This window comes from Dama dama, chromosome 13 (genome assembly GCF_033118175.1).
Source record: "Dama dama isolate Ldn47 chromosome 13, ASM3311817v1, whole genome shotgun sequence".
In the NCBI taxonomy this organism is placed as follows: domain Eukaryota; kingdom Metazoa; phylum Chordata; class Mammalia; order Artiodactyla; family Cervidae; genus Dama; species Dama dama.
The window spans coordinates 65,845,788-65,971,810 of NC_083693.1; the positions used below are offsets into that span (position 1 = coordinate 65,845,788).

Consider the following 126,023-nt stretch of genomic DNA (forward strand, 5'->3'; position numbering starts at 1 on the left):
CAAGCAAGTCACTAGGTCCAGCCCATGCTCCCAGGGAGGAAATTACACAAGGGCATGAACACAGGAGGTGGGGTTGTCGGGGGCCCTTAGAGGCTGCCCATCACAGAAGTCCTGTACCTGCCCCAGATCTCATAGCCAGGGCATGTTCCAGCCTCCTTCAGGAGCCAGGCTCTCTGCCCCAGGGATGTGAGGATGCGGCAGGACAGGCAGCTCCTGCCACCTCCCCACCCCACAGTGGCTTTGGCTTTCTGCCAGTCACACCCACTCCTTTCTCCTTCTATGGAAACTGGGCATGTTCCCTGCTCAGCTCATAAGGCTGTCTGAGATAAGAGCCTTTGCCATCCAAACTGAAGAAACATTAGCTTTCAAAACCCAGGCCTGGGAGGAACCCACAAATGAGCAGTTGGTTGGAAAACTGGCCTATCTACTAGCCTCCTAAGACTGTGGGTGATGTTTAAACTGAAAAGTGAGCTGTTATGTTGTATAACTGAGCCTTGTAAAGTTATTTCTCTAACAGATTTCCTTGCCTTTCATTTGAAAAGCCTGAGCAGCCTAGCGGGTACAAGAAACACCACATTCTTTTTGTTTGTTTTTTTTTTTTCCCTCCTAAAATTAACTGAGTGTCCCATCTCCAGGGCTGGTGGAAAATGAAATCTGTCTTCTGAGAGGCTCCCTCCCGCCCTCCTCCAACCCTGTAGACATTGTGTAGTTAGGGCAACAGATTCAGGGCTGAGAGCTGGAAATCACCCCCCATCATCACCAGAGAGGGAGCTGGGTGAGGCCAGCGACTGTGCAATGTGCACGGTCAGTGCCCGGCACACAGTAGATGCACAAGAAATCGTTGTTGAAAGCTGAGTGAGTAGTTTTTAGTTCGGTGGTCATACTCTTTGCCCAAACATACAAGGTGTCTTGAAGAGAGGGACAAAAGGAGCCTTGGCCAGCCAGGTCAGGGTCTGGCATCCCCTAGGCACATACGACTTTCCTCCCAGGGAGGGGTGCTTGGCTTCCCCTTGTTCTGGGACATTCCACCACTTTCCCAATTCCAGAAAGTACTCTCTATTCAACCAGGCACTACTCCCCATACCCTAATTCCCTCAAGTTCCATTGTTCTTTCTGGAAAGAGCTTTTCTTAACAAGAAAGGCCTCTTTCTCAGCCTCACCCCTCAGAGTGGGATCGAGGGAAGCCCACTGACCCCAGGGCTGGCCCACAGCTCTGTTCCCCAAGGGTGGGGGAGGGGAGGAGGGGGATCCGATTCTTTCTGATCTTCCCCAGCGGCAAAACAGCATGCATGTTTGTATCTCAGATTTTCCAGCTCAAAGTTGCAGGCTCTAATGCGAGGGCTGGGGGGCAGGGAGCAGCCAGGAGGATGGAGCTGACTTCCTGCAAGGAAACCTGGACGTCCTGGTCTTCCTGCAGAGCACCCTGCCTGCAGCTCACAGAGCAGAGAAGGGCAAGTGCATGAAACAGCACAACGACAATACGCACCAGAAAGTGGGTCTGCACTAAAACAGCTCCTGCCGACAGGGGTACGGCTGCCTGAGAACTCTCCACCAGAGTCTCTGGAAAGCGACTTGGCAGAGGGCAGACGACCCCTCTTTCTGGCAAAGACACAAACCTCCTTGGGGCTCCTTCCTACTACATGCAGATCCCTACCTGTCCCCTTTAGGCAAAGATGAACAAGACTCAGGCCCCAGTGTGCACCAGGCAAAGCCACGTATATGGGGCACTTACTGGATACCAAGTGCAGTGTCAAGTACTTTCCATGATCATCTCATTTAGTCCTCCCGACTGCCCTTTGAGATGGGTATGGACACCCTCACTTTACCGATGAGGAAACAGAGAGGCATGCTTTCCACAAGGAGTGATGCTGTGGCAGTCATACACAAATATACTTGATGCCATTGCTCACACTTGTAATTACCATGTCCTACCGTTCCCTCCAATTCACAATTGGAAAGGATAAAGACATAGCAGGACAGAGACGCTGTGGTGGAAATTCAGAGGAATTCATGACCAGCCTGGAAATCTGGGAAGACTTCACGGAGGAGGAGCCCGAATTTGAAGGACAGGGGGTAGGGATGGGGGACTGTGACAGATGGAGTCTGTGAAAAGGACATTCCAGGAGGAGCAGAGGCTTAAAGGTGGGGAAAACGGGGAGGGTTCTGGATACTTGAAGCCTGCCTCTTAAGCTCATGTACTGAGGAAGTGGGGAAGTGAGGGAGAGAGGAGGTAAGGCAGAAGTGGAGCAGGTTCATTCCAGAAAGAACACAGGGCAGCCCCTAGAAGGACCATTTACATTTTCAACTCAAGCCCAGACTGAAAACTGGCTAGGGACTTCCCTGGTGGTCCAGTAGTTGAGACTCTACTCTCAATCCAGGGAGCTCAGATTTAATCCCCGGTTGAAGAGTTGGCATGCCTCAACTAAAGATCCTGCAGTGAAGATCAAAGAATAAGTAAGTAGATATTAAAAAAAAAAAAAAAAACAACGAAAGAAAATGGCTGAACTATTTGAAAGCTTTTTTTTTTTTTCCTGCTTCTAACCAGATTTTATTGTTGTTGTTCAGTCGCTAAGTCATATCCGACTCTTTGCGACTCCATGGACTGCAGCACAACAGACCTCCCTGTCCATCACCAACTCCTGGAGTTTACTCAAACTCATGTCCATTGAGTCAGTGATGCCATCCAACCATCTCCGTCTGTCATCCTCTTCTCCTCCTGCCTTCAATCTTTCCCAGCATCAGGGTCTTTTCTAATGTCAGCCCTTTGCATCAGGTGGCCAAAGTATTGGAGCTTCAATATCAGCATCAGTCCTTCCAGTGAATATTCAGGGTTGATTTCCTTTAGGATCAACTGGTTTGATCTCCTTGCTGTCCAAAGGACTCTTAAGAGAGAAGTCTGATTACTTACAGACTAAAGAGATTATGTTTTCTCTGCTCATTCAAGACCCAGTTGAGGAAACTTTCCATTACACATAGTACTGAGATTCTGGGTAAGATTGTATTTTTGTTTAAAAGCTTCACTATTAAAAATATTTTTTCATCTATTTTTAATGGCCTAAGTTGTTCACCTCCTTCACTGAGTGAGGAGTCAGTGGCCTAGAGAGGCCCTGGAAGTCACCTGAGGCTACACAGCCGTGAGCGGCAGAGTCTAGAGCCAGCCTGGGCCCAGGGCTGCCTGTGCTCCTTCCATAGCCCAGTGCCAGCTTGGTTGGGAGCTGCTGTGGTCTGGGGGAAGAAGGAGATGGGCCAAGGGCTCAGGGCTTACTATGATCCAGCATGAGGGCTCCTAGAAACCCGTCTTCTGGAAGCCCCAAATGACTCTGATGTGGGCTTGACAAGGGTTAAGCCTGAGGCCAGGCCCCAGGCAATGCCCTCACAGACCCTTCCTTGCTCCTCTCAGCAGTCTCCTCGCCACACCCCCAGGAGCCACACCTGGCTCAATCATTCCTCCACCAGGTGAAGCCGCCCTAACACAGTCTCCACTGAGCACTGGATATGGAGTCAGAATCTGGGCTTTATCCCAGCTGAGCATCTTCCTAGATGATCAGCCCTGCACTGAGCCTGTCACCTCTCTGGCTTCCTCAGCTGTTAAAAAAAAAACAAAACAAAAACACAGAGCAGAAACTCTCTACATGCAAGAAAAGGCATGGGGAGTACACGGGCCCTGCAAGCACACACATTGCTCCTCAGAAAAAATTCAAACCCAGCTCTGGAGTCAGGCTGCCCGGGATTGAATCCTTCCATGTGTTGGGTAAATTTGGGCAAGTGGCTTAATTTCTCTATGCCTCAGTTTCCTCATCTGTAAAACAGGGATAATAGAACCTACCGCCATAGACTAGTTGTGAGAAAATTAAGATAATATAGGTTGAGAGTTTAGGATGGTGTTTGATACATAGTAGTGAAATGAAGTCGCTCAGTCATGTCCGACTTTTTGCGACCCCATGGACTGTCCATGGGATTCTCCAGGCAAGAATACTGGAGTGGGTTGCCATTTCCTTCTCCAGGAGATCTTCCCGACCCAGGGATTGAACCTGGGTCTCCCGCATTGTAAGCAGACGCTTTACTGAGTGCTCAATAAAAATTAGCTTTTGTCATTATTTCTCCTTGAGTCTTGGTTGATCCCAAACTCCCCACCGAGTAAGTGATACACACTTGGAAGATATAGATGTTATCTACTTGAGAGCCTAGCCTGGTACCAAGGGCAGATGTGTAAGAGTGGGGTGGGGGAATTAATACACAATCCAGGAAGTATTAATAGTTATAAAAGTGGCACATACAATTCATTGGAGCCCCTTCCCCGCCCCTCCCAAAGCACTGTCTTCCAGCAGTCAGGGACTAGTGAATGAATCTCTGAATGATACATATTCGTCTGTTTGATGTTCAGCAATAATGAGCTTGTATACAGGGTGAGTCAACCAAGCCTGGTTCATGGTCTGTGCCTCATATATAGCCATACAATTCCAGAGGCACAGAATCAATGATCGTAGAAATTCAGTCATTCAACAAACATTAATTGGGTGGCCTGGCAACCTACTGATTCATGAGTTGGAAGTGGGTAAAATATTATTTAGAAGCTACACGTGCAGGCAGTAACTTAATATTATTGAAAACATGTTCCCTAAGCACCTGTCCTCTGATCTTGAGCAAACTATACTTATATGACCTTATTATGAATTAACGAGGGCCAACAAAGAATCTGACTGCCAATGCAGGAGACCTGGGTTCGATCCCTGGGTCAGGAAGATACCCTGGAGAAGGGAATGGCAACCCACTCCAGTATTCTTGCCTGGAGAATCCCATGGACAGAGGAACCTGGCGGGCTACAGTCCATAGGGTCGCAAAGAGTCGGACACGACTAAAGTGACTTAGCCACTTCAATAGCACAGCCAATCTTTTAGAAGACTTCAATTTGCAGTTTTGGTCAAAAGTCCTTCAGCCTTCACAAACGAAGACTTGTCTTTCTGGGTTGGGCTAACTCCTTTGCTAGTTAAGAGGTTTCTGTGTCTTTAAAAGGAGGCGGTACCCTGTCAAATGGACCCTAAAGCATAGGCTGAAGGCGCGTGAAGTCCCACCCACTTTCTGTGACGTCCTGTGGCTCAGCTTCTGATTGCTCGCTTCAGACGTCAATCGCGAGGCGTGTGTCTTGCTGGGACACAGTGGAGGTCTAACCTCTGGTTTGCGGAGCGGTCGGGTGTATTCTCCGCTCGTCCCCACGCCCTCGAGGCCCCCGCCGCCCGACCCAACGGCGGAGCCAGCCAGTGGCTCCCGCGGCGCCCTCCCGCACCGGATCGCTCCTCGCTGGGGCGGGACCTGGCCCGACGGCTCCGGTCACTATGGTCAGTGGTCTAGGGGGGAAGCGGGGAAGGAGGGGTGGGAAGGGGGCGCGGTAGGCGGGGTCGCCACCGGGGCGCATGTGCACTCGCGGGACCGGGGGGGGGGGGGGGGGGGGGTCGGGCGCGAGGCTCAGCCCCCAGTGTCAAATCCGCTGCGTTCGGGCCCCCCAGGAATACCGGGGGGTCCCGGTCCTCTCTTGGAAGGCTCCCGTGGACGGCCAGCGATGGGGACCCAACCCAGCCCCCAGGATCCCCGCCCCCGGCGCGTTCGTCCGTGGTGTCCCATGTGCCGCTCCGACGGCGGGGACAGGGAGGCTCCAGGGCTAAGGGTCGCCTCCTTTTCGTTAAGTAGCCCCCCTAGTTCGCAGCTCATGGCCGCACCCACCCTAGGGCTCAGCCGTTTGAGACCTCCGCACTCCCAAGCCCCACGAGTGGATCTGGGGTTGCCACCGGTGGCCCGACATCCTCTCCATCCTGTCAACAGAAGGTCTTTGCAGTTAGGACCCACGTGGAGAGACTGTCTCAAGTTGTGAGGCACGTGAATTAGGGGTCAGAAAGGGCCCCGGAGACCTTCTGAGCCAGGCCAAACTCAGGGCTTGGGCAGCCGGGGACCCTGAGGCCCAGGCAGGGAGGGACTGGGACTGATTATGGTGGACTTGGATTCCCAGTCCAGTGCTCTTTGTATTACTGTGTGTGTGTGTTAGTTGCTCAGTCGTGTCCGACTGTTTGCAACCCCATGGACTGCAGCACGCCAAGCTTCTCTGTTCATGGAATTCTCTGGGCAAGAATACTGGAGTGGGTTGCCATTCCCTTCTCCAGGGAGTCTTCCCTACCCAGGGATCGAATCTGGGTCTCCAGCACTGCAGGCAGATTCTTTACCATCTGAACCACCAGGAATTATTCCTTTGTATTATTACAACAGTCCATCTTGGGGGTGAGGGGAGACAGGGGCACAGGCAATCTGCCGAGGACTAGGTGTGATGAATGCCTGAAACTGATCAACTCTGACCCCCCTGCTCCAGGGAGCCTGGAGAGTACCAGGACTGGTGGCTTGGCTGTGGTCACAGCCCCGAGGTGTGATGTCACCTCCACCCCCTGGAAACCCAAGAGGTGTTGGTGGTCGCTTCCCCTCCCCATCACTATTTGCACATCTGTATAATGGGCCACTGTGAGGATCACGTGAAGTGATGCGCATGGAGTGCTTGGTTCAGATAATTGGCCATGGCTTTCCCTCTGACAACAGAATTCTGGAAATAGGTGTGCACAGGGGCCTGTTCTTAGTGCTCAGCCTCCTCCCTCCTAGGTCTGAGTAAGGAAATGGGTCACTGACCGCTGCGGGCCACCACTGGCTTGGGGCACAGGTCAAAGCCTGGTCATGGTCTGACACGTTCCGAGTGTGGCGTGGGTGGCCCGGTCATCTGAGCTAGCCTGTCCTGGACAAACCAGTTGGGTGTGGCTGAGGGCTTCTGGAGCACCTGGAAACACCCACTTCCTGTTTCCAGGCAGGGCCTGAGGGTTTACCTGGCTCTGCTGCTCCTTGGAAGGGCACCGAGGTCTTTCTGCATCGCCCACAAGGGAGTGGCCAGAGCTGGGGTAATAATGGGTTTAGCCACCCTGGAGCCGAGGCTGGCTTGCCTTCCAGTCACCACTGGGTAGCTGAGAGCATGGTGGGGCGGTGGGGCTGGGGCCTGATCTTCTGGCCTTCGTGGTGCACAGTGAAGCCTCTGACTCCATCCTCCCGTCTGCCCTGGACTCAGGAGAACAGAAGTTAGAGGGCAGGTAGAGTCAGCACCAGCCCCCGCCCTGTGACGGGCGGTGTAGGTGCCTTGGAGAGGAATGAAGTGGTTAACTCACCAAACAAGACGTCTGTCTGGGAATCATGGGGAGGGGATGGGGGCAGAGGCAGTGCAGGGTGTGTTCTTGTCTGTTCACTCAGCATTTAATGAGCACCTACTGTTTGCCAGGCACCATGGTGGGCCCACTGGTGATGTTTTTGAGTCTGTGTGGTGTGGATGATGGTGAGTGTGTGTGTGGTGGGCAGAGGAGAATGCCTTTGGAACATATAGTGTTTTCTTTCTGTATCCATTTCAAAGTCACTGAGCTAGGGACGGGTCCCAGGTAGAAGACATAGAAGCCCTTGGGAAGGCAGTGGTCTGGGTGAGGACAAGGCTTGGGGGCTGTCACTGATGGAGGTTGTAGGTAGTGAGGGGTCTCATGCTCACTCAAGGGGCATTTAATATTCAGGGAAGAGAGGGTCAGATGTGACTAGCAAACCCACAGGGCCCTTCTGTGCTTTCTTCTTTGGTTTTTCAAACAAGCCCCCAGTAGGATCCCTAGTCCAGCCCCATGCTTGGCTGGGCATTGATGAGAAAGACAAGGGCCTGCCCTCTTTCAGGAACTCAGTGCTTGAGACAAGACAGAACTGGACACAAGCAATTCCTGAACTACCAGTCATGACCTAAGAAGCCTAAGGGCTTGGAGAGCACAGCGGGAACCCATGCACTCTGAGGGAGCAGTGAGTGTCAAGGAAGGCTTCACAAAGGGGTCTTTTGAATGGGGTATTGAAGGATGTGTAGGAGTTTTCAGGAAGCATTTGGGGAATTGTGTATTCCTGTCAGGGTGGGACAGGCCTGGAAATATGTGCTTACAGGCCTGGAAACATGGTTAAGAGTGGGATATTCTGGGAATGGTGAGTGGTCTGTATGGAGGGAGGAGAGATGAATGTACTGTAAAGGGCTTCACATGCTGCACCATGGGTTTGGGTTTTATTCTGCAAATGTGGTGGTGGGGGGGGACCATAATGTATTTTTGACAAATAAGAGATGGTTGATTTGGATGGTCTCTCTGGCAGTGGAGTGGACAGAGGGCCGGAAGTGGTCAGACTGGAGTCAGAGACTAGCTTATCCATCTTTTCACTCATCCACTCATTCTGCATTTTGGGAGCATAACTATGTGGCAGGCACTGGGGAATCTGGTCATGATAGGCAAGCAAAGTCCATACTCTCATGGAGTTGACATTCTTGTGGAGGGAGATAGAAAGCAAGTCAACAGGTGAACGTATATGTTAGAGAACCCGCTGAAGACAGAAAACAAGTTACGGCAGTAGGGGTTGTGGGGAGGGGCAGCTTTAGACAAGATGGTCAAGGAAGGTGATTACACATGGAAAGAGGCAGAGAATCTGTCCATGCACAGGAACAGCATGTGCAAAGGCCCTGAGGTAGATATGGGTGCCTCTTGTTGGAGGAACATAAGGAGGGTCTCTGGGGCTGGAGTTCAGGAGAGTGAGGGGAGCAAGGCCAGATGACAGTTGTCATCCAAAGGTTGAGTCTTTTCCCAAGTGAAGGAAGCCACTGGAGGGAACTGGGGAAGGGCACGCCCTCATCTGGTTCGCTTGGTGGGAGCCTGTGCTGGATGCTGTGGATGACGGTGGGGATGGGAGCGGGAGTGGGAGCCGGGAGGTCTGTTGGGCAGACGCTGGTGCCACCTCCCTGGGGGCAGATGGTGGCAGCTCTGGCCAGACACAGGAGCAGACCTGAAGCAGGAAGAGGAGGGGAAGAGTCCTCCCACGTCTTTGGTGTGAGTTCTATCCAGATAGAGGGGCTTTTGAGGATCTGGTGACACCTGGAGGGGATGCAGGGGTGTAGAGGGAAGACAGTTAGGGGTGCAGTAATTCAGGGATCATGGTCAGACATCCTGGTGACTGGTGGTGTTTGAGGCTGGATCTCTAGGGAGAGGTCAGGGCGGGAGATGAAGATCTGGTCCGTTAGGAGGATGCTAAGAGTCCAGGTGTCAGATGAGAGAGGACCAGCATCTGAATCCAGGCTGTCTGCAAGGCCAGCCAATAACTGTGACCTGAGGCAGCAGGGATTCGGGTGTAGGGTCTTCCTTATTCCCTGCACTGAACAGCAGAGATGGGGCATGTGATTGGTAGCACCCGGAGACTATCAGTAATAGCATCTTCATCCCAGAACCCATGACTAGGGTACCTCACATGGCAGCAAGGGCTTTGCAGGTATGGTAAATTAAGGGTCCTGAGATGGGGAGAGCACCCTGGGTTACCCAGGTAGGTCCAATGATGTGATCACAAGGATCCTTATAAGAGGCAGGAAGCTCAGAGTGAAGAGACGTGACAGTGGGCAGAAGGGATCATAAGCCAAGAAATGCAGGCAGCTTCTAGAAACTGACAAAGGTAAGGAAGTGGGTTCTCCCCTGAGCCTCCAGAAATGTAAGATAATAAATCCTGTGGTTTTAAATCGCTATGTTTATGCTAACTGGTTACAGCAGCAGTAGGAAGCCACTTCACAGCACTAGGACTAGCACGCCCCTAAATCTTTGGCCTCCAAATGTTTTTGATCACTCATCAGTAAAAGTGTTTGATTATTCCATATGTTGGAACATCATACATTATACCCTAAAGTAGACATTTAAAGTGGCATTCCCTGGAATATAACTCAGCCATAAAAAAGAATGAAATTGGGTCATTTGCAGTGATGTGAATAGACCTAGGGTCTGTCATACAGAGTGAAGTAAGTCAGAAGGAGGAAAACAAACATTGTATATTAACGCATATGTATGAATCTAGAAAAATGGTACTGATGAACTATTTGTAGGGCAGGGATAGAAACACAGACATAGAAAATGAACATGTGGACGTGGGGTGGTGGGGGCATGGGAGGGTGGATCAAATTGGGAGAATAGAATCGACATATATACACTTCCATATGTAGAACCGATCGCTAATGGGAAGCTGCTGTTTAGCACAGGGATCTCTGCTCGGTGCTCTGTGATGACTGGAGGGGGTGGAGGATGGGGTGGCGTGTAGGAGGGAGGGGATCTATGTATACATATGGCTGATTCACTTTGTTGTGCAGCAGAAACTAACACAACATTATAAAGCAACTATACTCCAATAAAAATCAGATAAAAAGGCATTTCCTTCCAGCCCCTGCAAACGGCCCGCTGTGGAGACCCCAGCGCTAGGCAGGCAAGGCCAGGTCTGGAGCCACGGGAGCCTCTAGAAATGACGGGGACCTTCTGAGAGGGGCGGCGGACTGCATTCTGGGTCCCGCCCGGCTGGTGGGACGGCTGCAGGCTCTGGCCCCTGCCGCGGAGGAGGTGGTAGCTTGAGGTCAGACCACGCACTGAGGTGTGGCTTCTGGGAGGCTGGGCCTGGTTAACAAGGCTGACTCACGGCCCGGGCTCAGCCCTGCCAGCAGAGCAGCCTCAGACGGAGGTCAGGCAGGCCAAGGGCTGGCCTTGCCCACCAGGCCTCAGCGTGGACCCAGGAGAGGCTCCCCAGCACCTCAGAGCCTGGGCCGCCCACAGAGGCACCGCGGGGTACTTCATGGTGTAGGCAGAGGTGTGAGCCTGAGGCCTGGCTGTTGGGGAGCCATCAGGAAGTGACGACAGAGCACCCCTGAGGGCCAGGTGGGCTCTCCTCGTGGAGGGGGAGAGGGCCAGAAAGGCACCCGGTCTGTGGAAGACCTTTAATATGCTGGGGGACCAGTTTCTTCCTGGATCGCTTCACTCTGTGACTTGGGGCCAACAGCTTGACGTCTCTGGGCTTCGGTTTCCACATGTAAAATAGAGCTACCGTGAGGCTTAAGTGAGATTATCCCTAGCACCTGGCATACGGTGACCTCCCAGCAAAGGAAACGCATCAACCAGCGGGTACTTCGTGCCTGCTGGGGAGTAGCAGCTGTTCCAGGAGGACGGTGACAAGAGTGACAAACGACCCCGTCCCAGTGGAGCTTCATATCACCTCTCCTGAGCGCTCACCGGGGCTGGCTTCCAACTCTGAGCTGTACCTGTCCCAGGAGGGGCCCATGGAGAACTCACCAGAGGGGCAGGGGTTGGGCGTGGGTCACACGTCGGGTTGTGGGTCAGAACCTTAAGGTCTGCGGGACCGAGCCGCCAGAGCCCAGTCCTTTCAGCCTGGCCCCTCCCTGCCCCGCAGCTCCTTGTCACCCCATTATCTCCTGGGGGATCCATGGGGGTGCTCGCACAGTGCTGGGCACATGGGGTTCCCATGGGCAGGGAGGGGGCAGGCAGCAGCTGTGGGGCATGAGTTCTGACATCACCCTGGCAATGGGCCCTCCCTCTGGCCCTGGTGGGTCACATCTTTACTGGAAGCCTTTGGGACTTCAAATGCCGCCCTCATGGGGCAGGATCCATGGATGGGGGTAGAGGTGGAGGGCTGTTTTTCAACCTGTTTTTTTGCTGGGCTCAGGCTGGTTGAGGAACTCTTGGGGCTATGTGGACAGGTTCTAGATGTGTAGAGGCCTTGGTGAGAAAACCAAGGGAAGTGGGGGGAACTTGCCTTCCCTCCATTTGGAGGTGGGCGCTGTCTGGACACGGGGTGGGGATCAAGGGCAGAGTCAGCAGGACCCCAGTAGGTGGTGATGTGCTGGTTCTATAGTCTCCAAAGGTAGGAGGTGAGAGGACCCCCACAATGACTCAGATCTGGTCTGAACACCAAGCCTCTGTTCTAGTGCATCTGGTTAGTTCCCGGGGTCTCTGGGGAGCAGCCAGTGATTAGAGAAACATCCTTCTCCACTTTGAAATATATTCTTCCACTCGGCAGCTCAAAACTGTTTCAGGGTAGAGGTGCTGTCTGCCTGACCTAATTCATTAGCACCTGTTTGCACACCAGCAGTTAAAGGCTAAAATCCTTTTAAGTGACCTGATGAGGTCTGACACAACATTGTCAGGTGAGCTCTGTCCCTGTCCCATAACACCCTGGAAATTTTTGGCCATGATTTAAAAAACCACCAGTTACAGTCAGCCAAGGTCAAACCCAGAGTATTGTACCTGGTTTATGGGCCAGTGAGCTGAGGCTGTTTTTCCAGCCATGTGACCAGGGCCACGCTTATGGGACGTGGGGCGGGGGCCATCTGGGCTGACTTGAGTCACTCTGGACCTGCCAGGCGGAGACTCCGAAAGTGCCAAAGTAGGAACTCCCTCACCCCTCCCAATGGCCCTGTAAACACACCTGGGGCCACGAGGGGGCGCTGGAGCCAACTCAAGGCTCCACGGCTGGGCAGGGCAACCTACCTGAGCGCCATTTGTCCAAAAGGGTGGATCTTAAATAGTATTGAGTAAAGAGAAAAGGCCACGATACCTATAGAATAATTTGTCTGCACATTTAAAATGCATGCATACATAAAACAACTTGGTATTTTTTAAAAGACATACATTCCACTTAGGTGAGGTCCCTAGGATAGACACATTAATAGAGAAAAAGCAGAATGGTGGTTGCCAGGGTTGGGCGGTGGGTTGTGGGAGGAGAGGGGAGTTACGGTTTATGTGCATGTGCTCAGTCTTGTCTGACTCTTTGTGACCCCGTGGACTATAGCCCTCCAGGATCCTCTATCCATGGAATTTTCTAGGCAAGAATACTGGAGTCCCATTTCCTCCTTTAAGGGATTTTCCCCTACCCAGGGACCGAACCCAAGTCTCTTGTGTCTCCTGCACTGGCAGGCGAATTTTTTACCACTAGCATCATCTGGGTAGAGTTTCACTTTGAGAAGATGTAATACCATTGAATTGCACATTCAAAAATGGTTATAGTGGCATATTTTGTGATATGTATGTTTTACCACAATTTTAAAAAGACATACATATTGAAAGACATATCATAGGGAATACCTATAAAGGGTGGGGGATGGCAGGATGGGAACAGGCATGAGGGATAAAGGGGGAAAGTTGCCAAAATACCTGGTACTGACGGTGGGTCTTTTGAACCCCAAGTGTGAGCCCTTCCCCACCCCCAAACTGCTGTTTAATGTTTTCCTTTTAAATTGACTGTTCTAAATAGCCTAAGTAAATTTGTTATTTAACTTTGCAAAAATGATACGACTGTGGCAAGTGGAAAACCTAGGTAGGCTTCCCTGGTGTGAGGCCTGTGCCCCCTTCCACACCCACTTTTCACTTTCTCGTTTTGACTGGCGGTTTCCTACCACCTGAAATACTGGGTTGGCCAAAAAGTTCATTCAGGTGTTTCCATACGATGTTATAAAAGCCCGAACGAAGTTTTTGGCCAACCCAGTACCTGTTGCTCCATATTTCGGATTCATTCTTTATACTGCTTTCCACTCTGCCAGTGACATCGTCTCAGAGATTGCTCATCAAACAGAACTGGGTTTGTGCCTCTTCCCTCACCATTTGTTGGGTTTTATTTGGGGGCAGTCCAAGTGCCAGCGCTGTTCAATCCAGCTGTGCTTCTTTGTCATCATCCATCATTTAAAAACACCCAAGCCATCATTTTAAGTCAGCTGTGTGTAAAAACAAGCCTTTTTTTTTTTTTTTAACTGAGGTAGGTAGGTAAATAATGGGACTTATTCTTTGGCAGCGCCAAAGAATGTCCAAGCTACTATACAGGCTGTGCTCATTTCACACGCTAGTAAGGTTACGCTCAAAATCCTTCAAGCTAGGAGGCTTCAGCGGTACGTGAACCTAGAGCTTCCAGATGTACAAGCTGGAAAAAAGCAGAGGAACCAGAGATCAAATTTTCAACATTCACTGGACCATGGAGAAAGCAAGGGAATTCCAGAAAAAACATCCACTTCTGTTTCATGAGTATACATATATTCCCTTTTTTAAAAAAAATTTCCTTCCCTTTTAGGCCACCACAGAGCATTAAGTAGAGTTCCCTGAACCATACGGTAGGTTCTCATCAAGGCTACTTATTTTAACTACAAACTACAAGTGGCTTTCACATTATATTTTAGCATTATTTTCCTGATGAAGTCAGAGCCTTTTGGTGTCGGGGGGGGGGTGGGGGGGTGGGGGGGTGGGGGGGTTGGGGGGGCAGGGTTGGAGACGGGTGCAGCTCCCACTGACTTGAACCCTCGTCTGAGCAGGAAAAACATGAGGGGAAGACAAGCCTGTGGGAGATTAGCTGTTAGAACAGACGTGTCCTGCCCTTCCCCTGGCCCTGGGTCTTCCTTCTGCCATTAGGTGACTTCTCCACCCTCTAGAAGCCCTGATTTCTCTCTGTAGGGGAAATTGACCTCCACTCAGAGCTGGGCTGCGATATGAACTTTCACCAGTAGGTGGTGCTAGATGGTCTAACCTCTGTGTTTCCGGCTCCAACACCACTGAGCCACCGAACAACACAGTGCTTGGTGCAGACTGGTTGGGTGTTGGATGAATAGAAGAAGGAATGAATGAGTGAGACAGGGAGGTTAGGAGAAGACAAAGGGATCATGGAGCCTCCTTATAGTATGGAGGCTCAGTAGACTTGAGCTACTATATTCTTTTTTCTCCCAGTGTTACTGACATCCAGCACTGCGTTAGTTTAAGGTATACAGCACAGAGATTTGATTTACCTACATCATGAAATGATTGCAAGTTTAGTGATCATCCCTCATCTTTGTAAAGACACAAACTTTAAAAACTAGAAGAGATTATTCCTCTGATGAGAACGCTTAGGACTTACTCTCTGGTGTTAGTCGCTCAGTCCATGTCTGACTCTTTGCGACCCCATGGACCGTAGGCTCCTCTGTCCATGGAATTCTCCCGGCAAGAGTACTGGAGTAGGGTGCCATTATACTCTCCTAATAACGTTCATATACAACTGTTAATTACATTTATCATGTTGTACATTACATCCCTAGTACTTATTTATCTTACAACTGGAAGTTTGTAACTGGAACCTTTTGACCACCTTCCTCTGGTTCTCTGTGACCCGACCCCTGCCTCAGGTAACCACAAACCTGCTCTCTGTTTCTCTGAGTTTGTTTTTGAAGTATGATTGACCTACAGCTCTATGTTAGTTCCTGTTACCCCACATAGTGATTCACTAGTTCTCTATACTTCAAGATGATCACCGTGCTAAGTTTAGTTATTGTCACCAAAGATACTACATAATTACTGCGTATACTCCCCTCACTGTATACTTCACACTGTGACTCTTCTCTTCTGTCTTGTACCTCTTAATCTCGCTCACCTGTTTCTCTCCTCCCCCCAACGCCCTCCCCTCTGGCAACCACCTATTCATTCTCTGTATCTGTGACCGTTTCTGTTTTGTTATGTTTGTTCATTTCTTTAGATTCCATGTTGCAAGTGATATCATGTAATATTTGTCTTTCAGTATTTTAACTTCCTCAGTATGATAATCTCTAGGTCCATCCATGTTGGTACAAAGGGCAATATTTCATTCTTTTTTATGACTGAATAATTTTCCAGTGCATATTATATACCACATCTTTTTCCATTCATCTATTGATGGGCACTTAGGTAGCTTCCATATCTTGGCTATTGTAAATAGTGCTTCAGTGAACGTAGTGATTGAATGAGTGCTTTTGTTTTCTTTGGATATATATACCCAGAAGTGGAATAACATGGTAGTTCTGTTTTAATTTGTGGAATCTTCACACTGTTTTCCTTAATGACTATACCAATTTCTATTTCCATCAGCAGTGCACCAGGGTTCCCTTTTCCCCACATCCTGACCAACCTTGTTAGAAAGTGAAAGTCACTCAGTTGTGTCCAACTCTTTGTGACCCCATGGACTATATAGTCCATGGAATTCTCCAGGCCAGAATACTGGAGTGGGTAGCCATTCCCGTCTTTAGGGGATCTTCTCAACCCAGGGATCAAACCAGGTCTCCTGCATTGCAGGCAGATTCTTTACCAGCTGAGCCACATGGGAAGCCCCACCAACCTTGTCATTTGTTGTCTTTTTGATAACAGCCATTCTCCCAGAGGTGAGATGATATCTCATGGTGGTTTTGATTCCCTGATGGCTAACGGTGTTGAAAATCTTCTCATGGACCTGTTGGCCATCCATATGTCTTCTTTGGGAAAATGTCTGTGCAGCTCCTCTGCCCAGTTTTTAATTGGGTTGTTTGTGTCTTTGATGTTGAGTTGTATGAATTCTTTATATATTTTGGATATTAACTTCTTATTCAGATATATCATTTGCAAATATCTTCTTCCCTTCAGTAAGTGGCCTTTTCCTTTTGTTGAAAGTTTCTTTGCTGTGCAAAAGCTTTTTTTTCTAAACAGGAATATTCAGAGTAACTTTATTTTTAATAGCCCCGAAGTAGAAACAACCCCAAAACCCATCAACTGACAAATGGAACAAAATATGGTATACTCATACAGTAGAATATTATCTGACAACAAGAAGGAAAAAAGTACTGATCTGTGCTACAACATGGATGCATCTTAAATACATTATGTTAAGTGAAAGAAATCAGTCATAAAAGACGAATCATATGATTCCATTTGTATGACATGTTCAGAAGGGGCAAATTTACAAAGACAGGAAATAGATTCCTGGATGAAAAGCTTTCTGTTTTGATGTAGTTCCATTTGTTTGTTTCTGTTTGTGTTTTCCTTGCCTGAGGAGACAGATCCAAAAAAAATACTACTAAGACCAACGTCAAACAGCATACTGCCTGTTTTCCTCTAGAAGTTTAATGGTTTCAGTTGTTACATTTAAGTCTTTAAACCATTTTGCATTTATTTTTGTGCACTGATGTATTACAGTCTGTAAAATGAGTCAGTTCAGAAATTACAAGATGAAGGACTTCCCTGGTGGTCCAGGGGCTAAGACTCTGCACTGCCAATTCCAGGGTTCCAGGTTTGATCCTGGGTCAGGGAACTAGATCCCACATGCCACAACTAAGAGTTTGCATGTTGCAACTAAGACCCAGCACAGCCAACTAAATAAATATTTCCAAAATATTTAAAACAAAAGAAGTTACAAGATGATACCCCTTTCACGATGGGACTGACCCTGACTCCTGCCAGGGACCCTGGCATCTGGGCTGCTAGTCACATACTCCAGGTGCTTCTATCCAGGGAAGGTAACATTCACTGTGTCCTGCAACCAGCAGGTCATCAGCTTTCTATTGGAGAAAGTCCTGCAGCTGCTTTTGAAATTGTCACAGCTTTGCTCCTTTTTCTGTCTTTCAGAGTGAAACATCTTTCAACCTAATATCAGAAAAATGTGACATTCTATCAATTCTTCGGGATCATCCTGAAAACAGGATCTACCAGAGGAAAATCCAGGTAAGGCAGAGAGTCAGGAGGAGGGGAGCCTAGATGAAATGGGCTGGAGTTGGGAGCAGAGACAAAGGTAACACTTTGAAGGTAAAAAGGTTTTGCATTTGGACCAGGTTCCTGGACAAATTAAAGGGCTCCCAGGATATTGCAATGTTGGACCTATTTACCTTAGTGAGAAATCCTTTAGTTGCAAAAAAAAAAGCCAGCAGTTTTGGACCTCATTACAACATTGCAAGATCAGGACTTTTAATTACCCACATTTCAAAGCTGAGGGAACCGAGTTACAGAAATTAAGTGGTCGGTCCATGATTTTACCGCGCATACATGGAGTAGCTGGCATTCGGGCCAGGCAGCCTGAGCTCATAAAAGTAGTATTTGTAATCACTCTGTGAGCACCTCTCTGGTGAGAAGGCCCACCCCGGCCAGACTCTGACAGAGGGGAGGTGGCTGAAGGATGCAGGAACGATCACAGGACTAGGAGGAACCTGGGTGTCCCCCTGCTGCCCTCTGGCCACCTGCACTTGGGCAGGACTGTCTCCTGTGGCTGCCGGGAACCCTTCCTGGGGCAGGAGTGAGAGCTGGGCCGCACATCTCATCCATTGGAGATGAGCTGGCTTTCCAGGGAGCACACCCCTCCCTACGGCCTGCCTCTGGGGGGCCGTCAGCTCCACTCTGGTGGGAGCAGGGACTCTCTGACCCCTCGGAAACCACACTGGGCCGTCAGAATCCTGACCGTAGGCAGGCCCAGGAAGCAGCCAGGGCGGAAGCTGACAGCTCGGAGCAGAACTGGAGGGGGTGCCGTGGGGATGCCACACCTCTTAAGAAACGCTTGGAAGGCTGGCCAGACTGCCTGGCGATGTCCGAGGAAGTCTTTCCTACTGCCTCTGCAGCCTCCTGGCCCATCTCACAGCCACGTGCACCCTCGCTGCCCCCACCAGGCGTACCGCTTCTCTCGGTGCCGTTCCTCCAGGAAGCCTTCCTGGACTGCTGAAGTCTGGTGTAGATGCCACTGCTCCATGGCACCCCGGTGCGTCCCCTGTCCTCCTGTGACAGTCGTCCAAATGTCCATCAGCCCCCTGGCCTGTAGGCTCCTCAGAGCGGGACACAGCTCCCTGTCCAGTGCCTCACGCAGGTCGCACGCAGCATATACTTATTTTTGTGGGATGAGGGTTGGGACACTGTGGAGGGCCTCCAGTCTGAGATGAGGGAGCATCCTGCCTGGGGCAGGCGGGACCCCACCTCTGACAGGACTCGATGGGGCTGCTGTTGGTACAGATGCCCACATTTCCTCTGTCCCCCACAGGAGCTCAGCAAAAGGTTCACCGCCATCCGCAAGACCAAGGGGGACGGGAACTGCTTCTACCGGGCCTTGGGCTACTCTTACCTGGAGTCTCTGCTGGGCAAGAGCAGGGAGATCCTCAAGTGAGTGCCGCGTGAGGGCTGCTAGGCGGGCTGTGTTTTCTGCTGTGTCCATCGGCCCTGAACCTCCGCGAGGGTTTGGCCTCAGCGCTGCCTGCTCAACCCAGGGAGTGAGTGGAGGCATTGACATCGAGGGGATGCCCAGCGGCCCTCGTGGTGGAAGGGAGGGCAGCCACGGGGCCAGCTGGGGGTGGGCCAAATGACCTAGCGGGCACTTTCAACTCTCTGATCTGAGTGTGCCTAGGTGAGGTGAGTTTTACCTTGGGTGCGTTCTTGAAGCTTCATTCCAAGGAGAAAACAAAGATGCATTGCCCGTTGTTCTGGATCGCTTCAGCTGACCTCTGAAGTGGGTGTGTGTAACCAGGCTTCTACCCAGTCAGCCTGGATCTGGAGTTGATGCCGTCCCAGGTCCCTCTATCATGTGGCTGGGACACGATCCTCCCTTCAACCCCCAGGGTTCGGCTTAATCTGGGGCTTTTCAGACATCATCTTTGTGCAGACCCCCTGGGATCTTCTTCAGATGCAGATTCCAGTTCCGTAGGGCCAGGCCGGGCCTCTGCATTTCTCTCAAGCTCCCGGAGAAGCTGCTGCCGCTGCTGTGTAGCAAGGAGTAGTAGCAAGATGCTGAGACCCGCTTCCTTCACCTTGGAGGGCTGGCAGCCCTTCGAGGATCAATGAAGATCTCGGGCTTCCTCGTCACGCCGTCCCGCACACACAGCAGGGAGGAGTGCGGAGTGGCCGCGGGTCACGAGCACAGGGTTGAACTCCTCTGCTGAGCCGGGTTTCTACCCTACCCTCCTTCTGGGGCACCCTTGCTCCCTGCAGCCATCACCCAAGTGGGTGCCACATGCCGACTGTGTCGTGGGCCCCGGGGACGCAGCAGCAAACGGGGGAGACAAAGCGCTCTGCCCGTCGAGCTTGCATCCTAACTGGGAAAGAGGGACAGTGGATACATACAGTACTTGATGTGTCAGATGGCAGGAAGCATTGCAGGGAAAATATCAGGCAGGAAAGGCAGCCAGGTTGTGCAGGGCTAGGGGCTGCAGTTTTAAGTAGGGGTTGGAGACATAGCGGGGACAGGTGGGGCAGGGCCTCATGGGCCCTTGAGTGGACCTCGAATGTTGGCCTGAATGAGACAGAGCCACAGAGGGTTTGGCCGTGCAAAGGGCCTGCCGAGCAGGCTGCTGTGTGCAGGAAAAATGAGGCACACACACAAATGATGGCGTCTGAGAGCAGCAGGGCGTGTGATCTCGGAGCGCCCACAGGAGAGGTGGTAGAGGTGGCCTGAGCGGGTGGAGGTGGCACCACAGGACCCACTCGTGGCTGGAGTGGGGCGCGTGAGTGGAGAGTCGAGGCTGAGTGCTGGGCGTTTGACCCGAGTTACCAGGACTGAGAAGCCCTTGCCACACAGGGATGCCAGGGGAGATCGGGAGCTCCACGTTGCCAAGTCCAAAATGCCTGGGAGCCATCCAGGTGGGGTCCAGTGGGAAGTACCGCTGGGCTTCACACCAGTGGGCTGGTGTCACCCCATTTTACAGATGAGTAAACTGAGTCTCGGATAGGTTACATGACTTGCACAAGGCAAGTGTGCAGTCAAGAGGAGTCCCACGCTCCAAGTCCTTACACTATCCTCCTTCCCCTCCCTCACCTCGTCGGGGCGCAAGTCCTGCCCCGAGTGTTTGTCCCTCACTAGACTGGGCCCACGTGTCTCTGTGACAACCAGGGCTGGCACTATGAGGCCCGCAGGCACTGGTGAGGAATGAGCGTGGGGATGTGATGGGCACATGGCCGGGGATGGGAGGGTGTGCGGGCAGGAGAGCCGGGAGCCGAGCTGTGCATGTCAGCCTCACGGGAACAGTGGCCAGAGAGGTCTTCACAGCCTGCCATGGAGACCTGTCCCCATCACCCACCCTGCACAGAAGGGGAGCCTTATAAAGCCCAAGAGCGACTCAGCAGCAGGGCTGCAGGCCCCCGCACCGCGCCCCTTCCCACACCTGCCCTGGCTGAAACGGGCTCAGAGATGCCGGCCCAGCCAGGGGCAGGCTGCCTTGCAGCAAAAGTAAAAGTGCCTCACCTTCCAGATTATGAGATGATTCCGCTTCAGACCAGTCTTTCCTCCCCGCGCCCTCCCACCGGGCGCCTACGCCTCCCAGGCCTTTCTCCTTGTGCCTTGAGTCCCTCATGAAGACCCCCGCTGCGTCCTCACTGGAGCCTGGTCTCCCTCCCAGGGGCCGGGCTGCAGTTAGGCCCGAGCCAGCTGGTCCCCCAGCCTCTGCACTCGGCCCTTCTCGTGTGGCAGGCATCCCTCCTGTGGACCAGTCCCTCGAACTGTGAACTCTGTGTCCTGGGGCAGCTCCTCGCCGTCCCCAGGGGTCAGGACAGGCCCCAGACGGGGCTGTGCCAGTAGGTGGCCTGCAATGGGGACAATGACAAGAGGGAGGGGTCCCCGGACCAGATCTGGCAGGGAGGTCAGTGCTGGCAAAGGTTTAATGGCCGTTTGGCTGGGAGGCCTGATCTGTGGTGTGAGTTGATTTCTGTGGTCTAAATCCTCTTGTCATGATTTGTTTTATTTTTTTCAAGCTACCATCATGGGTTCACTGAACAGGGAGTTGGGAAGAGATATGCAGCATACACTATAGTCCAGATCATATTTCCACTGTCCACACACAACAGACAATGATAACCTCATAAGCATAGATGATACTCTTGTTTTTTTAAAAAACAATGTTTTTTACATTCAGCCCATCTCTGAGAAGAGCACACCTGGCCGAGGGGACAGTGGATGTTAAGGGGTGAAGATGCGAATGGGGAGTGGCTGTAGGGCAAGAGGGAGGCTGTGGACTGGACTGGAGATGCGGCTGGTGAGCTCGGCAGGGGCCCTTCCGGGACCCCGGTGCTGAGAAGCTGTGACCTGAGGGAGAAGGCTGCGGCAGGTCACTCTTATGGTCCCTGTGGAGTGGGGACTAGGAGGGAGGGAAGGCTGGGCGCAGCCAGGCCAGAGATGGTATTGATGCCCCAGGAACCATGGGACAGTCAAGAGATCTTTGAAAGATAGAATCAATATATTTTGGAATGGGTGGTACCTCAATTTCCTCATCTGCGAAATGGGTGTATGACCCACCTCCGGTGACTCTCAGGTGTGTGGGGGTGGAGGGGGGAGTGAGGTGACAGCTGACGGTCACAGCGGCGACCCCCTGCCTCTCCCTGAAAGCGCCGGCCTTCCCCTTCAGGTTCAAAGAGCGCGTACTGCAGACCCCCAACGACCTCCTGGCGGCTGGCTTCGAGGAGCACAAGTTCCAAAACTTCTTCAACGCAGTGAGTTAACCCCGGGCATGACGGCTGAAGGGCCCGGCCTTCCTCGCTGGCAGAGCAGACCAAGGACTGAGGGTTGCTTGCTGCTTGTGGGGACATCGAGGGGACAGGGAGCCCAGGGCCCCGTCCTTCCTCTGGGAGGAGGCACCTCCTTTGGAACGGTAGCCGTCAGGCTGGAAACTTCCCCCAGCGTTCTTCCCCACCTCACCCCTCTGACCCCACTAGTGAGGGCGGTGTGGGGATGGAGGACTCTCACTTCTGAATCTGTATGTAAGAATCGCAATCACGGCAGTGAGGAGGGAAGCTCTGGGCCAAGGGACTCACTACAGAGTGTCTCTAACCCTGTCACTTAGCTCTGGCGGGATCTCTGATGGTTTGATTCTGGGGCCTCAGCTTGAGGATTTCAAGGAGGGAGGCTCGTGGAGGGAGGGGTGGGGCCTGCCCGGCCCCCCCGCTGAGGGCCCGGGGTGCAGTTTTACAGCGTGGTAGAGCTGGTGGAGAAGGACGGCTCCGTGTCCAGCCTGCTGAAGGTGTTCAACGACCAGAGCTTCTCGGACCGAATCGTGCAGTTCCTGCGCCTGCTGACCTCTGCCTTCATCAGGAACCGCGCAGACTTCTTCCGACACTTCATCGACGAGGAGATGGACATCAAAGACTTCTGCACTCATGTAGGTCCTCGGGGCCCTGGCTTGGGATGTGGCCTCCAGCCCTGGGCTCTGCTCTCAGCCCTCTCTCCTTAGGAGACCTGAACACTGACATTCCCTAACCAGGGTGCTGGGGTGTCACGTCTACATTGCAATTCAGAGCATTAGATTAGATTAGCCAACTGAACAGATCCTCCTTGAGCTGCCTGAGCTGTGTGGCTTTGGGCAAGTCGCTTTCCCTCTCTGAGCCTCAGATTGTCTCATCAAAGGGCCTTTGGACTGGACTACTGTTTACAAAATAAACAGAGGAGCAACCCCAGAGTCATCGTTGCTCCAGGACATGTTTTACGAAGTGTGGTGTTTACCTGAAAGGACTGCCAACATTTAAACGTTGGGCAGTCTTTATATGGATGTCTGGATTTCTCTGGAAAATCAAAAGATCCAGTTCCCCAGACCTTATTTTGCCTGGCAACCATCAGCAAGAGCTAAGTGGCAGCTGCCTGAGTTACTGGGACTCACTAGCCAGCTTGTCACCATCTCTGCCTGTCTCCACTGATTTGCTCACTTGCTCGCCCAGCCCTCTGTAAGCACCTAAGCTTGAAATCCCGTTATGATAAGAGTCCCCTTCTGCTCTGAGGTTCCTTATGCATTAGAAAGCCCAAGCTGAAAAACTGCTTTTCCCTCCAGATTCTTCAAAGTAGTGTGTTCCTCTGACATACAACGAGGAGACCAGAATCAAAAAGATTTAGATTTAAGCCTTTTAATTCTGGTGACTTCTATCTGTTCCTTCCTCACTGAGCCTGCGTTTCCTTCTCTAGAAAATGCGTATGTCGACATCTGCCTCAAGGCGTGTTGTTTTGAGGTTTTGAGCTCTGCAACTGGGCAAAAAGCCAGGGTGGGACCTCTCACCCGTCCTCTGCTGGGCCTGCATCCTCAACTGGGTTGTTTTCTCCTTGTGGCTTTTGCAGGAAGTGGAGCCCATGGCCATGGAGTGTGACCACATCCAGATCACGGCCCTGTCCCAGGCCCTGAACATCGCCCTGCAGGTGGAGTACGTGGACGAGATGGACACGGCCCTGAACCACCACGTCTTCCCCGAGGCTGCCACCCCCTCCGTGTACCTGCTCTATAAAACATCCCACTACAACATCCTCTATGCAGCCGATAAACATTGATTAATTTTAGGCCATGCAGTGGAGCCTGTCACCTAACGGGACTGCATTCTGAATGGAACATTATGGCTCTTCAATTTTTTAAGCGATTTAGACTATAGTTAGAGAACGTTGCTGCCTTTGGGGCAGAGGCACTGGGAATAAGGCCTACTCACTATGGACTGTTGGTAACTTGGTGATAATATTTTTAATATTTATTTTCATAGAGGATCCAATGTTTTATAACTCTGGGCAAGGACGCCAGAGCCCCTGGCTCTACCCCCAGTTCCGAGACATTGCATAGGTCACTACCCCTCTCTGGGTCCAATTCTTCATCTGGAGGAGGTTCCTGCCAGTGATGACATTCCATTGTTGGGTAAAAAAATACCCTTTGGTTTATTTTTACTGGGGGCAGTGCCTCTCTGCAGGGGAGGAAAAGCTCAAGATCTTACGAGTTCTATAAAAAAATCAAGTCCAGTCAGCTGCTGGACTGGACTTGGAAAGGTGAACTGAGGCCAACTTGAAGATCTCCAGTGTACTTCCAAACACTCACGATGGAACGTTTTCTCACCCCAAACTTGAGGAACAAGACTTTAATGCCAAAGTCTAGAAAGGGGCCTGTAGCCGTCAGCATGAAGCCCAGTTGTCGGGCCCCTTACCTCCCTCAGGGCCAGGACTGCCTGCTTTCTGGGGGGCAGTGCTGCGGGGTTCTGCTGCCAGCCCCACCCGGACAGACACTGAGAAAGATGAGGGTCTGGGACGACCAAGAAGCTGTCTCGTCATCCCTAACACACCCTGGAAGTAGGATCTAGCGATGCAGCCAGGTGGAGATACTGACCAGCACGTGCAACCAGACTGCAGCTGAGCAGAGCAGACGAGTGTTTTGAGGCTGTCTTTGGCTTCTTTCTCCCTTCCCTCTTATGGGCTGGTAGAGGTTAGATGGGAAAGACTGGGTATGAGCAGGTGGTAGTGGGGGAGACCACCACTGTGGAAGCTGCCGGGTAGCCATGAGCCCTGGCTCCTGCCAGCCTCCTCATTCATCAGTCTGGATGTGGCCCTTAATAACCTGCTCACCTTGCTGCCTCAGGATCTCAAGGAGCCCTGGCTGGGCTGCAGCACTGCCAGCAAGCTGTCCTCCCCTCTGGAAGAAAGGGAGAATGCAGGGGTGTGGAACTGCCTTTCTTAATCGAAGGCCTTCATAGTTTCCAATCTGCAGGGATTTATTCGAATCTACTGGTGCTTCCGTGTCAGACTGCAGTGTCTGCTGACAGCCAGACTGCTCCCAGTCCCTTCGACAAAGGGCACACTTGTGTCCATTTTCTGCCTTTGTGAAGACTGATGTCAGGGTGCTTTTAATCCTGGGCAGGGGGCCAGGTTCCAATACTGCCCTGGGCTGGAATGTGGACCCACGGGCTCAAGCTAAGTGACTGTCCCTTCTTCACAGGCATGTAAACCTGACCCTGATCTCTGAATTGGTTCAGGGGTCCCCCTCCCTGCCCCTCCCACCTTGGCCTGGGGAGGAGCACGCTGTGCCAAGTACAGTCAGAGTGGGGTAACGCGTTACATGGTTTGTGAATATCATGATGCCTGTTTCCAAACTGAAGGACACCGAGCTGAATCTCGGCTGCTCTGAGCCGTTGTGAGAGGCGTCCTGGGCCTCGGGCTGGGCTGTCAGGCACAGTACAATCAGCAGTGGCTGCTCCCTAACTGCATTTGTAGTTTGTGCAGCATTCACAAAAGCAAAGCTTTCTCTTCGGCAGAAGGCTGGAGAAATTCCCTCCGGGGTCTGTCTGTGCTGCCTTTCCAGGCCTAACAGCCCTGCCGGTGCTCATGCCGGGGGCACCCTCTTCCCAGGAGAGGTGCTGTCAGTTTAGAATCAGAACACCCGAGAGAGGCAGGCTGTTTTCATGACCTTGCCCTCTGCTCTCCCATTTTTCACAAAACCACTGGCCAAACCCAAAGCACCACTCCCTTCCCTTCACATCCACCCTCAGATCTTGCTTCTGAAGGGAAAGCACTGTGGAGGAAAGGAGTGGCAGAATTCAGAGGAACTCTAAGTAACACAGAGTTAATAAATCCAGTCATCCACAGACATTACCCTGCTCATCTATAGCAGCCAGTCACGTCAGCAATCCCACTTCCTGGGTGATGCACCCACCCCGCGATGCCTTCTCTTTGCAGACCAAAAGCTGGAAGGAAAGTTGCTTTGAGAGTCTGTCTTTACAACTTCGTATGTGTTACTTTCCTTCCGAAGGGAACTTTATAAATCAGTGTGACTATTTAGCAACAGAACTGTCCTCGCTTTTGGTTCCTACTTTAAGCAAAGTGGCTCTGGAGCCAGATTGCCTGGGTTCAAAATCTTGACTTTGTCACTAACTAGTTATATGACCTTAGCCAAGTCACTTCACTCCCTGAGTTCCAGTTCCCACACTAGTGAAATGGAGACAATTACTAACACATCTTCCCGGGTGGCTCAGACGGTAAAGTGTCTGCCTACAATGTGGGAGACCCGGGTTCAATCCCTTGGTCGGGAAGATCTCCTGGAGAAGGAAATGGCAACCCACTCCACTGTTCTTGCCTGGGAAATCCCATGGACGGAGGAGCCTGGTGGCCTACCGTCCATGGGGTCGCAAAGAGTCGGACACGACTGAACGACTTCACTTTTACCAACACATAATTATTGGTTTAAGTGCAATAAGATTATGTGTGAAAATAATCACGCGACCTGATATGTAGAGAGTATGCTACAAGTGGGATGCTTCCCCCATAGACCCTTCCCAATGGGACGTGGCAGAACACTCCAAGACGGGGAACAGCCACCTCGGCGGTGGCTCTGCGCTTTCCCAGGCAGAGGGAAGAAGCCGAAGGACCAAACGCACTGCCGTGCTGAGCAGGGGCAGGGGCACAAGCTGTGGCTCCGTGAGTGGGTCCCCAGGGACCCTGGTTCTGCGGGCTACGGTAGGCCCAGCCCTACAGCTTCCTTGGGCAATTGGCTAAAAACGCTTTCCTAGTATTAAAATGGTTTCCACAACAACTTTTGGTCCTGGCCTGCACCAAAGATCAACACTGCCGTCCCATGGGGCTTGTCTGTGTGAGTGGATCAGCAGGGGCAGGAGTGTCTTCGTTGAGTGAGAGGTCCAGCCACTCAGGAAATTCTGCCCTTGGGCTGGGCTGGAAGTGCCAAAGGAACCACAGGCCTCGCCAGAGCTTCACCTCCTTGGGTCAGAGAGCAGAACTGCCTTAACTGCCTTGGCGGCCGGCCCTATCTTTTAAAACCCAGCTCTTTAACATGTCACCCACCACAAAAGAATCTGCTGTTAGGGGGCAAGGACAGGATGTCAGAGGACACCAGTGGGTCTGCCTGGCCTGTGACGAGTGTCCTCAGGCCTCTCAAGGCTCCGGTGCTGCTGAGGGACCTTCAGTCTGCTTGTACGTCCACCACTGTCATCTGGAAAATGGGAGGGCCCCTGCCGTCCCCTGACGGCTGTCACTCAGAAGCCGACTTCACAGATGAGAGCTGTGTTCTTCAGCATTCTCCTCCACGTCACTGGTGATGCTGGGGAGACATCCTTTAAAGCAGGGGATTCCTGGTGGCTCAATGGTGAAGAATCTGCCTGCAATGCAGGAGACATGGGTCCCATCCCCGGTCCAGGAAAATCAGTGCCCCACATGCTGCGGGGCAACTAAGCCCAGGCCCCACAACCAGCCTGTGCTCTAGGGCCTGGGAACCACAGCTACTAAAGCCCCTCAGCCTAGAGCCGGGCTCCTCAACAAGAGAACAAGAGAAGAAACCAGGACGAGAAGCCTGTGCAGGGCGACTAGAGAGGCGCCCCTGCTCGTGCAAACTAGAGAAGGCCCGCGCACAGCAGCAAACCCAGCACAGCCAAACACAGACAGAACACTTAAAGCGTAAAAAAAAAAATTAACCACCAAAGCAGTTTTCTAAACTTGCCTTTGACCTACAAGGAAATGCCCAGGGTTCTAATCCTAGCTCTGAGCAAGTCTTAACCACTCAGCATGAGCTTTCTCAACGACAACAAAGGGTACTAAGACTTATGTCTCAGGGCCTTGACGGAAACTAAATGATAATTAAAGCAGATAAGAAGTACTGAAGCAACAGCCAGTGATACCTGAATCTGAGTTCAGGCCAGCACCCTGTTGCAGTTACCTGCAGGGGCTGTGGGGATAGAGCTGCCAACCACAAGGCCAAGGGAAGACACTTCAAAGCCCAGACTTGGCTGTGCAGAAATGCCTGCTTCCCCCGCCTGTGGCTACTCGCCCGGCGAAAGCCGCGGTGGTGCCGGGAGGTCACGTGTTCCCTCAGCTCTCATTTACACCAGGCCCGGATCTAAGCTCAAGGGCTGCAAGGGGTAGTAAAGCAGCTTCCGCTCTCAGGGAGCTCAGCAAGATACCAGATGCCAGTGCTGTGGGATCCACAGAAGGAACACCTCAGCTCTGGGCTCAGGGGCCAGCACTGCTCAGGGCTGGGAAAAGGCAAACAGGCCAAGGGAATGCTGGGACAAAGGCTCGGGCCAAGGAATGGGGGCGTGAGAGTGTGGGCAGCAACCATTCTGTCCCACAGAGGAGGGAAGCCGAGAGACCAGGCTGGAGAGGATGGCCACAGCCAGAGCCTGCACGCCTCACTGTCAGACTCCGCATGCTGCTCCTGGCCTCCCCACGAGGGGCTCTGTGAGGTTAAGGAAGCTGTGTTCTCTAGGAATCTGACAGCAGCAGTCTCTTCCCTGCCCACCCACCAGGGAGGCTCAGACAAGACAACAGCTGTGAGGCAGAAAGAGCGAAGGAGGTGCTAGGATTCTGCTATGGAGAAAAGTGGGAACACACGTTGGGGACCCAGGCAGAAATGACTTCATCGTGATTGGCGAAACTCGCCGCCTCTGCTCCATCCACACTGTGAGCAGGCTGCAGCCCAAGGACCGGACGGTGACCCCCGCACCCCGGCAGAAACACAAGTTGACGCAATGGTTCTAACCACTGTTTTTAATTGAGAAAATCAAGTTACACAAACAAGAAGCCTGTAAGCACTGAAATGCAGAAAAATATAAGCTGGCACACAGAATTCTTACTCTGAAACAACACAAATCTGCATGAGGTCTGCCCTGCTGTGAGGGGTGGTGTGGAAGAGAGGGAGATTTTTGGAACCACAGTGGGGTGAGATCCAAGGCGGGAAGGTTTCCATACAACCGGAGAACACAGACACGGCGCGGTCGCCAGCTGACTGACCTGGGGGCGGTTAGCCGGCACTTGTGCTCGGCTGTGGCTGCTCCTGCAGCTGCTCCTTGGGCTGCTGCTTTTTCTTCTTCTTCTTCTTCTGTTTGGAAAGGCAGCTCAGCGCGGACTCGCCCTTTCGTGGGGCAGACATGAGCACCGGCAGCTTGCCCGACTGAGTCGGATACTTGGTTTTCAGGTCATCTTTAAACAGCGGCTGTGATAGTAAATGGCGCAGCTCCTTCTTCAGGATCTTTATCTGCTTTTGTCTCCGACGCTCTTCCTGCTCGTCAACTTTTCCTCCTTGAAACGCAATTCAAAATATATCGCACTTACTATGACTTGTAGGAGCATTTTGTTTCCCTTGATGGGTAATACCTGTGATGAAAAAATGTTTTGGAACTCTTGGGGAGACAAGGCTCCTAGGTTCTCCACAGAGGCCAGTGTTGGCTAACTTCTGACACAGTTTAGGAGAACCACTCAGGGCCACCCTGTCTTTTAAACATCAAAGGCCCTAGCAATTATCTTTATTTTACAGTTGAGGAAACTCAGGTCACTTGCCGAAGGTCACAGAGCTAGCTTTCAAACTGAGATTAGTACCCCAGTCTCCTGATCTGAACATCAGTTTTCTTCCTACGACCTGCTCACCTGCTGCCAGCAATTTGGTGACTGGACAGTTATACACGCCTCAGGCAACAGTGAAACCCACCTACATAGCCCAGCGCCCGGCATGTCCCCAACAGGACTGTGACTGAACCTGCAGAGGTGGCCACAGCCAAAGAGTCTCATGCCAGCCAGTCCTCTGGAAGTGAATCCAGGGTCTTGGCATCAGAGCCCAAGCCAAAGCCCGAGCTCCCAGGAGGAGCTAACTGTTATCAAGGCTCGTGATTTGGCTCCTGGCTTCCATGCTGAGCAGCAAGCAGTGAGTCTGCCTCTGAATTTGTTGGCTTTGGCACCGAGGTGCCAACACCTCAGCAGAGTCGCCCATCTGTGGGGTGGAAAGAGTACTGGACCTCATTCTGGTGTCAGTTCTAGATGTGGTTCTTATCACCTCTTAGAGTCTGGTGCTTTCCCAGAGCAAGGATCACACAGACTCAGCCCTGAATCCTTAGTCTCCGGCCCAGGCTCAGAGCTCAGCCTGGTGCTGGAGCCACTTCCCTGCACAACCAGTTCCCAAACGAACCAACAATTCCTGCTTGGTTTACATCATGAGACTGGAGAAGATCAAATGAGATGATGACAGAAGTGCTTTGTCACCCTGGAAGACAGGTGACAATAAGTAACTTAAAACGTAGTGAGTACTTTCAGTTTACCAGGCACTGTCATAAGCACTTCAGACTCATTAACTCAAGCCATCTTCACAACCCCATGAGGCAGGTACTTTATGCCCTGGTTTTATAAATGAGGACAGCACAGGTACAACAGAGTTGAGTAATCTGACCTGGTCACATAGCTAGTTAAGAGAATGGGCAGCAAACACCTGCAGTCTGGTCTCAGAGCCTGCCCTGACCTTTACCATCTCTCCACACGAGGGATGGAACTACAGCCTCCAGACAGATGACTTGTCGAAAGCTGAGGGCTTTAGGCTCATCTGAGATTTGGGCTTCTCACAAAGGAGGAGGCAGCATCCTGCTGGTTTTGAGGGGACCCATGGTGGTGGGGGAGGCTCTAACAGACGGAAGTTGAAGGGAAAATCAAAAGCTAAAAGCTGAATGAACCCTTCCTCAAGTCCATCTGGTGCCTTACCCTTATACATTTCTTCTTCCAGCTCAATCTCAAGGGCAGCCGCTGCCTGCTCGATCCAAGAGTTGTGCAGACAAGCCTGGAAGTTCCGATACTCCGCTTTTTCAATCTGTCGAGCTAAACGGATTCGCTCCTAGGGACAAGGCAGAGAAAGTATTCATCTGACAGAGGGTTCAGGCCTCTGGGGAATAAAGGCTCATTTAAACTGTGTTTTTAAAAAAGCTCTTTAGTGCTCAGAGAGAGGCACCTCAGCTCCCATCAAAAAGCATTTGCTTTGGTTCCTGGTTAAAGTAATCACTACTGGTGAGCGTGTACACACGAACCTCAAAGGCAGGCGTTCCAAGCCAACTTAAATAGCCCCTCTTCCTGGCAGCCCACCTTGGTCAGACTCCCAATCTACATGTGTTCAAAGGGGAAACGTGTTCCCCAGACACCATGGCTGACCTTCACAGCCGAGCTGAGACCTGAAAACACCCCAACAGCTGAGTTAGGGCCCAGCTCTCACTCCACAGGGATAAAACAGAACTGTCACAGGACTGCCTTCCCCCTCTGTCGTCCTCCTCCCAAAACACTTCGATTCTCCTTCTTATGCATACTGGGTTCAGACCGCAGTGACAGGAAACACCAAAAAAAAAAAATGTGAAAGATCTTGTGAGGTGGGGAAAGAGCCACGGGAAGCCTAGTGGCTCCTAAGCCTCTCTGCAGTCTCTACCTGTCTGTCTCATCTCCCACATTTTCCCACACAGCTGACATTCTGGAGCCATTCCTTGCCTTTTGCTCTCCCAATTCCTGGAATTCCATCCCTTCTTCACCTCCTCACATCTCTGCCTGCAGCAGGCTTGGAGAAAACTAAATCCCCTGCCTGTGTCACTATATGCCCACCGCCCATCTGTACCTGAACTGCAACCTGCCCCACGAGCCAGTGGACTCCTATGGAAAAGAGGCCACACCGCTTTGGTGCCTGACACGCTACAGCCCAGAGTAAGCAGCACTCACTCAAGTCAATGTTCATTGAGTTAAGTAAAACCCCAAAGGTAGGAATTATAGGCATCTGCTTCAGGGATGTGACAGACTTTTAGCTTCTGCCTCACCAAGACACACTGACCCCACTTCCCTACAACCATCCATCCGTCCAACGAGATGTCCAGACAGCCGTGCTCACTGCCCTGGCCAGTGGTGGTGGTGGGGCTGATGGTGGAAGTTGCAGGGCCACAGTAAAGGAAGGGTTCATGAAGGAAACTCCTCACTCTTTGGCCATTTGCCCTTTCCTCCCTTCTTCAAGGAACGGCGCCCTCCTTTTCTTTTTTACACAAAACTATGAATTAGTTTCCAAGAGCGGTACTGCAAGAATCCCATGGCAAAGTGAGGGAACAGCACAAGCCCTCCCCTCATCAGCACTGGGCCTCTAGCTTTCTTTTTTACCTTGACTGCATCCATGTACTTTGTCTGCACAGGGAACAGTGGGATGTCCTCATCTTTCTTGAGGGTCTTGTAAATCTTCTTAAAGTTGATCACATCCTCAGGCCCAACCAACATCAGGCTGAGGCCTTCATTGGTGGCACGGGCAGTCCGACCGCTTCGGTGGACATAAATCTCTGAGGTGCGAGGGACCTAACAAAGAAGGAACTGGGAGGTCAACACGTGACTGTCCCCAAACACCGCTCATCCCCTCAAGGCCAACAACCCAAAGCGGGACCCTCCTCCCTCCCAGCCAGGCAGCTATAAACCTTGCCAGCCCTGTGGAGAGATTAAGCCCTTCTCCCTAAGGCCCACATCCAAACTGTCCCCAGGTTTAGCCCGTTCACTGTGCAGGCTCTGCCCCCTGCCCTGGTTCAGGTTCTCATGACCACTCCAATAAAAAGTAGGAAAAGTGGGTGTGTCATCCACAGCTAACGTGGCATGGAGCTGACAATCCCTCCTTCCCCCACGCCGTGGCACACACCACTAATCAAGAACAGTCTTCTCCACTGAGCCCAGGTAATGCTCCGTGTCTTTCCCAAAGCACTGCTCTAAGCAGACCTAGTAGATGGTGGAATAGAAGGATGTGTACTCATCTTCTCCTGTGAGAACTCCAAAACTGCAACTAACCACTGAAAAACCATCAACAGGAGAATGCTGGATCCCAATGAAAAAAGATGCCCCACATCCAAGGGCAAAGGAGAAGCCCCAACAAAATGGTAGGAGGGGCAAAACTATGTTTAGAATCAAATCCCATGCCCGCCAGAGATGCTGAGAGGGCTCAAACAAAACCGTGTGCACACCAGGACCCAGACCCACAGAGACTGAGCCAGACCTGCCTTTGAAGATTTGAGTGTCTCCTGCAGAGGCACGGGTTAGCAGTGGTCTGCCACGGGCACAGGGGCTCTGGCTGCAGCAGACCTGGGAGGTGTGGTGTGTGGCCTCAGTCCTCTTGGAGGAGGTCACCATTAGCCCTACCATAGAGCCACCGAGCAGATGACCCGCAGACTGGAGAACAATTACACCAAAGAAGTTCTCGCACTGTTGCAAAAGTTTTAGGGCCCACAACAGATTTCCCAACCTGATCTGGCAAAAGGACTGAAAACCCCCAGGGAATCTGACTTTGAAGGTCAGTGGGATTTGATTACAGAACTTTCACAGGACTGGGGAAACACACTCTCAGAGGGCACAAACAAAACCTTGTGTGCACCAGGACCCAGGAGAAAGGAGAAGTGACCCCACAAGAGACTGAGCCAGACTTGCCTGTGAGTGTCCAGGAGCCTCGGGTGGAGGCATGGGTCAGCAGTGGCCTGCCGTGGGGTCAGGGGCACTGACTGCAACAGTCCTGGGAGCCGCAGCATGCTGGCATAAGTCCTTTTGAAGGAGGTCTCCATTACCCCTACCATATTTGGCCTCAGGCCAAACCACGTGGAGAGAACACAGCCCCACCCATCAACAGAAAATTGGATTAAAGATTTCCTGAGCATGGCCCTACCCTTCAGAGCAAGACCCAGATTACCCATAGCCAGTCCCTCCCATCAGGAAGCTCCCACAAGCCTTTTATCCTTATCCATCAGAGGGAAGAGAAAGAAAACCACAATCACAGAAAACTAACCAAACTGATCACATGAATCAAAGCCTTGTGTAACTCAATGAAACTATGAGCTATGCCCTGTAGGGCCACCTGAGACAGATGGGTCATGGTGGAGAGTTCTGACAAAACATGATCCACTGGAGAATGGAATGGCAAACCACTTCAGCATTCTTGCCTTAAGAATCCCATTAACAGTATGAAAAGGCAAAAAGATATGACACTGAAAGATGAACTCCCCAGGCTGGTTAAGTGCCTAATATGCTAGTGGGGAAGAGTGGAGAAATAGCTCCAGAAACAAGGAAGACGCTGAGATAAAGCAAAAACACCACCCAGGTGTGGATGTGACTGGTGATAGAAGTAAAGTCCGATGCTGTAAAGAGCAAAATTACATAGGAATGTGGAATGTTAGGCCCATGCATCAAGGCAAATGGAAGTGGTCAAACAGAAGATGGCAAGAGTGACCGTCGACATTTTAGGAATCAGTGAACTAAAATGGACCGGAACTAGCAAATTTATTTTAGTGCTCTAAGCACCGTTACCCATGGTTCATGATGGTGCCAGAAGTGATGCATCCTTCACTTCCTCTTTCAGCACACACACCCTCTTCTCACTTCCCAGCAACAGCCCACTACCACAGTTCTCCTCCTTCCTTCCCTACCTCTACATGCCTGAATCCTCTCCATCCCTGAATGCCAAGCATCTTTTAGTAAGCACTTTCCAACCTAACCTCCCACACCAGAAGTTATCTCTTTGTCCAACTTTATTTTGCCACTTTCCAGTATCTTCTGCCTTATATTATGGCTGCAGGCATCTCACCTCCTCTAGTGGATTTGATATTTCTTAGGGGCTGGGAACTGTATTTTGTTCATCTGGGTATTTCCCACAGACTGACCCAGACTCTTTCCCAAAAAGAGGAAGAATAAAGATTTGCTCAACTGAACTGGCACCCTCAAAGACTGTTAAAAGCATGAAAGATTTAAAGGAAAAAAAAGGAAGCAAGAAGGATTTAAAAGGAGAAATGATTACACCAGTTACTGAGTACTTACACTATGCTAGGTGATCCATCAGCATTAGTTCATTTAATCAGAATAACCCCATGGAGTAGATAGCAGCATCCCCACTCCCAGTTTACAATGACATTGAAACCAAAGAAACACAGTAACATGCCAAAAGCTAACCCACTAAGAAGCAGCCAATCAGCATTCAGATGCTGGAAGTGAGGTTCTAGAGCCCATGATCCTAACCACCATTCTCTGCTAATTTTTCCTAGGTTCATGCACTAACATTAACATCCGCATAAACAGCAGCTAACATTTAGGAATTGCCACCTGGCTTTCTAAACTCCTCACACATAATAACCTATTTCACCTTGCAGGACTTAACCACCACACTCTTTTCTCTATAGCAAGGTAATCATTTTACATGCTAAACTTTACTATGCCCATTTCATGGAAGAAACTTAGACTCTAACCTGCCAGTATTACGTAGCCTGCCCAAGTCAAAAAGAGAGGGGCTATTTGACGTCAAACAATGTAAGGACGTTTTGGAGAATAAATCTCACCATAGTAAGTGGAAGCAGCTAGTTGGTCACTAGACGCCAGTGGTATTCTCTGTTGCATGAAGCCTTGGGACCAACAATTCTCCTCCTTGCTCTGTCCCTCAACCTTTGCTTTAAAAATTCTCTGCTCAATGCTAGAAGGTGCCCACAAGTTCCCTGATGTCCCTACCTGGTAATGGATGACATGCTGGACTTTTGGAATATCCAGGCCCCGAGCCGCCACATCTGTCGCCAGGAGCACACAACTGTGGTAGAGAGAGAAAGCTTATTAATAACTAACAGCTATCATTAATCAACTCCTTACCATAATCGAGTACTCTAAACACTACAACCCTTACTAACATTCTACAAGATAACACTATTATGTACATATCTCCTTTTGAGAGATGAAGAAACTGAGGCTCAGAGATACTAACCTCCCAAGATACATACATGGCTATTCGGCTGTGGAGCCAGGATTCAAACCTGGGTTTCACTGGCCACAATCAATAAAGCCACACTCTGCAATAACACAGACCAATTTAAGTGAATTAAATAGGGTCATACTCTAGGTCAGTGACCTCATTTCCTATCACCCTCCCACTTAATTCCCTCTGTCACACAGGTAGACATCCTTGCTTTTGCTCAAACATGCCAGATCTGCTCTTGCCTACAAGTCTTTGCTTTGTGCACTTCAGGCCAGAAAGGTTTTCCTCAGATAGTCCCATTTCCTTCCTTTCTTCCACGTTCTGCTGCCATCTCACCTTATGAGAAAAGCCTCCCAGACCACACACCCCCAGTCTGCACAACTCCCTATATAACTCTACTTCTTAGCACCTAGCACCACTTGACAAACTATATACTTACTTTTCCCTCCATATGGACGTAAACGCCCTGAGAGCAGGGACTTTGCATTCCTCACTATTCTATTACCAGGCCCTAGAACAGCAGCAGGTTCAAAACAAGCACTCAATAATATGTACTGGATGATGTTTCTTAATGTATGCGGAGTTTGAGAAGAGTCAAAAGCACCTGAGGTATGTCGTAAAAATAAATGTACTAGATGAGAGCGAACCTGCCTCATGCTGTGCAGAATTAAAAGAAAAAAGGGTGGGGCGACTACCTTCTACCAATAAGGCTCCCAAGAGAGAAGGTAGCTTCCCGCCCTCCTGGCAACTTGGACCCAATGGCCAGTCTGTGGACAGGCCTGACTTACTCCTCCAGATGGGCAAACTGCTCCAGGTTTCTGAGCCTCTGCTTCTGGTGCATGCAGGCATGCAGGGTCAGGGGCATGATGTCCAGGACTTTGAGGAGCCCGGAGAGGCGCTTGATGCAGGAGATACTGTTGGCAAACACTAAGGTGCGGCCCGGATGCTGCATCAGGAAGTAGTACAGATACAAGTCTTTCTCATCAGTCTCACAATGGATCTTGGTCTCTGTCAGCGTCTCTACCGTGGCCTCCTTTCTTGTGAGGTCAATGACCTTGGGCTTGCCCCTCATGCCAATCTTCTGCATGAGGAGGTCAAGTTTGGCAGTTTTGTCGATTTTCTTAGCATGCTTCTTGTGAAGGATGCGGGCAGGAGCTTGATGTACCAGGGTCAGTGTGGCGGAAAAAACAAGGGTCTGCCTCTTTGGGCTGTACTGGGAATCACTGAGCACCTCCAGCAGCTGTGAGAGCTCAGCAAAGTGGCCTTTCTCAACCATCCGGTCAGCCTCATCGATCACCAGGCACCTACGGATCCAGACAGACCCATGATCACTCGGTTAGGAGCACAGAAGGAGTCACCACAGCATACGCTACCAGGGCCCCCCACCCCCCAAGACAAACACCACTTTCACCACCTCCACCAGGGCCCTCAACTCCCCTCCCTCACACATGCCTGGTTTTCTCAAGGCCAAGTCTGGCTAGTACCGCACGACGGCACTTTATGACAGGGAGGAGGCGCTGTGCCAGGCCACCTCAGGCCCACTGCAGAACGGGGGTGGGGGACAGGGAGGGAACTCTCACCTGAGCTGCCGGAGGTTGCTCAAATGAGGGTGCTTTTCTTTAACTAGCTCCCACAGCCGGCCTGGAGTGGCGATGACAATCTCAGGCTGGCGGTTCAGCATCCTCTGCTGTTTCTGCGTGGACATTCCACCAACCAGAATAGCGGTTTTAATGCCTATGGTTCACACAACACGAGGGACAGTGTTAGTCTGATCGCTTATTTCTTCCACCGTGGACACAGGCGCCCCCAGATTAGCAAAGACTGCCAGTCAGTGGCACAGCTCCTTTCTCCAGGGGAGTGCTAAGAGCTGGCCTGGCCTGCTGATGCCGTTACTGCAGGGCTTACCTGGTCTGCTATGATCTAGGCCCAGCCTACTTCCCCAACCTCAGTTTTTTCTACTCTTTCCCCTGACCCACAACCGTATGGCTGGATTTGAACCCAGGCATGGTGACATCTGAGGTTCTGGAGAAACAGACCAGTGGCACACTGCAGCGCTGGGAAAGATGGAACCAGCAGCTGTAACACTTCTCCCGGGGAATTCCTACCCGGTTCCCCTCAATCCGGATCCATCTGAAACTCCTCTAATGCTAGTGTTCTCTTCTCCTCTCTACAGGAGGACTTCTCAAGGTATCCAGTGTGGGAGGAACAAAAAGGGTCATGCAGGCAAAGTGCTTAGTCAAGTGCCTCATATACACAGTAACAGCTCGGTAAAGAACCGTTCCTTTTACTCTAAAATGGAAGCCCACATTTTACTCTAAAATGCAGCCTTTCCCAAGGAATTCCCTGAGAAAATTAAGTGCTAATGCCCTAAGGCAGAAGTCAGCACACTTTCTGAACAGTCAACAGCTGTAGCCCTGCATGTGGGCTAAACGGTCTCTGTCCCAACTACCACCTCTATTCCACTCTTCCTGGTGGTGCAAACGTGGCCACAGACAATGTGTAAATACGTAGGTGTGGCAGCACTTTATGTACCAGAAAAAAATAAACAAACCACCCCCTAAACAGCGGTTTGCCAAACCCTGTCCCACGTATCCACTGTATTCAGTGAGGTAACTAATTGCTTATGCAGCCAGAACAGCGTTAGCTATGTGCTATCCTTGGGAGAATTAAGAATGTGTCACTCAAACAGTTTTCTGTCGGGCTTAATTCTCTGGCAAATCAAATTCCCTCTAGAGGGCAGGAGGCATAGCTCATTCACCTCTGCCACCCCCGCAACTGGGATCCTTTCATGAAACATTTATTCAATGGAATTAAACCTCACTTGTAAACTTGGCCACAGCATCGACGTGTTGTTTGACCTGAACGGCGAGCTCTCGAGTGGGAGTCAGAACCAGTCCAAGCAGAGGACGCTTCGGCGGTGCAGTGCTGCCACCCAATTCTTTTTTTAACTTTCCAGTCTGCTCTTCATCGTGCTTTTCCACCTGGTTTTCTTCCTGTTCGGGGATGGGCTTCTCCCTGATCAGGGAAGAAGGTCCTTCACCAGCGTCAACATCATCGTCACAGGAGAGCAGCCCCCGTTCTGAGGGGGCAGCTCCAGTCTTGGTTCCTGCCTGGCTGGGTGGTGTTCCAGCCTTTGTTCCAACCTCACTGGAAAGTGCTTCACCCTCAATTCCAATCTCATCAGGCAAAGCTCCAGCCCTGCCTGGTGATCGATTCTCAGCTCCAGGCTCATTACCGGCCTCCCCAGGTGGTGCTCCTGTGCTACTTAGAGCCGGGGCAGGCTTCTTCACCTGCCACTGCAGCACTGTGTGAATCACTGGAATGGCAAAGGCAAGAGTTTTCCCACTTCCTGAAAAGCAGAACAAAAAACAAACAAAAACAGTGTGAATCAACAGAGGTACATACTCTTGCCTGAGGTTCTATTCTTTACTCGGAATAAGGGACCTGAAATAGCCAAGTGCCACCCTGACCAATGCAAAGCTCCTTCCACCCCACACAGGTATCCCAACCGCACTGCAACCAGAGGACAGCCGTGCAATTAGGAACCTGAGGGCAAGTCTGACAGACAGCACTCAGAGCTGAGGTCAACAGTAACTAAAGACAAGTGCCCAAACAATGAAACCCAAAGAGACAGGCGAGTTGTGGGCACGTGTGTTTTGTTGCTATTGTGGAGGAACATAAAATTGAAGGGTAAAAAATGGAAATCTGTGTAACACGTTCCCAAAATGTTTCTTTGGTGAGGAAGGAGGTAGTGAAAGAAAGTTTCCTTAGTTTTCAAGGAAACTTTAAAGCTTTCGTCTCTGCTTGAACATTTTCAAACTAGCCTCTGAGCATATATGGAGCCCATCTATGTGGTCAAAAAACAAAATGAGACAAAATACCTCAGGCTGAGAATTTAAAGTGGTTCCAAAACTATAATGCCCCAAGCAGAAGCAAATAAGTGATCTCTATATGAAGCTTTTATCCCAGGCATCAAAAAACTCACAGATTTTTCAGAGTAAAACGAGCTGAGTTCTTGCTTACAGTACCTTGTTCCTTAGAGCTGCTCATTTTCTGAGATGATTTCTATCATATATTTCAGGCAGAAAAATGCCAATTCTACCACACACTCCTCCAGAAAACTGAAGAGAGTACTTCAAGTCACTCTGAGCCCAGTATTACTCTTGATTTCAAAACCAAAGACATTACAAAAAAACTACAAATATCCCATTAATAGAAATTTTAAAATTATCAACAAAATTTTAGCAAATCAAATCCAACAAGGTATAAACGGAATAATATACTGCAACTAAATTCAGTTTATCATCAACAAATTGAAAATGAAAAAAGTATGCATCCCATATATGCAGAAAAGGCATTTTAAAAAAATACCACCACCATTCCTGATAAGAATCTTTCTGCAAACTAGTAACAGACGAGAATTTTCTCAACCTGATAGAAGCTAAATATAATAAACCTACTAACATCATATTTAATGATGAAACACTGAACATTTTCCCCCAAATCAGGGACAAAGCAATGGAGTTTTAGCCAGTGTGATAAGAAAAAAGTAAACAAAAGGCATCCAGACCAGATGACATAATCACCTTTGTAGAAAATCCTATGTAATCTTCAGGAAGCCAGTTAATCGTACCAAGTTGAAGGATACAAGATCAACATAAACAAACGCATACTTCTATTTATTAGCAACAGAAATAGGAAATTTTAAATTACTATCTACGAAAGCATCAAAACTATGAAACAGTTAAGGATAAAGCTAGTAGAAGTATATACACTGAAAACTACAAACACCACTAAGAAAAAACAAAGACCTAAAAAAATGGAGAGTTATACCGCATTCATGGACTGGAAGACTCTAGACTGTCTAGATGTCACATCCTCAGTTGGCTCTATAACCAATGCAATCCTAATCAGAATACTACCTGGCTTTTTTGAAGAAACTGAAAAGCTGACTTTAAAACTCATACTGAAATGCAAAGGGCCTCAGTTCAGTTCAGTCGCTCAGTCGTGTCTGACTCTGCGACTCCACGGACTGCAGCACGATAGGCTTCCCTGTCCACCACCAACTCCGGGAGCTTACTCAAACTCATGTCCATTGAGTCAGTGATACCATCCAACCATCTCACCCTCTGTCATCCCCTTCTCTTCCTGCCTTCAGTCTTTCCCAGCTTCAGGGTCTTTTCCACTGAGTCAGTTCTTCACATCAGGTAGCCAAAGTATTGAAGCTTCAGCTTCAGCATTAGTCTTTCCAATGAATATTCAGGACTGATTTCCTTGAGGATTCACTGGTTTGATCTCCTTGCAGTCCAAGGGACTCTCAAGAGTCTTCTGCAACACCACAGTTCAAAAGCATCAATTCTTTGGCGCTCAGCTTTCTTTATAGTTCAACTCTCACATCCATACATGACTACTGGAAAAACCATAGCTTTGACTAGATGGACCTTTGTTGGCAAAGTAATGTCTTTGCTTTTTAATATGCTGTCCAGGTTGGTCATAGTTTCCTTCTAAGGAGCAAGCACCGCTTAATTTCATGGCTGCAGTCAGCAGAATAGCCAAAACAACGTTTAAAAAGAACAGAGTTGGAGGACTTACACTACCTGACTGTAAGACTTACACTAAAGCTACACTAGCCAACACCGTGAGGTGCTGGGAAAACAGTAAAGATGGACAAATGGGCCAATGGAAAAGAGAAGACTCCAAAAACAAACCCACACCTATATGGTCACTGATTTTCAAAAAAGATGTGAAGGCAATTTAGTGGGGAAAGAGTAGTTTTTCAACAAAGAATGCTGGAGTAATTAGATATCCATATGCAAAACAAAACCAAATCTTTGATCCATATTTTTCACCACAAAAGTTAACCCAGGAAGGATCAGACCGAAACACAGAACCTAAAACTAAACTAATAACACCACCACAAGAAAATGTAGGAGAAAATCTTTGTGATCTTGTGTTAGGCAAAGGATTCTCGGGAAAGCAGATCTGTAAAAGATCATTTAAACTTCACCAAAATAATAACTCCTGCTCTTCAGAAGGGAACTAGAAGATAAGGCACAAACTGGGGGAGAAAAATGTACATCATCTATCTGATAAAGGAGGTATATCTAGAATATATAATGAATTCAGTAATAAAACCACAACCCAATTAAAACAGGGCAAAAGAACTGAACAGGCGTCACCAAAGATGATGACATGGATGACAATTAAGCACTCGACAAGATGCTGCTTAACTGGTCACTTCGGGAATACCGACTAACGCCATAAGGAAACATCAGAAATTTTTAAATCTAAATTAAATGAAAGACTGACTACTCTAAGGACTGGCAAGGTCACAGACCAATTCAAACTCATAAGTTGGTGATTATGTAAAATGGTACAATCACTTTGGAAAACTCCTAAAAAGTTACATTTACCCTGAGACCTAGCCATTCCACATCTAGGTATTCAGCCAACGAAACAAAGCATACAGTTACACAAAGACTGATGCGCCAATACTTATGGTAGTTTTACTTGTAAATGCCAAAAACTAGAAAGACCAGAACCACCCATCAACACAGATAAACAAACTGCACTATATCCATTCAGAGGAATGCCACTTATCGATAGAAAGAAATGAACCACTGGTATTTGCACTAACATGGTTGAATTGCAAAGTATGCCGAGTTAAAGAGCAGAGATTCTCCTTCCCCAAAATGCATATTTGTAGGATCCATTTTAAAATTCTGGAAAATGCAAACTAATCTATAGTGACAAAAAGACTATTAGAGGTTATCTGGTGATGGACAAGGAGGCGACCAGGGAAGGCGGGATTATTAAGGGGCCTAAGTCTGTCTCTGAGACTTCGACCTGTGGATCCACAGCACTTGAGAGAAACAGCCTGAGGATCTGCGGTATAAACCCAAACGCCAGTCTCTAGCCACAGTGGCTCACACCCGGCCTCTGCCTCCCAGGCCTCTGCACACACCCAAGTCCTGCAGCAGAGCTGAACAGCACATAGATCTGGTCCAGAATCTGAGCTACCGCTTTCAGTGGGGCAGTTTTAGGGACACTGTCTATCCTCAGTGAGGCTGTTTTCTCTTCAGTAACGTGGGATTAATAATGGCATCTATCTCAGAGTGGCTGTGAGAACTTTCATCAGTATAACGCATGTAACACACTGTGTGATGTACTTTAAAGAAATGTTTTAACGCTATTATCTCCATTCCCCCTTCCTGGGGCTTCCTCCCTTTTCCATCTTTCTGACTTTTACACAGGACCTCACCTCAAGTTTCCTGACCACTCTTCCAGAAATCTAAGGTGCAAAGGTCTAGTTCTGAAACAGAGCAGGACCCAACAGTCCTTCCCCACCATATCCTCTGCCTGCTTTTTGTCTGTGGAAAAACTTTAGCCAAACAATAAGTTTAATGAGAGAAGTGAGAAAATGCAGAAAAAAAGGAAAGCAGTCCAACAAGACTAAATAATAACAGGTTAGTCAATAAACATAGTTAAGGACCTTTAGTTCCTTCTCAAGGGCTACAGATAATGTTCTGAGCCACATGCTGTGAGCTGTGTATCTTGTAGATACAGAAACTCCCACTCCATGAAAGACGTTACCTGCATGATGACCAAACTGTAGCCATGACATTGTTATTTAGTCACTAAGTGACCTACTTTTGTGACCCCTTGAACTGCAGCCCCCCAGGCTCCTCAGTCCATGGGATTTCCCAGGCAAAAATATTGGAAGTAGATGGCCATTTCTTTTCCAGGGGATCTTCCCAAACTAGGGATCAAACCTGCATCTCCTCCATTGGCAGATGGATTCTTTACACACTGAGCCACCAGGAAGTCCATAAGCTGCCACATTTCTGAGAACTGGCCTCAAGAAAACGGAAACAAACAGACCTGGGAGCTGAAATTCAGTCATTCAGTCAGTTCAGTTCAGTTCAGTTCAGTTCAGTCGCTCAGTTGTGTCCGACTCCTTGCGACCCCATGAATCGCAGCATGCCAGGCCTCCCTGTCCATCACCAACTCCCAGAGTTTACTCAAACTCCTGTGGAATTAACTGTACTTAGTCAAAATGAAGCTGGTCAGACTACCAAGGACCAAGTTCAAGATGTCTGTCAGAGCTGACTGTGCTGTGTCTGCATGAAGTCCCCTCCCTCTGTCTATAAAAGTTCTTGCCCACTGGTTGTCATGGGGTGGCAGGGGGAGAGCCAGCCTTTGGACAGGAGTCTTCCCCTGCTTCCCATTGCTGGTATCCAAAATAAAGCAAACTTTCCTTTCCACGAACCTGGCCTCTTCACTGGCTTTTGAGGAGTGAGCAGCCACCCCACTTTGGTTACAGTTCTATGCCATAAAATATAGTAGCCACTAGACACATACAATTGCACTCATCTCACACGCTAGTAAAGTAATGTTCAAAATTCTCCAAGCCAGGCTTCAGCAATACGTGAACCGTGAACTTCCAGATATTCAAGCTGATTTTAGAAAAGGCAGAGGAACCAGAGATCAAATTGCCCACATCCGCTGGATCATTGAAAAAGCAAGAGAGTTCCAGAAAAACATCTATTTCTGTTTTATTGACTATGCCAAAGCCTTTGACTGCGTGGATCACAATAAACTGTGGAAAATTCTGAAAGAGATGGGCATATCAGACCACCTGACCTGCCTCTTGAGAAACCTATATGCAGGTCAGGAAGTAACAGTTAGAACTGGACATGGAACAACAGACTGGTTCCAAATAGGAAAAGGAGTACGTCAAGACTGTATATTGTCACCCTGCTTATATAACTTATATGCAGAGTGCATCATGAGAAACGCTGGGTTGGAAGAAGCACAAGCTGGAATCAAGATTGCCGGGAGAAATATCAATAACCTCAGATATGCAGACGACACCACCCTTATGGCAGAAAGTGAAGAGGAACTAAAAAGCCTCTTGATGAAAGTGAAAGAGGAAGGTGAAAAAGTTGGCTTAAAGCTCAACATTCAGAAAACTAAGATCATGGCATCTAGTCCCATCACTTCATGGGAAATAGATGGGGAGACAGTGGAAACAGTGTCTGACTTTATTTTTTGGGGCTCCAAAATCACTGCAGATGGTGACTGCAGCCATGAAATTAAAAGACGCTTACTCCTTGGAAGGAAAGTTATGACCAACCTAGATAACATATTAAAAAGCAGAAACATTACTTTGCCAACAAAGTCTGAGTAGTCAAGGCTATGGTTTTTCCAGAGGTCATGTATGGATGTGAGAGTTGGACTGTGAAGAAAGCTGAGTGCAGAAGAATTGATGCTTTTTAACTGTGGTGTTGGAGAAGACTCTTGAGAGTCCCTTGGACTGCAAGGAGATCCAACCAGTCCATCCTAAAGGTGATCAGTCCTGGGTGTTCACTGGAAGGACTGATGCTGAAGCTGAAACTCCAATACTTTGGCCACATGATGCGAAGAGTTGACTCATAGGAAAAGACCCTGATGCTGGGAGGGATTGGGGGCAGGAGGAGAAGGAGACGACAGAGGATGAGATGGCTGGCTGGCATCACCGATTCAATGGACATGAGTTTGAGTAAACTCCAGGAGTTGGTGATGGACAGGGAGGCCTGGCGTGCTGCAGTTCATGGGGTTGCAAAGAGTTGGACATGACTGAGCGACTGAACTGAGCCACATACAGCTATCAAGCACTTAAAATGAGACTGCTCTAAACTGAGATGGGTGGCAAGTTCAAACTCCACATCAGATTTTGAAAATAGTATAAAAATTAGAATGTAAAATATCTAATTAATAACTTTACATTAATTAATACTGAAATGTTATGTAATGGTTAAATATATTGTTAAATTTAATCTTCACTTTTTTAAAAAACTTTTTTTAATATGGCTCCTAGGGAATTTTAAATTACACATGTGGCTTGCATAACATATGTATTTCTAATGGTTACTGTTGGTCAAGTTGGACTAACAGTTTCAGGTCTGTTTGCTCCTTACCCTCATCAGCAGTTTAGTCTCCCAGCGTGTCAACCTATCATTGCTTCACAAAGCCGTAGATTGCCCAGGGTATGAGGGATCTTTAAACAATGCCTAGTTCCAACAGTCACCTCCTGCCCAAATTTGCCTACAAATCTACCCAATGGTTATCACACACTCAAAACCTTCCAATGCCAATAAACCCACCAACTCCCAATGCAGTCCTTTTTATCTGTAGACAGCTCTTGAGAATTAGACACTTCTTTATGCTAATGAAGATCTACCTCTCCAGAGGGCTGATCTTGGTCCCACGTTACCCCTGAGTCATGCAGAAAAGGTTCAAGAATTGAAAAAAACTACCATTTACAGATCACTTGGGCTTCCCTGGTGGCTCAGCTGGTAAAGAATCCGCCTACAATGAGGGAGACCTGGGTTCGATCCCTGGGTTGGAAAGATCCCATGGAGAAGGGAAAGGCTACTCACTCCAGTATTATGGCCTGGAGAATTCCATGGACTGTATATAGTCCATGGGGTCGCAAAGAGTAGGACACGACTGAGTGACTTTCACAGATTACTTACAGTGTACTGTGTAAATTTTAGTTTACTATTGTTTTTTGTTAGCAGTTTACTATTACATAAATGTATAAATTTAGTAAGCATTTACACAACGCACATAGCAAAAAGGGCTTCCCTTGTGGCTCAGTGGTAAAGAATTCACCTGCAATATAGGAGATCCAGGTTCAATCCCTGGGTTGGGAAGATTCCCTGGAAAAGGGAAGGGCTACGTGCTCTAGTATTCTTGTCTGAAGAATCCCATGGACAGAGGAGCCTGGAGGGCTACAGTCCATGAGGTTGCAAAGAGTCGGACTGAACTGAACGACTAAGTACAGCACACAGCAAAAGATGTAGGTACTGAATTTACCTATCTCCATTTGATAATACAGTCTACAGGGCTGAGAGAAATAAAGTGACCTGCACAGGGCACCAATCAGGAAGTGACCTATTTCAAAACAAAGAGCTAGCTGACTTCTTAAAGTCTTCATGCAACAGTGCTTTTGTGGTCATGCTCCCAACATTCCCCAGGCTCCCAACCATCCAGCCTATTAGTGGCCACAAGCTCAGTCCCGCAGCAATCTCGTCCTGGCCAGATAAGAATGCCCTCACCTGTCTCAGCAGCCCCAAGGATGTCCAGTTTGTCACGAATGGCGGGTGCCAAGGTCAGCGCTTGGATTGGTGTGGGGGCAGAGAAGCCTAGAAAGCTGAGGGCTCGGAGAACCGGCTTGGGTACAAACAGATCCTTCCAAGCCGATACATCTGCTTTGTGATCATGTGTTTCAGGCATCCACGTCTTCGCTTTTTTGGGCACCTTTGGAGAAGTACCCTGGGAAAGCGCTGACTTTTTTTTCCCTTTCTTTTTCTTCTTTTTTGGTACAGTCTGGACCGGGCTTTTTGATGCCATCTCCCCTACCTCTGGATCAGGACAAACTGTGCCCTCTCCCTGGGGCACTGGCTCAGTATCTTTGACTTCAAACGCTTTCTGGGCACTGGTTTCTTCAGTTTCCACATCTTTACTCTTCTTCAACTTCATCTTTTTCTTTGAGGAGCTAGGCTCTCCTTCCTCCTCTCCTTCTGAAACAGCCTGTGCCTTTCTCTTCTTCGGCTCTTCCTTCAAGAAGAGGCTGGAGGAACTCTTGGCAGGGGAGACCAACCGATAATCTGTCAGTTCCTCAAAGCACACCAAGTCATCCATCTGTCCGTCCGCAAACATATTTGGGTCTATCTTCACCTCCTTCCATTGTCCCACAACTTTGATCCCCTTCTTCTGAAATCTGCCTGAGTTTGTTGGCTTCGGGCTTGATTTTTTCTCTTTCAACTTCATGGCTGCTGAAAAGGAAAGAAATGTTCCATTAGATTGGCAACTGAGAAGCAAAGGATTCTGAGGCAACAAATATTTCCTAAGCAGCTATCAGGTCTTACAAATAAGTAAGGACACAAAGATGGCTCTAACGCCGATGCTGCCAGCTGGAGAAGATCACAGAAGGGAAGAAATGTACCCAAGAGCATGCAGCTAGGCCTACAACAGAGAGGACACAGGAGGTGTGGCAAAGACAGACGAGCTAAATATAGTTTGGATTTCAGACCCAATACCTACTGCCTGGGTGCCCTTGGCAGGTCCTGCTCAATCCTCTCTGAACCTCAGAGTTCTCATATTTTAAAAAGGTGGGAGGGATTTACCTGCTAAATCACAAAATGTTCTATGCAACAAGTAAACACCTAAAGCGTGGAGGGTGAAGCCTACCACACTCAAGCCATTCTGAAGCCAGAATAAGAATCCAGGAGGGGGTCGCTGGAGGATGCGTGAGAGGGTCGGCTCTAGTGAAACCACAAAGCTTTCTTCCCTCTCAAATCTTACCCCAAGAGCTCAAATGCCTGCGTCACCACTCTGGCTGTTGCCAAGTGACTTAAAACCCAACCAGCTTTAATCATTACATTTTAAGTAATTTAAAAATCATTGATGCACAACTCGTTTGACTGGAACGTGATCCACGTTCTCCTTTTCAGAAAGGCAGAGAAAAATCATAGCTTCCGTGGAAAACAAAGCGAGACCCCTAGGTTCAAATCTTGACGCGCCACTGGTCAGCTTTGGGTCTGGGGTGGCCGTTATTAATCACCACGAGCCTCAGTTCCTCGTCCGGAAAATGGGGATGATGAGGGGCTGCGGCTCCTTGGACTGGCACGCAAAGACGAAAAGGTGACGCACGTTCAGAACCACTTAGCATCGCGCCCGGTGGGCAAAGCACGCCAGCGCGCAGCGAAGGTCCACCCCCGCCCCGCATCCGCGACGCCGCGGTCACAGACACCCCTCACCAACTGGAAGGAGGCGTGAGGGGCAGGCACTAGCGGGGCGAGAACGCGGAGTGTGACTCGTGGAGTAAGCGGCGGGGTCCCTCCTTCTGGAGCCTAGCCCGGCGCCGGCGCCTCGTCTCAGGCTAGAACAGGCGCACCAAGCGGAGAAGCCGAACCAGCCGAGCCCGGCTGGTTCCGAGGCCCTAGAAGAGGCCCCCAGGGCAGGGTCGGCCAGGGCACTTGACAAGGCCGGCGGCCACCCGTCTCTGGTCGCGAGAACCCGAGGGCCTGGAGGAGCCCGCGGTGAGAGCCCGCCCCCAGGCCCGCTCCGGCCCCGGCACTCACCGTGAGGCTACCCTGCCGCGGCCCCCTCAGACGCCCACCAAACGCCTCCAAACACGCAGCACCGGCGTGCCGCGGCAGCGTCCGCCGCAGTTCCGGGGCGGGGCTTGCGCGCAGGCACGCGTGCGCGCAGCGAAGGAAGTCCGGCCCCTATTCTAGACAACGCACTTGATTCGCTGCGGCGCGGCTGACTGTAGGCGCCTGTAGGTCCTCCTCCTCCAGGGCTTAGGGAGCAAGCGCAACAGGTGAAGTCTGCCCTGCTTCCTCCTGGAGACTTCTGTGCTAGCTCTTGGACGGGAATGTAAGTTTTCTTGTCTTCTTGCTTTAGTTTCAGCGCACTGTGTTACGTATCGGCTGTGCGCCTGGAACCTCGCAAACGTTTTAGCCTTTAACTGACCACTCAATTCTTGCCTGGAGAATTCCATGGACAGGAGCCTGGCGAGCTGCAGTCCGTAGGGTCGCAGAGTCGGATAGGACTGAGCGACTAACATTTTACAACTCAACCAGTCTGTATTGGAGGTTCTGTTATCCCCAGGTTTTCATGCCTCCGCCTGTTGCTCACTGATGGTTGGGGAAGGTGGACCTGCTTCCAGTCATCAAGCTAAACTGGGTCTTTTGTTTTATGTAGAGAAATCAGCTCCACAGTAGGTAATCATTTTTTCTATGTGGGGATCCCCGGACCATTTGGGAAACTTTTCCCATAGACTGTCTGTATGTCTGGTCGTCTTGGGAAGTCCTAAAGGTTCAACGAAGGATTTCACCAAGCTCAGGTCAAGTGAGCCTCCCCCCCACCACAGCGCCACCATGGAACACAGCTTAACTCATTTCTCGCGGGCGCTTGCCAATGTATCCCCTAGAGTCTGTGTCCAAGTGGTGCCTGAGGGGGATGTGATGACAAGAGACTGGAGCTGTTCCTGACGGCAGAGTGAGGAGGAAGGCTGCCTGTCCCTCCACAGTAGGACAGTTTCCTGTCTCCTCTGGGCCAGCTACACACCTCGGGAGGGTTGCAGGGCTGTCGTGACAGAACCTTGACAAACCTTGGCCGGTTGGTGGGAAAAGGGACCTCACCAGAAAGAGGCTACAAGTAGGGTCCCAGAAGTGGGACTTGGGGGCTGTCTTATGGGGTCCGAAAGATACATAGAGATTCTCAGTGGAGGCCTCCAAAAAACTAACAAAAACATCTGTATTAGTCAGGGTTCCCCCTGGTGGCTCAGATGGTAAAGAATCTGCCTGCTATGCTGGAGACCTGGATTTGATCCCTGGGTTGGGAAGATGCCCTAGAGAAGGAAATGGCAACCCGCTCCAGTGTTCTTGCCTGGGAAATCCCACTGACAGAGGAGCCTGGTGAGCTACAGTCCATGGGGTTGCAAAGAGTCAGACATGACCAAGCGACTAACACTTTCATTTTTCACTTTCTCCAGAGAAACAGAATCAACAGAATACCATATATAGAGAGGGGTTTGTTTGTTTGTTTGTTTTTTAAAGTCAATCAAATTTTATTCCCTCCTATATTATTTTATATGTTTAAAGTTTTATATAATAAGATGTTTTGATTTTACAATGGCTGAAGGTCGTGTGGACAGTTTTAGAAAGGAAAGTAGCATAGTAAATATGTATTTCTCAGCATAAAACAAACCGGTAATAATTATTTTTCTTCATGATGGAAACAGACAATATTGTCCTTTTCAATAAAAGGTTTAATCTTTTAAGAAATTGTTTAGAAAAGCAGGAATAAGTAATTTGGTTTTTTTTTTCATTTTTAAAAATTTATTTATTTTAATTGGAGGCTAATTACATTACAATATTGTAGTGGTTTTTGCCAAACATTGACATGAATCAGCCATGGGTATACACGTGTTCCCCATCCTGAATCCCCCACCCCCCTCCCTCCCCATCCCATCCCTCAGGGTCATCCCAGTGCACTAGCCCTGAGCACCCTGTCTCATGCATCGAACCTGGACTGATGATCTGTTTCACATATAGTAATATATATGTTTCAATGCTATTAGAGAGAGGTTTGTTTTAAGGAATTAAGTCAGAGTGATTGTGGAAACAGTGAATCCAAGATCTGCTGAGGTAGTCCGGCAGGCTGAAGACTCAGGGAAAGCATCCTAAAGCAGTTAGCTTGAAGAATCCCTGCTTGCTCAGGGAAAGTCAGTTTTTGTTCTGTTAAGGCCTTCAACTGCTTGGATGGGGCCCACCCACACAGTGGAAGGGAATCTACTTTGCTCAAAGTCCACAGATTTAAATGTTAATCTCATCTGGGACTTCCTTGGTGGTCCCGTAGTTAAGAATCTCTTCCAATGCAAGGGATGTGGGTTCAATCCCTGTTTGGGGAACTAACATCCCACATGCCGTGGAGCAACAACCAAGCCTGTGCACTGTGATGAAGACCCAGCACACCTGCCGGGGTCCAGCCCCAGCAGGATCCAGGGGAACCCTCAGGATGAACGGCGTCGGCGAGAGAGAGACACGTAGGACCGGCCTTGATAGGGCCAAGTCTGCTAGGGAGAGAGAGAGAGAGAAAGAAAGAGACCAGACCAGGAATATGCAGCAGAGTCTGGCCGTTGCTTTATTTTTCACCATAGCCTTTATACCCTAAGTCAGTACATTTCTAAGGGGCAGATAAGCACACAGACTTAGTTTAACATTATATCAGCTTATCCTTCACGAAACCAGGTGTGCTCTGTATATTTTTTGTTTATGAGAGTCTTTTCCCATAGATTTTTTGTGCATTATCTTCTGGCCTTGAGCTTAGCAGAAAACAGAAAAGTGGCAGTCTCATGGTACAGCAAGTTGTAACATAATAGAAATACAATCCTGTTAACATAAAAGTCAGTCTTTTTGCAGAAATTCTCAGCTAAATTTATCTAAAAAGTTTAACACACAAAGCCTCTGTGGCTCTGGTGAGGCAGCCCCTGTTTAGCACTCTTGGTTAAAATTAACAATTATCTTATTGTTTTTACACTAGGGCTAAACTCTTATTTTACTATATCTTTAACTATATTAACAATAGTTTCTACTGCACAACCTCAGCACATTAACATCAATCAAACGTTGATCTAATAACCACTTTTAAAACAATATTTTTTGTATTTTCTAATAGGGCTTCCTCACCCCCCGAAGGGCTCTGTGCCTATTAGGGCCTTTTTAATGGTTAATCTCTAGGTATAATATCTTTTGGCTTTCAGGCCTGTTGACAATTTATGGTTTGCCCCTGGTGCAACTTTAAGCAACTTCAGTAGCCGACCCTGTCTTTTTTGTGGTTAATCTATTTTCTTTCTATTAGGTGTCATCTCCAAGGGAACTAGATAGGATTACATTTTTACAGAACAGAAATGCAAAGGATTGCAAAAACAGCAGATATGGCACAAAACAGGCTCTTAGTCCAAAAGTTAATTACCTGCAAGAAGTCACCAGCTAATCTCTATCTAAACTATTTTCTATTAGGCGTATATGTGGCTATAATATTTGTGGAGCTTTTCTCACCCTGCGAAGGGCCTATGCTTAATAGTTTCTTTTGTTAGCGTACTGTGCTTAGGATGTTTAGAACAATCGTGAGCATTTTGTGCAATGAGAGCACACATTTATCAAACAAGCCAGAATGCCAGCAAAAGGGTTTGAATTGAAGCATTTCCTTCATCCCTGGCCCCTTCATAGGGTACCAGCATCCAGGAGATTTATTAATTAGCTTTTAAGTTGGTCTTTATTCAGTGAAAGAGGAGCAGGAGAGCTCTCGGCAGGCAACACAAAAATCTGCAGCAGGGCAAATAAGAACAGCAGAAAAGGGGGGAGGATATAGGGTGGGGTAGAGGCCGAGGCCAACCTGGAGGGTCCCTTATCCTAGACGGCCTTGCCTGTCAGGTATTTTCCTCGTGACCTCGTCATGGATGGGGTCCCAGACGGCCTTGCCTGCCCAGTATTTTCTTCATGACCTCGTCACAGGCGGGACCTCCCATAACGGCTCCCAACACACACCCCAAAATTTTAACAGTAATAATAATAAAAATATTTCTCAGATGTTTGGTGGTGGTGTTCAGTCACTAAGTTGTGTCCAACACTTTGTGACCCACTGGACTGCAGCACGCCAGGTTTCCTTATCCTTCACTATCTCCCAGAGTTTGCTCAAACTCATGTCCATTGAGTCAGTGATGACATCCAACCAGCTCATCCTCTGTTGTCTTCTTCTCCTCCTGCCCTCTATCTTTCCCAACTTCAAGGTCTTTTCCAATGAGCTCAGGTGGCCAAAGTATTGGAGCTTCAGCATCAATCCTTCCAATGAATATTCAAGATTGATTTCCTTTAAGAGCGACTGTTTTGATCTCCTTGCTGTCCAAGGGACTCTCTAGAGTCTTCTCCAGCGCCACAGTTTGAAGGCATCAGTTCTTCAGCGCTCAGCCTTCTTTATGGTCCAACTCTCACATCCATCCATGACTACTAGAAAAACCTTCACTTTGATTATTCAGACCTTTATCAGCAAAGCGATGTCTCTGCATTTTAATATGCTGTCTAGATATTAAATGTTAATCTCATCTAAAAAAAACCTTCACAAAACTGTATAGAATAATGTGTGACAAAATATCTGGGCATGGTGGCCCAGCCAAACTGACGCATAAAATTAACCGTCAAAAAAATATCTTCAGAGAAAAAAGGGCAGCTTTTGTTTGGATGTCTTCCATGACAGAGACAGGTCTATTCGACAATCAAGGGACATCTGCATACTGTACCACCTAAAGTAAAATAGCTTTTTGCACCTTTATCTCTCATGGCTCCATTCAGTTGACCCTGATGTTGCCAAAAGCAGTCATTTGGGGAAGAAGTAGAGGAGAGAGGTGAGGAGCAGATTCTATCTCCCTTCCCCTTCTGAAACCTCTCCATATGGGAGCCTGAATCAGATCTAAGCTGGGGAAATGGGAGAAGTTATGAATGACACATGAGATGGAAATTCTGACATCAGACTAAGTGTTTTTATTTATGCATAATTTTTTCATAATAAAACTTTCCTGATTATTATGGATACAATGTTGAAATGGGATTCTTTCTGAGTTGGTTTCAAACTGAGAAGAAAACAATAGTTGCCAAATTTCCTCACTCTGCAAAGTAGGTTGCCTGGAGAATCTTAGACTTGGCAAGGAAGTTTTCTCAAAATCAGCTTTGTGACCCTTAGCTCAATACGTAGTTCAAAGTATGAAAACATTGAGATTGAATTGGCTTGAAATTTGAAATCATTTCCTTGCAGAATGTTGTTTCAAACATGTAACCACAGTTGAATAAAGTATAATTCAGGCTAAGAATTTATCTCAACATCTGCTTCTTCAGGATTCCCAGAGCTTTTGCTGTGCTGAATAGCACTTGCAACGGTGTATTAGAGAAAGAGATTTATTTTTCTTGTCTTCCTCCTAGACTGCAAACTCCTCAGGAAATCCCATCAGATTTATCTTGGCATCCCCCCAAAATGCCTAATCAGTGCCTGACTGACTTTGTGAGTCATAGATATTTGTTGAATGAATGAATGAGTAAGCAGTTGACCCTAGCTGAGAACAGGCTCTTCACCTCCACTTTTGTAGTTGAACCTGGTACCAAAAGTTACAAAGAGTACTGACCTGGTCAGGTGCCATTTGTTGATAGTTCATAGCAGATTTACTTTTAGTAGCTGAAAACCGGCAACAACCAAGATAGGTGAATGACTAAACAAATGGCAGTGTACAGTAATCTTTTTGCAATATATACATGTACTAAATCACATTGCACAGTATAACTTACACAGTGGTGTATATCAATTATGTCTCAATAAAACTGGGGGAAAAAACCCTATGGATCTATATCATGGAATACTACTCAACAATAGAAGGGAATGAACTATTGATACACACAACTTCAGTGGATCTAAACTGCATTATGTTGAATTAAAAAAGCCCATCACAAAACATCATTTAACATCCTTAAAATGACATAATCATAGAGATATAAAACAGATTAGTGGTTTCAAGGGATAAGGAAAGTTGGGCCAGAGAGTGTTAGAGGTTCAGTGTGAGGGTCACTAAAGGGAGATCTTTATGGTGATGAAATAGTTCTGTATCATGAGTCAATAGTGGTTACACATGTAGTAAAATGACATAGCATTATAAACACACTTTCTACCAATGTCAGTTCCCTAGCTTTTAGCTTATACTATCATTACATAATATATAAGCAATGCAGTTAACTGGGTGAAGGATCCCCAGAACGTCTCTGCATGAATTTGGCAACTTCCTTTAAATCCATCATTATTTGAATGTTTAACAAGTAAAGAAACTACATCACCCATATATTCTTATCACAAAGTATTTAACCTGCATCTAATTCTGATTACTAAAATAATTAATTTGATATTCTTTCTTAAAGAGAAATAATTTTGGCATTTTCTTTTAGCAGAATGTGATTTGAAATAATATGGAATATTATGATGATGTGAAATAAAAAGGAAAAACAGTATATATATATATATATATTGGTCTTTGACCCTAATCCCTAACACAGAACCCCTAAAACCTTGTACTTTCCTAGTGATAGGTACATCTTACACAGAATTCCTATATTCCTTGGAATTTCCTGAGTGAGTGACAAAAACATCCTTTGTTCTAATGGGGGTGATTCTAGCTGGGCTCCTGGATGGGGGCTGGTCACCAGAAAGACCAAGCCATTATCAGCCCCACCCTCCAATCCTGCATGGCTAGGAGAGGGATAAAGATGAAGCTAATATTCCATCACACCTACACGATGGATCCTGCATAAACATTCCTAAAATATGGAGTTCTGAGAACTTGCCAATTGGTAAACAGTAACACATCGGCACTCTGGGAGGGTGATGCCCCCCAGACTCCACAACTCCTGTGGACCAAGGACCACAACTCCTGTGCTCAAGGGACCGCAGCTCTTGTGCTCCAACCTCATCGTAGGTATCTTTCCATCTGGCTGTTGACTTGCATCTTTTAATACTCTTTGCAGTGTATCAGTAATAGTAAGGAAAGTGCTTTCCTAAGTTCTGTGAGCCTTTTGGCAAATTATAGAACCCAAGGAAGAGGTCATGTAACTGAATGTATGTCCGTGTGCCCAACAAACAGTGGGGCCAAATAATATCAAAACGTCAGTTTGGTGCAGAGGACTGTTTTTTGCAGGGCCAGGAAGGAGACAGGTGGCTCATGGCTTAAAAATCCAGAAATCTGGAAGCTTTCAGTAAAGCCCTTTCCTAGGAAAAATGAGGGAGGGGCGTGGTTAGTTATTGTAACCTTCCTGATGTCAGATCCCTTGTTCTAGAGGTCAGGTCCAAGTCAGGGCACTATGCTCCTATAAATCTCCACCAAACAAAGATTATTCTCTGTCCTTCCAAGGAAGCAGGAAGGGCAAGGTTCCCAGGTGCAACTTTTGCCCTCCAAGGCTCAGGCCCTGCCTAAGAGGAGAGGGTCCATGAGGGGGTAGGTTACCCTGCCCAGGTCAAGCACCCAATCGGGGTCCTCCCACAGTGCCCAGACCTGGCTGAGGAGGCAGATCTCAGCTGGCGGTGCCCTCAGGGCCTGGTCCCCAAGCCCTGTCCAGGTATCATCATGAAGGAGCCAGGCATCCAGAACCCAGTCAGTTCTCAAGCTCCTCCGGCGTCCCAGATGGGACCGGGTCCCAGACCGTGACCCAGACTGACCACCATAGCCATTAGGTCAAAGAGACAGGGATGGATGGTGTTTTTAATGTGACCTGTGGTCGGATGATACCAGTCTTTTCTGTTTCATAGGCTGTCTGTCTAGCTATCTTCTAGTGACAGGAATTTCAGAGAAACCAATCGGCCTGCTTCTCCAGGTGGGGGATGTTCCTTGTGTCCTGAGTTCTGCCAGGAAAGTAGAGTCAATACCAAGTGACGCCAAGGAGAGGCTCCTGCAGCCTCTCTGCTCTTGGCCCCATGGACAGCGTCCCGCGGTGGCTCACCGAAACTGGAGCAGCCTTTGCTGAAATGTTTGGCTTTGTTGTCCCAAAGCTTAAGCAGAGGTGGGGGTGGGGGAAAGACAGGGCCCTGGCCCTGGTCCCTCCTGTCCTCACCTTGCAGAAGGGACGAGGCCTCCATTCCCAGGACACTCAAGCCTGTCCCAAGCAGAGGCCTCTTCCAACACTGATTCTGCACTTTCCCCCATTTTCTGCCCCTTGTACCCTGACCCAGCTTCACACTGACGTTCTCACTTTCCTCTTCTTCTTTGTTCAACCATTCAAAACATTTATTGAGCTCTAGACTCAGGAGAGACAGACAAATTTGTGCTATTCATAAGATTTATTCTATCAGGGATAAGGGACAGAAGGGCTTCACTGGTGCCTCAGGTGGTAAAGAATCTGCCTGTAATGCAGGAGACCTGGGTTCAATCCCTGGGTCGGGAAGATCTGTTGGAGGAGGGCACGGCAACCCACTCCAGTAATCTTACCTGGAGCACCCCAAGGACTGAGGAGCCTGGCAGGCTACAGTCTTGGGATCACAAAGAGTCAGCACGACAGAGCGACTAATACTTCAAGGGACAAAAAGAAGTAAGTGTAGTAATACCACAATTCTGTGAATGCCTCAGCAAACTAAGGCACATCAATGGGAATTCACTCCCTTAGTTGCAACTAAGGATTCCTCCCCAGGTACTGGTCAGAGATGGTGCTCTTGACCATCAACCCGCATCAGTTATTACAGATAGGAGATTACAGCTCTGCGCCACTTGTCAGCCAAGGGAAAATGTTTTGTACCGTAAACCTGCACATCATGGAGGGCAGGGAAAAGAAAGTTCACAAGAAATGCAGGTGGTTTTATAAAACGGAGGACTAGGGATTCCTCACATATCCAAGAAGGGGAATCTGAGAGGGAAAGCCATGCTCCTGCAAAAGGCCCACCCCTCATCCTCCCATTAACATGCAAAGGTGAGGTCTCCCTGGCACCAAGCCTGGAATGAGGGTGACTCACCTCCCCCTTGGACTCGTGGGGTCAGACGTCACCCAGGGAGGGACTATTTAGCTGGCTGGAGTTCTCAACAGCCTCACTACATGCAGCCTTTCACACACTACTCTTCGATCCCCAACAACTACTAAGCAGGGTAAGCAGGGGCCTGGGAGGTGGGGAGGGGAGGGAGCAAAGGGCCTCCACTCTCAGCCTCCCTCTCCACTTCCATCAGGACTGCTGTCCCTGTGACCAGAGCTGAATGTGGGGAGGGGGCTTGAGCCCACCATTACCATGAGACATTGGGAACCTCTGGTCTTGTCATGACTTGGGTTACTATGAAGCCCTGAGACAGACCAGGTGGGCAGTGAGCAGGGGACAGAGATGGGGTATTAGAGGTGGCCAGGACTCTGGAGAACAGGGAGCCAAGCAAAGTCATTCTTAACTTCAAAACTGTGGTCTGAGCAGATTAAGGGGGTGGGCTGGAAGTGACTCAGGCTTCAGTGGGACAGAGGGCAGGGCTGGAACAGCAGAGAGATGCCCCCCTGAAACCTAGGTGCAGCCTAAATCAGGCAGTGAAAGTGAAAGTCGCTCAGTCATGTCCGAGTCTCTAAGATCCCAGTCTCTAAGTCCACGAAACTCTCCAGACCAGAATACTAGGATGGTTAGCCTTTCCCTTCTCCAAGGGATCTTCCCAACCCAGGAATTGAACCCACGTCTCCCACATTGTAGGCAGATTCTTTACCCGCTGAGCCACAAGGGAAGCTCAAGAATACTGGAGTGGCTAGCCTATCTCTTCTCCAGGGGATCTTCCTAACCCAGGAATGGATCCCAGGTCTCCCGTATTGCAGGCAGATTCTTTACCAACTCAGCTATCAGGGAAGCCCTAAATCAAGCAGAGCAGTTTTAACTCCACACTCTGTTTCTCAGAAAGACAGCGGTGTCCTTGCTCCACAACTAGTGTTCCCACACTGCCTCCAGGATGTCAGCTAAAGCCATAGAGAGCGGGGAAGGCGGTGCCTTGGATGCCCTCCTGCCAGAATTGCTGTCGGAAGGTGAGTGCCCTTGGGAAAGCTCCCGAGGATGGGGTGGCCCAGAGCTTGGGGTTCCTAGACGTGGGCAGAGGGGGTCTGGGTTCTGTCCTGGTGCTACCACCCCTGGTGAGCACCCCTGGTGCTCTGGGCCCCATCAAGTCTCTTCCCCGCTGGTCCTCAGCCTCCTGCTCTGTGCAGTCAGGAACCCCAGCTCTCCACTGGTGCTGGGCCTCCCTCTCTCTGTCTTCTCCCTGGTTCACCTCCAAGAACCCTTGATACCGCAGCTTCCTCTGAGGTCCCCTCCCTGCATCAGAGATCCTGGGAGCTTCAGGAAAGGGTGGAGGGTGCTGTGTGGGGTCTGGTCCCACAGCTGCCTGCCCCGCTGTGTGCTCCCCCATTATTTCTTTCTTCCAGAGGAAGAAGAACCTTCCCAGTCAAGCAATCAGGCCTCTGATGGCTCTTCTTCTGGGAAGACACCACAGGGGCCACATCAGGGGCCTCATCAGGGACCAGATGGCTCTGGCTCTGACCCCAGAGATCCACCCAAGTCGGAAGGCAGCAATTTCTACAATTATGCAGGTAACGGGTCTCCGAGCACCAGTCTACGTACGGATCCTCACCCCACACCCACTGCACAGCTCAACCTGCTAAATTGTAATTGTCAGGACAGTCTTCCTGATGGAATGTCTCTGACACACAGTCAGAAAAAAGTCACAGCGTACAGAGGAGATGAAATAAATGATGCTGTAGAATCAGAGGGACCACACTTAGGGTTTAGCTCTGCCTCTGACTTGCTGAGTGACCCAGGGCGAGTCACTTGCCCTCTCTGGGCCTTCATAGGTTTGTTTTTAAGCACAGGGGTGGGATGAGGTCACTCTTACGGGCCTCTCAGAACCAGGTCACCTCCAGTTAGGTGGGTGCTGCTCAGGTTAGATGCCTGACAGCTGGCAGGCACAGTCTCAGGCCCGGCTCACTGCCCATGCCTGCCCTGTGGCCCCACAGCACCCAAGGCAGGTACGTTTCATTTCTCCATTTACGCTCCTCCCCTGATGCCCCAGGGCCTGGTCACTAATGTCCTCCCAGAACACACCCTCCGAGAGCAGTGTTACCTCTAATGTGGGGCCAGCCTTGGGTCAGGGCACCAAAGGTGCATGTTTGTTTTTTCTTAAATCAGGTGATCATACACTATAGAATTTAATTTGCCAAGATGACAGTTTGTCAGTGTAGGTTGAATAGTGTTAAGTACATTTGCATTCTTGTGTACTTGATCTCTAGAATTCTTTTCATTTCCTGAAACTGAAACTCTGTACACATTAAACATTAACTATCTGTCTCCTCCTGCTCCCGGCTCTGGGAAACCACAATTCTTTCTATTTCTAAAATTTGAGTAAGGTAATCTAATTTCCATGTCAGCGGAATCATACAGTATTTTTATTATTCTGACTGGCTTATTTTACTTGGCGTAAGGTTCCCTAGGTTCACTCATATGTGATAGTTTCCTCTTTAATGCAGAATGAGCTTCCCTTGTGTGTCTCTACCATGTGGTGATGACCCATTTATCCATCGATGGACACTTAGATTGCTTCCACTTCTTGACAACTTTGAAAAATGCTGCTATGAACATGCAATGCAAATATCTCTTCCAGACCCTGTGGTCAGTTTCTTTAAATCAATATCCAGAAATTGGATTGCTGCTGGATCATATGATTTTCTATTTTAATGTTTTCAGAACTGCCATAGTGTTTTCCATAGCTCTTGCACCATTTTCTATTCCTACGAACAGTGCACAAGAGTGCCACCTCCTCCACATTCTAACCATGGCTTGTTATTTTATGTTTTTTTGTTTTTTAAATAGTAGCTATCCTGATGGATGTGAAGTGGTATCTCATGGCTTTGATTTACATTTCCCTAATGATGAATGAATTTGAGCATCTTTCCAAATACTTGTTAGCCACTTGAATCTCATTAGGAAATTGCCTATTTGAATTCTATTCCCAATCTTAAACCGAGTTCTTTGAGTTTTCAGTCATAGGAATTCTTTCTACCATACCTTGAATCTTAGTCCCTTACTAGATACATGATTTGCCAAGTTTTTCTCCCATGCTGTAAGTTGCCTTTCCACTGTGTGGATTGTGTGTTGTTGTAGACCATTATGGCTGCTGTAACAAAATGCCACAACCTAGGTGTCTTAAAAAGAACAGGAATTTATTTCTCACATTTACGTAGCCTAGGAAGTCACAGATCAAGACACTGGTAGACTCTGTGTTGTGAGAGCTCACTTCCTAGACAGCCATCCCTGTAAGCTTCTATGGTGGGAGGAAGAAAGGAACTGGCATGGGGATGGGGTGGAGGGGTCTCTTTCATAAGGAAAATCATCTCAATCAAGAGGGCTCTGCCTTCAAGACTAAATCACCTCCCAGAAGCAACCCTCCTAACACCATCACATGGGGTATTAGGTTTCAGAATGTGAATTTATGGGAACACAAGCATTCAGATCATAACATGACTTTGCATGCAAAGATACGCTTCATTTATACTTCTTATTCTGAAATTCTCCTTCAGAGCTTCCTTGGTCCCAAACCAGTAGGTCTCATGTTGGGAGATGGCAGTGAAGGAGGATTTACAATTGACTTTAAAGCCCTCAAGAAGCAGAAATGATAGAGAATAATACTGCCTTGTGGAAAATTCTATGGCAGCAGGAGCACAGTAGACTCACATTGAGTCTTTAGGTGGAGGTGGCTCAGGAGCGTTGGGAACGTGTGGCAGAGTCCTGGAAGATGTTCCTGGATTTGTCAGGCAAAAGATTGAATGCTGAGGGCTGGGCATGGCTTCTATTCTTTCCCCAGGATAGAAGCAGAAGCCAGATCAATGAGAGCCTCCTCATCCTCACTAGAGAAGTGAACTTTCACCTGTGGGCACAGGGGGCAAGAAGGGACCCCAACACCTTCACTCTTCTCTGTACCCAGCGGCCAGCCGATGTGTCTCATTCTGTGTGTTTCCCCCATCTCTGATCCTGGACAAGGAGAGGTGATGCCCACTAGGGTGGCAGTGGTGGAGTCAGAGAGATCGGGGCGAGGCAGCCAAAAGCCAGGAGTTGTCAGCAAGCACTAGACAGTGATGTTCCAAAAGGCAAGGAAAGATCCTCCCCTAGAGCCTTCAGGGAGAGTCTGGCTCTTCTACACCGCTCACCTCCAGAACTGTGAGAACTTGAGAGAATTAACAGAGCTTGTGGTCCTTAGTTACTGCAGCCTCAGGAAACTGAGGTGGGCAAGTCTCATTTTATTGGAGTTTGCAGATGCTCTTTTTTTTTTTTAAAACAACTTGAAGGCTTGTAGCAACCAAGAGTTGGCAGAGTTGGTTCATATTTTTAGCAATAAAGTATTTTTAACTTAAGATAGACACATTTTTTAATACATAAGGTCATTGTGCACTTAGTAGACTCCAGCATATTATAAACATAACTTTTATATGCAGTGGGGAACCAAAAAATCATCTGATAATTGCTTTATTGCAGTAACCTGGAACCGAATCCCTTGTATCTCCAAGTTGTGTCTGGACAGAGATCAAAAATCTCATTGTGGTTGAGGAACTCTTGAAGGCTGTATTGGAGTCAGAATCTGTGAAAGGAGGAGCTGGGAGTATCTAGAGGGGTGCTGAAGTTGATCACAGGGAGAAGGCAGTGTTTGTTAGTGTCAAGGTCTAGGGCCCCGCTATCCAATAGAGCTTTCTGCAGTGATGACCATGTTCTTCGTGTGATCCAAAACAGTAGCCACTAGCCATGTGTGACTAATGAGCACTGGGTCATGTGACCGAGAAACAGAGTTGTAATGCTTATTTCATTGTAATTCACTGTGGCTCAGTTGGTAAGGAATCTGCCTGCAACGTGGGAAACCTGGGTTCGATCCCTGGGTTGGAAGAGCCCCTGGAGAGGGAAAGGCTACTCACTCCTGTATTTTGGCCTGGAGAATTCCATGAACTGTATAGTCCACGGGATCACAAGGAGTCAGACAGGACTGAGCGACTTTCACTTTCAAGGTTTAAGTCACACACATAGCTAGTGGTTCCCATAGTGGGCAGCACCTTGGGTGTGTGTGGCCTAGAGTCTAAGATCCTTAGAAGTAGGGAGGTGAGATTTGAAAGACCAGGTTGTTAGAAATTTCATCTGTGCAGAAATGGAAGCCCTGAAGACAAATCAGGGCTCCTGATGGAGAGAGAGGCGTTGGTGAGCCAGGAGCTACAGCCTTCGAGAAATGGCTGGGGGCCGGAGGCTGATTTTGTACCTTTTCCTCCTTGCCTGGTATCAAGGCTTCTCTTCCTGGGGAGCTGGCTGAGCTCACTCCCACAGCTCCTGAAATCTCCAGAACACCTGGTCCCTACTGCCCAAACATCCCTGCTGCTGTCAGGTATCCCTGCCAGACCCAAGAGCTCTGAGCAATTCAGTATGGTACAGGCATGCCGGAATCCAGTGTGGCCAGGGGCTCCAGTGAGAAGGCAGCACACACATTTCCTGATGGGGGAATCAGGGATGCTGTGTGCAAAAAGTCACAAGTAGGCTGAGCCCTGGAGGACGGGGTGCTTCCACTCAAGCTATAATCTCGGAAGGGTGTCTGAAAGATGAACAAACCAAAACAGTCAAATTTATTTGATTGCAAATAAAATCAGCATGCTTTTCTGATTTCTTCTTTTTTTTCTTGTTGAGAAAATGATACTGAAGGTATTGAAGTTAAGGAACAGTATGAAACCGTTTCAAGGCAGGTTCCTCTCCCCCTCTGGAGTGCCACAGAGCTCTGGGCTCTTGTCCATCCTCCTCTGATTCCCTGACTATCAGACTACTACGTAAAAGCAGAAAGCCACACAGGGGCTGCTGTCTCCTGTGATCCCAACTCCAGGGAACCCTTCCCACTGGGACAGTAGCAGAGATGCAGGGGAAGGCCAGTGCTGGGCACTCACAGGGGTTCTTTCTTTCTCCAGGCAAGACTGCCGCAGCCGTGATCGGAGGAGGTGAGTCTCTTTGTAAAGCAACTCAAGCCGCATCTGCCACTGTCCCTGGGCTCCTGGGAGAGTCTGGCTTTGACTAAGTCCAAGATTGCCTTGAGCCTCAAGACCTGGGTGGGTAGGGGTGGGGTGGAAGGTGTCAGAGGTGGAATTCTTGCGGTAACAAGAACCTTGCCAAGAAGGAACCAAAGCAAAGCCATTCACAGCACCCACTTCCAATCTCAGCTTCTCCCGAGTGCAAACTGTGGGAACCCAGGTGAGTTGCTAGAGTTGTCTGAATCCGTGATTTCTCCCCAGAAAGCCAGGGCACGGTTTCTTGCACAGGCCTGTAGGAAATGTGTGAGCTGAGCTGTGTGGATTTCTCAGAACTGCTCTGTAATCCTTGGAGCTCATCCAGTGAGCCCAGTTAGGGTCATCCACTGGTGAGGGTCATCCACTGGTGAGGGTCATTCACGGTGGCCGGAATCAAAGAAAATCAAACATTTCTGTCACACCAGCCAGTCTCAAGTGCTCAGTGCCACGTGTGCCCACCATGTGGATGGTGTAGACGTAGAAGGTTTCTGGTGGCAGAAGGTTCTATGCCTGCACCATCTGAGATGTAGGGACCCTGGGGGATGCTCACCAGCGGCCCTGGGCCAGAGATCAGAAGCTCCACCCAGCACCTTTTCAGAAGAGCAGTTCTGTCCTCATACTGTGGGCCTGTGCCTGTGTGAAAGACACCAGTTTCCCCATCAGAAGGGGGCGTTTGAAGACCCCTGCTTGTTTCAACTTTATTTCATAAAGGGCGAACTAAAGCCCAGGGAGGACTGCTGAGGTTCCCAGGAACACAGCTAAAATGAGGTACAAACAGGCCTGGGATTCAGGTTTCTGGAGTGGTCCCCCACCCACTTGTGTCCACATCTACAGCCTTCCCTTGTCTTGGACGCCAAGGTTTTCAGGAGAGCAGAGTGGACCCCTCACCTTATGTCACAGGAAGGTGTCAGGGAGATCTAGGGAGTTGGTCCCATAGGGCCAACCCCAAAGCTCCTCTCTCCCTGCAGCCCTGGCCGTGGGGTCTGTTCCCGTGGTGCTGGGCGCCATGGGCTTCACCGGGGCTGGAATCGCCGCCTCCTCCATCGCGGCCAAGATGATGTCAGCGGCCGCCGTGGCCAATGGGGGCGGAGTTGCCGCTGGAAGTGTGGTGGCCACTCTCCAGTCCGTGGGTAAGTGTCCGGGCGGGAGGAGGCGGGCCCCTCTGCTTCTTCCAGCTTCATGGTCATCAGTGTACCTGGACCTTTGTGTCCTCCTCACTGTCCCCACATCTGGTTGTGGTTATGGGTGATGGGAGGAGGGGTGTGCATCCCAGGAGGCCTGCATTCCTCATCAACACTATATAACCTATGTAGGTCCCTCCCCTCTCTGGGCCCAGCCGAGTGCAGTGGAGGGAGGGGCAGCCTGTCATTTCTCAGAGGGTCTGTCCTGTCGCTGATGGACTGACCATCAGAGTTCATGTCTCCTCTTTGGGTGGCCATGTGCAGCCGCCCCTCCCCCCGCAGACATCCTGGGGTTTCAGGAAGTAGAGCAGGCAACAAAGGTGGGATGTCTGTTTCTCCGGCCTCCAGATGGTCCTGGGATTTCTGACCCCCATGGCCTTGCCGGGGGTTGCTGGGCCTCCCTGTCCCCTTGTGCTCTAACCTGCTCCTCTCCCCCAGGGGCAGCTGGACTTTCCGCATCATCCAACATCCTCCTGGGCTCTGCTGGGTCAGTATTTGGGGCATGGATGTGGGGTTCAAAAAAGAAGGCCGCTCCTCCACCAGGATCCAGTACTGAAGAAGAGAGCGGTTCCCATGCTGGAGATGAATTTCCAGGGCCTCAGGATGTCAGTCCCCCAAATGACAAGCCCTCTGCCTCCCAAAATTCTTCCAAGAATCATAAGAAATAAAAACAACAAAAAGAAATAGAAACAAGATGCTGTGACCTTTCATGAGTGTCCCTACTGGGTTCTTATTTATCAGACAGAGTGCAGGGCATCTGTAGGGCCACTGGTGATAGGATATGGGCCAAGAACTCTGTAAGAATGGGCACCGATATCCATGACAGGAAGCCAGGTCTGTTTCCACTCTATTGTGACCAAAAGTGAAAGTGTCATTCGATCAGTCGTGTCTGACTATTTGTGGTCCCGTGGACTGTAGCTGGGAAGACTCCTCTGTCTATGCAATTGTCCAGGCAAGAATACTGGAGTAGGTTGCCATTCCTTTCTTCAGCGGATCTTCCCAACCCAGAGATGGAAACTGGGTCTCCCACACTGCAGGCAGATTCTTTATCATCTGAGCCACTAAGTGGGGCAATCTTGTAGGTTTGAGCCCTTAACCTGTGGGGTTAACTCTAGTTAATGTCAGAATCACGTTAAATTGCAGGACACCCAGCTGCTATCCATAGACAACTGGAGTTTCTTGTAAGGAAATCCACACGTCTGACATCCAAAGTGGTCTGAGTGGCCATGGTACTGAGAAAGTCTGTTTTCTCACTCAGATGGTAAAAGGAATTTATGTCTGCGACATCGTAAGTTACCTAGAATTTTGCCCAGACTTCCAAAGTTGCTCCAAGTACCATACATTAAAAACACAGGAGAGGGACTTCCCTGGTGGTCCAGTGTGCAAGAATCCACCTTCCAATGCAGGAGACATCGGTCAGGGAATTAGTCGATTCCTGGTCAGGGAAGTAAGATCTCACATGCCTAAGGCGACTGAGTCCCCAAGCCTCAACTACTGAGCTCATGTGCCCTAGAACCCATGGTCTGAGACAAGGAAACCACCACAGTGGGAAGCCTGAGCACCAGAGAAAGCCTGCACAGCAATGAAACTCACCACAGCCAAAAATAAATAGACTAAATAATGAGAAAAATATGTCCATGCAGTTAACTGTAATTAAAATAGCATGCTTGACTTTATGTGACTCTTACCACAAAAACAAACAAACAAAAGAAAAGCACGTGTACGTGTTAAAACACCAAACGTTGTCTTGACTTACTACTGCATGGTCAAATTCCTTCTTAACAATACCTGAGAAACAATTCCCCATGTTCGCAAATATAAATCTATAACCAAGGACAGATCTAGGTTTTAGGGGCTTGAGATTTAAGTAATTGGGGAGAGAAAACTCTAAAAAATATAATAAGAGAATTACAATCTAAAATGCCAATAGCACTAAAATGTCATTCAGAAATAAGGGAAAGTGGTAGAGTAAAGACAGTTTGGAAAAAGTCTGCAGTCTTAACCAGTTGTTCTTAGAATACCATCCTTTTGCAAATAGCAGTGATAGCAATGCTGGCACACTGCAGAATTGCTCTCAGGAATTCTCCTGAACAGAACCAGTGCAAGTGAGAGTCTCTGAGCTCAGGCTTCTTTCAGTTCAGTTCAGTTCAGTTCAGTCGCTCAGTCGTGTCCAACTCTTTGCGACCCCATGGACTGCAGCACGCCAGGCCTCCCTATCCATCACCAATTCCTGGAGTTTACTCAAACCCATGTCCATTGAGTTGGTGATGCCACCTAATCATCTCATCCTCTGTCGTCTCCTTCTCCTCCTGCCTTCAATCTTTCCCAGCATCAGGGTCTTTTCCCAATGAGTCAGTACTTCCCATCAGGGGGCCAAAGTATTGGAGTTTCAGCTTCAGCATCAGTCCTTCCAATGAATATTCAGGACTGATTGCCTTTAGGATGAACTGACTGGATCTCCTTGGAGTCCAAGGGACTCTCAAGAGTCTTGTCCAACACCACAGTTCAAAAGCATCAATTCTTCGGCGCTCAGCTAGCTTTTTTGTCCAGCTCTCACAGCCTTCTTTCACTTAATGGTAAACTGGTCTTTGACACTATCATCAGTGGCCACATAAATGTCTGTTATGCAGGGGCATAAAATTATGTGTCCTTGATTTCCTCTTGTGTTAAAGGTTTGCTGTCCTCAATAACACCGTGATAATCAATCATGTACAGATATTTTTGTGCACACATCTGATTCTTTTCTTACAATGAATTCCCAGAAATAGTATTTCTGAATCATGTGGAGTGAAAGCTGTTATTACACATTTCTGTATTGCCAGTTGTGACCCGTGTATCAGAGCACATCCCACCCAGCAAGGTGTGAGCATTCACCTTTCCTTGCCCCGTGCAAACACTGGATGTTTTTATTTACTTTCTCTGGAGCAGCTGTGGAGGTTGTCCTCACTCAGTTCTGCTTCATCCCCTGCTGTGAACCCCCAGGGACAGAGAGTAATGACAATACTCCCCAGATTCTCTGGTGACACCGGTTCCGCAAAGGCACTGGATCTTGCATCAGGCAGGGAGACAGGGCTGCTGCTTTGCTGCCAAGCACAGTAGTGAGGACTAGGTCTTCTGCAGCAGCAGTGGAGTCAGAATCCAGCTCTCACCTGACTGAGATGCATTGTTTTATCTGCAGACGTGACATACATAGCAGTCTGGTCCCAGAGTGGCTTCCTGGTATCTCTGGTTCCTGATCAAAGCAGGAGTCCCAGAATCCTTGGTGGCCAAGTCCTTCAATGTTCCTCTAGAGGATGGGAAGTTCATTCCAGCCTCAGCCTTGAATCTTCTCCAATCCTGGGGTGCTTTTATAGGCATGGAACTCCTTGTGTAAAAACCCATTCTGCTTCAGTTAGCTGGAGTGTCTTCTGATAACTGCAGCCAAATCCTAACTGACCAATACATAGAATACACACATACACACAGAGCTACTTTTTTTAAAAATTATTTTTACTATTGGAATGATTGAACGTCTTCTCAAATATTCATTGGTAGTAAACAATTCTCTCTTTAAGGATCACCTCTTCTAGTCTGACTTTTCTTTCGCCACATGTCAGCATGCTGAATCTTTCCCGGACAAGGAATGGAACCCGTGCCCCCTACAGTGGAAGGACAGAGTCCTAATCACTGGATCACCAGGAATTCCCAAGGCTGATTTCCTTCTTTAAACAGTATTTATTTATTTGGCAGCGTTGGGTCTTAGCTGTGGTACTCAGGTCTTTGCTGTGTTGTGTGGCTATTTCCTGGAAGCACAGAGACTCTCCAGTTGAGGCCCGAGAGCTCAGTAGGTGTGGCACTTGGGCTTAGATGCTCCTTGACATGTGGGATTTTAATTCCCTGACCAGGGGTCAAACCTGTGTTCTTTCCACTGGAAGGCAGATTCTTAACCACTGGACCACCAGGAAGTGCCCTGAGTTCCTTTTTAAAGGCTTTTAAAATATGATTCCGTAACAACTCTCTTTACTTTGGGAATTCTCATAATGCAAAGGATTTGTTTTTCTTTCCCCTCAGTAGGTGACTTCTCTCTTACCCTTGTTCATGAGTTTGTAATGCCACATGTACTCTGAAGGCACCAGTTTGTTCTGTTCCATAAGGTGTCTTTCTAGGTACCATCTCAATTCAGTTCAGTTCAGTCGCTCAGTCGTGTCCGACTCTTTGCGACCCCATGAAACACAGCACCCCAGGCCTCCCGGCCCATCACCAACTCCCGGAGTTTACCCAAACTCATATCCATTGAGTCACTGATGCCATCTAACCATCTCATCCTCTGTCATCCCCTTCTCCTCTTGTCTTCAACCTTTCCCAACATCAGGGTCTTTTCAAATGAGTCAGCTCTTCGCATCAGGTCACCAAAATATTGGAGTTTCAGCTTCAACATCAGTCCTTCCAATGAACACCCAGGGATGATTCCCTTAAGGATGGACTGGTTGGATTTCCTTGCTGTCCAAGGGACTCTCAAGAGTCTTCTCCAACAACACAGTTCAAAAGCATCAAGTTTTCCGTGCTCAGCTTTCTTTGTAGTACAACTCACATCCATACATGACTACTGGAAAAACCACAGCCTTGACTAGACGGACCTTTGTTGGCAAAGTAATGTCTCTGCTTTTTAATATGCTGTCTAGGTTGGTCATAAGTTTCCTTCCAAGGAGTAAGTGTCTTTTAATTTCATCTAGCTACCATCTAGTGATTGGAAATTCAGAGAAATGAATCGGCCTGCTTCTGTAGATGGGGGTGTCCCTCATGCCCTGAAATCTCCAGGAAAGTGAAGCCAATAGCACGTGACACCAAGGTGGGGCTCCTGCAAACCCTCCGCTCTCAGCCCCATGGACCGCATCTCTCAGTGTCTCAAGGAAACCGCAGGAGGATTTGCTGAAATGTTTGGAGTTGTTGTCCTAAAGCTTAAGCAGGGGTGGGGGTGGGGGATAACAGTGCCCTGCCTCTGGTCCCTCATGTCCTCCTCTGGAAGGAGGGACAAGGCCCCCATTCCCAGGACAGTCGCCTGTCCCAAGCAGTGACCGCTTCCACCCCTGATTCTGCCCCTCCTTTCATTTCCTGCCCCTTGTTCCCCCACCCCACCCCAGCTTCACACTGATGTTGTCACTTTCCCCTTTCTTGTCCATATCCATTCTTTCATTCAGAACACATTTACTGAGCTCCAGACCCAGGAGGAGACTGCCAGATCTACACTTTTCATGAGACTTATTCCACTAGGGGTAAGGGGCAGAAAGAAGTAAATGTAGTAACAACACCTAGTCTGTAAGTGCCTGTGTGCCGCCAAACTGAGGCACAGCAAGGGCAAATCACTCCCCGAAGGTCACAGTAAGGATTCCAACCCAGGCACTGATCAGAGATCATGCTGTTAACTGCAAACCTACACTGCCTCCTCGGTTATTACAGATATGAGTTCAGGGCTCTGTGCCACATGTCAGTCAAAGGAAGATGTTTTCTGCTGTGAACTTGCCAATCATGGGGAGCAGGGTAACAAAGTTCACAGGAATTGCAGGTAAATTTTTATTTGAAGTTATATTTATTTAGTTATTTTGGCTGTGCTGGGTCTTTGTTCCTGGGCACGGGCTTTCTCTAGTTGCAGAGGACAGGGCTACTCTGCAGAGCAGCAAGAGCAGTGGGCAGGACTCCCGTGGCAGCGCCTTCTCTTTAGCAGAGCACGGATGTAGGCACGAGGCCTCAGCAGTCGTGGTGCTCGGGCTTAGTAGATCCACGGTATGTGGGATCTTCCAGGAGCAGGGATCGAACTTGTGTCTGCTGTCCTGCAAGTTGCACTCCTCAATACTGGACCAGCAGGGAAGCCCGGTGAGTTTTATAAAATGGAGGACTGTGGATTTCAAACATATGCAAGAAGAGGATTCTGAGAGGGAAAGTCATGCTCCTGCCCAAGACCAGCCCATGGCCCTCATCCTCCCATTAGCAAAGTAGGGGAGAAACCACAGCTGGAAAGAGACTGACTCACTTCCTCCTTGGACTCTTGGGGTTAGATATCATCCATGGTGGGATTATTCAGCCTGTTGGAGGCCCCAGACTCACTCCGTGCAGAACTTGCCACGCTGTTGTTCGTTTCCAGACCCTTACCAGCCAGGATAAATGGGGACCTGGGCCGTGGGGGAGGGGAGGGAGCACAGGAGTCCACCCACAGCATCCAGGACTGCGGTCACTGTGACCAGAGGTGAGTGTGGGGAGGGGGCTTGAGCCCACCTTCACCATGAGGCTTTGGGAGCCTCGGGGTTTGTCCTGAACCAGGGTGCTCTGAAACCCTAAGATTTCAACTGGGCGGGCAGTGAGCATCAGACAGAGATGGGGTGTTAAGAAGTAGACAGGATTCTGAAGGCCAGGGAGCAAAGCAAAGTCATTATTAACTTCAAAACTGTTTTCTGAGCAGATGGGGGTGGGTGGGCTGGAAGTAGCCCACAGACTGTCACAGCACAGAGAGCAGGGCAGGGCAGTAGGGAGGTGCCCATCCCCTAGTCCTTCACAAATCAGAAGAGCACTTCTGGTTTTCTAACTCTGTCTGTGAGGAAGATTGTCCTGTCCTTGGCTGTGCATCCTGTTCCCACACTGCCACCAGGATGACAGCTAAAACCATAGACAGCAGACAGAGGAGCCACCTCTGACCTCACACGGGTAGGATGAGGTCACTCTTAAGGGTCTCCCAGATCCAGATCATCTCCAGTTAGGTAGGACAGAGAGGCTGCTCTGGCTCCTGGTCAGCTGGCTGGCACAGGCTCAGGCTCAGCTCCTTGCCACGCCTGCCCCGTTGACCCACCGCACCCAAGGCAGGTAAGTTTCATTTCTCCATTTGAGCTCCTCCCTTGATTTCCCAGGACCTGGTCACTAATGTCCTCCGAAGACACACCCTCTGAGAGCAGAGTCAGCTCTAAGACGTGTCCAACCCAGGGCCAAGACACCAAAGGTACATGCTTTAACAATAAATCATGGCAGAATACACAGAGCCTGAAATACCGGCATGACCTTTTGTTGGTGCGCATTGAACAGTGTTTACTATATTCACATTTTGTGCACCCCAACTCCAGAACTCCTTTCACCAAACCCCAACCTCAAATTCTAGAAGCATTACACATTAACTACCCATTTCCTCCTCACCCCAGCTCCTGGCAGCCACAGTCCTTTCTGTCTCTATGAATCTGACCAATTTAAACTAATTTCCAAGTAAATGGAATCATGATATATTTTTTCTTTCTGACTGATTTATTTCAATTAGTGTAAGTTTCCCAAGGTTACAGAAATAAAAACAAAAGTAAACAAGTGGGAGCTGATTACACTTAAAAGCTTTTGCACAGCAAAGGAAACTAGACGGAAGGTGAAAAGACAACCCCCAGAATGGGAGAAAATAATAGGAAATGAAACAATTGACAAAGGATTAATTTCCAAAATATACAAGCAGCTCATACAACTCAATACCAGAAAAACAAGCAACCCAATCAAAAAGTGGGAAAAAGACCTAAACAAATATTTCTCCAAAGAAGACACGCCGATGGCTAGCAAACACATGAAAAGATGCTCAACATCACTCATTATTAGAGAAATGCAACTCAAAACTCCAATGAGATATCACCTCACACCAGTCAGAATGGCCATCATCAGAGTCTACAAACAGTAAATGCTGGAGAGGGTGTGGAGAAAAGGGAACCCTCTTGCACTGTTGATGGGAATGTAAATTGATACAGCCACTATGGAAGATGGTACAGAGATTCCTTCAAAAACTAGGAATAAAAGCACCATATGACCCAGCTAGGGTCATATGAGGTATATCCCTCTCCTAGGATATACCCGGAGGAAACCAAAACTGAAAAAGACACATGTATCCCATTGTTCATTGCAGCACTACTTACAATAGCTAGAAGATGAAAACAACCTAGATGTCCATCGACAGATAAATGGATAAAGAAACAGTGGTACATATACACAATGGAATATTACTCAGCCATAAAAGGAACGCATTTCTGTCAGTTCTAATAAGCTGGATGAACCTAGGACCTATTATACAGAGTGAAGTAAGTCAGAAAGAGAAAGGTAAATATTGTATTCTAACGCATGTATATGGAATCTAGAAAAATGGTATTGAAGAATTTACCTCAGTGGCAGCAGTGGAGAAAGAGACATGGAGAATAGACTTATGGACATGGGGAGAGGGGGGAGAGGGGGAGAGGTATGGAAAGAGTAACCTGGAAATTCATATTGCCATCTGTGAAATAGACAGCCAACAGGAAGTTACTGTATGGCTCAGGAAACTCAAACGGGGGCTCTGTATCAACCTAGAGGGGTGAGATGGGGATGGAGATGGGAGGGAGCTTCAAAAGGGAGGGGATATATGTATACCTATGGCTGATCTTATTGAGGTTTGACAGAAAACAACAAAATTCCGTAAAGCAATTATCCTTCAAGTAAAATAAATTTACAAAGTTGCAGAAAAGAGAATAGCATTTATCTAGCTGGATGTTTATACCTGGGAAATCCCATGGACAGAGGAGCCTGCCGGGCTACAGTCCATGGAGTCGCAAAGAGTTGGACACGACTGAGCAACCAAACAACAACATTGGAACCTTGTGACCAGACCTACCTGGATAGCTGCAAGAAGAAAGGCACCAAGAAGATTCCAGTAACCAGCTACACCATTCTTTCACTGTAAGAGAAGAGTGAATTCCAGCCCTGCGAAGAGAGCTCTTGGGAACACTGGTCTACCATCTTCTCAGTCTCCTGAGAAGATGGTATTTGAATAAAGTCTGTATTCATTGCCCAAACCATTTTTCTCTCAATTTCTTGCCCTGTCTTGTGGTAAGCAATATGAGGTTGGATTCTGTAACAGGTGTAGAGTTCCTGGTGATGGGGGATGGGAGTGGAAGGCACGCACACAGATAATGTCAAGAAGGGTCATTTACCATACCACCTCGATTACCATGATGACTATATTCTCTATGCCCTTCAATGTATCTGTAGAGCTCCTGGATGTCACCTTGCTTATTTAACTTATATGCTGAGTACCCCATATGAAATGCCAGCCTAGATGAAACACAAGCTGGAATCAAGATTTTTGGGAAAATACCAAACACCTCAGATATGCAGATGACACCACCCTTATAGTAGAAATTGAGGAGGAACTAAAGAGCCTCTTGATGAAAGTGAAAGAGGAGAGTGAAAAAACTGGCTTAAGCCTCAACATTCAAAAATCTAAGATCATGGCATCTGGTCCATCTCTTCTTGGCAAATAGGTGGGGGAACAATGGAAACAGTAACATACTTTATTTTCTTAGACTCCAAAATCATTTCAGATGGTGACTGCAGCCATGAAATTCAAAGACGCTCCTTAGAAGAAAAGCTATGAACAACCTAGACAGCATATTAAAAAGCAGAGACATTACTTTGCTGACAATGGTCCAGCTAGTCAGACTAAGGTTTTTCCAGTAGTCATGTATGGATGTGAGTGTTGGACTATAAAGGAAGCTGAGCACCGAAGAAATGATGCTTTGGAGCTGGGTGTTGGAGAGGACTTTTGAGAGTCCCTTGGACAGCAAGGAGACCAAACCAGTCAATCCTGAAGGAAATCAGTCCTGGATATTCATTGGAAGGACTGATGCTGAAGCCGAAGGTCCAAAACTTTGGCCACTTGATGAGAAGAACTGACTCTCATCAATTCTTAATCTCCCACCTGGTGCTGTGTGCTAGGACTCAGCACAGACTAAGCCTAGTCTGTTCCAGGGTGACCCTCAAGTCTCAAGGCCGGGTAGGCGTGAGATGGGCAGGGGAAGGGGCAAGCATTAGGAGGGAGCAAATAAAAGCCATTCTAAGACCTCGTTTTGGAAGCAGCTGGACCTGCATTGGGTCCTGTTTTGCATAGCCAAAATAATTTAAAAAAAAAATTAAGGGTAAAAGAACTAATTCATTATTCTTTCTTAAAGGGAAATAATTTGGTCATTGCCTTTTAGCAGATAATGTGAAATAAGCAAAATATATATACATATAATAATATATAATATTTGCATAAGGAATATATATACACATGTAAAATTCTTCGGGTGCTTCCCTGGTAGCTCAGCTGGTAAAGAATCTGCCTGCAATGCGGGAGACACTGGTCCATTCCTGTGTCAGGCAGATCCCCTGGAAATAGGGTACCCACTCCAGTACTCTTACCTGGAGAGTTTCATGGACAGAGGAGCCTGGAAGGGTACAGTCTTGGGGTCACAAAGAGTCGGACATGACGGAATGACTAATACTTCCACACGTCAAGGGACAAAAAGAAGTACATGCAGTAATACCACCTATCCTGTGAATGCTAATGTGTCACCAAAGTAAGGCACACCAAGGGGAATTCACTCACTTAGTCACAACTACAGACTCCTCCCCAGGCACTGGTCAGAGATGGTGCTCTTGACCATCAACCCGCACTGCCTCCTCAGTTATTACAGATATGAGATTAGGGCTCTGTGCCATTTGTCAGCCAAGGAAAAATGGTTTGTCCTGTAAACTTGCAAATCGTGGAGGGCAGGGAAAAGAAAGTTCACAAGAATTGCAGGTGAGTTTTATAAAGATTCCAAGAAGGGGAATCTGAGAGGGAAAGCAGTGCTCCTTCAGAAGCCCCGCCCCGCGTCCTCCCATTAACATGCAAAGGTGAGGTCTCCCTGGCACCAGGCCTGGAATGAGGGTGACTCACCTCCCCCTTGGACTCGTGGGGTCAGACGTCACCCAGGGAGGGACTATTTAGCTGGCTGGAGTTCTCAACAGCCTCACTACATGCAGCCTTTCACACACTACTCTTCGATCCCCAACAACTACTAAGCAGGGTAAGTAGGGGCCTGGGAGATGGGGAGGGGAGGAGCAAAGGGCCTCCACTCTCAGCCTCCCTCTCCACTTCCATCAGGACTGCTGTCCCTGTGACCAGAGCTGAGTGTGGGGAGGGGGCTTGATCCCACCATTACCATGAGACATTGGGAACCTCTGGTCTTGTCATGGCCCGGGTTACTATGAAGCCCTGAGACTTCAACCAGGTGGGCAGTGAGCAGGGGACAGAGATGGGGTATTAGAGGTGGCCAAGACTCTGGAGATCAGAGAGCTAAGCAAAGTCATTATTAACTTCAAAACTGTGGTCTGAGCAGATTAAGGGGGTGGGCTGGAAGTGACTCAGGCTTCAATGGGATAGAGGGCAGGGCTGGAACGGCAGATAGGTGTCCCCCTGAAAGTCATTCAGTTATGTCCGACTCTTTGTGACTCTTCCCATGGACTATATAGTCCATGGAATTCTCCAGGCCAGCATACTGGAGTGGCTAGCCTTTCTCTCCTCCAGGGGATCTTCCTAACCCAGGAATGGAACCCAGGTCTCCTGCATTGCAGGAGGATTCTTTACCAGCTGAGTTATCAGGGAAGCCCTGAATCAGGCAGAGCAGTTTTAACTCCACACTCTGTTTCTCAGAAAGACAGCGGTGTCCTTGGCTCCATAACTAGTGTTCCCACACTGCCTCCAGGATGTCAGCTAAAGCCATAGAGAGCGGGGAAGGCGGTGCCTTGGATGCCCTCCTGCCAGAATTGCTGTCGGAAGGTGAGTGCCCTTGGGAAAGCTCCCGAGGATGGGGTGGCCCAGAGCTTGGGGTTCCTAGACGTGGGCAGAGGGGGTCTGGGTTCTGTCCTGGTGCTGCCACCCCTGGTGAGCACCCCTGGTGCTCTGGGCCCCATCAAGTCTCTTCCCCGCTGGTCCTCAGCCTCCTGCTCTGTGCAGTCAGGAACCCCAGCTCTCCACTGGTGCTGGGCCTCCCTCTCTCTGTCTTCTCCCTGGTTCACCTCCAAGAACCCTTGATACCACAGCTTCCTCTGAGGTCCCCTCCCTGCATCAGAGATCCTGGGAGCTTCAGGAAAGGGTGGAGGGTGCTGTGTGGGGTCTGGTCCCACAGCTGCCTGCCCCGCTGTGTGCTCCCCCATTATTTCTTTCTTCCAGAGGAAGAAGAACCTTCCCAGTCAAGCAATCAGGCCTCTGATGGCTCTTCTCTTTGGAAGCCACCACAGAGGCCACATCAGGGTGCACATGGCTCTGGCTCCTACCCCAGAGATCCACCCCAGTCGGAAGACAGCAATTTCTACCATTATGCAGGTAACGGGTCTCTGAGCACCAGTCTACATACGGATCCTTATCCCACAACCATTTCTCAGCTCAACCTGCTAAATTGTCATTGTCAGAACAGTCTTCCTGATGGAATCTCTCCAACACACTGTCAGAAAAAAGCTACAGTGTATATAGGAGAAGAAATAAATGATGCTCTAGAATCAGAGGAACCATACTTCAGGATTTAATTCTGCCTCTGACTTGCTGAGTGACCCAGGGCTAGTCACTTGCCCTCTCTGGGCCTTCATAGGTTTGTTTTTAAGCATAGGGGTAGGATGAGCTCACTCTTACGGGTCTCTCAGAACCAGGTCACCTCCAATTAGGTGGGGCAGAGGTGCTGCACAGGTTAGATGTCCGACAGCCACCTGGTGCAGGATCGGGCATGACGCTTTCCTGGTTAAATTTCACTGCCCATGCCTGCCCTGTTACCCCACCGCAACCAAGGCAGGTAAGTTTCATTTCCCCATTTGCGCTCCTCCCTTGGTGCCCCAGGGCCTGGTCACTAATGTCCTCCCAGAACACACCCTCCGAAAGCAGTCACACCTCTAATGTGGGGCCAGCCTAGGGCCACAGCAGCAAAAGTCATAGAGATTTTTAAAAGTCATTTCAGAATACACATAGCATGAAATTTACCAAAACAACTGGGCTTCCCTGGTGGCTCATATGTCATATAATCTGTCTGCAGTGCGGGAGACCTGGGTTTGATCCATGGGTTGGGAAGATCCCCTGAAGAAGGAAGTGGCTGCCCACTCCATTATTCCTGCCTGGAGAATTTCATGGGCAGAGGAGCCTGTCGGGCTACGATTCATGCAGTCAGAAAGAGTGAACTGGACTGAGTGACTAACAAACACAATTGTTTGTTAGCATACACTGAATTGTTGTTTTTTGTTGTTCAGTCACTAAGTCGTGTCTGACTCTGCAATCCCATGGACTGCAGCATGCCAGGCTTCACTGTCCTTCACTATCTCCCAGAGTTTGCTCAAACTCATGTCCATTGGGTCGGTAATGCCAGTCAACCATCTCATCCTCTGTCACCCCCTTCTCCTCCTGCCCTCAATCTTTCACAGCATCAGGGTCTTTTCCAGTGAGTCGGCTCTTGAACAGTGTTAACCATATTCATATTACTGTGCCTCCAATCTTCAGAACTCTTTTCATCTCCTCATACTGAAACTCAATTAAACATTAACTACTGTTTTCCTCCTGCCACTTCCTGGCAACCACAGTTCCGTCTGTCTCTTTGCTCAACTAATATAATCTAATTTCCATGTGAGTGGAATCATACAGCATCTGTTATTTTCTGACATGTTTATTTTAGTTAGCATAAGGTTCCAAGGTTCCTCATATGTCAGAAGTTCCTATTTAAAGTTGAATGATATCTTCTCGGGTATCTATACCACGTGGTAATGATCCATTCATCTGCTGATCGACACTTAGTTTGCTTCCTCTTGGCAACTGTGATTACTGCTGCTATGAATGTGGGGTGCAAATATCTCTTCAAGATGCTGTTTTCAATTTCTTTGGATCTACATCCAGAAATGGGATTGCTGGCTTATATGGTTTTCTATTTTTAATTTTTTCAGGAACCATCACACTGTTTTCCATGTTTGCTGCACCATTTTACATTCCTGCCAACAGTGCACAAATGTTCCAGTTTCTCCACACCCTAACCAACACTTGTTTTCCGTTTTTGTTTTTTTTATATAGTGGCTTTCCTGATGGGTGTGGACTGATATCTCGTTGCAGTTTTGAATTTCCTAATGGTTACTGACATTAAGTATATTTTTCTATTCTTGTTGGCCATTTGTCCGTCTTTAGGGAAATGTCCGTTCTGATTCTTTGCCCACATTTTTCTTTATTTTTTTGTCGCTGCGTCTTCACTGCTGCCTGTGGGCTTCCTCCAGTTGTGCTCCACATTTGCCCGTTTTTAAATCAAATTATTTTAAATCAAGTTTTCTGTTGTTGGAGGAATTGTTTATACTATATCCTGAATATGAACCTCTAAACAGATACATGTTTTGCCAATATTTTCTACCATTCTGTAGGTTCCCTTTTCACTCTGTTGATTGTGCCCTATCTTAGTGAATTACGGCTGCTGTAACAAAATGCTGTAAATTGGATGGCTTAAAAAAAGAACAGAAACTTATTTTCCACAGTTCTGGAGTCTGGGAAATCATGATCTAGGCACCAGTGGACTCCGCGTGTGATGAGAGCTCACGTCCTCGAACAACCATCTTTTTGCATTAACCTCCCATGTTGGGAGGAAAAGAGGAACTCTCTTGGATCTCTTTTATAAGGAAATTGATCTCAACCAAGAGGGCTCTGCCTGCAAGTCTTAATCAGCTCCCATAGGGCCACCTCCTAACATCATCATATTGGGCATTAGGTTCCAATATATCATTTACTGGGGACACAAACATTCAGACCATAGCATGACTTAGGATACCCAAAGGTGCACTTTGGATTAGTACTTCTTTCTCTGAACTCCTCCTTTGGTGCCTCCTTGATCCCAAGCCTGTGCCTGGCACAGGAGAAGGCAGCAGTGAATGAGGCTTGGCCTTTGACCTGAAAGAGCTCAAAATCCAGCAGAGATTTCAGAGAACCATACTGCCTTGTGGGAAATTTTGTGGCAGCAGGAGCACAGCTAATTCACCCTTGAGGGTCTGTAGGTGAAGTGGCCGAGGAAGACTGGGAACGTGTGCTCAGGGCAGGTTCTGGAAGCTGTGTTGGATGGCAGAGTCCTTAAAAATGTGCCTGGATTTGGCAGGCAAAAGGCTGAACATCAGGAGGCAGGGAGGTGGCTTCTATTGATTTCCTAGGATAGAAGCAGAAGCCTGATCATGCAGGGACCCCTTCATGCTCATGGAACAGGTGGACTTTAACATGGGCCACAGGGGGCAAGGAGGGGGTTTAACACCTTCATTCTTCTTCCCTGCACCCAGCAGCCAACATCCTCTGTATTGTCCCCATCCCTGGTCTTGGACAACAAGAGGTGATGGTGACTAGGATGGCAGTGGTAGAGCCAGAAACAGGTTGGAGAGATGCAGCCACAAGCCAGAGATTGTCACCAACAGCTAGACAACAATACTAGAGAGATAAGGAAGGATCCTCAGAGCCTTCAGAGAAACCCTGGCTCTGTTTACACCTTGATCTTGGATCTCTGACTGGGAGAAAACATGAGAGAATTAGCACAGTTCCTGGTAATTCCTTACTGCAGCCTCAGGAAACTAACATGGGCATGCATTGTTATAAGTTGAAGATTTGTAGCAACTTAGAGTTGGCAGGTGGAGGTTCACATTTTTAGCAATGAAGTATTTTTAAATTAAGATGTACACATTGTCTTTTTAGACACAAGGCTATCACTCCCTTGGCAGACTAGGGTATAGTCTAGTTACACATAAATGTAACTTATATATAGACATGACTTTTATATGCACTGAAAACCAAAAAGTTCACATGATATTTCCTTTACTTTGGTGATCTGTAACCCGATCGACAGTATCGCCGAGGTGTGCCTAGACAGAGATTGAAAAATCTCATTGTGTTTGATGAAATGGTGAAGGCTGTGTTAGAGTCAGAATCTGTAAAAGGAGGAGGTGAGAGTCTCCATGGGAGCGCTGGTCATTGATCATAGAGACAGGGATATTTTGTTGGTGACCAGGTCTAGGGCAGCACTCTCCCGTAATGCTTTCTGTGATGGTAAGTGTGTTTCCTGTGTGATCCAGTATGGTGGACCACCACTAGCCAGATGCAACTATTGAGCACTTGAGAAGTGGTCCATGCAATTCAGGAACTGAGTTTTAAGTTTTATTTCACTGGAATTAACTGAGATTGAACTAGCACACATGGGTAGTTGTTCCCATAGTGGTGAGCAAGGGCACGAGTCCCCAGCCTTTTTGGTGCCAGGACCCATTTCAGGGAAGATACTTTTTCCACGGGCAGGGAGGGGGAGGATGGTCTGGGGATGATTCAAGCGCATTGTATTTATCGTGCACTTTATTTATATTATTATTGGATTGTGATATATGGTGAAATAATTATACAACTCACCATAATGCAGAATCAATGGGAGCCCTGAGCATGTTTTCCTGCAACTAGATGGTCCCATCTGAGGGTGACAGGAGACAATGACACCTGAAGTGTCTTACTTACGTCCAGTCTACCCTGTCAGCTCCCTTTGGTTACTGTTACTGCAGAAAACCCTGCTTCACAAAGATAGGATGTGAGAAACAGAAGCAGGCTTTTCAGTGCTTTTGTGGCAATCTCAAGCTATTCTGCCTTGATTTTAATCTAGACCATATGGAGATTTGAAGTCATCTCACACATACTTTCAAGGCCACTGTTATTTGTGATCTCAAGCAGTTGATCCTCTTCTAGCAGGCACAAAGTCAATTCACCTGGCTTATTTACAAATGGGTCAGGGATACATTCCTTCCCAGTTCAGGGGTCTTTTGCAGTTGAGAAGTAATGCTCAAACTCTTTTGAAAGCTGAAATAAGTGAATCATTTCACCAGTTGGGAGAAAAACGACCCTGACTGAGTCTCTTTCTAAATCTCTGCTAATATTTGAAACATGTCAAAATTCCCAGTGTTCATTCATCGCCTGCATAATGCCAGCTTGGCTCTAAATGCAGCCACTTTACCTGGTGACTTGAACAGTTGTCATTCTCCCCTGAAGTGTCAGACTGAGTTCATTGAGCAAGTTGAATACGTCACACAAGTAAGGATGTTTTTTGACACCTTCTAAAATATGAAATATGCTGCCAGTGGTGACTGTTTTTCTAAAAGACATCCCTGGAAGCAGCTCTCACAACTAAAAACTGCTGGCCGGTGATCTACCTTTAGAGAGCTGTCTCATTTCTGTGTATAAGAGAAGACGTTTGTGCTCTGCATCCATTTCCTCACAGAGCTGCATGAACAGACGTGAGTTAAGGGCACGTACTTTAATGTGGTTGATACCTTTCATTACTTCCTGCAAAACGTTAAGTTCAGGTGTCTTTTTTCAGCTGGCCAGCATTTGTCCATGGATGACAGTGTGTAGACTCACATTCAGAGGTGACCACTTTGACCAGTAAAGTGAAAACCAGAATACCATCCAGTCATGGCAACCACTCCATCCGTGCATGTACCAACACAAAATGACCAGTTCAGGTTTCCTGATATGTGGTCATTCAGAGACTTGAATAGTTTTGCGGCTGTGGTGTTGGTTGGCAAGAAAAGTGCACATAACACATCCTTGTGCACATCCTCCTGAAAAATATATTGCACAAAAACAAGTAAAGTTACCTTGTGGTCAACATTGGTAGATTCACCAACCTGGATTGCATACCACAATTAATCCTTTCTAACAATTGGCCTCAATATGTCTGCTGTTTCATCAGTTCATCTAGTTATGGTGCTAGTAGAAAGAGGAACACATGCCAGATTTTGAACTTCAGCATCTCCTAAAAGTTGATGACAAATGACCTGAGCAATAAGCAGGATCAACTCTTCACCAACAGTAAACAGTTTCTTAGATTTAGCAATGTGGTTAACCACTAAGAATGATGTTCTCAGTGCACATACATTTGATAAAGTGAAGGCATTCGATAATTGCTTCTGTTCTTCATGTTAACATTTTTTTTTATTTTGAAAAACCTAAAAGGCTTGTCTTTTAATGCAGGGTGCTTGGTCTCCATGTGGCAAAGCAGTTTTAAAGGTTTCAAAACTTCATTGAGTAGCTGGTCGCCAAGTATTATACAAAGCAGGCTTGGAGAATGTGAATCACCTGCTGCAATGAGCTTGTACTTTAAATAGCACTCTTGGTGCTCATTCTCATAGATCCTAAAATCTCTGGAACTGTCCCAGCTGTCCAAAACCCCTAGTCCCTGCCAGACCCAAGCGCTCTGAGCAACTCAGTGTGGTACAGGCATGTTCTGTTGAGTGTGGTCAGGGGCTCCAGCCACAAGGCAGAACATTCAGAGGAAGCATGGTACCTTTTAATGGGGGACTAAGGGGTGCTTCCTGCAGAAAGTCACAAGTAGGCTGAGCCCTGAAGGATGGGGGGCTTCCACTCCAGCTGTAGCCTGGGATGGGCATGGGGTGTCTGGAAGATGAACAGACAGAACAGTCAAATTTATTCCATTGCAAAAAAGTAGCATGCTTTTCTTGATTTTTTTTTTTGAAAATGATACCAAAATGTGTTAAGTTCAAACAGCAGCATGAAACCTTTTCAAGCAGGTTCCTCTCCCTATCTGGAGCATCACAGAGCTCTGGACTTTTGTCCATCCTCCTCTGATTCCTGCAAAATCAGACTTCTCTGTAAAAGCAGAGAGAGCCACCCAGGGCTGCTGTCTCCTGTGACCCCACCCAACTCCAGGGAACCCTTCCCACTGGGACAGCAACAGAGACCCAGGGGAAGGCCAGTGCTGGGCACTCACGGGGGTTCTTTCTGTCTCCAGGCATGACTGCGGCTGCTGTGATTGGAGGAGGTGAGTCTCTTCGGGAAGAAGCTCAAGGCCCCATCTGCCCCTGTCCCTGGACTCCTGGGAGCACCTGTCCTTGACCAAGTCCAAGATTGCCTTCAGCCCCAAGACCTGGGTGGGTAGAGGTGGCGTGGACAGGGAACAGAGGTAGAATTCTTGAGATAACAAGAGCCTAGCTAAGAAGGAACTGAAGGAAACCCATTCATAACACGCACTTCCAATCTCAGCTTCTCCCAAGTGCAAACTGTGGGATCCAGGCAAGTTGGTAGATCTGTCTGAACCCATGACTGCTCCCCAGAAAGCAGTGCAAGGGGCCCTTCCAAATGACTATAAGGAATGTGTGAGCTGAGTTGTGTGGATTCCTCAGAACTGCTCTGCCTACAACCCTCTAGTCATCCAGCAAGCCTAGTGGTTTCCTGCTGGGCCTCTGGCCAGGGTCCTCCCACACAGTGGCCAAAATTAAAGAAAATGAAACATTCTGTCATACCAGCCACAGTCTCAAGTGCTCAGTGGCCACATGTGTCCACTGTGTGGACGGTGCAGACACAGAAGGTTCCTGGTTGCAGAAGGTTCTATGCCTGCACCGTCTGGAGCTGTAGGGCCCCTGGGGGGATGCTCACCGGTGGCCTCAGGGCAGAGGTCAGAAGCTTCCACCCAGCACCTTTTCAGAAGAGCAGTTCTGTCCTCATACTGTGGGCCTGAGCTTGCATGAAAGACACCAGTTTCCCACCAAAAGGGGGCATTTGAAGACCCCTGCTTGTTTCAACTTTATTTCATAAAGGGCGAACTAAAGTCCAGGGAGGACTGCTGAAGCTTCCAGGGTCACAGGCAAGCAGAGTCACGAGCAGGTCTGGGTTCCAGGTTCTTGGAGGAGGATGGGGTGTCAGGGTGGGCGTCCATCCAGTTGTGTCCATACCTACAGCCTTCCCTGGCCTCTGGCCCTGTGGTCTGAGGAGAGTAAAGAGGACCCCTCACCTCAACCCCCCAGGAAGGTGTCAGGGAGGTCTGGGGAGCCTGTCCCCCGCAGCTAGCCCTGAATGTCTCTGCCCTTACAGTCATGGCCGTGAGGGCTGTGCCTGAGTTGCTGGACACCATGGGCTTCACCAGAACAGGAATCTCTCGCTCCTCCGTCGCGGCCAATATGATGTCATCAACTGCCAGAGCCAATGGCGGCAGAGTTCCCTCTGGCAGCCTGGTCTCCAATCTCCAGTCCAAGGGTAAGTGTCTCCCCAGGAGGAGGCGGGAGAGGGGTAACAAATCAGCACAAGATTGATCCAGATGCTAAAGAAGCAGACAGGCTTCTTCCAGCTTCGTGGTCCTCAGTGACCACGTGGTCCTCAGGTCCACCAGTGACCTGGTCCTTTGTGACCTGGTCACTCTTCCCTCTTTTGGTTGGGTGTGGGGTGGCGAGATGAGGGGTGTGTCGCTCAGGAGGCCTGCATTCCTCATCAGCCCTACAAAACCTGGTTAGCTGCCCACTCCTCCCTGGGCCCAGCTGAGTGCAGTGGAGAGAGGGGCAGCCTGTCATTTCTCAGAGGGTCTGTCCTGTCGCTGATGGACTGACCATCAGAGTTCATGTCTCCTCTTTGGGCAGCCATGTACAGCCGCCCCTCCCCTAGCAGATATCCCGGGGTCTCAGAAGTAGAGGAGGAAACAGGGGTGGGATGTCAGGGTCTAGGGCCTCCAGTCAGTCCTGGGGTCTCTGACACCCACAGTCTTGCCGGGGGCTGCTGGGCCTGCCTGTCCTCTTGTGCTCTAACCTTCTCCTCTCCCCCAGGGGCAACTGGACTCTCCACACCATCCAACATCCTCCTGGGATCTGCTGGGGCACTTCTGGGGGCCTTGCTGTGGAATTCCTCCAGCTCCTCCAGGAGGACCCAGTACTGAAATAGAAAGTGGCTCCCATTCTGGAGGTGACCCTCCAGGGCATCAGGATGTCAGTCTCCCAAATGACAAGTCCCCTGCCTCCCCAAATTCTTCAAAGAATCATAAGAAATAAAGTTGAGATGTAGTGACCTTCAATAAGTGTCCGTGCTGTGTTCTTGTTCACCAGGCAGGGTGCGGGGCACCTACAGAGCCCTGTAGGTGTTGGGTATAAGGCAGAAACTCTGTAAGAATGAGCACCAATCCAGAACAGGAAGCCGTGCCTGTTCCCAGTCCTGCCACTCAGTTTTGACCCTGAGAAGATAGTCTCCTCTTTGAGCCTCAGTTTGTTGCTCTTCAGATGGGAACTCGGGCCACATGTCTTCAAAGACCTCAGCCCAAGGAGCTAACGGCTTGGCCCTGGGGTCAGTTTGAGCCACTGACCCTCAGTTACCAAGCCCTTTATCCCCAGGTAGTACTGATCCTCTCCCCTCCCCACCTAGAACTCTGGGTCTGGCTGTTTCATGACTCATCAATAACACTGTCTGCCTGGCCTGGTGGCCTTTGGAGCGCTTCAGGTGGGAAGAGAATCTGCATTTCTCCAGAGAGTTGTCTCTGTTGTCTAGAGCTCAATTCACTGGCCCCAAGTGAAACCGCCCAGAACCTGCAAGGACAGACAGGTCTCCCCACCATGGGGCTCCCAAGAGGCTGGTCAGTGCAGAACACTCACTTCCTAAGACCCACTGGGTGCCTGGCCCTGGATTCAGTGCCAGGCTCCGTGTGTGTTAACTTGGCACCTGCAACCTCCCTGCCCATGTGGATAACCGACAATAGGTTCTGGAAGACCTGCTTCCACTTAAACATGAGTCTCTGATTCCAACCTCTTGGCTCCAGGACTCCAGCCCAAGTCCCCACTCTGGCCTTCACACCTGTCTTCCCTCCTGCTCCTTCTCCACCTGGCTGTCTCCTTACGATGCTGCCTCAGCTCACTCCTGCAGCTTCTAGCTGGCCTCAAGGGCTGCCTCCCAGTATCCTATGGCTGCAGTAGATTTGTGGGATCCCTCTCTGCCCAGTGTGTGTAACATTGAACAAACCTGACTCCACATTGGGTCTATTTCTTTAGCTCTAACTTCTGTACTCTGTTGCCTGTGCTTAGTCATGCCGACTTGCACCTTTGTAAAAGAGTGTTTCCTGTAGCCTGAAATACACAGGACAGCCCATTCTCCAGGCTCTGACTCTTAATGGTAGAACACTTCTTATTAAAAAGCTGCAAAACAGAGAATATGGTAGAACACTTCTTATTAAAAAGCTGCAGAACAGAGAATAACATTCATTTCGTTGGAGGTTTATAGGAACATTGTGACCAGACCTAGGGGAATACTACCAAGAACAAAGGCACCAAGAAGATTGCAACTATCAGCCACATCGCCTCTCCTTTTAGAATAAAAGAAGCCTGAATTCTAACTCGGGGAAGATGATTTTGGGGGGACACTTGACTGCCATCTTCTCAGTCTGTTGGTTCTGAATAAAGTCTCTTTTCATTGCCTCAACAACCTGTCTCTCAATTTATTGACCAGTCGTGTGGCAAGTAATATGAGCTTAGACTCCATACAAGTGCAGTGTTGGTGGGCAGTCTGAGGAAAGCACAGATATGATGGCATTAAGGGACCTGTGGTCAATGACAGAAATGACCGTGTTTCAGTGACCTTTCAGTGTACCTGTATAGTTCATCTCACTGAGAGCTGGAATTTATTATCCCTCCCGGAACCTGGGCTGGCCTGGAGGAAAGCCAACACAGAGACCTAATGGAGGAGCCAGCCCTTTTTTTTCCAGACAAGGAATGAATCCAGCTAAGATCCGCAAAGCCAGCCCACTGCTGACTGCAGGTGTAGGAGGGAGCCCAGCTGAGACCAGGAAAACCACATGCCTGAACTACTATTTAGCTCAGTGAATCATGAGCTAAATAAATATTAGAGGGCGGGGGCATTTGTTACCCACCAATAACTAACTGATAACATGAAACAATGTGTGTAATCCATTGAGAGATTCAAGCTTTATGACATGGAAGACAGAGAAGGCAGACATTAATTGTAATTGTAGTTATCTAGGAAGACTGCTTGGAGTAGGTGTTAGTTTATTTAAGGCTTATGTAGTTATAAGTAATAGAATCTTGGTTATAACTGGCTCAGAGTTCAAGAGACTTTACTGGCTTGCTGAACTGAACAATAAAAAGGTTATTTGGCTTTAGGTGAAGTGTGATTTAGCAGCTCAACACTGAATCCAAGAGGCTGTTTTTTCCTATCTCTCCCCTCTGTGTTACCCAATGCAATGCAGTAAAAGCTGTGGGGGTGGGGTCTGTCCCAGGGAGGCCCCATGGAGTCCTGCTGGATCACATCTGCTTTCTGAGGTACCAGCTCCATCCTTTGGCGGCCACACTCCTGGTTTAGTAGAAGCCTGTTTGCATGCTCTGGAGGTTATCTGCTTCTTTATTCTGGTCTTCCCCCTAAAAGGTATTTTTTTCATGAACCTTCTGCTGATGAGTAAGGAGATTTCCTTCCCAAATATCTCCGGTAAATGTTCCCGTAAGTATCCTAAACGGAGTCATCTCTTTATTCCTAAACCGGTTACTTTAGCCCAAAGGATGGGATATGTTGATGATTTGTTTCACTCATTCTGGGATCACGTTTGGAGGCTGGCAGGAGTGCTCAGGCCTCTGACAAGCCCAGGGTCAGGGCAGGGACTCCAGTACCTGAAAGAGAAGTAAGTTCCTGTTTCAAAGAGAACAGGGACACAGGACACTTGTGTGGCCAAGGACAGTGACTATGCCCTACAGACAAGACGAGGTTTGTCCTCTGTTAAAGGGTTGGTCCTTGTGGGAAAACTGGATCACCCTCCTAACCAGGCTTGCTGTGTCTTTCTCTGCCTTCTTAAATACTCCCTGCCTCTTCAGTGAATAGGGAAGAGCGTTATGGATTGGAAGGCCATCAGCAGAATTCTGTCTTTTTATGTTTATGTTTATTTTTATTTTTAATCAATCTTTATTGGAGTGCAGTTGTTTTATAATGTTGAGTTAGTTTCTCAGTTCAGTGGCTCAGTCAAGTCCAACTCTTTGCAACCCCATCAACTGCAGCACGCCAGGCTTCCCCGTCCATCACCAACTCCGGGAGCCTGCTCAAACTCATGTCCATTGAGTCGGTGATCGTTTCAGCCATAAATATACATAAATCTTCCTTTCGGACTTCCTTCCCGTTTAGGTCACCACAGAGCATTAAGCAGAGTTTGCTGTGCTATACAGTCAGTTTCCATTAGTTATCTATTTTATACATAATATCAGTGTTACCGAGTCTGAGCTTGCTTTGCTTACCCAGGACAGGTCAATAAATTGGAGATGAGGTGTGGAGGCAAGGAAGACAACTTTATTCTGAAAGCTAGCAGACCGAGAAAATGGCAGACTAATGTCTCAAAATAATCATCAAATGGGTCTGGATGCCAGTTTCTTTTACAAAACATAGAGGAGGGGGGCAAGGTGAGGGTGTAAAATAAAAAGGCCATAATCTTGCAAATATCTCCTGGAATGATCAGTTTTAGGGAGGGGACATGTTAATTTCTTCTTTCTTGCAGCTATTCATTCACAGGTGGACAGGATCATGTTGTCTTCCGGACCAAAGGCATTTAGGTTTTACGTCCAGGCAGAAGAGCAGGGTTCCCCGAGGCAGGACATTAAGTATGGACACTATCCTTTCAGTGAACAGAAGCAATGGGAAGCAAAAGTTAAAGAAACAGATACAACAGATACAAGATTTTATTCTTCCCTGTAACATCAATAGTGTATATGTGTCAATCTCAACGTCCCAATGCCTCCCAACACCCCCTTGTCTTTTTACTTCTAATTTTACAAAATGGGGTTGCATTACCTGCTAATGAAAACTGACATTTTGCTACAAGTGAATTATCAAAGTTGCAGCATGTTGATAACAGGTGAGGCTGTGCAGGTGGCTGGGGGCAGGGGATACAGGAGAAACCTCTGTTGTGAACCTCAGTTTTGTTCAGAACCTAAAACTCCTCTAGGAAATAAGGTCTATTAAAAATTACCTAATAAAAATTCACCTAGTAATATGTTCCTTCTAATAATAACTTCACACCTGAGAAATATTATTCATTAATAAATGCATTCTGCTCTTAACAATCTAAATGACTTCAGACTAGGCTAAAGTTGATTTGGATCTCACAACCACCCTCTCGAATTATTGCTGTTCCTGACTCCCATTTCCAGAAATAAGTGCTGCTGCAATTGATAAGTACTTTCAATGTCCTTTTAAAGTGACTTCTGGGACTTCCCTGGTGTTCCAGGGGTTACTTCTCCCTGCTTCCACTGCAGGGGGAGCAGGTTCATTCCCTGGTTAGGGAACAGATCCTGCTTGCAGCAAGGTGTGGCCAAAAAAAAATTTTTTTTAAGTAAATATAAAGCAACTTCTCTTGATGGAGGGTAGATAGATAAGTAGATGAACATGAGATAGAGCTATAGAGATAGACAACATCAGAGAAAACATTTAATGTAATCCTCTTATATGCATTTTTATTGATAGAGTTTTGTTTTGACTCACACATATTGTTGTGTAGCTGGCCTATTCCTGTTCTACGGGTCTTTCCTATTACTTTTAGCTACTGCTTGGCATTCCATGATAATCATATACCATATAATATTTAGCCTTTATCTATTTTACTAATACTTGTGTAGCTGGATCTTAAAAAAAAAAAACCACTTTCCTACTTTGGAAGAATCTCAATGGAAACTTTAAAGCTGAAAACAGTGGGAGACAGGGACCCCCATTTCTGAGAGAGCTGCTGGCCCTGCCCCTTTGGGCTAACAGTTCTGTGACTATCAGCCCTTAGTACCCATATCCAGTCTGTCTATGGGAGGGCTTGGGATTCATTGGAAAAGATGCTTTAAAAGGAATTCCTTCAACCAATATGTGCTGAGTGCCCACTGGTGCTAAGTGCTGTGACACATGCTTAACGAAACAGAGACCTCTGTCCTTGTGGAGATTTGATGGGGGCCTGGAGCATGCCTAAGCCTTTTTTGGTCCTTCTTGGAGCCCCTGGGGTGGGCAGTGTAAGGACCTTTGAGACCTGGGACTGTTGGGTCCATCCAGGCCTGATCGTCCACAGCGAGCGGGCAGTGGAGGAGAGACTGGACTGTTGGAGTTCAGCTGTTTGAGGAAACCATGTTCCTGAGGGTCACACAGAGGCTTGGAGAGGCGATGGGGCACGAGCCGTCTTCAGAAGACTCAGCCAAACGGGTGCTCACCTAGGTGTGGAGACCTGGAAAGAAAGGGATGCAGCAGGGGCAGGAGGCAGGGAAAGCAAAAGGGTCCAGGGAACTCAGGTAAAAAACAAAATGAGAGGGCCCCATGCAAAGTCAGTAAAGACTCATCAGCTCATCTGTGAAATGGGGACAGTAGTATCTCTTCATGGAGAAGGCAATGGCACCCCACTCCAGTACTCTTGCCTGGAAAACCCCATGGACGGAGGAGCCTGGTAGGCTGCAGTCCATGGGGTGGCTGAGAGTCGGACAGGACTGAGCGACTTCACTTTCACTTTTCATTTTCATGCATTGGAGAAGGAAATGACAACCCACTCCAGTGTTCTTGCCTAGAGAATCCCAGGGATGGCGGAGCCTGGTGGGCTGCCTCCTGTGGGGTCGCACAGAGTCAGACATGACTGAAGAGACTTAGCAGCAGCAGCAGCAGCTGTGTCTCTTCATGGGGTGGTTGGGAGGATTAAAATGCTTAATACCTGAGATCACAGTGCTTGGCCCAGAATAAGTGTCCCTTTGTAGGAACACTGCTGATGCTGTGTCGGTCTGTCTTTGGCACCCTCTGGTGGGTGACATTCAAATTCCCAGCTCTTTGTAGGCTCTTGGACCCTGCTGTCAGCTGGGTTCGCTTACCCACAAGGTCCTTGACAAGGGGAAGCTTCCCCAGGCTGGATAGCTCCGCCTCTGTTCTCCACCACTTTCCTCCAGCAGTGCACCCATCCTGGGTTCCCCTCCACTTCTGGGCAGTGCTGGTGACAGTTCTCTTCCAGCTCTGCCTGCCTGGTTCCACATTTGGTCCACCGGAAATTGTAAGGAGCTCTAAGGGGGCAGCTCCCCCCCAACCCATTCTCAGAGTAGTCCCCTTCCTTTCTCAGGATGGCCTGCGCATCAGTTTCCTGCCTTTAGCCTTTGTAGACCCAAGAGAGACACGTGTCGTTGCTTCCCTCAAATTCAAGGGATTCTCGTCAAGCTTTCCAAGGGAGTCCCCCTGAGGTCCAGCCGGGGAACCACTTGCTCTCCTGTCACCCTTGGGACTTGGAGGAAAGCACTGGCCACCAAGCCTCTCTAGTTCTCTCTTTCTCCTCCCTTTTCTCCCCAATCTCAACTCCCTAACTCATTATTCTACTTCTCTGAAAACTAGTTTTCTGGTTTCTTAGCATAGTGTTCCAGCAGAGGTTACAAGGTCAAGTTTCTTGGCACGTGATTGACACTTTCCCTGTCTTGGAACCCCAGTTGAAACAGCAATGAACGCTCAATCAATTCCAAGAAAAGTACACATTTAATATTTATATGTGTTAAAAATATAAATCCATGCCTGGGAATCCACGCGTGTGTGCTCAGTGTCCGACTCTTTCACCCCATGGACTGTAGCCCCCCAGGCTCCTCTGTCCATGGAGTCTTCCAGGCTAGAGCAGGTTGCCATTTCCTCCTCCAGGGGATCTTCCCAACCCAGGAATGAAACCTGTGTGTCTTGCATCTCTTGCATTGGCAGTCGAATTCTTTACCACTAGTGCCACCTGGGAAGTCCCTTGCCTGGGACTAATCAACCCTAAATTCTCAAGGGTGACTATCTGTGAGAAGGCAGAGAAAGGAGGAACATGAGAAGGGGTTCTCAGGTCACGTAAATGGTATTTGTAACATTGGAAGTCCTGAGCTCAGGGGTGGGTGAAGAAGTGTTTGTTTTTATTATCTATAGCTTTTTGGATGCCTGAAAATATTTCATGTTCTATAATATTGCATATTATATATTTAAATTTTAAGAGTAAGGTGAAAAAGAGGAGAGCAATCGTCTACAACTCTTTTAACAATTTGCAGTAAAGGCAGCAGAGAAATTAAATGGCACTTGGTAAGACGTTGAGAGCAGGAAGTGGTTAGAAAGTTGATCTCTGTAATAACAGTTGGTCCTCTGGGGAAGGTGTTCTGAAAAGCAAGTTCAGGCGTCCCAGGCAGAGGGAGGCCAAACAAACCCAAACTTTGGAGTTTGAAGCAGAGAAAGGTGTATGGCAGGGCAGCACAAGGAGAGCGAGTGGCTTGTGCCCCCCGAAACTTAAACTCCCTGAACGGTTCAGTAAAGTATTTTTAAAGGCCAGGTGAGGGAGGGGTGGCCAGGGTATATGATCTGCTCCTGCACAATTCTCTGACTCACTGATGGGGACCACCCCTTAGGCACCAGTAAGTCTAGGGGCTACGAGCTCAGGATCATCCAGTAGTTAGTTTCTTCCATTTGGTGGTGGTTTTAGCGTTTGAAAAATTCAGGAAATTAGCATCAGCTACTGTTATCTCTGAACGAACTTCGAACTTCGGAGAAGAGCTAAAGCAGAGGACATGGGGGAGGGGTGTCCGGGAAGCATCCAGTGGGTTCTATGGGCTTACCAAGAGAGGAGAAAACTGGGTGTGACTTTCGTTATCCCGAGAAAATGAAAGCTATCTCATTGGCTGTTGTTAAGGGAGCTGTTCCTCCCTCTGCGAAGCTGCTGTAAACAGCCTGCTTCAGATCTTCCCTGAACACAGCCAAGCTCGAGATAACGGGGCAGGTCCACGTCTTCAGAAAGTCTGCTCCGCTGGGTAAGACGGGGGGTGTGGGTGGGGGGGCGGGCAGGGGCTGCTGCCTCCTGTGGCCCCCACCCCCTCCGGGAGCTGGTGGGCTCGGTGACTGTAGGGGGACCCCGGTGGATCCACTGGGAGAACTGTCTCATGTTTCTCATCTGGGCGGCTGCAGTCAGAGAAGCTGGGTCTCCAGAGGGAAGGGACTTAAACCTCCACCCATCCCTGGGCTCTGAGACTCTGGGAGCAGTGAGCCTCGTCCGTGCCCGAGTGACCCTCAAGTCTTGAGGCTGGGTGGGGGCGAGATGGGCAGGTGACGAGACAACAATAGGAGGAAGCAAATCAGAGCCACTCCAAGGCCATGCTTTGGAAGCCCCTAGACCTGTATCTGGAGAAGGCCATGGCACCCCACTCCAGTACTCTTGCCTGGCAAATCCCATGGACGGAGGAGCCTGGCAGGCTGCAGTCCATGGGGTCACTAAGAGTCAGACACGGCTGAGCGACCTCACTTTCACGCATTGGAGCAGGAAACGGCAACCCACTCCAGTGTTCTTGCCTGGAGAATCCCAGGGATGGGGGAGCCTGGTGGGCTGTCGTCTATGGGGTCACACAGAGTCGGACACGACTGAAGTGACTTAGCAGCAGCAGAGCTGTATCAGTTGCCGTGAACTTTGCCAAGCAAAGATCTGTGACCTTGGATGAGTCACTTACCATCCCTGTGCCAGGGTTTTTCCATCATAAAATGGGGATGATGATCTCATTCTTCTCGTTGAGTTAGGGAGGAGAGGGCATGAGAACAAGAACCCGACCAACTTGACCCGTGGCACATGCCTTAAAAATGTGATTGGTTCTGATTTCCTAATTCTGGCACCTTTTAAATGGCTCCATGGAGGTTTAAGGGTGTTCTAGAAACGTGAGTTTTGGGAGGAGGGAAGCAGACCACCTCAGGAAGTAAAATCTCCTTCCCCCTTCCCCACCTGCCTTCCCCTCACTCTGTCACCCCAACACCGTATCTTTGGGCCCTTCCCAAGCCCGCATTCTCCACAAGCTCAGAGGAGCTTCTCTACCCGCTGGAGCCCCTTGAGATTTTTCAGGGTGGTGGGTCTGTCCCCAGTTCTGGTGTCCCTATCCCCCATCCAGGCTCCACTCTTTCGGCAGGTTTGGTGCTGGTCAGTTTTGGTGCCATGGAATTCACCAAGGTTGCCTTCTTAGCCTCTAAGCTGGCTTCCAAGATACTGTCTGCAGGGAGCCTGGCCAAAGTGGGTGGGGCGGCCTCCAGCAGCATCTTGGCAGGACTTCCTTCCCTGGGTGAGTGTTCCTGGTAGGGGCTGGTGGGGGGCCGGGTGTGGGGGCGCCAGGCAGCGCACAGGGTCCTGCCCTAGGAGGCTTGGGTGGGGAGAGCGGCATCACCCTCAGCCCGTCTCCCTCCCCTGTCCTTCCCCTTGGGTATGTGCCCTGGCTTTCTCTCTGAGAAGGGTCAGAGGGAGGCAGGACTCTGACATGGGGGACATGGGGGAAGTGGAGAAGTTGTACAGGGGATCTGGGTCCCTTGCCTCTCCTGTCTGGACTAAGGGATCCTGTGGCTGGGACCCATTCTCTGGCTCTCATTTCCCCGGGGATACACCCCTAGAATTCAACTCCTTTATGTTTTTGCCCAAGTGACCAGCCAGCCTTTTGTAAGTTTGTCCTGCTAGATTTCAAATCCAGAGCACAATTCTGAATTTTGAATACAATTCTTCAATTCAGGTCCATTTCCTTCTTGCAAGCCCCATCTTTGATTTTATTTAATTAGCCTCACTTTATATCTTGCCTTTTGCCTGCAATTCCCTCTCCCCAAGTCAACCTTTCTAATATGTTGAACGTGCATCTGTTTTTCATCTACATTTTTGCAAAATAGGTGTTTTTTTTTTGTTTGCACGCATTTTAATTTACGTATAGAAGAGTGTGTGGAATATCTCATTTTATTGCTATTGCCCCCACCCCGCCCTGAGAACTTTGTTTTTGAGATCCATCAGGGTTGATAGGTGAGACTGTATCCCTTGCTTCCAATTGCTACACAAAGTGCTCCCATGTGCAGCCGCCATCATTCACCTTTCTGTGCCCTGGGGTGGACCCCCGGGATCGCTCCACCTCTGCCAATGCAAATAGTACAAGATGGAAGTGGGGGTGGGACGGGGCTGCCTGACCTCTGACCTCCGACTCCTGTGCATTCACCCTCTGTTCTTTCTCAGGGCTCACTCTGCCATCCAGTGCTGCCCTGGCGGGGGCCACGTCTACCCTGGGATCCTTGGTGGGGACGCTGAAAGGCTCCTTCCTGCTTGGATCCCCTGCTGCGGCCCTGGGCACTTTGCCAGTAGGAGGTAACTAGCCCTGGGTGATACATACCCCTCCTTGGACTTCCACTTAGCGGGGGAGTGGGACAAGAAAGTTAGGACCTTGGCCACAACTGGTAATACTTCTTCATGATCAGAAATAAGAGAACTCAGCGAATGAGAAGCAGTTCATAACACAAAATAATCAGAACAGCTACATTTTACCAAATGCTGTGTGGTATCCTAAGCTTAGCACTTGACATTTGGCAATTCATTTAATTCTCATAACAATCCCAGAGGAAGATGATATGACCTCTTATTTACAAGTGAAGGAACCGTTGTCCGAGGGCCCTGGGTTGGAAGGTGGGGTGAACGGCTGCATCCGAGCCTGGGACAGGAAGTAGAACAGAAATGCAGGGGCCCAGGCCTGGGAGGAAGCCTCGGGGCAGGGTAGGTTCTGAAAAGCCCAGAAGGGCCAGGCCCCTCTCCCCGAGGGTGACCACTGGGTGAGCCCAGCAGACAGGCCATCAGAGACACAGCACCCTCTCCCCTGTGCTTCAGGGCCCAGGCACACCAGGCTGCCGGCCAGCTTGCCATGTTCTCTCCTCCCAAACAGTAACACTGAGCCTCAAACACTCTAATCGGCTCTTAATTCTTGAGTCTCCAGTTCCATGCCCCAGCCAGGTGGCTCACTGGTCACTTTGTTGTTGTTTAATCGCTCAGTCACATCCGACTCTTTTGCAACCCCGTGTCCTGGAGCCCACCAAGCTCCTCTGTCCATGGGATTTTCCAGGCAAGAATATGGAAGTGGGTTGCCATTTCCTTCTCCAAGGTATCTTCCCAACCCAGGGATCAAACCCACATCTCCTGCATTGGCAGGCAGATTCCTTACCACTGAGTCACCAGGGAAGCCCTACTGGTCACTTAGGGTTTGATTTTCATACCCTCTTTACTTCCTTAACTGCAGCCCCAAAACTCTCTTCTTGGGAGGCTGGCTGAGCCCACTCCCGCACACCTTGCTGTTTTTAGAACTCCTGGTCCCCACTGGCCCCAAAGATTGCAGTCTTGGCTTCTACGGCTGCCACAGACTAAGACCTCTGCCAGGGAGTTCCAGGAACTCTCAGTTTCAGGGAACCATGGTCCTGTGCTGTGAATGGCTCCAGCCACAGGGAAGCAAGGATGGTTCTGATTGAGAGAGACTGGGGCAGCCTTCCAGAGGAGGAGGCAACAGGTGTGGTCTTGAAGAATCAGGAGCATTCAAGGCGTTCCAGCACTGTTCTCAAGTAGCACTCAAGCATTCAACAATGTTTGCCCAGATTTCAGCAAAGTCCTGCAAAATTAAACATGTCTCTCTATGTGAGGATCCACTGCTGTCTGAAGAGGTTTCTCTGGATGATAGATAGGAGAGGGTCATATGATACCTCTGACTTCCACACTCACGGACTTCCCTGGTGGTTCAGTTGGTAAAGAATCTGCTTGCAATGCAGGAGAACTGGGTTCAATCCCTGGGTCAGAAAATTCCCTGGAGAAGAGAATGGCTACCAACTCCAGTATTCTTGCCTGGAGATTTCCATGGTCAGAGGAGCCTGGCAGGCTATAGTCCATGGGGTTGCAAAGAGTCGGACACAATTGAGTGACTAACATTTTCACTCCACACTCATAAAATACTGACCCTTTTTCAGATGAATTAACATCAGAGCCCAGAGAGCCCCTTCTTAGGAAATCCCACTTCTCTGGGTGAAGCAGACAGGCCCCTTCCTTCCTGTGTCTCCCAGGCTGGGGCAGCCCCCTCCCTGTAGGTTGACTGTGGGCTCACGGAGTAGAGGGGTGGTGGCCAGTGTAGGTCCACTCACAGAATGTTCTTTTGGTTTCCAGCCAAGGCTGCTGTAGCTGTGGTGGGCGGAGGTGAGTCTCTGCTGGGCCAAACTCGCCCTTGTCTGTCCCCAAGCCCTGGGACTTGGGGAGCAACTGGCCTTGTACCTGCCCCAGCCTGCCCCAGGCCTCCTGTCCATGGTGGGGGAGGAGGCGATGGGATGAGAAATGAGGAGTTTCCTTGGAAACTCGTGTGGAGGCAGTCCCAACAGGGGCCCAGGTTTCTTGCAGACCCTTCACCGTGTGACCTTGGATGTGGCTTTGAAATCCTCTGAGCTCAGCTTTCCTCGTGAAAAACAGGCCAAGACTGCTCTTTCAGGGTTACCGTGAGGATTATGTAGGATGACACGTGTGCACGGTTTGGACACATGAGATGCACTGAGGAGAAGCCCAATGGCTCTGGCTTCCAAGGGCTCTGCAGTGATGCTGTGGAGGCCCAGAGCTGGGATTCAAGCGGAACTCAGAATGTGTTCCCTGCTTTATGCTGGGCCCTTGGTAAAATTTGCTTAAACATTTCCTCAGCAAAGAGAGGAAGCTTGCAAATGTCCCTCTCCCCCTCCTCAGTTCCAGCATCTTACTAAGGCAGAAACTGAGGCCTTTCCCGAGGAAGGTCCTGCTGAGAGCCAGCACCATATCCCCGGTGACCCCACAGCCCTTCCCTCTGCTTTCCCCATCAGCTGGGGCTTCCCTGGACTCCTGACTGCTGGCCATGCTGGAGTCTCTCCCAAGCCCAGACTTAACCTTCTCCAGACCTCCGAAAGCCCCCAGGCTTGATGTCATGAGCGTGTTTGGAGGGGGATATCCATCCCCCTCACCCTAGGTCCTCTCCCGGTACAGCTTCCACCGTGGCGGCTGTGCCCGCGGTGCTGAGTGCGGTGGGCTTCACCAGTGCAGGAATCACCGCCTCCTCCCTAGCGGCCAAGATGATGTCAATATCTGCCATTGCCAATGGGGGCGGAGTGGCCGCCGGCAGCCTGGTGGCCACCCTCCAGTCTGTGGGTAAGTGTCCCGGGCGGGGCTTGCTCCTAGGGCTGAGGGGGAAGGACAGGAACCTCAGCGCCTCTGGCCCTGACCTCAGCCCCAGTGAGCCCCAGTCTGCCTGTCCCTTGGTATTGCCTCCGTGGTCCCCCCCCACCACCCCGGGTTTCTCTGAAGCAGATATAGGAAGGAGGGAAGATGCTCTGGCCTGTAGCTGTGCTGGGATCAGGCTGACTCTGCCCAAAGCAGATTTTCTGGGTTAGCTGGGGCATCTCTGTCCCACCTGGGGTTCAGCTTTCTTCCCTGGAGAGGGAGGCAGCTCCCGGCTCTTGATTTCATCACCGGAGTTCATGCCTTTGCGTACCTGCCTGCAGCAGCACTCCCGCAAACAGAGATCCCTGGGGGCTGGGGAAGCAGAAGAGGGTTCTGGGTGGGATCTCTGGGCCTGATGCCCCCCAGCCTGCCCACCCCACTCTACTCACCCTCTGCTTCTCCCCCAGGAGCAAGTGGACTCTGCATGTCATCCAAACTCCTGCTGGGCATCGCTGGGTCCACCCTCGCGTCCAAACTGGTGGGCCTGTAACAGTTCCCTGTCGCTCCCTCGGCAGAGAAGAGGACCAGGTGGGGCCCTGCCTGCCAGCCTGATGCAGTGAGGGACCCAGTCCTGGGGTGACAAGTGCCAAACACTGCACCCCCAGAGGAAAATGAGAAATAAAAACGAGTTGTGAAAAAAAAAAAAGCAAGTTTTGCCACGCCTCTGGGTCCCTTTCTTTTTGCTGGCCTGAAGTCAGGTTGAGGGGGAAGGCTCACCACTCTTAGAGTGACACGGTGTTGGGGTGCCCAGAGCTGGACTGAGTCTAAATGTGAAGACCGGAGGCTCCCCCTGCCTGGCTTAGGGCTGTGACCCCAGGGGAGTCACCTCCACTCTGGGTCTGCATTTACGCTTCTCTATATAGGGTGTTCATTTGAATAAACTCAAAGGTCTCAGCTAGGGTGAGTGTTGGGCACAGTGCCTATGCAAAGTCAGGAATGGAATGGAAGGGAGATTCCTCTCTGGACCTTCATTTGCAGGCACCCTACCCATGGCTGTTTCCTAAGTGGCCAGCCTCAGGCTCAAAAGGAAGGGTCTCATGATGTCACTGCTTCCTTCCGAAGTCAAAGTCCAATGCCTTGGCTTTCCCCCCCCAATAGTTAGAAAGGAAACCTAGTTTGTCAGGGGGGCCTGATTTCCCAGCTCGTGGTGCTAGTGGCAAAGAACTCGCCTGGCAATGCAGGAGATATAAGAGATGTGGGTTCAAACCCTGGGTTGGGAAGATTCCCCCGGAGGAGGAAATGGCAACCCACTCCAGTATTCTTGCTGGGAAATCCCATGGACAGAGAAGCCTGGCGGGCTACAGTCCATGGGGTCACAAAGAGGCATTTACAACTGAAGTGACTTGGCACAGCTGCACTGATCTCTCCACTGCAGGGCCTTGGTCCCTAATTACCCTTCTCACCCCAGGGTAAGGCCTTTTAGAAACTCCTTATCAGCAGGATGGGTTCCATCCCCAAACACCAGAAAATTCACTTAGGGGTTGATTCAGTCCTCCTTTCCACAAAATCTTTGTGCATGTGCTGTAGGAGAGGCACTGGGCTTGGTGCTAGGGAATTTGGCCTTCCCGAGGCGGCACTCCTAGTTGGCTGGGTGGATGGACCTCCTTGATGTTGGCTTCTGATGACACCAGAGGCCAGCCCGGGGCTCTGGGCATGCCCAGAAGGAAGGCACAGAATAGTACCGTCTTAGTCCTTTCAGGCTGCTGTAACAAAAATACTATAAAATGGGCAGCTTATAAACAACAGAAATTTTATTTCTCATAGTACTAGAGGCTGGGAAATCAGAGATCTAGGCTACAGCAGATTTAGGTTCCTAGGTGACTGACTTTTCCCTGGGTCCTCACATGATGGCAGGGGCAGAAGAGTGCTCTATGGCCTCTTTTATAAGGACACTGCCAGCTTAAAAAAGTCACAACCTAAAAGTTGAAAGTTGGCTTTTATTTGGTGGGAATTTTTAAGACTTCAAGCCCAGGAGACAGCATCTCAAGTAACCCTGAGAGAACTGCCCCGAGAAGGTGAGGGGAGGAGTCAGGTCATATAGAAGTTTGTATCAGAGAGCAGGTAGTCTGAACATCAAAAGTATTGTTGTGAATTAAAGGAAACTGGATATCTCAGGTTAAGAAATTTAGTGCTTTTCTGTGCACGGGGCTTTTCAATGTATGGGAAGATGCTAGAGTCTGGGCTCACTGAAATCATTTCTTTCATATGCATCTCAGCTATCTGGGGCAAGTATCCTGTGTTTTTCACATCCTGAGTTCCTCAGTGCTCACTGTAGGGAGGGGCTGCAGCCTAATGCTGCCAGACGCTCCTTCCTAGCTGCCCTGGAGGACTGGAATCGCTGGTGACGGTGACATCCTTGTTTATTGATATGGCAGGAAATGCTCCATTTCTCAGGGGGATACAAACATTCAGACCAAAGTAGGCATACTGGGGAAGGGGAGCTTGAATTCTATCTGGAGGATTTTGGAGGAACGCTGAAGGGTTTTCAATATGGCTGTGACCCTATCACAAGCCCGACACCCCTGACCACTCTCTCCTAGGAGCCATCAGCAACCTGACAGGATCTCAGTTCCCAGCAAGCAGAGTAGCTCCTGCTCACAGCAACTAGAGAAAACCCCAGAACAGCAGTGAAGACCCAGCACAGTCACAAATAAGTAAAATTAAAAAAAAAAATTAACCACCCCATATTTCACAGCCTCTTGCCTTCTGAGAGAGCCCATATTCTGTCTATAGAATGTGTATCTCTCTAAATAAATCCATTGTTACCTATCATTTTGCCTCTTGCTGAATTCCTTCTGTGCTGAAATATAAAGAACCCGAGCTTCCTTAAGTCCTGAGACCAGGTGTGTGATCTGAATTAAAAGACAGTGGATTCAAGTCCCAACCTGGGTTTTGGCTGGATTTGAGTCCCGTCTGAGTTGTGCAGTTTCAGGAGGGCATGAAGAGGCAGGGCATATTCCCACTGTGGGAATCTAGCTAGGATGGCTTCCTGTCTTCATCAACATGACAGAGGACTACTCTTTCCTTCTGGCAAAAATCAGAGCCCTGATCTTTGGCTGGTATATGACTCCCAGGCAAGGACTGCATTCTCAGTCCTCTTGCAGTGAAGTGCTCACAGGACTGGGTCTGGCCAGTGGGAAGTGAGTGGAAATGTATGCAGCTTTCTGGGCATGCCCTTAAGGGGAGTGGGGGGCTCCGCCTTGCCCCTCGGCCTCTTCCCGTGGGCTCTGCTGTGGTCAGGGGGGTGACCATCCTCCACCTGCAGGTGACAGCAGCATTTTAAGGAAGGCAGAGCAACAAGACCGCAGGAGCCTGGGCCTCCCTGAGCTGAACCACCACTCCAGCTGAGACTCTTATATGACTGAGTAATAGAGAAAGAAGCCTCTCTTGTTTAAGTCAAGAGGGCTTCTTTTACAATAAGCAAATGTATATTCTCGTGAACACAGGGGAATCTTTTGATTACAAGTAATAGAGAAATCAATCCAATAGAGTTATTTTTACCTATTCCTTCTCAAAATCCCACTAAAACAATAGGAAAGGACTAAAGAAAGGCTTAAACCCATATCAACAAAGAGACTGGGACAGAAGATGACAGTAACATAATTTAGAAGGCAGAAGTCACACAGACATGGGGCTCCACTTGGCGGTCCCAAGAAAGTTGAATCTTAAGGTGTCAGTGGATAAAGGGGAAAAGAAGCAACTTTGCCCTTAGGATCCCCAGAGCCTTGGACATCAAAGTGGTGTGTGCTACTGCAGGTAGACAATAAGATGGACTGGCAGCAAGAGGGCTGGCTGGAAGTCTATTTAGGAAGCAGGCAGGCCCCCAGGGAGTCCCCTCTAGTAGACTCCTGGAAGTTTAGTTTTGGTGAGGTGGGGCCCCTGGGCCAGGAGGCACCGGGAGCTTCAAACTAGAATGAGAGTCTCCATACAAGGGCTGAGACTCTCAGTCTTCCTCGTTGACAGGAACTGAGAATGCTGTAGCTAGCCTACAACACCCAAAACGGAGGGAGGAAGATTCTTCTTGAGAATCTGACCAGCCCAAGAAAAGAAACTGCTCATGTTCTGATATCTGGAAGGAGATGCCTGTTGAAAGGTTCATCCAGACCTCATATGGTCTCCAAGTTGACGAGAGCGACTCCTGTGGCAAAGCTTGTCATGGTGTTGCCAAATTCCTGACTCCTTGTCCACTGATGCTGAATAGACAGAAAAACATGCTCCAAAAGTATACATTGACCTCAGTGTTCGTTGCAGCACTGTTTAAAAGCCAAGACATGGAAGCAGCCTAAGTATCCATTGACAGAGAACTGGATAAAGAAGATGTGGTACATATATACTCAGCCATTAAAAATTATGAAATGATGTCATTTTCAGCAACATGGATGGACCTACAGATTGTCATACTGAAGTGAAATCAGATGGAGAAGGATAAATATCATGTGACATCCCTTATATGTGCAAACTGAAAAGAAAGTATACAAATGAATTTATTTACAAAACAGAAAGAGACTCAGAGAACAAACATGGTTGCCAGCAGGAAAGGTTGAGGAAAGGGATAGTCAGGGAGTTTGGGATGGACATGTACACACTGCTATATTTAAAATGGATAACCAACAAAGACCTTCTGTATAGCACATGGAACTCTGCTCAAGGTTATCTGGCAGCCTGGATAGGAAGGGAGTCTTGGGGGAGAATGGATACATGGCTGAGTCCTTTCCCTGCTCACCTGAAACTATCACAACATGTTAATCAGCTATATCCCAATTTAAAAAAAAAATGGAGATAGAGTTTGGAGGAAATTGAAAGATGGCTTTATTCCTCTACCAGGCTAGGGGAGAACACAGCAGGCTATTGCCTCAAGAACTGTGCCCTCCTCCTAGGGGAACTTAAAGAAGTTATGTAGAATTTAAATTTAAAGAAGTTATGTGTAAAGAAAGCTGAGCGCCGAAGAATTGATGCTTTTGAGCTGTGGTGTTGGAGAAGACTCTTGAGAGTCACTTGGACTGCAAGGAGATCCAACCAGTCCATCCTAAAGGAAATGAACCTTGAATATTCATTGGAAAGACTGATGCTGAAGCTGAAACTCCAATACTTTGGCCACCTGATGCGAAGAACTGACTCATTTGCAAAGACCCTGATGCTGGGAAAGATTGAAGGCAGGAGAAGGAGACGACAGAGGATGAGATGGTTGGATGACATCACCGACTCAATGGACATGAGTGTGAACAAACTCTGGGAGCTGGTGATGGACAGGGAGGCCTGGCGTGCTGCAGTCCATGGAGTTGCAAAGAGTTGGACATGACTGAGCGACTGAATGGAACCGAACTGATGTAGCCTGGGTCTTGTGGTTTTAGGGTAAACGATTGGTTCAAAGTAATGAATGTCTTGCATTGTTCTTCCTGAATTATTTAAAAACAGTCACAGCTGGTGTCAGGCAGCCCAGTAATTAGATCCATTTATCTCTGGGTTATTGACCTGTGACCTTTTTTCTGAAATGCAAACAGCTATAAGGGATGATTTGCTATAAGAGAGTGCAAAGAGAGCAAATACCAAGTGCAGGATCTAACTTACATCAGCTGTCCCCAACCTTTATGGCACCAGGGACGGTTTACATGGAAGACAATTTTTCCATGGGCCGATGGGGTGGGTGATGGTTTGGGGATGATTCAAATGCATTACATTTATTGTGTACTTTATTTCTATTATTGTTACATCAACTCCACCTCAGATCATCAGGCATTAGATCCCAGAGATTTGGGGACCCTGGGTTTACATAGTATCGGGGTGATAGGTTAGTTTTCTGAAGGACAGATTGAGTCAGACACTACAGATTAGTAACTGTTAAAAGTGGGGCTGATTAACGCTTTCAGGCCTGTTTATGTTTCTCCTCTAGCCTGCTCCCTGTTCCCCTTACTTCCCTTGTTCTCAGGAGAGGAAAGAAACTTCATTTCTGTTGTTATTGCAGTGATGCGACATCTGTGAAGGCTCAGACATGAAAGGGTTTGTGCTCACTTGCCCAACTCTTTGCACCCCCATGGACTGCAGCCCGACAGGCTCCTCTGTCCATGGAATTCTCCAGGCAAGAATACTGGAGTGGGTTGCCATGCCCTCCTCCAGGGGATCTTCCCAACCCAAGGATCAGACCTGTGTCTCTTATGTCTCCTGCATTGCAGACAGATTCTTTACCACTGAGACACGTGGGAAATCTCACATGAAAGGGAAGTGGATATAAATCCCTCCCCCAACCCTGGCATCTCTGGCCCTCTTTCCTCTTTGCCCCCAGCCCTGGGGCACTCATCCTTTGACAGAATCAGAGCTTCACCACTGGCTCACCCTCCCCCTGAGAGAATCGAGGGGCCAAAGGGGCCCCATGGCTGGTCTGAGACTGTGGAAAAGGGAGGTGGGGGGAGGGTAGCAGGCCCAGGGAGGATATGGACTGGAGTGCCAAGACGTCCATAGAATCTGCACTGGGGGAGGGAGGAAAGGGCTTCCGTTTCCTTGGAGCCCCACCCTCTGTCCTCCTGAGTCCCCACAGCAACTTCCGAGACACCCCTGGGGCATCCTAACCACCCCCATGTTCATGCATGCATGCTAAGTCATATCTGACTCTCTGTGACCCTATGAACCGTAGCCTGCCAGGCTCCTCTGATCATGGGATTCTCCAGGCAAGAATACTAGAGTGGGTTGCCATTTCCTCCTCCAGGGGATCTTCTGACTCAGAGATCAAACTTGGTGTCTGTTACCCCCAGAGCAATTCTAAAAGCACTGGGACAAGAGCAGCAGCATAAGGAAGCTGTGGTACATATACACAATGAAATATTACTCAGCCATTAAAAAGAATTCATTTGAATCAGTTCTAATGAGATGGATGAAACTGGAGCCCATTATACAGAGTGAAGTAAGCCAGAAAGATAAAGACCAATACAGTATATTAACGCATATATATGGAATTTCGAAAGATGGTAACGATAACCCTATATGCAAAACAGAAAAAGAGACACAGATGTACAGAACAGACTTTGGGACTCTGTGGGAGAAGGCGAGGGTGGGATGTTCTGAGAGAACAGCATTGAAATAAGTATACTATCAAGGGTGAAACAGACCACCAGCCCAGATTAGATGCATGAGACAAGTGCTCAGGGCTGGTGCACTGGGAAGACCCAGAGGGATGGGATGGGGAGGGAGGTGGGAGGGGGGATCGGGATGGGGAACACATATAAATCCATGGCTGATTCATGTCAATGTATGGCAAAAACCACAATACTGTAAAGTAATTAGCCTCCAACTAATAAAAATAAATGGGAAAAAAAGTTATTTGATAGTATTTTTGATGTTTTAAGAATAAAAATAAGTCAATAATTATAAAAAAGTAAACAACAATAAAAATATATTTACTCTGGTTAAGACATTGCGCGTGAAGCATCACATAAAATCCACACACTATTCCAAGAAAGGTCACACTGCCGCCCCTGTTTTTACAGACGTTGTTCAAAGAACCAATAAGACACGACCCCAAGTCCCTGACTCCGGCTGCTATTGAAGACAGGCTTCTTTCCATAACTCACATTTTCTTGGTGCATTATTTCCAGGAGATCTGGAGCCTTTACCTGGCTTGCTGCCCATCAGCTCTGTCCCAGCTACCTGCTCAAGCAATCAGCTTGTGTTCAGGGAGATAAAATAGCTTTCATAATGACTCAAATAATTTCAAATTGATGAAGAAACCTGAGGTTGGGGAGGGATACACTTAAATGATTACAACCCTTGTCCAGCCAGCCTCGGCCAGACTCTCTTGAGTGACTTTGGAAACAGGGATCTTCCAGCAGAAAAGGAAACCGAAAAGGAAAGGGAAACTGAAATTGTGCCAGGCTTTCCCTGACAAACTACAGAATTAGGGACTGTCCGCTGGTTTGCGTGATCGCCCTCAAGGGCCTTAACCCGTGGCTTTGTGCAGATTAGTGTTTCCTAGATCTTGGCTCCCTGTCTACTGATGCGGAGTGGAAATATGGAGATAGAGTTTGGAGGAAAAAGAAAAGAGCAGCTTTATTTATTTATTTATTTTTGAGGAGCAAAAGGAAACACAGTTGGCTAGGGCCTCAAGAACTGTGCGCCCCTCCCTGGGAATAGGGAGAGGTTTTCTATCATCATTGTTTTTCCTTTTGCAAGGTTTCGAAATGGCCACAGCATTTAGGCAATTGAGGAACTGGGTCTGATGTCCCTAAACTTATTGTCTCCTGACCTTTTTTTTTTTTCCCCTTGAAATGCAGATGCTGCAAGAGTGTGGGAGAGAAGAATGCCAGGTGCAGAATACAACTTGTATGAAGTCAGAGAGTAATTAGCTTTGTTTAACTTTGTGAAGGGCAAGTCTAGCTACAAGTATTTGTTAGTGTTAATAGTAACAGCTAAAGAAAAACCAAGATTGTTTAATTCTCGAAGATCTTTTTAGCTGGTATGTGCTGGTACGTGACCTCTGGAGGTGGGGAGTCATCCCCCAAAACTAAAACCCGTCCCTGGCTGGGGGCTATTCTGGGGGTGGGGGGTGGGGACAAACACCTGACACCTCCAGCCTGCCTTGTCACCCCCAGGGGCAGGGCCTGGCAGGAGGGAGCAGCGGGCAGGCACTGGGAGCCAGTGTTGGGGAGACCTGGGCAAAGCTCCCACAGGATCTGTTGCTCTAGCCCAGTGGAAACAGAGGTGAATGGGATTTATGCTGGGCCCTGCACGAGGTGCCCAGCCGGCAAGGGGGTGGGGTGAGGAGCGGGCTTCCCAGGTGGCTCAGTGATAAAGAATCCGCCTGCCAATGCAGAAGACACAGATTCGCCCCTGCGCCCGGCAGACCCCCGCACAGTCTGGCACAACCGGGCACGCGTGCCCTGCGCACAGGAGGTCGATCTGATCAGGAGTTCAGCTGGGGGTCTGGAGTTTGTTGTTCCTTTGGCTGCCGTCTGTGATCCAGCAGCTTCACATCTGGGCTCCCTGGCCTTCTCGCAGTGTTGCTTGTCCTTTGCTAGCCTGGTGGTCAGGGCCGAGGGGTTCCTCTGTGGTCCCAGGGGGTCTCAGTCTTCGCAGGCGCTATGGACCTGGACTTGGGGGTGCTGGTTTCTGGACACCCTTCACCTCCCCCCTGCTGCCCCAGTGGTGGGCAGAGCCTTACCCTCCGAGTCCAGAAAGGTTAGCACCCCAACTTCAGGGGGAAAGGTTTTTTTTCTCTTTTTCTTTCCTGTCTACAATGATCTTCACCTGTGCTCTGCGGACTACCATTTACTCTCCTTGCCCTACCAGAATAAGGCTTTTGTTCCCTAGGGGTGGGGCTGCAGCTCCCCTCTGCCAGTCTTGTCTCAATGAGGGACATTTTCCCTGGGTTTCCTCCTGCCTCCAGTCTTTCTTGGGAGCACCCAGTGGGTCACTGGGAGAAGAACCTTCAGGCTGGCCTGAAGCATCCATCCTCGTGGGAGAAGAACCTTCAGGCTGGCCTGAAGCATCCATCCTCGGAACTGTAACTCCCCGGGGCCCCCCCTGCACTCATGGTAGCCTACCCTTGCCCTTGAGGATAGTTAAGGCTTTCAGCTGAACTTGCACCCCCCTGCACTGGCCCCAGCTCCCTCCTGTGCTCTGCCCAGGGTGGTCTCCAGGGCTCTCCTTGGAGGAACCTGATCTCCCTGAGAATTCAGGCCCATCTGGTGGCCCTGCCTCTTCAGCTTTTTCAGGTGTTCAAGGGAAGTTATGCTTTTGTAGGTTTTCAGGCTTTTTCTTATTGTCAGGAGGAGTAACACTCTCTCCAGCTTCCTGTGTCCTAAGCAGCCCCTCCTTCTTCATAGGACCAGGAGCAGCAGTTTTAGAACCAATGATCTCCTCCTTTAAAAAGACTCCAGAGAATGAGGCCTCTCTGGAAGAAAGTGAGAGCTCACTCTGGATGGGAACGGAGTCTCAGGGGAGACCAAGAACTCTTGTTGCCAGGGGAGGAACTGGTAAATGCCAGTTCCCTTCCAATTTTCCAGACACAAAGCGTAGGGACCGCTCCTGACCCCATCTCTTCCTCTCGAGGTGCCCACTGTAACACTTGGCACACTATACTGTCCTTGTCCTGGTGGTCTGATTGTCAGCCTCCCCACAGCATTCTGAGAAAGGCCGGTGTCCTGACCACCTCTGGATGTCTGGTGTCCATTAATGAGCAAGGGCATAGGGATCTGGGGTCAGTGGCTCTATACGCATCCTAGATACCCCTCATCTCTGCCTCCCTAGGAATCTCTGTCAATCCCATCGTTGAGTGTGGCCTCCTAGATGGCTCAGTGGTAAAGAATCCACCTACCAATTCAGGAGACACAGGAGACCCGGGTTTGATCCCTGGGTCAGGAAGATCCCCTGGAGGAGGAAATGGCAACCCACTCCAATATTCTTGCTTGGGAAATCCCATAGACAGATGGGCCTGGTGGGCTATAGTCCAGGCAGTTGTGAAGAGTTGGACACGACTGAGCAAGTAAGCACTCAGCATTATTGAGTGAGTGGTAAACTGAGACCCACTGATGGCCCACGAATGGCCCTGGGTTATACAGCCCATGCTCTGTAAGATGGGGACCAATGAGAGCCTGCTGCCAAGTGATACTGTGCTTGATCAGCCAGCCACCCCTCTCTGCCCCCCACCAGAAGACAGGTTGGGAGTGTGGTGGTTCAGTTGCTAAGTCATGTCTGACTCTGCAACCCCATGGACTGTAGCCCACCAGGCTCCTCTGTTCATGGGATTTCCCAGGCAAAAATACTGGACTGGGTTGCCATCTCCTTTTTCCAGGGGGTCTTCCTGACCCAGGGACTGCACTCACATCTCCTGCATTGGCAGGTGGATTCTCTACCACTGAGTCACCTGGGAAGTCCATCAGGTTGGGAGAATGGGGAGAAATCGAAACTTCCGGTTCACAATTCACAACCCCCCAGGGCTTCAAGGAGCAAAGACAGGGAGGTACATCTGCAGATGATCTTTATTTCTCATGCTTCTCTGACCTGAGCGGGGGTTTTGGAGGCTCAACTTGGGGTACATTTTCTCCTGGCTGCTCCCCTTCAGGTCTGGATCCACCTGGAGGAGGGGAAGGGGGTGCCCTTTTTGCCCCTCCAAGCAAAGCCCCAAAAACTGATCCAACGGAGCCCAGGAGGATGTTGGATGATGTGGAGAGTCCAGCTGCCCCTGCAGGAGAGACAGAGGGTGAGCGCAGGAAGGGTCCAGTGGCGAGTGACTGGGACCCCCTCAGAAGGCCTGGGGCCCGGAGATCAAACGTGGATGCCTTCTCTAGGTCCTGAATCCCCCAGGGCTCTGCTTTGGGCAGAGGGAGCTAGAGGCAGCTGAAAGAGCCAGAGAAGAGGGTGAAGAGAGAGAGTCAGCCACAGACCCCAAGAGCGACAGGCTCAGAGGGGAGGGGACCTGCCTAGGCCACTCAGGTGTCAGATTTGGGCAGGGCTAGACCCAGAGCCCACGCTTCCCTCCTGGCTCCGTGGTAAGGAACCTGCCAATGCAGCAGATGGGGGTTCGATTCTTGGTGGGAAGATCCACTGGAGAAGGAGATGGCAACCCACTCTGGTATTCTTGCCTGAGAAATCCCATGGACAGAGGAGCCTGGTGGGCTACAGTCCATGAGGTCTGAAAAGAGTCAGACACGACTTAGCGACTAACCAACAACAAAGACCCAGAGCCCAGCTCTCACAAACCCTGGGCTCCTTCCCTTCTTTTCTTTCCCAGGACCGCCTCAGCCCTCCACTCCACGCCTGCCTGCAAGGCTCACCCAGGACTCAGGGGGAACAGTGAGGGAGAGACGAAGAACCAGGGACATTGAGGACCACGAAACTGGAGGGGAGGGACCAGCCCTCCCTCAGGCTTAGCCTCAGGGCCGGCCGAATCTAGTGCTGGTCCGACCCTCCTCCCCTCTGTTCCCCCCACCCGCCTTCAGGCCCGGACCCTTACCCACGGACTGGAGCGTGGCCACCAGGCTGCCGGCGGCAACTCCGCCTCCATTGGCCACGGCGGCCGCTGACATCATCTTGGCCGCAATGGAGGAGGCGGCGATTCCAGCCCCGGTGAAGCCCACGGCGCCCAGCACCGCGGGCACAGCCGCCACGGCCAGGGCTGCAGGCAGAGAGGAGCTTTGGGGTCGGGGGCATGGGCTCAGGGGAGTGGACTCCTCCTTAGGAGTCCTTGGCAGTTTCTGGGGACTGTCTGCTCGGAGCAGACGGGAGACAGCCGCTTGGAGAAGGGTCCGAACGTAAAGAAAAACGTGTGGGAAGGGAGTTGTGGAGTCAGGGACAGTTGTTTAGGGGAGGCACCTATCTGAGTCTCTAACTTGCCGTGTGATAACGAGGAGTCACCACCCCTCCCTGGGCTTCAGCGGTGTGTGTGTGTGTGTGTGTGTGTGTGTGTGTGTGTGTGTGTGTGTGTGTGTGTGTGTGTGTGTGTGTGTGTGTGTGTGTGTGTGTGTTGGGGTGAAATAAACCAATAAACCACTGCTGTTTTTAGCAGCAAATACCCTTCCAAATGAAATCTTCTCTACATACTCTTTACATATAAGGACTAGAGGAGCAGCTACGTGGGGGATCGCGGGGTCCTCTTCCTAGGGTGTACCGCTCTCGGTCCCTAAGAATCACCCCAGAGGCTCCAGGAGAGGAGGGGGCGCCCCCTCTCTAAGGCCTCCCATCCATCCCCGGACCGGGACCAGGTGAAGGCCTGGCGATTCGGGGATGCAGGGATGCCGGCATGCAGGCAAGTCACCTCCTCCGATCGCAGCGGCCGCCGCTCGTTCTTGAGAGAGAGGAGAGAGAGAGTTGGTTGAGGTATTGAGGCAAAGAAGCGAGTCCTCTGGCCCTTGGGGGGTTGGGGTCTGGGAGGGCCGCCCCTGCCCAGGACGCCCGCCTGATGGGAAGGAGAAACTCACTTATCATGGTGATGCCCTCTTCGCTGCAGCTGAGCTCAGGAAATGATTAAGCTCCAGGAGGTGCTGTGATTGCCCGAAGAACCAATAGGGACGCGGCCGGCCCCTCGCAGCATCTCTGCTCCAATTAGACGCAGGATAGCACACTCTGCTCGCCCGCCCCCACCCGCTTGCCATCCCTACGCCCGAGTCTTACTCGCCGGCCCCCCGCCTTCACCCCACTGGTCCTTCTCTTCACCCGCCCCTCTTCTACCCACCGGTGGTTGCCCCCCGCCCGAATGGGTTTCTCTCTTGTTTGGTGGCTCCACCAAAGGGAAAAGAACCTTCAAGCACCCGAAAGACGTTGCAAGTGGACCGGAGTTCCAAGTGTAACATTTTGCCCCCTGACAGAAGCATTGTTCGCGGCAAAAAAAAAAAAAAAAAAAAGACCCACACAGAACGCAAGGAGAAAAATTTAATTTCACTTCCAGACGGAGATACTAGTAGATCTTAGTGCATTTCCTTCCAGTCTGTCTCGCCAAGACCACCCCATCTCCATCACTCTCAGAACGTGTAACCTCACTTCCAAGTTCCAATCACACTTGCATGCTACTTTGCAAATTACTTATTCAATCTACCATTTATATTTCCCCAAGCTGTTTAATGGGCTTCCCTGGTAGCTCAGCTAGTAAAGAATCTGCCAGCAATGCATGAGACCTCGGTTCGATTCCTGGGTGGGGAAGATCTCCTGGAGAAGGGATAGGCTACCCACTCAAGTGTTCATGGACTTCCCTGGTAGTTCAGAGGGTAAAGAATCCACCTGCAATGCGGGAGACCTGAGTTCCATCCCTGGGTTGGGAAGATCCCTTGGAGGAGGGCATAGCAACCCACTCCAGTATCCTTGCCTGGAAAATCCCCATGGACAGAGGAGCCTGGTGGGCTACAGGCCGTGGGGTCACAAAAAGACACGACTGAGGGACTAAGCACAAGTTGTTTGATTATTCTTCAACTGGATTTTTTAAAAGTTATATTTATTGAGGTGTAATTTACATGAGTAAAACTCAATTGGGGGGGGGGGGCAGTGTGTTACATGAGACATGCCAGGATTAAGATAAGATCCCTGACCAAGGATGGAGCCTGAGATTCCTGCAGTGGAAGGGCGGAGTCTTAACCACTAGACTGCCAGGGAAACCCCCAGACTCAACTTTTGAGTGTATATTTCTATGAGTTTGGACAAACCTTTACAGTTGTGCAACCACCAGCTCAGATACAGAACGTTTTCATCACCAAACCCCCTTGTCCCCAGTTCTCTCATGGTCATTTGCAATCAACTTCTCCCTGACCCCAAGCCCCTGATGTATTTTCTGTCCCTACGCATTTGGCTTTTTTTTTTTTTTTTCATAATTTCAGTGTGATTTTTCACTTGTCATCAGACATTCTGTCCTGGGGGTAAACTATAGTTCGATGCATCAGCCCTGCCCCACACCATTGTTAAGGGTTTAAATTTTTGCTCTATAGCTTATCCTGAAGTGCTTATGTCATGGTGCTCAAATATTGTCTTGGTCAGAAACTATACATTTCTTGTGGCACTTGATACTTTCCTGTTAGGTTACATTCCAAAAGTATTGCTTCAGTTTATACTCCCTCTAAAAGTATGGGAGGGGAATCTATTTTTCTCTACTCCTAACCAACAATTAGCTGTGTCATTTAAAAAAAAAAAAACTTTTCTGATGAAAGATTAAAAAAAAATCTTTAAAAAAAAATCTGAGAATCCTCAGATATCAAGTAATACTGATGGAAAATCCAGGCCTCACTATATCCCCTTGTGAGGCTCTTAACCCAGCCACCCTCCTGCCTACCCCCGAGGGCTCTCTCCCCTTTCACTCCTGTCTAGGAAGCTTGGACCACTGGACAAAACCCCGAGAGGGATTGTCAGAAGATCCTCTGACCAATCCTGAGGAAATCTGGTACACTGACGGAAGCAGCTTTGTCTTGGATGGAAAAAGAAGAGCCGGATACGCAGTAGTCTCCCATTTTGAGATCACAGAGGCTAAGCCTCTGCCGCCAGCAGTCAAGGTGCCAGGACATGACTCCTGGATTCACTCCTCAGGAGCCAAGCTGTGGAAGAAAACAGAAGAGGATGCTCAATACACCTGTCAAGCTACAACATGCAGCGCCAGTTCAACAAAGATATAAAACTACAGCCAACCATAGAAAATATCAGTCACCCTTAGATGGACACCGCTATAAGGACTCCAAGGCCTTGAGACTAGCAAGCGGGGGAGGCCCAATGCCCCTCACTGTCTCAGTTCAGCAGGAAGTAGCCAGAGAGACCTTGACGCCCCTATTCCCAAAGAATTGGGCCTCCTGTCTCTTGAGCGGGGAATGTTAGGTAGTTAGAAGAGGGAAAAGGAGTCCAAAGTGGCGATGGCTAAAAGACAAAGAAGGGAAAAGCCCGCGAAAATAGAACAGAGGAAGGTCAAAGGAAGATCCGAGGACCAGAGTGAGGACTTCAGGTAGAACAGCGCTCCTGCCTAAAGCCCAATTTGCATAGGACAGGCCAGGGGGAAGAAAAAGACATATAAACAGAGGAGCCAAAGGGTTCTCTCTCTCTCTCTATCCCCCCTCTCTCTCTCTCCCTCTCCCTCTCTCCCAGTATGCTCTTTCTGTCTCTCTCTCTCCTACGCGTGCATACGCTCTTTCTCTCTCTCTCCTGCACGATGGGGCACTCTTCTCTTCCCGTCTTTGGATCGAAGTGCCCTCACACCTCGAAGATGGATTTTCCTGCTATCATCTAAATAAAATAGAGCTGTAACACTGGAAAAAAAAAAAAAAAAGAAAAGAAAAATGACAACATTTTAATTTAACTTTCTTTTTTACTGCTGATCAGGCTAAATTATTTTTAAAAATTAATCAATTAGTTTATTTTTGGCTGTGCTGGTCTTCCTTGCTGCCTGAGGGCTTTCTCTAGTTGCAGGGGACAGGCTTCTCACTGCAAGGGCCTCTCCCGTTGCAGAGCACAGGCTCTAGGGCGTGTGGGCTCAGTTGTTGTGGCCCATGGGCTTAGTTGCTCTGTGGCATGTGGGATCTTCCAGGATCAGGGATCAAACCCATGTCCCCTGCATTGGCAGGAGGATTCTTAACCATTAAACCATCAGGGAAACCCCAGGCTAAACTACTAGGCTTATACTGTCTTATTTGTGAATAAGGTCTGGTATTCTTGGATGGTTCTTCCATGGACATGTTACATTTTTTCATTACAGATATAGGAATTTATTTATATTTAATTATCTTAATTCTTTCTTAGAGATGTTGCAAAGTTTTGTTTCCATTTCACCATTGTCTTTTTTTTTCAAGGGAGTAAGGGGACTTTTTTAAACACAGAAAAGTTTTTAATATTTATGTGAATATGCCAATACTTTAATTTATTATTTTTTTCTTTGTACATCTAAAAAAATAGCTGTCCCTGCTAGCTGTCAGATACATCATCACCTGTATTTTGAGGAAGTGGGGGTGGGGGTTCTTCTGTGGCTTCACTTTTTAATTCATCTGGAATTTAGTTTGTTCATATAGGGAGTTCTACATATCTATGTATGTCTTCACTGATGAGCTCAGATATAAACATCGTTTATTATATTCCAACATCATTTATTAAATCATCTTCCATTTCCTCTTTGATTTAAAATTCTAACCTTATATTCACAATACATATACTTGTGTATAAACCAGTGTACCTGTTTTGGAATATTCTATTCTGTCCTAATGAGGATCTCTTCTGACAACAATATAACACTGTTTTAATGTTTATGAATATAATATTTGATTTCATATCTGTGACCATTTTCACTTAGGTTTAAAACACTTCTGATTCTTCCTACTAATTAGTTCTTCAGATGAAATTTACAAATATCTTTTTCAATTTCAGAAATTTTTTTGCTATTTTGATGGAAATTGAGCTGATTTTTAAAACAAATATTCAGGGAGAAATATTTTTACAAAAGCAATTTTTTTATCCAGGAAAATGATAAGTCTTTCTACTTACTCTTTTTCCATATTGCTGGGTAAAATCTTTTCATTGTCTTTGTATGAGTGAGTGCATGCTAAGTTGATTCGATTGTGTCCATCTCTTTGTGACCCTAAGGACTATAACCTGCCGGGTTCCTCTGTCCATGGGATTCTCCAGGCAAGAATACTGTACCCTCCTCCAGGGGATCTTCCCCACTGAGGAATCACATTCATGTCTCTTACTTCTCCACACTGGCAGGCGGGTTCTTTACCACTATAAAGACTACATATTTTAAAATAAGCTTTATTTTCAAAGAAAAAATTGCAAAGATAGTGCAGAGAGTTCATATATATCCTGCACCCAGTTTCCCCTGTTATTAATATCTTATATTAGTAGGATACACATGTTACAATGAATGAACCAATGTTGGCATGTTATTATCAAAATCATACTTTATTCAGATTTTCTTATTTTTAACCTAACATCCTTCTGTTCCAGGATCCAGTCCAGGATATCACATGACATTTAGTCTTCATGCCTACTTAGGTATCTCTTTGCTGTGATAGTTTCTCATGCTTTCCTTGCTTTTGTTGACCTTAATGGTTTTGAGCAGTATTGGTCAGGTATTTTGGAGAATGTTCCCTCACTGGGATTTGTCTGAAATTTCCCCCCATGATTAGATAGAAGTCTCGTGGAGGAAGATCACAGAGGTAACTTGCCATTCTCATCACAGCATGTCAAAAGTACATGCTACCAGCTTATAACTGTTGATGTTGATGGTAGACATTTTCACATATTGTGGTATGGGGAAGTCATTTTGGCTTATATGTGATTTGGCTTGAATATTATGATAGCTAGAATGACTTGTCTTATGACCTGTCAAATACCTGTGGTGTGTCTGCTTTAAGTACCATAGCAAAAAGAATCCATTTCCCAGGTTGTTTAGAATGTTCATTTTGAAGATAAGGCTAGATGCTTTCCCCCTTCCCATGACATCAATGCAAGACAAGATTCCTTCACTAGATAGCAAGGTCATGTGTATGTGACTGTGGATGTGGTTTCAGTCACATTCCTGCATCACGGAGAACTTGAATTTTCTGAAGTATATCAAACTCAAAGACACTACCAGCCATTCTCAAAATAGTATCTGCTAGTGCCAGCTCCCACCTTACGGTCTCAAGGTCTCTCCTGGTAACCATGCAACCATTTTGGACCCCAACCACTTCTTGCTTAAGAAGGACCCTTACTTCTTACCAACTGTGCTGAGGGCACCCAGAGAACTCACAAAGGGAGGCAAAGTTGGAGCCAGGCATTCAACTTCTGGATTTGCTGTCAGGAGGATGAACCATGCTTTTCTCTATGATCAAAGCTTGCTGGCCTTTAGCAAAAGACCAACATACCCAGAGATGCAGATCTTGGGCAGGAAAAGAAGGACAAAAAGGGTCCAACTGATGAGTGATGACTTCAGCCTCAGTGACTCTGTGAATGTTGTGGTTGGAGGGGTGAGGGTGAGAAACTCTGAGAGCCCGGCCCATCCACTGGTCTGCTGGGGAGACAGAAGCCCATAGACAGGGGCGCCTGCCTGAGGTCACTCTGCTTGTTGTGGACAGTGCCAGGGGGGCCAGGGAAATGGTGTCTCAATTTTAGTCTCAAAATTTTCCCTGTGCTTCACCTCTTTGCCTTTTCATAGGCCAGATCTTGTGTGACTTTTTTTGGGGCTGTGCCACAAGGCTTACAGAATCTGAATCCCCAAACCAGGGATTGAACTCACGCCCTCTGCAGTGGAAGTGCAGAGTGCAAACCATTGGACCACTAGGGAATCCTTTTGTGTGACTTTTCTTAAGCAGGACAGGGGGCTCTGGAATAAAACAGGTGAGAGGACTTCCCTGGTGGTACAGTGGAGAAGAATCCACCCACCAATGCAGGAGACACAAGTTCGATCCTTGGTCTGGGGAGATGTCACGTGCCACGGAACAACTAAGCCTGTGCGCCACGGTTACCGAGCCCACATTCTAGAACCCTTGAGCCACAGCTACTGAGCCCATGAGCTGCAAGTACTGAAGCCCGCGCACCTAAAGCCCATGCTCTGCAACTAGAGAAGCCACTAGAAGAAGCCTGCACAGTGTAATGAAGAGCAGCCCCCACTTGCTGCACTAGAGAAAGTCCAGGGAGCAGTGAAGATGCGGTGCAATCAAAACAAAAAATAAATAAATGATTTTCAAAAGGAAGCATTAATCCAGCGCTATGTATCTTTTGTAAACATTTAAAAATACTTTGTAATCATCTCTATGTCTTGAAATGGATAGGTAACGCCATCTGCTGCTGCGGCTGCCAAGTCACTTCAGTCGTGTCCGACTCTGTGCGACCCCACAGACGGCCGCCCACCAGGCTCCCCCGTCTCTGGGATTCTCCGGGCAAGAACACTGGAGTGGGTTGCCATTTCCTTCTCCAGTGCATGAAAGTGAAAAGTGAAAGTGAAGTCGCTCAGTCGTGTCCGACTCTTAGGGACCCATCTGCTGCTGCTGCTGGACCCATCTAGCTACACACAGAAAACATGCCAACAATTCCCAAGATGTCCCCTAGGTGGCAGTACCATCCCAGTTAAAAACTAACATTTAAGATGGTTAAAAAACCTGGACTGCTTATAACTATTTAAAAATGGAATAAAGTTAATGAAACCAATGATATTAATATTTTAGGCATTCACTTAAGAATAATTTGTGCATATTTGACATTTAACTTATGCATAAGAATATGGTATATGTGCCATTTGAGTTATAATACCAATTTTGATGGTATACTTTGGCAAGAGATTTCATCTTGTGATTATAAAGATTAAAAATATTCTATTTAAAACCAATTTTATAAGGAAATCTTAAAGTTTAAAATTGTATAAGATAGACCATATGATGGGCCATAAAGCATATCAGTAAATTTCAAAAGACTGTGAAACATACAGAGCACATTATCTGACCACAAAAGTGTTAAATTAGTACTCAGCAACAATAAGATACTTAGAAATTTCTCAAATATTTGGAAAAGAACAGCATAATTCTAAGTAATTCACAGGACAGATTAAAAAGTCACAAATGAAATTAGAAAATATTTTTAGTTGATTAGATAAAACATTAAAATTTGTGGGATGCAATTAATTAGTACATAGTAATATTTTTTGTACAGTTTAAAATGTTCATATTAGAAAAAAGACTTAAAATAAATTATCTAAGTTTCCAAATTAAGAGGAGCAAATTAAACCCAGAGTAAGTAGAAGGAAAGACATATAACAGAAACTAATGAAATAGAAGCAAACAATAGGGGAAAAAATGCACAAACCCAACCTTTCTATAGTAAAACATTAAAAAAAAAATCTATCCAGAGTCTTCTTTGATCAAGAAAAAAATGAGAGAAAACAAAAACTACCATCATAAAGAATAAAAGGATAGCCATCACAGTGAAAGGATAAGAAGGAACTATAACCAACTTTATGTCTGCACATTTGGTAATATAAATAAATGGACACATTCCTTGGGAAATTAACAAACTGACTCAAGAAGAGATAGAAAACCTGAAAGACTCTGTGTGTGAGTGTGTGTGTGTTAGTTGCTCAGTTGTGTCCGACTCTTTGCAATGCCGAAGACTGGAGCCCGCCAGCTTCCTCTGTCCATGGGATTCTCCAGGCAAGAATACTGGAATGGCTTGCCATTCACTTCTCCAGAGGATTTTCCCGACCCAGGGATTGAACCCAGGTCTCCTGCATTGCAGGCAGATTCTTTACCGTTTGAGCTACAGGGATAGTGGGAAACTCTCTCTATACTGAATTAATTTAATATGTAATTTAAATTATTCCCAGAAAAAATTCCAAGTCCAGATAGCTTCACTGATGAAGTCTATCAGATATTTAAAGGGAGAAAACTACCAAGTTTATACAAACTTTTTCAGAAAATGGAAAAGAGAAATTTTTCATAACTCACTTTATGAGGTCAATGTAGCCTCATTATCAAAATTTAACAAAAGCATTGCAGAAAAAAAAAACCTATAGGCCAATATCCCTTAAAACTTAGATGCAAGTAACTTGAACAAAATATTAGCAAGTTAAATCTACCAATATATAAAAGAGACAATGTCATGAAGTAGTGAAGTTTAACCTGGCAAATAAGGCTAGCCCAGTATTTGAAAATGAGTTAAGAAACTTCCCACATGTACAGAAATAGAGGAAAAAATAATCATATTCTTATCTAGTAGATGCTTTGATTAAAAATTCTAAATAATTTAGAAATAAAAAGAAACTTTTACAATCTTACAAATATTTTCTATGGAAAAAAATCAGCAACAAACCCGTCATTCTTAATCCTGCTATATTGGGTGCATTCCCCTTTCTGTTGGGAGGAGGCAGGATGCCCACTCTCACCACCTCTGTTTGGTAATTCCCTGGACATCCTAACCGGTGGAGTGAAGAAAAGGGGGAGGGGGAGGAGGAAGTAAGGCATGAAGATGGGAAAGAAAAAAGTAAAAACCTTTTTTCACGTATAACATGATCATTTATGTAACGAGTCCTAAGGAATCCACAAAAAACTACTAGAACCAACAAGTGAACTTAAAATATTGCAAAAATCAATTGTATTTATAAGTACTGCCACCTAAAGTAAAAGTGACACGGCACCAAAGCATCTTCCAAATGACACATGCAATATCATCAAAACTATAAAATACTTAGGAATATATTATCAAAATATATCCATGATGTGTACAGTGAAACTGGAAAACATTGCTGAGAGAAATGAAAAGGAACCTGAAAAATGGAAAGGTAAACCATATTCATGGGTTGGAAGACTGGATTTTAAGCTGTCGATGCTCTACAAATGGACCTATAGATTCAGTGTGATCCACTAATTCCTCTCCCAGGTTTTTGCTCAAGAGAAATGAAGATATATGCCACACTTCTGGACTTGTACACAGAGGCCAAAACAACTTTATTCAGAATAGCCCCATGTGAAGAGAATCCAAGATGTATAGTAACAAGTGAATTATAAGAGCAGTCCATGTTCATTGAACTTTTAAACATCAGTAGATATGCAAAGTGGAAAAAAATGAAAGCCTCCTGTTTTCCTATCACTAACCTCCGGTGATGATTTCAGGTTCAGAACTTCGCCACTTTGCCTGCCTGGTATGTAGTCCTTGGCTTCCTTCGTGGCTCGGCAGTAAAACAATATGCTTAGCAGTGCTGGAAATGTGAGTTCGATCCCTGGTTCAGGAAGTTCCTTTGGAGAAGGGAATGGCAACCCACTCCAGTATTCTTGCCTGGAGAATTAGGTAGACAGCGGAGCCTGGTGGGCTACAGTCCACGGGGTCACAAAGAGTCCGACACGACTGAGCAACTAATGACAACGATATGTAGTCCTTAGGGCTGCCTCCAGCTGAGGCCGCCTGCCACAGCTCTTCTGCAAATTCTATTGAGGTTGAGCCAATCCTCCAAGTCATAATAAAGTGACTAAATTTGCCTGGGAGGTGTCATGCTTCAGGACACGTGGCAGCGCCGGGCACCAGGCCAAGAATTCCCAGTCTCTGCCAGCCTTGCGGACTGACTACATCTAACCTGTTTGGGTCCGCTGCCGTGGAGTTCCGAGGACCAGCCTTGGGGAGAATTAGATTCCCTCCTTTGTGCGCCCTCTTGTGGCAGCACCTTAAACCGAAGCATAGTTGCCGGTGAGCTGGGAACCGCACAGACAGCATCCAACTTGTGGAGATTCATTTCGTGGGCTGGATCAAACTTGTCATGAATCATAAACTGGAAAAGCTGCAAGGCTAGTTCCCTTTCTTGGAGCAAACTTTTGTATTCGGCAAGGAGAGATCTCTCTATGCAAGAGGGTTTCCAGTGCCTTCTTTTTTTGGACGTCTCCCCGACTGTCGCTCACGGCATTAAATGTTGCTGCTTTCTCATTCACAGGGTGAGCTCCTGGGATGCATGCTCGTGAACATGACCTCACTTCCCAGACCACATTGATTGGATCAGGGCTGGGCTCTTGGCAAATCTGGACCAACCGGGGATCTTACCCTGGAAATTTGCAAAGAAAGTGACCCAGAGGCACTAATTGAGTAACTAGGTGCATAATAAAGGACATGAGCCTTGTAGGGTAGCTGCTTCCTCGGTTCTTCTTTGCCATCTCCGTGTGGATTGAGTAGGAGAGAAAGCTGATCCCTTGATAAGGAGAAACAGGGCAAATGTACAGAAAGAAGCTGGAGTGAGGATGGAGAGAGGCCCCTCTGTGTTCGCAACTTTAGACCCCACTGAGGTCTGGCTGCATCCAGCTTCCAGGCCCTAAGATGCTTCTAGACCATTTTATTTATGCTTCCCTAGGTCTTAAGCTATCTACCACATCCCTCTAGGTGCTGGCTTCTAACTGTTACTCAATCATTCTCTCATTTGTTTAGTCATTCAGCAAATAACGATTGACCATTCATATGCATCAAGTATTGCTATAGAACTTGGGGGAAAAAACATGAACAAAAAAAATGTGCTCTCATCTCTCTCATAGAGAGAACAGTAAGTGCAAAGGTCCTGGGGTAGGGGGTGTTTGAAGAACAGCAGGGAAGCAAGTATGATGAGGGGAGTGAGTGAGGACGTTGATGAGGTCAGAGTCGTGGAGGGAGCGTGGGGTGGGGGAGGCTGTGTGTCTCTGTGTGTGGAGGTGGCCCAGCACCTTGTGGGCACTTGAAAGGACTTTGACTCTTGCTCTGAGTTAGACAGGAAATGATCAGAGGGGCTTAAGTATGGAAGACTAGGGTTAGATCCCAGGATTGGGAAGATCCCCTGGAGGAGAAAATGACAACCCACCCCAGTATTCTTGGCTGGGAAATCCCATGGACAGAGGAGCCTAGCAGGCTACACTCCATGGGGTCGCAAAGAGTCGGACATGACTTAGCAACTGAGCATGTGATTCTAGTACACTTTTTAAAGGTTATGTGTAATCAAACATTGGTGTTCATTTCAGAGCCTGGGAAGATCCATTCAAGATCCCGAAACTGCAAAAGCATCCCAGGGCAGGTGGCTAACACTCCCTGAGGGGTGCAGGTCTGGGTTTGGCAGCAGTTGGGATGCATTTGTAGGGAGAATGGGGTCTCAGACAGGCTGGGCTTGGATACTGGCTTCTTGACATCCTCAGGTCTTTACCTATTTGATTTATTCTCTTGTAAGAATTTCCATCTCTCTTCTCCCAAGAGACTGGGAACTGAAAGGTGGGCTGGGTCTGGTCTCCTCCTGCTTGGGAGAAGGGACCCAGCACCCTGCCCAGATCTCTCTCAATAGACAAAGAAAACTGTGGGGCTAGGGGGAGGGGAGGCCTGCAGTGAGCGAGACAAATCAGGGACCCATTCCTCCCCCAGGTCTTTGCGTTTTAAACAACTGGGAATCTTCCTCGAATTCACAGTATAAATCCTTTCTCCTATTTCATGGACACAAAGGGTCTTCCCAGTGCTTCTTTCTTTGTCCCACTTTTGATAGGCATCTGTACTGAGAAGCAGTGTCTTTTTTAATATAATTTTATTTATTTGTTTATTTATTTTTGGCTGTGCTGGTTCTTTGTTGCCGTGAGGGCTTTTCTCTAGTTTTGGAGAGAGGGGGACTACTCTTCACTTCGGTGCTTGAGCTTCTCAGTGAGGAGGCCTCTCCCACTGGGGACACGGGCTCTGGGGTGTGCAAGCTGAAGTCCCCAACCTCAAGAGCTCGGGCTCAGTAGTTGGGCCACACGGGCTTAGTTGCTCCGAGGCATGTGGAATCTTTCCAGGCAAGGGATCGAACCCATGTCTCCTGCATTGGCAGGTGGATTCTCCACCGCTGAGCCACCAAGGAAGCCTGGAACAGTGTTTTAATGCAAGAAAAACTGCAGTCCAAATGCCGTGATAAATGACAACAGAGGCTGGAGCGGATGGGGCCGCCCAGAAAGCTGCCATCCTTTGCTAAGGGAGGGTCAGATTCGAGCTGCTGCCCTGTGGGATGGGGCTCCAAGAAGGCCAGATCTTCTGAATTTTGAAGACAAGTGAAGTCTCTGGAGAGTCTTCCATTGAGCCAGCATCAGCCTCCAGAACAACAACCACATCCTGGTCATCCCAGCCTTGGGCAGATCCAGCCTGCAGGTCACCAGACCTGGGCCGCAGGCCTCTGGAGAAGGGCTTTCCTTCCCTAGTGTTAGTCTTGCCCCCTAATGCTCAGTGGGGCCAGGTCTGTGTCCCCCCTGGGATGACCCACCTCCATCTCTTTTGCATGGGAGGGGACTAGCGTGTTTTAGAGTTGCCTTTGTCTGTTTCTTGCTATCCTAGAGAATGAGTCAGAGTGCCTGCTGGTCTATGGGACAACCTCTCATGGCCTCAAAGTGAAGTTAATCGAGTTTCTATCAAGGTGGGGTTTATTTATTCACTCAGCAAATATTTATTTACATTTCCTACATGTCAAACATTGTTTATCCTCAAAGAGACATTAACAGAGCCTCAGTCAAGAGCCTGTCCCTGAGGAGCAGGTGCAAAACCATGGAGGTGATCCTGAATATTCAGTGATGCCCCCTTTTCCCACTTTTTCAATCTATTAAAGATGCTGTCGCTGGAAAATTAATCCCAAGCCACAAGTCCTTGTTTGCAGAACGTTGGAACCGTTCTTCTTCAAGTGTTTGTAATCTCACTACAAAACAACTTACCATGATGCTTTAAAAGTCTTATTACCTGATGTCCAGCACTTCCATGCTCTCTGGAAAAAATTATGAAACTCCTTTCTACCAGTTCTGCCAGATGATCTTCGTACACATCCAGAACTAGCTTTGACTGAAGGAGTTCCACTGTACTCCGTTGTACAAAATAAAACAGAGGCCACTCCTTAGGGTGAGACGCTTTTTTATTTTATTTTACCAAAGTGATACTGGTTTTAACATTATATGTTTCATGAGAACAATATTGTATTTCTACTTCTATATGTCTTAGAGCATGCTCACCACCAAAACTCAGTTTCCGTCCATCACTATACAGTTGATCCCAATTTCACCCTCCTCTCCCTCCCTTCTGAGAACCACTATTTGGTCTCTGAACATATGTATCTGTTTTCCTTTGATTTGGTTTTTTCACTTGGTTGTTTGATTGTTTGGTTGGCTTTTTTATCATTCACATGAGTAAAATCATATGGTATTACTCTTTCTCAGTTTGACTTATTTCACTTAGCATAATGCCCTCAAGATCCATCCATATCGTTGCAAATGGCAAGATTTCATCTTTTTGTACCTGAGCAGTATTCTATTGTATATATAGACACCATGTCCTCTTTGGCTTCCCAGGTGGCACTAGTGGTAAAGAACCTGCCTGCCAATATAGGAGATGCAGGAGACACAGTTTCAATCAGGAAGATCCCCTGGAGGAGAAAGGGGCAACCCACTCCAGTATTCTTGCTTGGGAAATCCTATAGACAGAGAAGCCTGGTGGGCTACAGTCCTGGGGAGTCACAAAGAGTTTGGACACGACTGAGCGACTGAACACACACGTGAACACACACATGTCTCTTCAACCATTCATTCCTTAATGGACACTTAGGTTACTTCCATATCTTTGCTATTGTAAATCATGCTGCAGTGAACATAGGGGTGCATGTATTACTTCAAATTAGAGGTTTTGTATTTGGATAAATACCCAGAAGTGAGACAGCTAGATCATATGGTTCTACTCTGAATTTTTGAGGAATTTTCACACTTTTCCAGAGTGACTACATCAATTTATATTCTCATCAACAGTGCATATGGGATCCTTCTTCTCGGCATCCTTGCCAAAACTTGTTATCTCTTGTCATTTGTTTGTTTGTTTGTTTTTTGGCCATGCCACATGCATGTAGGATGCCAGTTACCCAACCAGGGACTGAACCCATGCCCCTGCACTGGGAGCACAGAGTCCTAAAAACTGGACCACCAGGGAAGTCCCTCTTATCTTTTTAGTAACAGACATTCTGACAGGCATGAGATGATATCAGGATGAGACACTTTACACATGCTCATGTATGAAGGGACTCTATTCTGTGGGATATATTTTGGGGGGAACTCTCCCCTCAATATGTGAACTGAGAACTTCCAGATGTACAAGCTGGATTTAGAAAAGAAAGAGGAACCACAGGTCAAATTGCCAACATCCATTGGATCATAGAAAAAGCTGGAGAATTCCAGAAAAGCATCTACTTCTTCTTCATTGACTGCACCAAAGTCCTTGACTGTGGATCACAACAAACTGTGGAAAATTCTGAAAGAGATGGGAATACCAGATCATCTTACCTGCCTCCTGAGAAATCTGTATGCAGATCAAGAAGCAACAGTTAGAG

At 48.4% G+C, this 126,023-nt stretch overlaps 6 protein-coding genes across 12 annotated transcripts; 4 read left to right on the forward strand and 2 right to left on the reverse strand.

The window, feature by feature from the left end:
- The first annotated feature begins 5,170 nt into the window (after positions 1-5,170).
- On the forward strand, positions 5,171-26,907 carry OTUB2 (OTU deubiquitinase, ubiquitin aldehyde binding 2). Its single transcript, XM_061159347.1, has 6 exons — positions 5,171-5,336; positions 17,259-17,354; positions 18,652-18,770; positions 21,998-22,082; positions 22,553-22,747; positions 23,692-26,907. Exons 1-6 carry the CDS (start codon positions 5,334-5,336, stop codon positions 23,896-23,898), a joined length of 705 nt encoding a protein of 234 aa, XP_061015330.1. The 5' UTR covers positions 5,171-5,333; the 3' UTR covers positions 23,899-26,907.
- A 1,950-nt stretch (positions 26,908-28,857) lies between these two features.
- On the reverse strand, positions 28,858-49,108 carry DDX24 (DEAD-box helicase 24). 2 transcript variants are annotated; one of them, XM_061159345.1, is made up of 9 exons: positions 48,991-49,108; positions 46,963-47,682; positions 38,682-39,209; positions 37,441-37,594; positions 36,649-37,164; positions 35,623-35,698; positions 32,266-32,454; positions 30,847-30,976; positions 28,858-29,403 (listed from the first exon to the last, which is right to left on the reverse strand). In XM_061159345.1, the coding sequence occupies exons 2-9, from the start codon at positions 47,675-47,677 to the stop codon at positions 29,126-29,128; spliced, it is 2,586 nt and encodes an 861-aa protein (XP_061015328.1). In that variant the 5' UTR covers positions 47,678-47,682; positions 48,991-49,108; the 3' UTR covers positions 28,858-29,125. The 2 variants fall into 2 exon arrangements, with proteins under 2 accessions (XP_061015328.1, XP_061015329.1); XM_061159346.1 differs by having other exon boundaries at positions 46,963-47,679; positions 48,991-49,094.
- A 53-nt stretch (positions 49,109-49,161) lies between these two features.
- Positions 49,162-65,909, forward strand: LOC133068204 (interferon alpha-inducible protein 27-like protein 2). Of its 4 annotated transcripts, none has more exons than XM_061159349.1 (6): positions 49,162-49,288; positions 58,850-58,974; positions 59,368-59,532; positions 63,925-63,954; positions 64,989-65,150; positions 65,640-65,909. In XM_061159349.1, the coding sequence occupies exons 2-6, from the start codon at positions 58,902-58,904 to the stop codon at positions 65,867-65,869; spliced, it is 660 nt and encodes a 219-aa protein (XP_061015332.1). In that variant the 5' UTR covers positions 49,162-49,288; positions 58,850-58,901; the 3' UTR covers positions 65,870-65,909. The 4 variants fall into 4 exon arrangements, with proteins under 4 accessions (XP_061015332.1, XP_061015334.1, XP_061015331.1 ...); XM_061159351.1 differs by having other exon boundaries at positions 49,168-49,288; positions 58,854-58,974; XM_061159348.1 differs by lacking the exon at positions 49,162-49,288 and adding an exon at positions 57,970-58,076.
- A 10,052-nt stretch (positions 65,910-75,961) lies between these two features.
- On the forward strand, positions 75,962-85,841 carry LOC133068205 (interferon alpha-inducible protein 27-like protein 2). The gene is made up of 6 exons (XM_061159352.1): positions 75,962-76,051; positions 76,678-76,803; positions 77,197-77,349; positions 83,798-83,827; positions 84,877-85,038; positions 85,599-85,841. The coding sequence occupies exons 2-6, from the start codon at positions 76,731-76,733 to the stop codon at positions 85,706-85,708; spliced, it is 528 nt and encodes a 175-aa protein (XP_061015335.1). The 5' UTR covers positions 75,962-76,051; positions 76,678-76,730; the 3' UTR covers positions 85,709-85,841.
- Positions 85,842-93,410: 7,569 nt separating this feature from the next.
- LOC133068207 (interferon alpha-inducible protein 27-like protein 2A) lies at positions 93,411-99,454 on the forward strand. Of its 2 annotated transcripts, XM_061159353.1 has the most exons (6): positions 93,411-93,566; positions 94,704-94,853; positions 95,777-95,905; positions 97,733-97,762; positions 98,567-98,728; positions 99,208-99,454. In XM_061159353.1, exons 2-6 carry the CDS (start codon positions 94,730-94,732, stop codon positions 99,288-99,290), a joined length of 528 nt encoding a protein of 175 aa, XP_061015336.1. In that variant the 5' UTR covers positions 93,411-93,566; positions 94,704-94,729; the 3' UTR covers positions 99,291-99,454. The 2 variants fall into 2 exon arrangements, with proteins under 2 accessions (XP_061015336.1, XP_061015337.1); XM_061159354.1 differs by lacking the exon at positions 97,733-97,762.
- Positions 99,455-109,749: 10,295 nt separating this feature from the next.
- LOC133068475 (interferon alpha-inducible protein 27-like protein 2) lies at positions 109,750-111,743 on the reverse strand. Of its 2 annotated transcripts, XM_061159691.1 has the most exons (5): positions 111,706-111,743; positions 111,543-111,572; positions 110,742-110,903; positions 110,209-110,420; positions 109,915-109,970 (listed from the first exon to the last, which is right to left on the reverse strand). In XM_061159691.1, exons 1-4 carry the CDS (start codon positions 111,710-111,712, stop codon positions 110,218-110,220), a joined length of 402 nt encoding a protein of 133 aa, XP_061015674.1. In that variant the 5' UTR covers positions 111,713-111,743; the 3' UTR covers positions 109,915-109,970; positions 110,209-110,217. The 2 variants fall into 2 exon arrangements, with proteins under 2 accessions (XP_061015673.1, XP_061015674.1); XM_061159690.1 differs by lacking the exon at positions 110,209-110,420 and having other exon boundaries at positions 109,750-109,970.
- Between the last annotated feature and the right edge of the window lie 14,280 nt (positions 111,744-126,023).

Excerpts from the sequence above, each read along its gene's own strand:
- LOC133068475 (XM_061159690.1), bottom strand. Across the intron at positions 110,904-111,542 it reads GGCCGCTGCGATCGGAGGAG|CCCTGGCCGTGGCGGCTGTG; the intron begins GTGACTTGCCTG and ends CTCTGCCTGCAG. Across the intron at positions 109,971-110,741 it reads GGCCACGCTCCAGTCCGTGG|GGGCAGCTGGACTCTCCACA; the intron begins GTAAGGGTCCGG and ends TCTCTCCTGCAG.
- DDX24 (XM_061159345.1), bottom strand. The coding sequence starts at position 47,677 with ATGAAGTTGAAAGAGAAAAAATCAAGCCCGAAGCCAACAAACTCAGGC. Across the intron at positions 37,165-37,440 it reads AGCAACCTCCGGCAGCTCAG|GTGCCTGGTGATCGATGAGG; the intron begins GTGAGAGTTCCC and ends CTGGATCCGTAG. Across the intron at positions 35,699-36,648 it reads CAGTTTGCCCATCTGGAGGA|TTGTGTGCTCCTGGCGACAG; the intron begins GTAAGTCAGGCC and ends TCTCTACCACAG.
- LOC133068207 (XM_061159353.1), top strand. The coding sequence starts at position 94,730 with ATGGAATTCACCAAGGTTGCCTTCTTAGCCTCTAAGCTGGCTTCCAAG. Across the intron at positions 97,763-98,566 it reads TGTAGCTGTGGTGGGCGGAG|CTTCCACCGTGGCGGCTGTG; the intron begins GTGAGTCTCTGC and ends CTCCCGGTACAG. Across the intron at positions 98,729-99,207 it reads GGCCACCCTCCAGTCTGTGG|GAGCAAGTGGACTCTGCATG; the intron begins GTAAGTGTCCCG and ends CTTCTCCCCCAG.
- LOC133068205 (XM_061159352.1), top strand. The coding sequence starts at position 76,731 with ATGTCAGCTAAAGCCATAGAGAGCGGGGAAGGCGGTGCCTTGGATGCC. Across the intron at positions 77,350-83,797 it reads CAATTTCTACCATTATGCAG|GCATGACTGCGGCTGCTGTG; the intron begins GTAACGGGTCTC and ends TTCTGTCTCCAG. Across the intron at positions 83,828-84,876 it reads GGCTGCTGTGATTGGAGGAG|TCATGGCCGTGAGGGCTGTG; the intron begins GTGAGTCTCTTC and ends CTGCCCTTACAG.
- OTUB2 (XM_061159347.1), top strand. Across the intron at positions 17,355-18,651 it reads TCTACCAGAGGAAAATCCAG|GAGCTCAGCAAAAGGTTCAC; the intron begins GTAAGGCAGAGA and ends TGTCCCCCACAG. Across the intron at positions 22,083-22,552 it reads TCCAAAACTTCTTCAACGCA|TTTTACAGCGTGGTAGAGCT; the intron begins GTGAGTTAACCC and ends CCCGGGGTGCAG.
- LOC133068204 (XM_061159349.1), top strand. The coding sequence starts at position 58,902 with ATGTCAGCTAAAGCCATAGAGAGCGGGGAAGGCGGTGCCTTGGATGCC. Across the intron at positions 58,975-59,367 it reads GCCAGAATTGCTGTCGGAAG|AGGAAGAAGAACCTTCCCAG; the intron begins GTGAGTGCCCTT and ends TCTTTCTTCCAG. Across the intron at positions 63,955-64,988 it reads CGCAGCCGTGATCGGAGGAG|CCCTGGCCGTGGGGTCTGTT; the intron begins GTGAGTCTCTTT and ends CTCTCCCTGCAG.